At 45.7% G+C, this 144,179-nt stretch overlaps 4 protein-coding genes and 3 long non-coding RNA genes across 9 annotated transcripts; 6 read left to right on the top strand and 1 right to left on the bottom strand.

Moving 5' to 3' along the window:
• Positions 1-25,393: 25,393 nt before the first annotated feature.
• On the top strand, positions 25,394-72,275 carry LOC121571944 (AT-rich interactive domain-containing protein 1A). Of its 2 annotated transcripts, none has more exons than XM_045221988.1 (19): positions 25,394-26,653; positions 42,238-42,465; positions 43,286-43,903; positions 44,081-44,197; positions 58,598-58,838; positions 59,076-59,165; positions 59,408-59,578; positions 61,145-61,463; positions 62,369-62,529; positions 62,696-62,805; positions 63,074-63,283; positions 63,504-63,708; positions 65,714-65,846; positions 66,080-66,237; positions 66,558-66,822; positions 67,044-67,140; positions 67,390-68,236; positions 68,460-68,590; positions 68,883-72,275. In XM_045221988.1, exons 1-19 carry the CDS (start codon positions 25,745-25,747, stop codon positions 70,743-70,745), a joined length of 6,873 nt encoding a protein of 2,290 aa, XP_045077923.1. In that variant the 5' UTR covers positions 25,394-25,744; the 3' UTR covers positions 70,746-72,275. The 2 variants fall into 2 exon arrangements, with proteins under 2 accessions (XP_045077923.1, XP_045077924.1); XM_045221989.1 differs by having other exon boundaries at positions 62,696-62,796.
• A 10,107-nt stretch (positions 72,276-82,382) lies between these two features.
• On the top strand, positions 82,383-83,844 carry LOC121572915 (E3 SUMO-protein ligase ZBED1-like). Of its 2 annotated transcripts, XM_041884948.2 has the most exons (4): positions 82,383-82,645; positions 82,968-83,071; positions 83,226-83,304; positions 83,397-83,844. In XM_041884948.2, exons 1-4 carry the CDS (start codon positions 82,423-82,425, stop codon positions 83,744-83,746), a joined length of 756 nt encoding a protein of 251 aa, XP_041740882.2. In that variant the 5' UTR covers positions 82,383-82,422; the 3' UTR covers positions 83,747-83,844. The 2 variants fall into 2 exon arrangements, with proteins under 2 accessions (XP_041740882.2, XP_041740883.2); XM_041884949.2 differs by lacking the exon at positions 83,226-83,304 and having other exon boundaries at positions 83,397-83,616.
• A 6,098-nt stretch (positions 83,845-89,942) lies between these two features.
• Positions 89,943-90,414, top strand: LOC121585549. The gene is made up of 3 exons (XR_006003865.2): positions 89,943-89,986; positions 90,107-90,205; positions 90,373-90,414. It is a non-coding gene; the product is annotated as an uncharacterized LOC121585549 (long non-coding RNA).
• LOC121572912 lies at positions 90,411-91,087 on the top strand. The gene is made up of 4 exons (XR_006001932.1): positions 90,411-90,450; positions 90,568-90,648; positions 90,762-90,848; positions 91,048-91,087. It is a non-coding gene; the product is annotated as an uncharacterized LOC121572912 (long non-coding RNA).
• Positions 91,088-92,636: 1,549 nt separating this feature from the next.
• On the top strand, positions 92,637-95,286 carry LOC121572911. The gene is made up of 9 exons (XM_045222257.1): positions 92,637-92,694; positions 92,759-92,820; positions 93,048-93,106; positions 93,517-93,586; positions 93,674-93,763; positions 94,209-94,307; positions 94,435-94,518; positions 94,625-94,729; positions 95,097-95,286. Exons 1-9 carry the CDS (start codon positions 92,637-92,639, stop codon positions 95,229-95,231), a joined length of 762 nt encoding a protein of 253 aa, XP_045078192.1. The 3' UTR covers positions 95,232-95,286.
• A 14,524-nt stretch (positions 95,287-109,810) lies between these two features.
• On the bottom strand, positions 109,811-110,407 carry LOC121572910. The gene is made up of 3 exons (XR_006661364.1): positions 110,382-110,407; positions 110,149-110,227; positions 109,811-110,056 (listed from the first exon to the last, which is right to left on the bottom strand). It is a non-coding gene; the product is annotated as an uncharacterized LOC121572910 (long non-coding RNA).
• Positions 110,408-120,576: 10,169 nt separating this feature from the next.
• Positions 120,577-136,515, top strand: LOC121571943 (palmitoyltransferase ZDHHC18-B-like). Its single transcript, XM_041883739.2, has 9 exons — positions 120,577-121,944; positions 123,511-123,671; positions 124,829-124,978; positions 125,357-125,494; positions 125,616-125,667; positions 125,901-126,003; positions 126,575-126,687; positions 126,916-127,018; positions 132,191-136,515. Exons 1-9 carry the CDS (start codon positions 121,697-121,699, stop codon positions 132,611-132,613), a joined length of 1,491 nt encoding a protein of 496 aa, XP_041739673.2. The 5' UTR covers positions 120,577-121,696; the 3' UTR covers positions 132,614-136,515.
• The last annotated feature ends 7,664 nt before the right edge of the window (positions 136,516-144,179 follow it).

Below are 144,179 nucleotides of genomic sequence, written 5' to 3' on the forward strand. Positions count from 1 at the left end.
GCTGAAAGATGGATGGAGACACTCAGATCAGGGAGCAACGAAAGACAGACACATACAGTTGAAGTCGGAAGTTTACGTACACTTAGGTTGGAGTCATTCAAACTCGTTTTTCAACCACTCCACGCATTTCTTGTTAACAAACTATAGTTTTGGCAAGTCGGTTAGGACATCTACTTTGTGCATGACACAAGTAATTTTTCCAACAATTGTTTGCAGACAGATTATTTCACTTATAATTCACTGTATCACAATTCCAGTGGATCAGAAGTTTACATACACTAAGTTGACTGTGCCTTTAAACAGCTTGGAAAATTCCAGAAAATGATGTCATGGCTTTAGAAGCTTCAAATAGGCTAATTGACATCATTTGAGTCAATTGGAGGTGTACCTGTGGATGTATTTCAAGGCCTACCTTCAAACTCAGTGCCTCTTTGCTTGACATCAATCAATCAATCAATTTTATTTTATATAGCCCTTCGTACATCAGCTAATATCTCGAAGTGCTGTACAGAAACCCAGCCTAAAACCCCAAACAGCTAGTAATGCAGGTGTAGAAGCACGGTGGCTAGGAAAAACTCCCTAGAAAGGCCAAAACCTAGGAAGAAACCTAGAGAGGAACCAGGCTATGAGGGGTGGCCAGTCCTCTTCTGGCTGTGCCGGGTGGAGATTATAACAGAACCATGCCAAGATGTTCAAAAATGTTCATAAGTGACAAGCATGGTCAAATAATAATCAGGAATAAATCTCAGTTGGCTTTTCATAGCCGATCATTAAGAGTTGAAAACAGCTGGTCTGGGACAGGTAGGGGTTCCATAACCGCAGGCAGAACAGTTGAAACTGGAATAGCAGCAAGGCCAGGCGGACTGGGGACAGCAAGGAGTCACCACGGCCGGTAGTCCCGACGTATGGTCCTAGGGCTCAGGTCTCTCAGTTGGCTTTTCATAGCCGATCATTAAGAGTTGAAAACAGCAGGTCTGGGACAGGTAGGGGTTTCGTAACCGCAGGCAGAACAGTTGAAACTGGAATAGCAGCAAGGCCAGGCGGACTGGGGACAGCAAGGTGTCAGCATGCCCGGTAGTCCTGACGTATGGTCCTAGGGCTCAGGTTCTCAGAGAGAAAGAGAGAACGAGAGAATTAGAGAGAGCATACTTAAATTCACACAGGACACTGGATAAGACAGGAGAAGTACTCCAGGTATAACCAACTAACCCCAGCCCCCCGACACATAAACTACTGCAGCATAAATACTGGAGGCTGAGACAGGAGCGGTCCGGAGACACTGTGGCCCCATCCGAAGAAACCCCGGACAGGGCCAAACAGGAAGGATATAACCCCACCCACTCTGCCAAAGCACAGCCCCCGCACCACTAGAGGGATATCCTCAACCACCAACTTACAATCCTGAGACAAGGCCGAGTATAGCCCACAGAGGTCTCCACCACAGCACAAACCAAGGGGGGGCGCCAACCCAGACAGGAAGATCACGTCAGTAACTCAACCCACTCAAGTGACGCACCCCTCCTAGGGACGGCATGAAAGAGCACCAGCAAGCCAGTGACTCAGCCCCTGTAACAGGGTTAGAGGCAGAGAACCCCAGTGGAGAGAGGGGAACCGGCCTGGCAGAGACAGCAAGGGCTGTTCGTTGCTCCAGAGCCTTTCCGTTCACCTTCACACTCCTGGGCCAGACTACACTCAATCATATGACCTACTGAAGAGATAAGTCTTCAGTAAAGACTTAAAGGTTGAGACCGAGTCTGCGTCTCTCACATGGGTAGGCAGACTGTTCCATAAAAATGGAGATCTATAGGAGAAAGCCCTGCCTCCCGCTGTTTGCTTAGAAATTCTAGGGACAATTAGGAGGCCTGCGTCTTGTGACCGTAGCGTACGTATTGGTATGTACGGCAGGACCAACTCGGAAAGATAGGTAGGAGCAAGCCCATGTAACGCTTTATAGGTTAACAGTAAAACCTTGAAATCAGCCCTTGCCTTAACAGGAAGCCAGTGTAGGGAAGCTAGCACTGGAGTAATATGATCAAATTTCTTGGTTCTAGTCAGGATTCTAGCAGCCGTATTTAGCACTAACTGAAGTTTATTTAGTGCTTTATCCGGGTAGCCGGAAAGTAGAGCATTGCAGTAGTCTAACCTAGAAGTAACAAATGCATGGATTAATTTTTCTGCATCATTTTTGGACAGAAAATTTCTGATTTTTGCAATGTTACGTAGATGGAAAAAAGCTGTCCTTGAAACAGTCTTGATATGTTCGTCAAAAGAGAGATCAGGGTCAAGAGTAACGCCGAGGTCCTTCACAGTTTTATTTGAGACGACTTTACAACCATCAAGATGAATTGTCAGATTTAACAGAAGATCTCTTTGTTTCTTGGGACCTAGAACAAGCATCTCTGTTTTGTCCGAGTTTAAAAGTAGAAAGTTTTCAGCCATCCACTTCCTTATGTCTGAAACACAGGCTTCTAGCGAGGGCAATTTTGGGGCTTCACCATGTTTCATTGAAATGTACAGCTGTGTGTCATCCGCATAGCAGTGAAAGTTAACATTATGTTTTCGAATAACATCCCCAAGAGGTAAAATATATAGTGAAAACAATAGTGGTCCTAAAACGGAACCTTGAGGAACACCGAAATGTACAGTTGATTTGTCGGAGGACAGACCATTCACAGAGACAAACTGATATCTTTCCGACAGGTAAGATCTAAACCAGGCCAGAACTTGTCCGTGTAGACCAATTTGGGTTTCCAGTCTCTCCAAAAGAATGTGGTGATCGATGGTGTCAAAGGCAGCACTAAGGTCTAGTAGCACGAGAACAGATGCAGAGCCTCGGTCTGACGCCATTAAAAGGTCATTTACCACCTTCACAAGTGCAGTCTCAGTGCTATGATGGGGTCTAAAACCAGACTGAAGCATTTCGTATACATTGTTTGTCTTCAGAAAGGCAGTGAGTTGCTGCGCAACAGCTTTTTCTAAAATTTTTGAGAGGAATGGAAGATTCGATATAGGCCGATAGTTTTTTATATTTTCCGGGTCAAGGTTTGGCTTTTTCAAGAGAGGCTTTATCACTGCCACTTTTAGTGAGTTTGGTACACATCCGGTGGATAGAGAGCTGTTTATTATGTTCAACATAGGAAAATCAAAAGAAATCAGCCAAGACCTCAGAAAAAAAGTTGTAGACCTCCACAAGTCTGGTTCACCCTTGGGAGCAATTTCCAAATGCCTGAAGGTACCACGTTCATCTGTACAAACAATAGTACGCAAGTATAAACACCATGGGACCACGCAGCCGTCATACCGCTCAGGAAGGCGATGCGTTCTGTCTCCTAGAGATTAACGTACTTTGGTGCGAAAAGTGCAAATCAATCCCAGAACAACAGCAAAGGACCTTGTGAAGATACTGGAGGAAACAGGTACAAAAATATCTATATCCACAGTAAAACAAGTCCTATATCGACATAACCTGAAAGGCCGCTCAGCAAGGAAGAAGCCACTGCTCCAAAACCGCCATAAGAAATCCAGACTACGGTTTGCAACTGCACATGGGGACAAAGATAGTACTTTTTGGAGAAATGTCCTTTGGTCTGATGAAACAAAAATAGAACTGTTTGGCCATAATGACCATCGTTATGTTTTGAGAAAAAAGGGGATTGCTTGCAAGCCGAAGAACACCATCCCAACCGTGAAGCACAGAGGTGGCAGCATCATGCTGTGGGGGTGCTTTGCTGCAGGAGTGACTGGTGCACTTCACAAAATAGATGGCATCATGAGGAAGGAAAATTATGTGGATATATTGAATCAACATCTGAAGACATCAGTCAGGAAGTTAAAGCTTGGTCGCAAATGGGTCTACCAAATGGACAATGACCCCAAGCATACTTCAAAAGTTGTGGCAAAATGGCTTAAGGACAAGAAAGTCAAGGTATTGGAGTGGCCATCACAAAGCCCTGACCTCAATCCTATAGAAAATGTGTGGGCAGAACTGAAAAAGTGTGTACGAGCAAGGAGGCCTACAAACCTGACTCAGTTACACCAGCTCTGTCAGGAGGAATGGGCCAAAATTCACCCAACTTATTGTGGGAAGCTTGTGGAAGGCTACCCGAAACGTTTGACCCAAGTTAAACAATTCAAAGCAATGCTACCAAATACTAATCGAGTGTATGTAAACTTCTGACCCACTGGGAATGTGATGAAAGAAATAAAAGCTGAAATAAATCATTCTCTCTACTATTATTCTGACATTTCACATTCTTAAAATAAAGTGGTGATCCTAACTGACCTAAGACAGGGAATTTTGACTAGGATTAAATGTCAGGAATTGTGAAAAACTGAGTTTAAATGTATTTGGCTAAGGTGTATGTAAACTTCCGACTTCAACTGTAGATAGAAAGTGAGGGAGCGAGGAAAGGAGTAGAGAGATGGAGATAAATTGCATGAGAGTATAGGGGATGGTGACATGAGACAGCTATTAAGATGAACAATTATATCATTTTCAATTGGCAAAGCATGTGGTAAATTAAATTCACATACTAATTCACATCCATTCCACTTCATCAGTCCAACAGTTGCAGTGGCATTGGCTGTGGCTGTTGTTGCTCCCTTCAGTCTGCTATACTGGTCAGTTAGCTTGTGAAAGGCTTTTGAAGTGAGTGATTGTGACACCAAGTGAAGTGTAATTTTATATTTCATGAATATGCAGCATACAGTATAATAGATACATTGGGGTTGTTCCTGAATTGTGGTGGAAAACACTTTAAAATGACAAATAGTTACACATCATACATGTTTACCAATGATAAAACATAATGTAAGTCCTTTATACTGCAAACCTTTATGTTTATGCATTGCTTACAATACTTAGGGTAGTTAAATTGGCTTGTCCCAGTAGTGATGTGTAGAGTTGTAGTGAAATGTTTTGGAGATTTAGTGATATCTCTCTATTGTTTTGAATATTAGAAAGTGAACAAAAGTATTTGATATAATATATTGTACAGTGTCTGTCCCTCAGTTTTATGTAATCGGTGTTACCGCCTTGAAAATCACTCATTACAAAGATATAGGACCTTGAGCATTCCCTCCATTGGCAAACCGTTATCGGGGGAGGGGTCTACATCAAAGACAATCATTAGCTAATTGCACCGTTTTTCGCATGTCATGCATTTGAGGATTTCATTGACCATTTGGTGTGTCTATGGCTGCGTTATAGAGGCAGCCCAATTCTGAAAATGTACCCCCACTAATTGGTTTTTTGACCAATCAGATCAGCTCTTTTGCCCATAATTGGGCAAAAGATCAGATTTGAGCTGCCTGTGTAAATGCAGTCTTAATCCAAAGTGTCAATCGGTGTTACTCAATTTAAATGAAGGGAAATAACATTGTGAGCCAAATATTTAATCATATCACTTTAGTAAATTATTGGAGCAGCTGTGGCCTAAATAAATCCTCAATAACCAAAAATGTCTCATTGGTGTTACCATCATTGATGTTAATACTCCTTCTGGTGGCACAATGTTATCATAATGGTACAAATTATTTCTTCATTAAGCTTCCATATTAGTTGATTTAGAATGGGAAGATGTACCCAAATACATTTAAATAAAAAAGGATCCAAAATGCCATGCCCAAATGCCATCACAATTCAAGAACGACCCATTGAAAACACTGAACAGGGTAAAATGTATCTCTCTCTCTCTCTAACGCATGCACGCACGCACACACGCACACACACACACAAACACACAAACACACACACACACAGTCTTGTATAACTAACCTTGTTGGGACACACAATTCAGTCCAATTCAAAATCCTATTTTTCCTAACCCCTAACCCTAAACCTAACCCGTACCCTTACCCTTACCCTAACCCTAACCTTAACCCTAACCCTAAAACTAACCCTAACCTTAACCCTACCCCCCTTAAACAGCATTTCCCCTGGCCATCTGGAAGCAGGTTTTAAATCAAGGCAGAATTCCCATAGACGGACCATTCTTTTGTCTGCCAACCTGTTAAGAGGAAGCATGAAGAGAGGAAGCGTGTGTCAGTAAATCATGTGACGCGTGGCTGTATTTATACCCAAAGCAATTAGTTTAACAAGAAGAGCAGTCCTTCAGGCAATATTCCTAAGTGGCACTCACACACACACACACACACCTCTATCCCTCAGGAGACTCCTGAACATTGTGAAGTGAGGAGAAGATATCCCATCCCACACAGAGAGAGCACGGGATGCACGTTCTAAATTTATCTTCCTTCTTCCCAGCTAGCCAGAGATGTTTGAGAACCTAATTTTCTGGTTCATAATTACACTGCTTAACCTTAATGTAACCCCAACATTCTCCCTCTGTTTCTGTAGCACTGAGTGACTGGAACTGCTGCTAGCGCTTAGCTACGGTTCCTGCTAAATCACACTGACTCCATCTGTAACCCCTACTGGGCAGTGGGTCAGCATCATAATCATCCATTGGTGTTTGTCATTCTGAGTGCATTATGACCAAGGGATGATTGACATGATGACATCACATCTAGTCGGCTCTTACTATATTAATTGCTTACAAGACAGGAAATACTAAGAAGAGGAATGTATAACCACACACACACACACACACATAACATGTGTTGTTTGTTTGCATGATGTTGGTATCTTCTACCTTCAAAAAAACGAAAATACGACTTCTAATTAATCAAGAACCTCAGATGTATTTGTGGCCATTTTCTGTGAAGCAATGCAGCTTGTATAATGGATGTATTTCCAAACTTGTGCTACATACTTTTCTTCACTAGATGGCATTCCTGAGTTGCTGTTCTGTTTCAAAGGGCCTGTCTCGGTGGCCTATACAGTCATTGGTTGATTCTGTGTCCCACGCTCCTCTTCCCCTTCACAGCTTTAATTACTGTGAATAAAAGGGAGAGTCGTTAGTTAGATCCATTATGGACCATCATCATTGCTCTGCTTAGCTGCAGATAGACCGACACACGCTTCCGTTTTACTGTCAAAGCTTTTCTCAGATTAAGAATTGAGAATAGACTGGTAGTTAATTCATTAAAATGTGCCTGCAATAAACCAATACTCAAAATAGCACCTGCCCCCTTCCTATACACTCCCACCCCCACCTGCTCACAGATTCTTCCTTTCTTTCTTTCATTCTTTTGTTATTTTCTTGTTCAAATCCATTTCCGTCAAACAGATAATGCTATTATAAAAATAGGCTAGAATAAAAAGGAGAACAAAATCAAACATATCTGCTGCCTCCCCCATTTTAATATCCAGAAGTGTGTAAGACAAATGTATTACCTCACAGTTTACTTTCCACAATAATACTGTACAGTTGAAGTCGGAAGTTTACATACACTTAGGTTGGAGTCAGCCAAGACCTCAGAAAGAAAACTGTAGACCTCCACAAGTCTGGTTCATCCTTGGGAGCAATTTCCAAATGCCTGAAGGTACCACGTTCATCTGTACAAACAATAGTACGCAAGTATAAACACCATAGGACCACGCAGCCGTCAACCGCTCAGGAAGGAGACGCGTTCTGTCTCCTAGAGATGAACGTACTTTGGTGCGAAAAGTGCAAATCAATCCCAGAACAACAGCAAAGGACCTTGTGAAGATGCTGGAGGAAACAGGTACAAAATTATCTATATCCACAGTAAAACTAGTCTTATATCGACATAACCTGAAAGGCAGCTCAGCAAGGAAGAAGCCACTGCTCCAAAACCGCCATAAAAAAGCCAGACTACGGTTTGCAACTGCACATGGGGACAAAGATCGTACTTTTTGGAGAAATGTCCTCTGGTCTGATGAAACAAAAATAGAACTGTTTGGCCATAATGACCATCGTTATGTTTGGAGGAAAAAGGGGGGGCTTGCAAGCTGAAGAACACCATCCCAACCGTGAAGCACAGGGATGGCAGCATCATGCTGTGGGGGTGCTTTGCTGCAGGAGGGACTGGTGCACTTCACAAAATAGATGGCATCATGAGGAAGGAAAATTATGTGGATATATTGAAGCAACATCTCAAGACATCAGTCAGGAAGTTAATGCTTGGTCGCAAATGGGTCTTCCAAATGAACAATGACCCCAAGCATACTTTCAAAGTTGTGGCAAAATGGCTTAAGGACAACAAAGTCAAGGTATTGGAGTGGCCATCACAAAGCCCTGACCTCAATCCTATAGACAATCTGTGGGCAGAACTGAAAAAGCGTGTATGAGCAAGGAGGCCTACAAACCTGACTCAGTTACACCAGCTCTGTCAGGAGGAATGGGCCAAAATTCACCCAACTTAATGTGGGAAGCTTGTGGAAGGCAACCCAAAACGTTTGACCCAAGTTAAACAATTTAAAGGCAATGCTACCAATTACTAATTGAGTGTATGTAAACTTCTGACCCACTGGGAATCACAAAGTGGTGATCCTAACTGACCTAAGACAGGGAATTTTTACTAGGATTAAATGTCAGGAATTGTGAAAAACTGAGTTGAAATGTATTTTGTTAAGATGTAGACTTCCGACTTCAACTGTATATGGGCATTATTCATTTATTATTGGATTGATTAATCGAGCATAATCGTGATTCTGAAATACACCATCATTACCTGCATCAACAATTATAAAAAGACAACAAAAGAGGATCTGTGCTGTGTATAGGTTATCAGTCTATGAAGTAAATCACACATCATCATGATGACACCGCACCACAGTCTGACACCACAGCCAGGACTAGCTAGTGTCAGAGTCTTATTACTCAGACTGATGGAGTCATAGTAAGTCACAGTGGAGTTACAGTAAGTGTGATCATCAGTGCCTATGAGAACTGGGTGAGAGGGACATGTAAGACAGTGGCTTCCGAGTGGCGCAGCGGTCTAAGGCACTGCATCTCAGTGCTTGAGGCATCACTACAGACCTCCCTGGTTTGATTCCAGGCTGTGATTGGGAGTCCCATAGGGTGGCGCACAATTGGCCCAGTGTCATCCGGGTTTGGCCGGTGTAGGCCGTCATTGTAAATAAGAATTTGTTCTTGCCTGGGTTGTGAATCTTTGCTACTTTATTTCATTGTGGCCACAGAACACAATGGGATGAAAGTTTGCTGTCTATATACTCCATACAATAGAGTAAATTACTGTAAATAATATGCTGATTTAATGTACATAAATGCAAAAAGCACAAGTTGGGAAGGGGGTTGTCAGTGAGACCACAGAGTGAGAAACAAGGTTTCCTCCATACAAAAGCCCTGTGGTGGAGTTGCTGTGCTGACCCCTCATCCTTTCCCTCTCAAAAGGCGTTATGTCAGGGTCCCTGTGTCCCCGTGTCCCAACCCAACGCCAGCCACCACGGTGGATTAGGGGCTAAACCCGTCTGTGTCTAAGAGGCAGAAAGACCGGAGAGGCTAGTTCAGGAAATGATGTGTGGTGCTGAGCCACAGCCCTCTGCCCTCCTCCTCCCAGGGGTCAAGGGTCAGCTGTCAACAGGCGTGTGTGTGTGTTCACCTGGATTGTCTAGCACTGCAGTATTGTCAACCCCAGACTCCCTCACTCCCTCAAACCATGCTCTTTGTACATAGGGCTGCTTTGCTTACATTGCTGTTACCAGAAGAAAATCCTTAAAATCACACATAAATGTCTGAGTGTTGTTGTTGTTTTTAAACGTATTGTAATATTGCAAATGTCAATAAAGAAATTGGTGGTGTTGATTCTGTTAATCAATTTGATTGTGCCATAATATTTCCTAAAGATGAAGGCTTTAAGGTTTTTGTTATTAGTCTATAACCCAGGAAACTCTCAATCTCCTTCCAAATCCTCTTGGCCCAGGCTAGATTTATGAATGGGAACTATATTGGAGGGTGTAGGGAAATCTACAGTATATCACAGCCTATAGGCAAAGGGTTATTCCACTATGACCTGGTTTACTGTATGGGAATACAAACACGGCCTGTGTCCTTTGTTTTTGCTGTGCGACACTGTGTGTCCCATTTCAATTAGGCCATAACAGACTGCTTAACTGCTTTCATCATTTTATATGCTCTCAGTGCAGGCTATATGAAGGAACTATGTACAACCATACAGTATGGACAACATACAACAACAAAAAACATTGTTTAATGCTTATAGCTGAAGAAAAATGACAAAATTGCCATTGATTCTTTATTTATTTTATCACCAGAGAGGTCATGGGCACCATCCACGATGTAGAGAGTTTTTACCCAGAGACATCAATCTACAGCTGAATTCCAGGATGATGTGAAATTAATTCAGTTTTACCGGCCCACGGAACAGATGGATATTTCATTCAGGACTCAGGCTAGTTTTGTTGCCTGGCAATCTCTCCCCAAACCAAATCAGAGACCATAAAGTGTCACTTAGGGCCAGTGGAATCTGGTTTTCCACACTAGTATGGCTGTGAAAACATCAGGCATCCCTCACAAACCAAGGAGCCTTGGCTCAATCCGCCTCCCAGACACAGACCTCTATGCAAAACAGAAGCTGACTAAAAATTAATTGATGTTTATATATGATATTAAGCCAAGGGAGTGGGAGGGAAGTCCCCTTTAAAGATACTAGAAATTAAGAATATGAAAGAGGGGAGAGAATTTGCCTTACAATCACTGTTTTGAATTAATGGATTTGCCTATTGGGCCTACCTCCAAATAACAGATCCTACCATTGGATAGAATATGTGTAGAATAGATATTTCCCCCATTTTGATAAATAATATGGGGAAATATGTTTGGGAAGTATTATAAACAGTATTTCCTTAATGTGCATTAAAAAATACTAAATTGCTGGTAGAATAACCTATTTTATTCCCAGACAATCTTTGTGCATTTATGTACTGTATATTTTCCAATGAATGTACCAATTCAATATGTTTGTTGATAAGCTATCTTTCACAAATTGCCTTTTAAACTATATTTTCTACCAGAGCCTTTCCACTTTTCTTTATCCTTATCTTCTAGTTTCTTTCCCAGACACCCACTTCTCTTTTCCCTTTCATGCTCTCTCCTCTTCTCTTCTCTTCTAAGGCGGGAGTTACAGGAACAGCAGCAGGCAGGCCCCATCACCCGCGGAGCAACACAGGAATGCATTGTATGTATTAGAAAGGCAGGACTGTCAGGCGAAATAGTGCCTAAGTTAACTAAAATCGTCATTTAGCAGATTTCAGCCACGATACACACACCCCTGTGAAAGAGTGAGTCAAATCTTATTTTCCAACACCATTTTCCAAGTTGAAATGGCCGGGTATTTTGTAGTTTTCCGGCAAAAAACACAGTCACATATACACACACACACAAGTGAGCCGCGGAGGAATCCTTAAGATTGTCAGTGCGTGCTTTGCCGCTGAAAGCGCACACAGTAAATTGAAACTAGAATCGCTTCGAAAACCCGGAGTGGAGTTTGATATTAATCAATCGCAAAAACCCTTTAAAAAGTATGCAAACAAAACTCCAGCGTCACATTTCTTCAATGTATCTGTTTAAATAGTGTCTTAATGTGAGAATTCAAATATCTATTTTTCTATTTCCACATTTTAACTGTTAATAAATCCCATGTTTGTGTTCATTGAGAGCAGGGCTGGTGGTCTGACCTCCAGACTAGAGCTGATATTTTACCTCATGGAAACAACGCTGGGGAAAGCCTGCCTGCAACACACAGTGGTGAGGTAATCTATCTCAAATAAGATACATGTTTGAGTATCAACCTTTATATTTTGCTATAGTAAAATCAACTGTATTATTTTCTCCATATGCATTCTTATCAAACATTCCAGTCACATGGTAGGCAACATGAGTACTGGAATAGAATAGAATACCTAAAGCAGTTTCCAGAGGGAACTTATGTATTACATTAGAACGTTTTAATTTTTTGTAATTTTTATGGATTAGTTCATTTGGATGATCTCAGCCAGACCTCAGTCTTCTAATATAGGATCCATGCTTGAAGGCCACAACTCCCCGACCATAGACTCTCTATAGCCAACGATCTATCAGAACAACAAGACCATATACTCTATGATCCATCTAAACCAGCCTGACCCTAAGTCTATCCAAGCCAACCTTCTCCACTGTCTGCCCTCTGGTCCTGGAATACGTCCACTGGCCGGGATTCTTCCCTCAAACAACACTCAAGTATTTGGAATGGGTGACAAAACCAACACACCTCCCTATTGGTCTATTGGTTATCCCCTGCTCCTCTGGCTTCTCTGTTCTCCTCTGTCTGATTCCTCTGTCTGTCTGTCCTCCTCTGTCTGTCCTCCTCTGTGCGGAGATACAGGCAGCCAGGCTGCAGCACATGTGAGAAAAGAAAAGACAGACCGACTGCAAGGAATGAGGCGGCCTCAGCCAGGAGTTTAATCAATCATTGGGGTGCCACTGTGTTCGATGTCAATGTGCCACCATTTCAAAGAGGTGACATATTAGGGAACACAATAGGGAAAAATCACCTCCTGTTGGGGTGTTGGGAGTCTCTAAACAAATGCACATGCCTTCTTCGCCCATGTCTCTGAAAGAGGCTGACAGCGGGGAGGTACATTTAGTTGACATGCAACCAAAAATATTGTTTGGGAGGACTACAAATACAACTATTCTCTATCATCACAGACAGGGTCTCGCTCTCTCTCTCTCTCTCTCTCTCTCTCTCTCTCTCTCTCTCTCTCTCTCTCTCTCTCTCTCTCTCTCTCTCTCTCTCTCTCTCTCTCTCTCTCTCTCTCTCTCTCTCTCTCATCCAGCAAGCTGATCTTAGTCATTTTACCTCAGAAAATCATTGTGTACGCGCGAGCAGGAGGAGGATTTAATGCAAAATAAGCATAGTGGTTACATTTCAGTCAGTGCTGGTGTAAACTTCAGTATGGTCACATTTGGAGAGTGGGAAGAACAGCCTTGGAATTATAATGTAGACAAACTGTATCTCTGAAGGTTTTCCTGTATCTCTCGATGACATTCATTGGATGATCTGGAGGAAAGGTCAGCCGTGCTGTTATGTTGATTTAGACTGTATTTACATCACTCTGCGACTGGACGGCCCCTCCCGTCAGAAACCCCATGCTACTATCCAGAAAATCCCCTAACCCATTCCCTGTGTCCCCTTTAACCATAAACCTTAGAGGCTAGGAGTTAGGGTGCATGGCTAGTTTCGGCACAGGCCTTCTCCCCTCAGTCAGTCCCCTGTTTGATTGTCACATCTGTCTGGTTGACACGGAGAGCGTGCTGCCGTGGCGACAGGGACAGGGCTGGGTATGGGGCTGGGGTTTACCCCTCCCTGTAGCGCCCAGCTGTCGATGGTTACATAATAGCAGAGCCTTGTCGGTCTGCCGGACGGCTTTGTCCCCCTGTCACTGAGGGTGATTGTGGCTGAGATTAAGCTGCGGGTGAGGAGCCGCTGCTGAGGGTTCCCTACCTGATCTCCAGCAGAGAAAACAAGCCAAACAGAGATTGCGTCACAAATGGCACCCTATTCCCTATATATATAGTGCACTACTTTTGACCAGAGCCCTAATAGAGCCCCATGGGCCCTGCTCAAAAGTAGTGCACTACATAGGGTATAGGGTGCCATTTGAGATGCATCCAGAGTCACACATTTGGGGACGGACGCAGCGCTTACAGCTTAAAGCACACAGACCCGGCTAGAGGCTGGAGTAATTTCCCCTTTCCTTTCACACTGTGCTTTGTGTGGCAGAACAGTATTTATTGTCTTGATTATGTGGTTGATGTTAAATGTATTGCCAGAGTAAAGACCACCAGTAGAGATTACACGGGCTGCCCATGTATTACACTTCCTCATATCCTTGAATATTAATGTTTCAAATTACATAAATGGCCAAATGGGAATACAATCTGGGGATGTGATGGCACGGCACGGCTAATACTACTAAATTAAGTTGATATGAATTTCTTCAGCATGCGTTATAGACAGACACATTTTCACCTGAGACAAGTATCAATGCTCCAGCAATTGTAAAATATGTAGTAGTGTTATTATTAATTTCACCACCAATCCTTTTGGATGACAGACTGATTCTGTGGCAGGCGTCGTTCTCTTTCTCCATGCTCCCTTCTGTCTCTCTCTCTCTCTCTCTGCCTCCCTCTCATCCATCGGCCTGATCCAGGCCAGCTTTCCCCTCTCTCTCCCAGTTATAACAGGGAGCCAAGCCTTACATTAAATCTGGGTTTCTGCATAACTGGCCTTGTGCATTTTTTTCTAGTCTGCTGGGCCTCCTCTCCCTCTCTCTCTCTCGCTCTTCTCTTGCAGTGGAAGAAGTGCCTTATACAGGCAAACCAAGCCTCCCCTTCGCCTCCTGCTCAATGTTTCTGTTCTGTGTTCATACAGTTCCCTCTCACACAACAATAGACATATAATGTTACAAAACAAATAGTAGTAAGATACTGTGATTGTGAATGCACCATTGTTTTGACCCCCCCTCCGTCACCATTAATATGTTGTTTTTGCATTACTCCTCGTGACTGACAGATAGAGAGGTCTACTGGGGGTGGAGCCTCTTCTTTTCATCCATTATCCACCACCTCCCCTCTTTTCATTTTCATTTTCTATCTAAATTGCATTCTCTAAAAAGGAACAGAGTTATAACAGGCTATGATAACAGCTATATTTCTCCCCTCCTCCTCCTCCTTACTGATTTGCTGAAATGAACGCAGGAAGGAAAGCAAACTAATGTCTCTCTCCTTGGTGTGTGAAATGAAACATAGCTATTGTCCCTGACTGTCTGTGTTCTTATAAGTCACTTTATTGTAACAGCCCGGTTGAGGATTGTGTAATGAGCCGCCTGCTGCTATCATAGACACCAGATATCAAAATCTCTCTTTGAGAAGCACTCAGCTAAATCCTCCAGTGGAGACACAGGTTCGTGGACAAGGCACTGTCACAGCAGAGAAGTAATATGACTGATATTAGTCGTTTCATAGTCCTCTCAGGACTCACATTCAAACACTTATTTATGATATATGACACTTAGAAGACACTCACTTCCAAAGTGACTTGGAGTATTTCACTGTTAGTGTTGCACTCTTACTGTAATTAAAATGATATTATTAATTAATCTCTCTCTCTGTTTCTCAGAGGTTATTCTCCTGTTGGAGCCACAGCTAGGCAGCAGAACACTACAGTGACACATGCCAAACAAAACCCTTGGTTAGCACTCTGAGTATGTGGGCATCATGCCTTTGCCAGCCTCCATGCTGTAGGGGTCTGTGCCAACCTTTTATAAATGCCCTATTTGGCAACAGCTATGTTCAGCTCAGCCCTGCCGAGGCAGCAGTGTCTCTCTCAAGGTTCCAGTTCAAATATCCTCTCCTCTAAACGTGAACATGTTCCAAATCCTACATGTTCCAAATTCTAGAAGCCGGTTTGTGTTCCAAATGTTATGGTCATATTTAAAGGAATTCATTAATAATGTTCTGCCACCTCATCTGGCAATAGTTAGCAACAGACACAATGTCATTTGTAAGCTAAGTTTGCTTTGTCATACATTATAGTAATCATATACTATAGCCATTTATGCTGGTTATCCTCAGTGGATGTACTCAATGGATAGAGAGAGATGGCAGCATCTGCTTTGTAGTGTCTACTCTCTAATTTCTAGGTTTTCAGATAGGAGGCGTGTCCAGTCAATCAGCTATCAGTCAGCGAAAGGCCTACAAAGGAGCAATCTCAGCTCAATGTCGCTCTTTCTCTTTTTTCAGCATTTCAATGCAAATATCTCAAATCCTACACCCCTCTTTACACACACACACACACACACACACACATACACACACACACACACAGCCTTCACATTGTCCAGGTCACGGGGCCAATCATCAGGTCTAGATAATAGTTCTCCTTCCAAAGCCTCTGTGCTCCTTTATCTGATGTCCCCCCCACTGGGACGTCACAAAGCCAGGACTAAGTTTTGTTTTCACAGTTGACTGGTGGGTGGTGGCGGACGGTGTGTGTGTTTATGTGTGTGGTGGGAGGGTGGGTGGAGTGTGGTGGTATGGGAACAGGGAACCCCCAGCATGGGTGCGAGGGGTCATTCCTGAAGTGTGCCGTCGACCCCACGCGGCGGCAGGTCCTGTCACACTGTCACAGCTGCACCTCTCCCATGGTGGAGGGGCCACCATGGCTATGGTCCCCAGGCCCACAGAGGAGGGTGTGGAAGGGTGTGTGTCGAAGGGAAAATGAGGCACAAAGCCTGTGGAGGACCTGAATAGATCCAGAGAAGATCATGTGGTTGGTGGTGTAACAGGCCTGACCAGCCTGCCTCTGGTCTGACACTTCCACACCTGATTTGTACCTCCCTCTCCAGCATTCTAACAGCATTGAAAGCATTGCATGCATTCTGTATGTTGACAATGTCACTGCCTCAGTTTATTCCCAATCTCTCCTCCTCGGTCTCTGTTTGTACAGTGCCTTGCAAAAGTATTCATCCCCCTTGGCGTTTTTCCTATTTTGTTGCATTACAACCTGTAATTTAAATTGATTTTTATTTGTATTTCATGTAATGGACATACACAAAATAGTCCAAATTGGTGAAGTGAAATGAAAAAAATTACTTGTTTCAAAAAATTCTAAAAAATAAATTACGGAAAAGTGGTGTGTGCATATGTATTCACCCCCTTTGCTATGAAGCCCCTAAATAAGATCTGATGCAACCAATTACTTTCAGAAGTCACATAATTAGTTAAATAAAGTCCACCTGTGTGCAATCTAAGTGTCACATGATCTGTCACATGATCTCAGTATATATACACCTGTTCTGAAAGGCCCCAGAGTCTGCAACACCACTAAGCAAGGGGCACCACCAAGCAAGCAGTACCATGAAGACCATTGAGCTCGCCAAACAGGTCAGGGACAAAGTTGTGGAGAAGTACAGATCAGGGTTGGGTTATAAAAAAATATCTGAAACTTTGAACATCCCACGGAGCACCATTAAATCCATTATTAAAAAATTTGAAGAATATGGCACCACAACAAACCTGCCAAGAGAGGGCCGCCCACCAAAACTCACGGACCAGGCAAGGAGGGCATTAATCAGAGAGGCAACAAGGAGACCAAAAATAACCCTGAAGGAGCTGCAAAGCTGTGTTCGCCAAAAGGCATGTGGGAGACTCCCCAAACATATGGAAGAAGCTTTTTGGCCATCAAGGAAAACGCTATGTCTGGCGCAAACCCAACACCTCTCATCACCCGGAGAACACCATCCAGGAATGATGGATGGCGCTAAATACAGGGACATTCTTGAGAGAAACCTGTTTCAGTCTTCCAGAGATTTGAGACTGGGACGGAGGTTCACCTTCCAGCAGGACAATGACCCTAAGCATACTGCTAAAGCAACACTTGAGTGGTTTAAGGGGAAACATTTAAATGTCTTGGAATGGCCTAGTCAAAGCCCAGACCTCAATCCAATTGAGAATCTGTGGTATGACTTAAAGATTGCTGTACACCAGCAGAACCCATCCAACTTGAAGGAGCTGGAGCAGTTTTGCCTTGAAGAATGGGCAAAAATCCCAGTGGCTAGATGTGCCAAGCTTATAGAAACATACCCCAAGACACTTGCAGCTGTAATTGCTGCAAAAGGTGGTTCTACAAAGTATTGACTTTGGGGGGGTGAATAGTTATGCACGCTCAAGTTTTCTGTTTTTTTGTCTTATTTCTTGTTTGTTTCACAATAAAAGGGAACAAAATAGAATAAATGCCAAGTGGGGTGAATACTTTCGCAAGCCACTGTATGCATACATGTATTTCCTTGTACATCTTTCTCGCTCTCTCGCTCTCGCTCTCGCTCTCTCTTTCATCCGTGTCCGTCTCTCTGTACCCCTGCACATATCTCGGATCAAACTGTAGTTACTACTGCTAATATATTCATAGTATTTTGAATGTCCCTTTATCTGTGCCCTCTGTGAGTTGTTGTGGCGCTCCGACTCACACTCCAAACAACACAAACACTGTAAACCTCGTTAGAGACTCAGAGGCATAAAGACACATCTGTAAACACATCTAGTCCTGTGTAGCTCAGTTGGTAGAGCATGGCATTTGCAACGCCAGGGTTGTGGGTTCGTTTCCCACGGGGGACCAGTATGAAAAAAAAAATGTATGCACTCACTAACTGTAAGTTGCTCTGGATAAGAGCGTCTGCTAAATGACTAAAATGTTAACAATAGGCTATAACAAAGAGGGAATGATCATATTGGCAGTGTCTGCAATACTACTACTCATTTTAATTGAGTTTCTTCTCACTTTTACACAGTAGCTGTCACTCAGGCAGTTCAGGGAACAATAATAGTAATGCAATGCAGTAGAAATGTATGACTAGTACTGCAGGACGGAGCTGTTTGGATGATGATTTGTAGGCTCAAGTACTCAAATCTTAAGATTAATTCCAACCACTATCAAATCCTAAACTTCTAAATAGATTATTTGTATTTCCTCTGGTGAGCAACTAGCGGTCCGATTCATCTTCTCAGTCTGTCATGATTCAGATTGATTTGCACAGCTTCAAGGGCTGTTCTAAAACTGGCAGCTCAATTATTCAATCTGCACTGTGTCAATACTGTCCAGCTTGGCATCACATCTCTCATGCTGCCCAGCCCGGCCTGACCAGTCCAACTGGCCGGCCGTCCACTCAATGGACAGGTCTTTCTTCGACACAACAAACTCCAACTCCTTTGTCCCCTACCATTGATTACAGACCTGGCTCCTCAAATCAGTTTTCCTCTCTGTGTATCATATAGAAACCAAGGAGTCTAATGACTGTCATGTCTGTTTTACATGAGCCAAACAAAATAGAGTCCGTTTAATGTTGCTGTGTTTTCTTTCTTTCTTTCTTTCTTTCTTTCTTTCTTTCTTTCTTTCTTTCTTTCTTTCTTTACTTGACACTCCTCTGTGCTGCCCATCAGTCCTTCTCTCATCTTTATTTTGGCCCTGCTGAGTCCCCTTCTGACGACAGTGTGCTCAGTGTGATTGTCAGGGATCGACTGAGTGTTCTGTCACCAGAGGAACAAGCTGCATGGTGTGTTTGTGTGTGTGTGTGTGTGCAACCAGAGGAATGAGTACGGTGTGCTCTATGACCCACTAAGGAGCAGTTCTCAGTGTGAGGACAATGATGAGTCCCTACCACTACAGAGACGATTCTCTCCATTCTCTCTGCTCTCTCCCTCATTTAATCTCGGTTGAAAGACTGTCTAGAGCACTTCTCTGTCCTTGTGAGGAGGACACCATGTTTTGTGAGTGCTCTTAACCTTGCTGCCGTGCTCTGTGCTTTGTTTAGACCGGGGGTACCCTTCCTTCTTTCTCTCTCTCTCTCTCTCTCTCTCTCTCTCTCTCTCTTCTCACACACACACTGTGAGATAAATTGAATGTTTAGATAGGTGTGTGTATGCATGCATGCTTGTCTGTGTTCCAACCTGTGTGTGTGACTGCAGTTTTCATACAGTATATTTAGGGATTCTTAAGAATGAAAATACATCAGAAATGCCCCCAAAGCAAATGATAGCTCCAGAGAAAAAGTCATTCTCAGATAAAAGTGCACTGGTGTAAACTGAATATGTCCTATTAGCTTTGTTGTGAAAGCCTGTCAGGATGCGTGGAGGTGTGTGTTTGTGTGTGTCCTAGCCTATTTTCACATTAGGAGCTGAGAGGATTCCATCTCTAACTGTATACAGAATACCTGCAGCCTCACACTGTTTTCTATGATAGGGATTTGATGCCTGCTTAGTATCTGGTGATAAAAGCTGCTGGTGTGTTGGAGGGTAAAAACACACATGGTTTGATCCCCTTGTATCAAATCAAACTCTTTTTGGTGTGAGTTATTTGATGCTGAGATTGAGAATACTAACCAAGAGATTACATCATTGATAGTAACCTGTTTCTAATATCATCATGATGCATTGTATTCCTTTTTTAAAACAGATTAAGTATTTGAATTGTATATGCAAGTCTGAGCTCTTATGTACATTACCCTACAGGGAGTAAGCCGGACAGCCATTGGACAGTTCTCAAAATGGTACTTCCCTCTTTCCTCTGCACACTCCAGACTATGTGTTCTACTGCTGCCTGGCAACCAACTGGACACAGCCCAACTGCACTTTGTGTGCGTCTTTTTTTATGTCTGTGTGTGTGTTTGGGTCTGTGTGTTTGTGCACGTGTGAGCAAGCCTGTGTAGCAGGCCTTGTGTGGGAGTGTCCCTGACATTTACTGTGAGCATGTGCGTCTATGACTGCATGTTGTTGAATGAATGTATGTTTCTTTCTCTCTCTCTCTCTTTCTCTCTCTCTCGTGTTTGTGCTTGTGGGAGTCCGTATATTTGGCAGGCTGAACTAGCGGGCTGCTTTTTCAGTAATGAATGCAAGTGTGTGTGTGTGTGTGTGTGTTTGTGTGTCTCCCAGTTACTCCAAACTCAACTCCAGTCTTGTTAAGAAATTCCACTCCACATAATTGGGTTGTCTTGGCAATCAAATGGCTCCATTCCCAGACTAGATCCCTAGGGATAAAAAAAAACTTCTCAATGATCTGTCATCAATTAACTTCCTCAAGACTGACACTTTTACCATTGCACGGCTGGGTCAAAAAATAGACAAATAAATGTACTATACAAAAACGTCTATATAGCTTTATGACACCGACTGAAAAAAAAAAGAGCTATGAATGCCTCAACAAGGCCTCTGGGTGAACTTTGTTAAATCACTTACTCTTTGGAAGGAACTGCAGAATGTTATTGGCCAGTGATGTTGCACTCAGATTGGTGTAGGTTTTAAGCTCATAAAAAAGCCCAAAGAATTTGAATTTCATTTCATGATGATGAATTTTGAGTATAATTTACAGTTCAGTCTAGTGTATGTGGTTGGAATGATGCATTGTTAAGCTTTGGATCACGGTCAGGGGTTGTAACAGTGGATAATGGACGCCAGAACAGCGCATTCTCCAGCAATGTGCTTCTTCTTCTTCTTCTTGTTCTTCTTCTTCTTCTTTTGCATACTCTCCTAGCGAAGGCCTGTGATGCTGAGGCAATTCTGAGCGCAGGCCCTCTTGCTGACAATTGCATAAATAAATTAAAATAATCTCTTATCATTCATTCCAACCAATGTCTTCACATTATACATCTTCTTTATCATAGCATTATGTTTCTCCCATCGACCTACCATTTACTCAACATTTTGAAATAATGCTGTTCCTTGATGCATTGTTTGTTTGTTGTTGTTTTTTTCATAGAGGCCTCCATTCAATACTTGATATCAAAAGAAAAAGTAGTTCCTGGCTGTATTCCCCTGGCATGTGTCCAGGTCTGTATTCGTGGTGATGGTGGAGGAACTCAGGCCACCAGGCTGGGGGTGATGCATCATGGTCAGCTACACGGTGGGGTACAGAGTAAATACTCCTAAATCCCCATCCTATGACAGATGTAACTGTGTAAGGAGTCTAATCTAAGTAGTCTTCATAACACCTTCATAACACTTCATAATGCCTTTTATAACACCTAATTCAACCAGTGTTATTTCGGGTGGTTGATGACTTGAGATTCTAAAGCCTAGAGGATGGTGGTAGAAGTTCCATCCAAAGCAGAGAGTCTGCCTCTGTCTCATGATAGTTGAGTGGGTGTTTGGAGTGAATCTTTCTATATTCAAATGGTCCAACAAATACTTTATGAAGACTAATAATGTCTGAAAGGCCTTTGTCTTGCATGGATTCCACAAACCACTATATGAATTTGTTGCATTATCAATGATTTATAATGTAGAAGTATATTTATGTGAACTAATAATACTGTAGCAGAATAAATACAGATATATTATAAGGTGTGTTTGTATGTGCAACCAGAGGAACGAGTACGGCGTGCTCTATGACCCACTAAGGAGCAGTTCTCAGTGTGAGGACAATGATGAGTCCCTACCACTACAGAGACAATTCTCTCCATTAGGTTAAATTCTATAAAGAAGTGTGCAGACAAAATATATTTAAAACCAGGTGTAACAGACTATAATAGCAGTGAATCGTACTATACCGGCTCTGACGCTCGTCGGATGTGACAGGGCTTGAAAACTATTACAGACTACAAAGGGAAGCACAGCCGCGAGCTGCCAAGTGACACAATACTTCCAGACGAGCTAAACCACTTCTATGCTCGCTTCGAGGCAAGCAACACTGAAGCACGTATGAGAGCACCAGCTGTTCCGGATGACTATGTGATCACGCTCTCCATAGCCAATGTGAGTAAGACTGTTAAGCAGGTCAACATTCACAAGGCCGCAGGGCCAGACGGATTACCAGGACGTGTACTCCGAGCATGTGCTGACCAACTGGTAAGTGTCTTCACTGACATTTTCAACATGTCCCTGACTGAGTCTGTAATACCAACATGTTTCAAGCAGACCACCATAGTCCCCGTGCCCAAGGACACTAAGATAACCTGCCTAAATGACTACCGACCCGTGGCACTGACGTCTGTAGCCATGAAGTGCTTTGAAAGGGTGGTCATGGCTCACATCAACGCCATTATCCCAGAAACCCTAGACCCACTCCAATTTGCGTACCGCCCCAACAGATCCACAGATGATGCAATCTCTATTGCACTCCACACTGCCCTTTCCCACCTGGACAAGAGGAACACCTACGTGAGAATGCTATTCATTGACGACAGCTCAGCATTCAACACCATAATGCCCTCAAAGCTCATCACTAAGCTAAGGATCCTGGGACTAAACACCTCCCTCTGCAACTGGATCCTGGACTTCCTGACGGGCCGCCCCCAGGTGGTAAGGGTAGGTAACAACACATCTGCCACACTGATCCTCAACACAGGGGCCCCTCAGGGGTGCGTGCTCAGTCCCCTCCTGTACTCCCTGTTCACCCATGACTGCATGGCCAGGCACGATTCCAACACCATCATTAAGTTTGCCGACGACACAACAGTGGTAGGCCTGATCACCGACAACGATGAGACAGCCTATAGGGAGGAGGTCAGAGACCTGGCCGTGTGGTGCTAGGATAACAACCTCTCCTCAACATGACCAAGACAAAGGAGATGATTGTGGACTACAGGAAAAAAAAGAGGACTGAGCACGCCCCCATTCTCATCGACGGGGCTGTAGTGGAACAGGTTGAGAGCTTCAAGTTCCTTGTTGTCCACATCACCAATGAACTATCATGGTCCAAACACACCAAGACAGTCGTGAAGAGGGCACGACAAAGCCTATTCCCCCCAGGAGACTGAAGATTTGGCATGGGTCCTCAGATCCTCAAAAAAGTATACAGCTGCACCATCGAGAGCATCAGTATGAAAAATTTATGCACTCACTAACTGTAAGTCGCTCTGGATAGGAAGGCCCTCAAAACTGTCAAAGACTCCAGCCACCCTAGTCATTGACTGTTCTCTCTGCTACCCTACGGCAAGCTGTACCGGAGTGCCAAGTCTAGGTCCAAAATACTTCTCAACAGCTTCTACCCCAAGCCATAAGACTCCTGAACAGCTAATCATGGCTACCCTAACTATTTGCACTGCCCCCCCACCCCCACCCCATATTTTTACGCTGCTGCTACTCTGTTAATTATTTATGCATAGTCACTTTAACTCTACCCACATGTACATATTACCTCAACTAGCCGGTGCCCCGCACATTCACTCTGCACCGGTACCCCCCTGTATATATAGCCTCCCTACTGTTATTTTATTTTACATCTGCTCTTTTTTTCTCAACACTTTTTTGTTGTTGTTTTATTTTACTTTTTTTATTAAAAAATAAATGCATTGTTGGTTAAGGGCTGTAAGTAAGCATTTCACTGTAATGTCTACACCTGTTGTATTCAGCGCATGTGGCCAATAACATTTGATTTTATTTGATTTGAATGGGGGCAGGGTGGAAAATAGGACAGGAGGGGTAAAAAATTGATAGGGCCCCTTATAATAAACACCAAGTTCATGCTGAAAAGAAATAAGAGAAAGATCCCAACCCCCTCCTCTCCTCTGTCTGCCTCTCTATATTCTAGCAGCACACAGCAACACTCCTCCCTCCCTAGCCAACATAGTCAGGCAGGCTGCTGGCCCCCACCCCCACACCTCCCTCCCTCCTTTTACAGCCTGCCTGTCCTTCCTCCCTTAATGCACATTTCAGAGAAAAAAAACCTAAACAAAACTTAAACTAAGGGGATCCCTTTCCCATGCTAGTCAGTATTATGAGCCTGGCTGCTGTAACTCGTCGCCAGAAAGCCCTGCATTGTAGAGGAGAAAAGGGTTGTGCTGAGCTGTGTGCTGTGCTGCCTGCGCTGCCCATCCCCCACGCGCTGATAGCAAAGTTCTGCTGCTTTTGCAAGCAGAGAGAGGCTGCTGCTGCTAGGAGAGAACACGAGGCAGGCAGGCAGGCGGAGAGAATGAGGAGAGGGGGGGTGAGAGAGAGAGAGAGAGAGAGAGAGAGAGAGAGAGAGAGAGAGAGAGAGAGAGAGAGAGAGAGAGAGAGAGAGAGAGAGAGAGAGAGAGCGAGCAGCAGAGTGGGGAAGAGGAGAGAGTGGCTGTTCTCATTTGATTATTTACTTTATGCTTTCTCAAAATTTCCTCTTGATTTATCCTATAGGCTATTCTACGAAACCACACACAGATTTGAATGGTTAATTTTGCTATAGATATAACATTCTATGTAGGATTCTTCAGTGGCCTACACTGTTTTTTCTCACTCTCTCACTCTGCCTTTCTCTTTTTTTATCTTCACTTCCTGCTCTGTGACTGGCTCAGTCCATCCCCCATCCTTCTTCCTTTTCTATCCCTCTTTCTCTCTCTCTCTTTCGCTCTCTCTCAATTCCATTCAATTCAAAGGGCTTTATTGGCATGGGAAACATTTGTTTACATTGCCAAAGCAAGTGAAATAGATAATAAACAAAAGTGAAATAAACAATCAAAAATGAACAGTAAACATTACTCTCTCTCTCTCTCTCTCTCCCTCTCTCTCTCACACACACACACACTGTAATTTAATGCTTTCCTCTCCACAGATCAAGCCCTCTGCTTCTGCTAGTTCTCTCATTCTCTCTCAGCACATGGCAGGAGTCAATCCCAATCTTAAGACTCTGTAACTGTATGAATATATTGTTGATACAATGCAATTATAAATATATACTTATACTGTGTATAAAATTATACAGTCTCCCAGTAACATCTTCATGTGTGTGTCTACTCTGTATAAAATGAAAAACTAAATGCATTATAACTATGCAGATTGAAGCTTTGAGACAAATCTATAGCCTGTAATGAAAATAATTTATGATTTACAGATTCTGTGGTTGTCCACAAAACAGCCGAAATGCTGAATGTTATGAATTATGTTCCGTTTATAAGTCACATTTCTCATGTTCTGCTATAGTCTCTAGGTCTATAACCCCTTCAAAATAAACAAAATACATCCGTTATCCCTACTACCTACTGGTTGAATCCGCTCCGTGTTTTGCGTTCATCTGAACGCTTCAGTAAAATGGCTGTGTCTCGCAGAGCCTCGTGCTGGTTTGGTCGGTTTCCTGCTCATACTCTCGTTCTGTAAGAGAAGCCTCCCCACATTTTCTGTCGGTTAATTAAATTCCCTGGATCCGTATTTATATTCTTCCAGTAACTTTCCAGTCGAATCGGAGACGGGAGTGGATGCCGGATTCGGTCCGGAGGTAGGGGGAATGATCCGGGACACGGGTACATTGTTATAAATAATTGTATTTAAGTTCAATGCTATTCAGAGAGCTCGATTGTGAGTGACTCGCTGTGAGAGAGGCAGAGAGGGATATCATGGCCGCGCAGGTCGCTAGCGTCGCCACTCTCAACACTAGCCCGCCATCCGAACTTAAAAAGCCGGATCGGGACCCACTGGAGGAGTCGGTACCTGGAGAGAAACAACATGTAAATAAGGAACCGGGATCTGACAACGGATCTCCGGGCCAGAAGGATCTGCAGGACGGGGCCAATGCTGGAAATGTAGGGGGAGGAGGGGAGTCTGACATGAAGAACGGGAACGGGAATTCGTCCAGGGTGAATAATAATAACAACCAGAATGATACTGGGGGACCGGAGGGGAATAACCACCCCGGGATAGGCCATCACCACCAGGGCTCATTCCCTCCACCTCCTTACGGTTACAACCAGCACTACAGCCGGGGCCCTTTTCATCAACATGGCGGACAACAAAGCCCTGGCATGGCAGCTGCAGCGGGGCCGGCAGTGCAGCCAGGTAACATGATGGACCAATACCCGCCCAACTCACACGAACACGGCTTCCCCAACCATTTCAACAACTACAGCCCCTTCCCGAACCGGACTTCTTATCAGGGCCAAGGATACGCCATAAATTCCCCGCGTAATAACCAGCCCCCGGCTGCTGGGGGGCAGCCAGGCAAGCAACAGCCAGCAGGCAGAACTACAGCTATGGCTGCCTCGTACAATAATCAGAGGTATAACATTGGAAACCTACAGCCCACGTCTACCCCGACTTTAAATCAGCTCCTAACGTCTCCCAGCTCAACGAGGACCTACCAGAATTACCCACAAGGAGACTATAGTAACCAGGAAGGGGGTAGCAAGGGAGCAGCAGATATGGCCAGCAGTCAGTATGGTGGGGGCCATCCGGGTTGGCAACAAAGAACCCACAATCCGCCTCCTATGAGCCCAGGGAACACGGGACAACCTCTGAACAGAAACCAGGTAAACTTTTCTCTCAGTACTGGTGCACTTTGAGCAAGTTGCAGACAGCTCTGTGTAGTAGTGAAGGGTTGTAATGGAACAGCCATTGCCTATGTAGCTAGCTAGCTCTCTAAAATGGCTGCCTCTGTTTTCTCCTACACCACCTCCTATAAGAGTATTTAAACAGAGAAACAAGCCATGTCTGTGCTAAAATACCAAACTCACTGAGCTGGTAAAGATGTGACGCTACTGTCTGGTCAGGGGCAAAGGGGACACGCGTTTGAGAGGAGAAATTGGGAGGCTAAAGATGTTTTTTCATTTCTTAGCAAAGCGTGTGCTGCTTCAAGTCTGTATAAAGCGCAATGACACAGTTATTTCTCCAGTTAGCTATGTAGCTAACGAATCCCTGCAAACATGTATTTTTGTGCTATATCCACTCCATGTAGCCCTGAAGTTTGTTGCAAGCTTTCACACCAATTTTACATACGATTTAAATGACACATGACGTTCGATTATATTGGAATAATTTGTTAGAAGCAAGCAGAGCGGATTGTATATAAGTACACGTCTGTCGTTGAAAGTTACTGTGGTCGACGTTTGTAAATGTAGCAAATAACTGTCCTTCAGTTGCAACATTTTCACTGCGAGCTTGTTACATTGTATCGTCTGATGATTCTTCTGATTGTGACATTGTAGCTAACGATAGAGAGACGTTATATTTTGCCGCTGTATTTCGGAGTTGTCTCTGTACCGCTAGTAAACACGGCCAGTGATTTGAGTACGAGCAGATTGCTTTGCTTTGGGATTTGAATTATGGAGGTAAAATCCTTCTGTCAAAGCCAGGAGACAGTTGGTCTTAGGTTGACATGCTAGCTGAGATCTGATTGGCTCCCCATCCCCTGCTCCTGGCCATTTATAATTGCGTCCAATGTAACGCTGCAGAAATCACCCACATCAGCTCATGCACGCTGACAGTGTCAAGATGCCATTACTCCATATATAATTCACGCACTTTAGCCTGTTTAATGGTTTTTGTCGCATGACATTTAGCCTAAATGATATGCAAACAAAATATTTATTTGTATTGTGGTCAGCATGCAGCGGCCTACATTTCAGCTGTAATGTTGTTTTTGTGTCCAAGCATGCTAAATAAAACAACAACACTGTGCAAAATATACTTTATGGATGCTTTCATTGAACACATGATGTTGTGTAAGTCCCTCTGCAGTAATTTGCATGATGACTGTATTGCCTGCCACTCAAATAATAATACAGTACAGCTGTATTTGTTTAGCGTACATTTAGGTAAAATCTTTGCCATAGCCTACATGCAAAAATACTGTGTTCGTACTTATATATGCATGTACAGCTCCACAGACAGGTTGGAGATGTGGCAGAACTCTAGTGCTGACTCTGGAACAGCAGAGGGAGTAGGTGTGGCTGTTTTCCCCATGCTAGAATAGTGTTCCTAGCTGATCTAGGATCATCTCTAAGAGGGGAGACAGGAGTTCTGTGGTTCTGTTAGTCTGACTGGTGTTCTGTGGTTCTACAGTGAGTTTCAGAATGTGTTGTGTTCTGTGAGAGAATCTGGCTGGTGTTCTGTGAGAGAATCTGACCGGCTGCAGTAGTTGTAGTGTTTACAAGCAGCCAAGGTGTCAGCCAAGTGTCACTGCTTTGTTCACTGGGTTACTATGATTACTTTCACATGTGATGCTGCAGTGTGTAACCAAGTCAACAGACTAATGGTGTATTCCGGTTTTAGAATATGATCAACCACGTGTAGGCTATCTGTAGAGTTGACCTCCTGAATATTGACTAGCTAGGCCTATTTGTCATTTATATCCATTGAAGTTTAGCTGGAATTTGTTGATTTCTGTTTCTCGGCAATTGTCATTTGCACGTGTTAGCCTTAAATGTTCTTATGATATTCAAGGTTAGGTTATAAAAACTTTTTAAACAAGTTATTGGTTAGCTCAGTGGTTCCTAACCCTTTTCGGTTGCTGTATCACCAATTGAATTTTGCCGTTTTATTATTCTCCCCCAGGGACTCGCATGATGCCACTTGGAATACCTGTCTTAAAGACACCTTTGTTCTTTCTCTCAGGTGTTTGCAGACTCCTGCTAATTCTCCTGTATGCAGGCTGTGTGGTGGACAATTTAAAACCCAGGACTGCAATTTGTGATTCATTCAGCCACGGCTCTGCATGTGGAGATGCTGGAGAGTCGAAGAAATTAGAATTATGCAGTTTCAAGTGGTAATCTCCTCTAAGAGCCTTGTGTTAAATCAAGTTACGTTGTTAAAATCCAATCTGTGATTGACATGTTATTCTTGAATTGTGCTGCTCACATACTCATGCTTTAACGGTTGTTACACAAGAATAGAAATGCCTCTCCTCAGCCTTCTGGATGCCTTTTCATTAATATGCTGTGCCTGCCTAGGCTACAATATCACTATGTTACTGACTTTTAATGCCTTTCAGTTGTTTCTGTATTTGGAGTTCATGTATTTCTATAGATCTGTTGACAGAGTTCACCACTGTCTATTTCCCTGCTCTATGGCCAGGTTGTTAGGGGGCTGGATGGAGAAAGTTTTTCCTTTCCACTGAGCTCGCTCTTTTGGGGTCTAGTCCCAATTACGGCAAAGCACTTTGACAAATGTTGCTTTTAAAAGGGCAAATTAATTTATTGATTGATGGAGAAACCAATTGCTTGATGAAGATCGTTGAGGCAAAGATGAAGCTGTGAGAGATGTCTAACCTAATGTTGCCCGTGGCTAATTGGTCCTTTTGGTTGTAAAACCTAGTCTAACGGTTGACTGTGATGTCCGCCGACAGACAGATCCAGCCCTTTTCTGGGAGAGAACAAGACGCATCAGGCTGAAATTAAATCTGGTTAGTGTCCATTTATTTGGTGACAATAAAAACCCTGAAATAATTGTATCTACCAACATGGACATATGGTAGTGGGCCACACAGCACATTCAGCTAGAGAAAGGTTGCGCTCGTGTCTCTCTGTGGTATTGAAGTTTGACTGAGGGGCCTTGATGTGATAGACAGTGGACCAAAGTCCAAGCGAAGTCTCCGTTTGATCGGCTTTGGTCTCAGTTTCCCTGCGTTAGGAACTAGCCTGCCCATACTGACGGGTGACGACTTTACCAGTTAGTGGAATCTTATAGGTAAATATTGATAGGAGCATGATTACTGATTTTAAGGTGAATGTTGTCAATCTCTGCAACCAAGATGTACTCGAGAGGACCTGAGTTGAGAAATACTGCTGTAGCCAGGGAGTAGTGATTATCCACACGCCACACAGCCAGGACAGCACGCTGCCTCACGACACTGTGTGTGTGCCCTGTGTGACGGGCTGATCCTGTGTGTGTGTGTGTGAGGGGGAGAAAGAGTGTCAGTGATACCCGGGGGCGGGGAATGTTTTTGTGAATGATCTTTGGCTGCCTGTGACAGCTGTGTATGTCCTTGGCAGTGTGTGTCTGTGTTCCCGCGTGGCACAAGCCTCAGGTGGATCCTCTCTCTGTGACCTGCTCCACGTGCCACCAGCCATCCGTCTCTTCTCTTCAGTGACACAGTACAGAAGTCTTTCTCTATCCCTGAAACAACCGTCTAGGAGGTGGCGCAAACGAAGGACAGTCTCTCTCTCTCTCGTTTTCTTTTTTTGCTTCCTGTGACCCTACATTATTCTCTCATTCCACACGTTGTGTCCACCGTTGTTACCTGCCTTCATCAGTTCAATTTTTACCCGTTTTTTGTATCCTCAAATCATTCACTCTCCTTCTTTTACTTGTACCAGCCACTGCCGTTAGAGCAATGGTATGGGATTGGGGCCATGCTAGTGGTCTACCACTAGGTGAAGCTTACAAGATGGACTGGAGGTCCATGTGCAGCTTAAAAAGGAAATGCTAGCATTTATTTAGGACTACACACAATAAAAAAGGGCAAACCCATTCAAGATTCTGTCAAATTCCTCTCGTCTCCTTATGTTTGGACAAAATGTCAAACTTGGACTGTTGCTCTGGTCCAGGTTGGAAAGTAAAGGTAATTAAAGCATCTAAATGTCAAAATAAATTATTTAAAATGCACTAGATTAGAATAGTAATATGCTTCTCTCCTAGCTAGCGTGGCGCTGCAGACTTCATTTGCATGATGTATCGTGTGTTTTATGGTGAAACAGGTTAACCTTTAAATGTGTGGCTGCTGAGGGGGGAATGGCGTTTCAGCTGTTGTTTCTGGGGGGGTAGGTAGATTGATGTTACTGTACTTCACAGCTTTTCATACACAGCTCTGTTCATGGCTCAGGCTAGCTCTCTGTGCTAAAATGCCATTGGCTTCATGAGGGGTGGGAAAGCAGACGTTGGAGGGTTCTTACAATGCATTTTGGGGAATACCATTGTTGACCATTATATTTTAGAAGTTAAATGGTACAGTTACTGGCAGGGAAAGGTGCCTACATAACTCACAAGTTGTTCTACTGCTCTGAAAACTCTTAGTACTGTTTCTCCTTGGGTCTCAGCCTCCACCACCATGATGGCTAGGTGTAGGTGTGGCAGGCTGCAGCGTTTATCTCCCGCCACGCATCAACCTCTCCACGACCCAAGAATTTGCATGCCTCAGGCCTAACTGTTGCTTAGAGAAGTGGTGTATTGCTAACTGTTATTGCTTCGTTCCATTGAAGTACTGGATGTGCAAATTCACCAGTCCAACGGTTCTTCTGAGGCGTGCTTACCTATAACGGCGACCAACTACCGGTACTTGAGTTGAGACTAGGGTGAATGACATCACCGTCAGTCAGGTGTTGTGTGACTAACAGTGTTAGTGGGTTAGGCTAGTGACCCAGTCAGTTCCTTAAGCACCTTCTGTTCCTCTCTGCCTGCCTGGCTGGCTTGGCCCCACCAGCTTGTTCAGCTGGTTATTTCTGGCCCCGTGTAGCTCAGTTGGTAGAGCATGGCGCTTGCAACGCCAGGGTTGTGGGTTCGTTTCCCACGGGGGGCCAGTATGAAAATGTATGCACTCACTAAATGTAAGTCGCTCTGGATAAGAGCGTCTGCTAAATGACAAAAAAAATAAAATAAATGGAGGTATAGTGACCGAGTGACACACTTACATTTACATTTACATTTTAGTCATTTAGCAGACGCTCTTATCCAGAGCGACTTACAGTTAGTGAATACATTTTTTATTTTTTATTTTATTTTATTTTTTTATACTGGCCCCCCGTGGGAATCGAACCCACAACCCTGGCGTTGCAAACGCCATGCTCTATCAACTGAGCTACATCCCTGCCGGCCATTCCCTCCCCTACCCTGGACAACGCTGGGCCAATTGTGCGCCGCCCATGAGTCTCCCGGTCGCGGCCGGCTGCGACAGAGCCTGGATTCGAACCAGGATCTCTAGTGGCACAGTTAGCACTGCGATGCAGTGCCTTAGACCACTGCGCCACTCAGGAGACACTTATTATCGTAAGGGGTCATCCTGGCCAGGCCTCTGGTCATCGTGGCTGATGGTCATCGTGGCTGATAGTCAGGCTGGTATAAACACTGAGGACGTCATGTGGCCATATGGCTGGGACGTCATGGGATTGTCTTACCTCATTGGCTGATGCATAAAACAGGCCCACTCTACGGGTTAAAATAAAGGTTAGCCTAACGGGCCACATAGCCTATTGATTTTAACCACTAACCCTAACCATGACATTACCCCTAAACCTAAGCCTAAATAATTCCTTATTAGCTGCAAATGTCTTAACTTCTGTTTTCGTGACAATGGCGTGGCCAATGAAATTCGAGCAGAGGGGGGACGTAGATGGTTGGCCAATCAAAAAGCAGAGTTATTCAAATCTTGGGTTGTACTCCATTGCGTGAGCCTGTTTCATTTCTTCCTCAGTCCAACCACCAGCACCCCTAGCCTCTCTTCAGGACAGGAATGGTGATTTGGCTAGAAGATGGGTCTGGTCTGACAGTGACAGGTTATTGTTCTGCAGTGGAGGATCCTGTTGAATATCTTCTGTCTCTGACCAGATATCATGCTGCCGATAGACGAAGGAAAAAGACAGAAAAATTTCAATTTTTGTTGCTGAAAAGATAAAGAAAGTCTGAGGATTTGATCTGTAATATTGTGTTTGGTGTGTGAAGGCTACAGCTTTGTTCTCTCAACCTAGGCCAGACAGTCCTTTGCAGACAATATTTGGGAAATACTACATTTGAAGAAGAGTATCCTATCTAGTCTAATAGCAGAGTTCAACATTCAGGTGATTTGTCCTGTGGCCCAACGGGCCGGTGCCAAGTGAAAGCAGCCGGCCCGAAGGAAAAAATGACTGGGCCCCTCTGGACAAGATCAGCTCACAGGGAAGAGAATGATTCTCGTAAGAGCCTAATCTTTTATGTAGGTTTTAGGCTCAAAACTAAAGGCCTGGTAACCTTGTTTCATCCCGTTGGAAGCTAAATTGAAGTGTTTTTCTTAACTGTGGTGTGTGTGTGGCTTCCTGTAGTTCGTGCTTTTGTCCTGTAAATCTTTAGAATTCTTGCGAACAGCTGGAGGAACATCTGGGTGTGTGTACTGCTGTAGTAGTAGTGTGGTGCCTCAGTGTGTCTCTCTCTCCCTCTCCCTGCAGACCATAGGAGAGGAAGCAGGAGAGGTGTTTTTCTTGTTTTATTTCAGAGTCATCTAGCGGTCAGCTTGGAGTTCCAACCAGTGCTGTTGTAAGTGTGGCAGGCCAGCCGATATGGTGGGAAGGAAGGGAAAAAGTGGCTAATTGAGAACATGGCATGGGTTTAACTTTAGTTTAGTTTACATGAGCTCTTTAACAGATATGGGTGGTTGCAGAGAAACCCGCTCAGACAAATGACTGTTTGGCCCACCAGACATAATATTTTCTTTAAAAATCAACGGGTAATCGACTGTTAATAGAGCGTTTTTTCTTAGCGGTTGTGTTAGTTTAAAGTGTTTCAACGACTCTTGCTATGGGCCTGTGATAGTCAGAGTATTCTTTTTCCTTAGCGTGTGTGAACGCTCAGTGGATTAGGCCTATTCAGTAGGTTTGCAAGTTATTTCTTAGGCTCTAAGTAGCCGTTAAAAGTAGCTTAACGTCCATGTTTGATATACTCAAAACCAACCATAAAGTCGTGGGGCCTAAGTGACAGTGACAGCCGTCTAAGGGAGCCACTGAGTGTGTGAGCCCCAGTGTGTGTGCGCAGGGCTTTACAAAAGAACAATAGTCTGTGTAGATCCTAGGCCATGTGGCGGATTAAATTAGCAGGACTTGTTTGTCTGCCCCCAGCCCATCAATTTGAGTCCGCCGCGACACACACACACACAGCAAAAATATCATCAGTCCCTCCACAACCCTTCCACCACCCTCAAAGGCCCAGGTTTTAGACAATATACCCAGCTCAACCTTTTCTGCCAAGAGTGTTCTGGCTTTCCTCTATGCAGATTAGCCATGTGCTAATTGCATTTATTTATTTTTGGGGGGAAAAGAAAAAAAAAGGGCAAAAGAGGGAGGAGTTTTTTTTACAGTGTGAAGGAGAGAGGGAGGGAGAGAGGGAGGGACATTGTGGAGTAGGGAGAGAGGGAGGGACATTGTGGAGTAGGGAGAGAGGGAGGGACATTGTGGAGTAGGGACGGACATTGTGGAGTAGAGAGAGGGAGGGACATTGTGGAGTAGGGAGAGACATTGTGATGTAGGGAGGGACATTGTGGAGTAGGGAGAGAGGGAGGGACATTGTGGAGTAGGGAGAGAGGGAGGGACCTTGTGGAGTAGGGAGGGACATTGTGGAGTAGGGAGAGAGGGAGGGACATTGTGGAGTAGGGAGACAGGGAGAGACATTGTGGAGTAGGGAGAGAGGGAGGGACATTGTGGAGTAGGGAGAGAGGGAGGGACATTGTGGAGTAGGGAGGGACATTGGAGTAGGGAGAGAGGGAGGGACATTGTGGAGTAGGGAGAGAGGGAGGGACATTGTGGAGTAGGGAGCGATATTGTGGAGTAGGGAGGGAGGGATATTGTGGAGTAGGGAGAGAGAGGGAGGGACATTGTGGAGTAGAGGGAGAGAGGGAGGGACATTGTGGAGTAGAGGGAGAGAGGGAGGGACATTGTGGAGTAGAGGGAGAGAGGGAGGGACATTGTGGAGTAGAGGGAGAGAGGGAGGGACATTGTGGAGTAGAGGGAGAGAGGGAGGGACATTGTGGAGTAGAGGGAGAGAGGGAGGGACATTGTGGAGTAGAGGGAGAGAGGGAGGGACATTGTGGAGTAGAGGGAGAGAGGGAGGGACATTGTGGAGTAGAGGGAGAGAGGGAGGGACATTGTGGAGTAGAGGGAGAGAGGGAGGGACATTGTGGAGTAGAGGGAGAGAGGGAGGGACATTGTGGAGTAGAGGGAGAGAGGGAGGGACATTGTGGAGTAGAGGGAGAGAGGGAGGGACATTGTGGAGTAGAGGGAGAGAGGGAGGGACATTGTGGAGTAGAGGGAGGGACATTGTGGAGTAGGGAGAGAGAGAGGGAGGGAGGGACATTGTGGAGTAGGGAGAGACATTGTGGAGTAGGGAGAGAGAGGGAGGGACATTGTGGAGTAGGGAGGGACATTGTGGAGTAGAGCGAGGGACATTGTGGAGTAGAGCGAGGGACATTGTGGAGTAGAGGGAGAGATGGAGGGAGGGACATTGTGGAGTAGAGGGAGAGAGGGAGGGAGGGACATTGTGGAGGAGAGGGAGAGAGGGAGGGACATTGTGGAGTAGGGAGAGACATTGTGGAGTAGGGAGAGAGGGAGGGAGGGACATTGTGGAGTAGGGAGAGAGGGAGGGAGGGACATTGTGGAGTAGGGAGAGACATTGTGGAGTAGGGAGAGAGAGGGAGGGACATTGTGGAGTAGGGAGAGAGGGAGGGAACATTGTGGAGTAGAGGGAGAGAGGGAGGGAGGGACATTGTGGAGTAGAGAGAGGGAGGGAGAGAGGGAGGGAGGGACATTGTGGAGTAGAGGGAGGGAGGGACATTGTGGAGGAGAGGGAGAGAGGGAGGGACATTGTGGAGTAGAGGGAGAGAGGGAGGGAGGGACATTGTGGAGTAGAGGGAGAGAGGGAGGGAGGGACATTGTGGAGGAGAGGGAGAGAGGGAGGGACATTGTGGAGTAGTGAGAGACATTGTGGAGTAGGGAGAGAGAGGGAGAGACATTGTGGAGTAGGGAGAGAGAGGGAGGGACATTGTGGAGTAGGGAGAGAGGGAGGGAGGGACATTGGAGTAGGGAGAGACATTGTGGAGTAGGGAGAGAGAGGGAGGGACATTGTGGAGTAGGGAGAGAGAGGGAGGGACATTGTGGAGTAGGGAGAGAGGGAGTGACATTGTGGAGTAGGGAGAGAGGGAGGGACATTGTGGAGTAGGGAGAGAGGGAGGGACATTGTGGAGTAGGGAGAAATATTGTGGAGTAGGGAGGGAGGGATATTGTGGAGTAGGGATGGAGGGATATTGTGGAGTAGGGAGGGAGGGATGGAGGGATATTGTGGAGTAGGGAGGGAGGGATGGAGGGATATTGTGGAGTAGGGAGGGAGGGAGGGATGGAGGGATATTGTGGAGTAGGGAGAGGGAGGGAGGGACATTGTGGAGTAGAGGGATGGAGGGATATTGTGGAGTAGGGAGGGAGGGAGGGATGGAGGGATATTGTGGAGTAGGGAGAGGGAGGGAGGGACATTGTGGAGTAGAGGGAGGGAGGGACATTGTGGAGTAGGGAGAGAGGGAGGGACATTGTGGAGTAGGGAGAGAGGGAGGGACATTGTGGAGTAGGGAGAGATATTGTGGAGTAGGGAGGGAGGGAGGGAGGGAGGGATGGAGGGATATTGTGGAGTAGGGAGAGGGAGGGAGGGACATTGTGGAGTAGGGAGAGGGAGGGAGGGACATTGTGGAGTAGGGAGAGAGGGAGGGACATTGTGGAGTAGGGAGAGAGGGAGGGACATTGTGGAGTAGGGAGAGAGGGAGGGACATTGTGGAGTAGGGAGAGAGGGAGGGACATTGTGGAGTAGGGAGAGAGGGAGGGACATTGTGGAGTAGGGAGAGAGGGAGGGACATTGTGGAGTAGGGAGGGATATTGTGGAGTAGGGATGGAGGGATATTGTGGAGTAGGGAGGGAGGGATGGAGGGATATTGTGGAGTAGGGAGAGGGAGGGAGGGACATTGTGGAGTAGGGAGAGGGAGGGAGGGACATTGTGGAGTAGAGGGAGGGAGGGACATTGTGGAGTAGAGGGAGGGAGGGACATTGTGGAGTAGAGGGAGGGAGGGACATTGTGGAGTAGAGGGAGGGAGGGACATTGTGGAGTAGGGAGAGAGGGAGGGACATTGTGGAGTAGGGAGAGATATTGTGGAGTAGGGAGGGAGAGATATTGTGGAGTAGGGAGGGAGGGATATTGTGGAGTAGGGAGGAGGGATATTGTGGAGTAGGGAGGGAGGGACATTGTGGAGTAGGGAGGGAGGGATGGAGGGATATTGTGGAGTAGGGAGGGAGGGAGGGACATTGTGGAGTAGGGAGAGAGGGAGGGACATTGTGGAGTAGGGAGAGAGGGAGGGACATTGTGGAGTAGGGAGGGAGGGATATTGTGGAGTAGAGGGAGGGACATTGAGGAGTAGAGGGAGGGACATTGTGGAGTAGAGAGAGGGACATTGTGGAGTAGAGCGAGGGACATTGTGGAGTAGAGGGAGAGAGGGAGGGAGGGACATTGTGGAGTAGAGGGAGGGAGGGAGGGACATTGTGGAGGAGAGGGAGAGAGGGAGGGACATTGTGGAGTAGGGAGAGACATTGTGGAGTAGGGAGAGAGAGGGAGGGACATTGTGGAGTAGGGAGAGAGGGAGTGACATTGTGGAGTAGGGAGAGAGGGAGGGACATTGTGGAGTAGGGAGAGAGGGAGGGACATTGTGGAGTAGGGAGAGAGGGAGGGACATTGTGGAAGAGGGAGAGAGGGAGGGACATTGTGGAGTAGGGAGGGAGAGATATTGTGGAGGAGGGAGGGAGGGATGGAGGGATATTGTGGAGTAGGGAGGGAGGGAGGGACATTGTGGAGTAGAGGGAGGGAGGGACATTGTGGATTAGGGAGAGAGGGAGGGACATTGTGGAGTAGGGAGAGAGGGAGGGACATTGTGGAGTAGGGAGAGATATTGTGGAGTAGGGAGGGAGGGATATTGTGGATTTGGGAGAGATGGAGGGATATTGAAAATTGTAGGATTTATTAACGCCATTGTAAAATTAATCATGAAGAAAAAGGTAGAGGACGTCAAATGATGGCAATTATGACAAATACCAACTTTTGTGTGTCTGCAACTCTATTCAAAGCAACACACTTCATTCATAGAATCACTGGACTGTTCCTCAGTTGCACAGGACTCAGTAGGTGAGGTAAGGAGCAGAATGCCATAACAATCCTTGACCTCCATCCAGGGGAATGAAAAGACAAGTATCTTGCTTTCTCTCGCTCTCTCTCTCGCGCTCTCTGTTGCGTCTCTTTCTCACACACCTCAAGGGGATCCTCGAGGGCCTCGGACTCAGAGACAGGGCAGTGTGTGTGTGTGTCAGACATTTGAACAACTTCAACAATATAAGGAAAGGCTTACCGATCAATGGAAGAATAGTATAAAGGATGGTCAGTCACCTGACTGGGGTTGGATTACACCCCTGTGAGGCTAGTAAACTAATGACTGCCTGCCTCCTTTTGTTTTGGTTTTGTATTTGTATTTCTTCCGTCTGTATTTTTTCAGTCTACACAGTCCCGTGTAGCTCAGTTGGTAGAGCATGGCGCTTGCAACGCCAGGGTTGTGGGTTCGTTTCCCACGGGGGGGCAGTATAATAATGTATGCACTCACTAACTGTAAGTCACTCTGGATAAGAGCGTCTGCTAAATGACTAAAAATGTCTGTGTTTTGTTGATCATAAAAAAAGGAAGGCTGGTAAATAGCTGGAAGTAGCACCATATTCCCTATAAAGTGCACTACTTTTGACCACAGCCCTGTGAATATATAAAAAGGAATTGGGCTCTGGTTAGAAGTAGGGCACTATATAGGAAATAGGGTGCCATTTGGGACGCAGCCCTGCTCAGGTACTGCAGGAGGATGTTAGTTAAGGTGTGAACACACAGTGGAGAAAGGTGGTTGCCATGGAGATGTCAACACAGAGAGGTTAGGTAGGTACACGCGGCTGGAGGGAAGGAAGTTGACAGGACAGGTCATTCTAGTTTAGTGCCAGACGGACATATTCAAACTACTTGAAGCTTCTCCTGGAGTGATAACCTAACTGTCCTGAAGCTTAACACAGCTATTGTTGGCTTGGAAAACCGATAGTCTTTTTCTGCAATATAGGCTAGCTATCATAGCGGTGATTTTGTTTTTACCTAATTGAATGAATAAAACCATTTTAATACTTCAAACTTGAAAGTGGTTGCAAACAGACAGTATTTAGCCTACCTTTTCTAGCCAGAGGACAGCTAGAGGGTCATGTGGCTGGCTGCCTCTGCACGTCCAGGCAGACTGAGAGAGAGACAAGGTTAAAAGTGCATGAGCGGTCACAGGAGACCTTCTGTGGTGGGGTCCTGTAATGACCCTAGGGAGTATAGTAACACACTCTGTGACCACACATACTCTCTGTCTGTGAACCTGGGGTAGCCCTGGAGAGCAAGTGAGGCCTGCCCTGGGGGTGGCTGGTCCGGCTGGAGGTAAAATGTGGAGTGGATGGAATGTTATCTCCTTATGCTGACCCCACCCCCCATGGGACCAGTTCCCTCGCCTCTCTCCCATACCGCAAGTGTCATTCATACGATGCCAAAACGGCGTTATTAAAGCAGGAAGAGAAGAGAAGAGAGGAGAGGAGCCGGTCTCTGGCCCAGGTTCAAACGCCATCCAGCAGGGACCGTTACATTTCATGCACACTGCCCTCTCCCCTCTGGTCTGGCCTATAAATATATTATGGTTGTCTTCCTATAACCAGGGACTGAGGTTTGGTTTGGGAGGGGGAAAACATGACAGATGAATAACCGTGGGAAGCAGTGAGAAAGCTTTGTGTCTGTTGTTTTTTCTGTGTGTTGCCCACCTGTCTTGGGGTCCAAGAGGCTCAAGGTGCTGCTGCCTGGTACTTCAAAGCATCCTCTCGCTGTACTAGCATCCTCTCTCTGATTGTACGCTGGTAGTTGCCGCCAGTAACGTTTACATGCAAAGGGGCACACCGGCTCAGATGTATAATTAAACAACAGGTATTGAAGTCAAATCAAATGTTATTCGTCACATGCGTCGTAGACAACACGTGTAGACTAAGAGAGAAGTGCTTCCATACAGGTTATTTTCCAACAATGCAGATAAGAGTGGAGCAATACCAACTAGCCCTCCTCAGCTCTCAGTAGTAGGGGAAACACTGCTGTCAGACTGAGGCGACTGCATTTGTTACTGAGGCGACTGCATTTGGTACTGAGGCGACTGCATTTGTTACTGAGGCGACTGCATTTGTTACTGAGGCGACTGCATTTGTTACTGAGGCGACTGCATTTGGTACTGAGGCGACTGCATTTGGTACTGAGGCGACTGCATTTGGTACTGAGGCGACTGCATTTGTTACTGAGGCGACTGCATTTGTTACTGAGGCGACTGCATTTGGTACTGAGGCGACTGCATTTGGTACTGAGGCGACTGCATTTGGTACTGAGGCGACTGCATTTGGTACTGAGGCGACTGCATTTGGTACTGAGGCGACTGCATTTGGTACTGAGGCGACTGCATTTGGTACTGAGGCGACTGCATTTGTTACTGAGGCGACTGCATTTGGTACTGAGGCGACTGCATTTGGTACTGCGGCGACTGCATTTGGTACTGCGGCGACTGCATTTGGTACTGCGGCGACTGCATTTGTTACTGCGGCGGCTGCATTTGTTACTGCGGCGACTGCATTTGTTACTGAGGCGACTGCATTTGGTACTGAGGCGACTGCATTTGGTACTGAGGCGACTGCATTTGTTACTGCGGCGACTGCATTTGGTACTGAGGCGACTGCATTTGGTACTGAGGCGACTGCATTTGGTACTGAGGCGACTGCATTTGGTACTGAGGCGACTGCATTTGGTACTGAGGCGACTGCATTTGGTACTGAGGCGACTGCATTTGGTACTGAGGCGACTGCATTTGGTACTGAGGCGACTGCATTTGGTACTGCGGCGACTGCATTTGGTACTGCGGCGACTGCATTTGGTACTGAGGCGACTGCATTTGGTACTGAGGCGACTGCATTTGGTACTGAGGCGACTGCATTTGGTACTGAGGCGACTGCATTTGGTACTGAAGCGACTGCATTTGGTACTGAGGCGACTGCATTTGGTACTGCGGCGGCTGCATTTGTTACTGCGGCGGCTGCATTTGTTACTCGGGCGGCTGCATTTGTTACTGAGGCGACTGCATTTGGTACTGAGGCGACTGCATTTGGTACTGAGGCGACTGCATTTGTTACTGCGGCGACTGCATTTGGTACTGAGGCGACTGCATTTGTTACTGCGGCGACTGCATTTGGTACTGAGGCGACTGCATTTGGTACTGAGGCGACTGCATTTGGTACTGAGGCGACTGCATTTGGTACTGAGGCGACTGCATTTGGTACTGAGGCGACTGCATTTGGTACTGAGGCGACTGCATTTGGTACTGCGGCGACTGCATTTGGTACTGCGGCGACTGCATTTGGTACTGAGGCGACTGCATTTGTTACTGAGGCGACTGCATTTGGTACTGAGGCGACTGCATTTGTTACTGAGGCGACTGCATTTGGTACTGAAGCGACTGCATTTGGTACTGAGGCGACTGCATTTGGTACTGAGGCGACTGCATTTGTTACTGAGGCGACTGCATTTGGTACTGCGGCGACTGCATTTGGTACTGCGGCGACTGCATTTGGTACTGCGGCGACTGCATTTGGTACTGAGGCGACTGCATTTGTTACTGAGGGGACTGCATTTGGTACTGAGGCGACTGCGTGTGTGAGCAAGCAAGTGTGTGAGATGCTGCCCCGGCCATGTGGCTCCACCCCAGGTGCAGCCAAGGTCAGGCCTCTCCTCTCCCATGATGTCTCTCTCCCCTCCAGCTGAGAGGCGGGCTGGCCTCCAGCCACCACAGACAGACGGACACTTCCATTTCCTCCAGATTATTTTTTAACACTCCCCAACGTCAGAACGTAACTTTATCCTCCCACTGACATTCTGATCTCCTGGGCAGTCAAATGCTCCTGGCGGAGGGATGGATGGAGGGGTGGAGAGGGGTGGAAGGGAGGAGGGAGGATAGACTGGGCTCATTCATTCATGGCCAAGTTTTTCCCTTTTTTAGTGGGAAACTAATCCGGCCAGACTGTTTTGTTAGCATTCTTTAGCTATACCCTCATAGGTTTCACTTTTCCCACCGGCGGCATGGCTGAGTTATGGGACTCCGTAGTGACATCTGTTATTTTTTTCCTACTTAGCTTGTGTACAATTTCTCACAACGTCACATTTTTTAAAAAAGTGATTTTATTCAGGAGTACAGTGATTGCAATGTTTGTTAAAGATGGAAATTAAAGTATGAATGTCTTTAAGTTTGGTTTCTTACAAGCCCTCTCCCTCTCTCTAGCCCCCCAGCCCTATGGACCAGGCAGGGAAGATGCGAGGCCAGGGGTACAGTGGAGCCAACCCCTACTCTCAGCAGCCAGGCCAGGGGCAGGGCCCCCCTCCTCCAGGGGCCCAACAGGGTGTCTCCTACCCAGACCAGGGCTACGGACCCCCAGGGCCTCAGAGGTACCCCATGGGCATGCAGGGACGCACCCCCGCCGGCATGGGTGGCATGCAATACGGACAACAGGTTGGTAACGCTCTTCTGTTGATCCTCACACCCTCTCGATCATCACACTCTTTTAAGATCATCACACTTCCATGCAGTCACAGCTTAAATGGGTCTGTTAGTATGGACACACACATGCCTGTTGGGTGTTCTAAGCACCCTGTAGAGAAGACAAGTCCTGTCTCATTGTTACCTCTCTCACACAACCACCACTTCAGGTGGGTTTGATGCAGGTCTTTTCATATTTTCTTTGAATCCTTGAGAGGGTACGTGCCCTGCTAGACAACACACAGCTTTTGTTTTCTCTCACTGTGCTTGCTGGGCAAGGTCAGCTACTCTTTTGCGTTACTTGAGAACAATACAACACGAATGTGCTGTGTTGTAAGTATTGTTATGTACAGAGAAGCCTCACAAGACCACCAACTGACATTATAATGGTCAGCTAATAGAGTATTTCTATTTCATCTTATTTAATATAGCCTAATGTAGAAAAATATATTATGTTTTATGTTAACCCCTTTTTATGTTAACTGTCCAATTTGATTGTTTTTCTTAAATCTATTTGTCATTTTTGTATATTTTGTATTGTATTTTGTTAATTATGTGTATACAGGGCTTCCTTGTAAAAGAGACCTTGGTCTCAATAGGACTAAAATAACCGTGTTCTTATGTAGACCAGGGACTAAACCTCCTTTTATTATTTTCTTGGTGAGCAATGTTTTGCAGTGGTCTGCATTAAATTGGTCCGCGGACCGCATTTTGGCCCGTGGAATGTGAGTTTGAGACCACTGATGTAGCTAGTAAAGCCTCTAAATCTGTGATTACATTATTTGTCCTCTAGATGGCCGGCTATGGGCAGCAGGGTCCAGGGGCCTACGGTCAGCAGAGCCAGGGCTACTACGGCCAGCAGCAGGCCCCCTACCCCCAGCAGGTCCACCCCTCCCAGGGCCAGCCCTCAGCCCAACACAGCCAGCCTGGGGCACCCGGCCCCTACCCCCAGGGCCAAGGGCCTCCGCAGGGGGGTCCACCTCAGGCCCAGCCGCCATACAACCAGGGACCGCAGCAGCTGGGGCCCCAGCAGGGCCAGCCTGTGCCCCAGGGTCAGGGCCCCCAGCCCAGCTACCCTCAGCAGCAAGGACCCCCAGGGCAGGGGCAGCAGCCTCCACAGCAGCAGCAAGGACCCCCCCAGCAGCAGCAAGAAAGGGCGGCCCCTCCACAGGCCCAGCCACCCCCAGGCCACCAGCCCTCTCCAGGCCACCAGCCACCCCCCAGCCATGGTGGGCAGCAGCCACCCCCAGGCCACCAGCCCTCCCCGGGCCCCCAGGGCCACCACTCCTCTCCAGGCCACGGTGGACCCCCCCAGCAGCAGGGTCAGTCTCAGCAGGGCCAACCCTCACCCTACTCCCAGACCCCACCCCTGCAGCAGTCGCCCTTCCAGCGATTTCCACCTCCGCCACAGGTAAAACACCACCTATCCGCAGAACTAAGACCTAGGCATTAGCTTGGGGAGCTAACGCAAGTCTTCAGGTTTACAGGCAGGGTTACACGTCAGGACGATGTCTTTTGATATGGAAAAAGGAAGTGTAGGTTCCTCAGTCTACACACATTCATCTGTTTTTCCTCCCTCTCTCTTCAGGAGCTCTCCCAGGACTCATTCAGCTCCCAGTCCAGTGCTCCCCCCTCCAACCAGCCCATGACTTCCACCAAGAGTGGAGCAGAGGACAGCATGCAGGGACGGCCTTCTAGCTTACCGGTGAGCCCCCCCCAACACACTACCTGTCTGTCACTCAACACACACATACATACAGTTGGTAGCTTTGCCTTTTAAATTGTTTAACTTGGGTTAAACGTTTCGGGTAGCCTTCCACAAGCCTCCCACAATAAGTTGGGTGAATTTTGGCCCATTCCTCCTGACAGAGCTGGTGTAACTGAGTCAGGTTTGTAGGCCTCCTTGCTCGCACACGCTTTTTCATTTCCACCCACACATTTTTCTATAGGATTGAGGTCAGGGCTTTGTGATGGCTACTCCAATACCTTGACTTTGTTGTCCTTAAGCCATTTTGCCACAACTTTGGAAGTATGCTTGGGGTCATTGTCCATTTGGAAGACCCATTTGCGACCAAGCTTTAACTTCCTGACTGATGTCTTGAGATGTTGCTTCAATATATCCACAATATTTTCCTTCCTCATGATGCCATCTATTTTGTGAAGTGCACCAGTCCCTCCTGCAGCAAAGCACCCCCACAGCATGATGCTGCCACCCCTGTGCTTCACGGTTGGGATGGTGTCCTTCGGCTTGCAAGCGTTCCCTTTTTTCCTCCAAAAACAATGATGGTCATTATGGCCTAACAGATCTATTTTTGTTTCATCAGACCAGAGGACATTTCTCCAAAAAGTACGATCTTTGTCCCCATGTGCAGTTGCAAACCATAGTCTGGCTTTTTTATGGCGGTTTTGGAGCAGTGGCTTCTTCCTTGCTGAGCGGCCTTTCAGGTTATGTCGGTATAGGACTCGTTTTACTGTGGATATAGATACTTTTCTACCTGTTTTTCTCCAGCATCTTAACAAGGTCCTTTGCTGTTGTTGTGGGATTGATTTGCACTTTTCACACCAAAGTACGTTCATCTCTAGGAGACAGAACGCGTCTCCTTCCTGAGCGGTATGACGGCTGCGTGGTCCCATGGTGTTTATACTTGCGTACTATTGTTTGTACAGATGAATGGGGTTCCTTCAGGTGTTTGAAAATTGCTCCCAAGGATGAACCAGACTTGTGGAGGTCTACAATTTCTTTTCTGAGGTCTTGGCTGATTTCTTTTGATTTTCCCATGATGTCAAGCAAAGAGGCACTGAGTTTGAAGGTAGGCCTTGAAATACATCCACAGGTACACCTCCAATTGACTCAAATGATGTCAATTAGCCTATCAGAAGCTTCTAAAGCCATGACATCATTTTCTGGAATTTTCCAAGCGGTTTAAAGGCACAGTCAACTTAGTGTATGTAAACATCTGACCCACTGGAATTGTGACACAGTGAATTATAAGTGAAATAATCTGTCTGTAAACAATTGTTGGAAAAATTACTTGTCATGCACAAAAGTAGAAGTCCTAACCGACTTGCCAAAACTATAGTTTGTTAACAAGACATTTGTGGAGTGGTTGGAAAACGAGTTTTAATGACTCCAACCTCCTAAGTGTATGTAAACTTCCGACTTCAACTGTACATACATTCTACCACACTACCACACAACTAACACTCACTCCCAGGCTGTCAACTCAGCAGACCTCTTTTCCCAGCACATTATTTTAGCATATCCACCTCTTCCAGCCCAGTCCACTGCTGGCTGTGTTGACCTTGACTGTTCACATGGTATTTAGCTGGAACATAAACACACACACCCACACACACGTCACAGTCTTTATAGACTGAGTCTTGAGCGTGGAGAAACTCACCCCACTCTCTCCTGGGTTGACAGTTATTCTGACATGAGTGTTCCCTTCACACTCCACAGGAAGTAGGGGTGAATCAGGTTTCGGAGAGGGCAGGTTGGTGGAGCTGTGGGAGGAACAGAGGAGTAGAGTTGCATAAAAGGCAACATTTACTGAAGCACAATTAACCTCTCTAGAGAAGCAGGTGAAACCATGTTCATGAGGTAAATAAAAGGTGATTTATTTTCATTTGATATTTTTCACTTTGAAATTGACCTTTTATTTCACCCCTATTTAATTAGCAAATGCTCAGTTTAGCAAGTCCCAGGATTATGAAACGGAAGGGTTTTGAACTTTCACTACTCGTCTCTCTGTGTGAAAGAGTAACACTCCAGTAGAAGTCAGTATCTGTGGTTGTTTCTAGGTTTAGACCGAGAACACAGATATGACCTAATTCAAAGCAGCAGGGATAGAAAGTGTGATCATTAATGAGATATAATGAAAGTGAGGGGGAGCGAGGGAGCGACGCGCGCTAAGGATGTGTTTCCCTCTTTTATTTATCTATCCTATTTATTTATTTATCTCCGGAGGTTATTTCCTGGGGATTCCCCCCATCGGCTGTGTGTGAATGGCAATGAGAGCCATTAATCTGGCAGAGGTCTGGACAAGCAGATTTCACATTGCCCCCCCCCCTCTACCTTCCCCCGTGGAGTGCACATGACAGAGTGTGCAGATTAGTCCCGCCAACTTTAGCCATGCTGCCTTTCAGCCAGCCACACACACATACACACACACACACGGCTGGCTAATACCTCAGCCAGAACAGTAGAGATACAACACTGATAGCCTCAGCCATATCATAAAGCCAGTGTTTCCTTAGCCAATGTCAACAGATAGCCCAACCAGAACAGACCACATTGGTAGTTTATTATTATGCAATGTCAGGTACGAAGCTTTAGGATAGCTTAGGTCCATTGCCTTTTAAAATGAGACTTTGAAAAACGTAATTGTTCACACAATGTGGACATTTCTATTTGATTTCACCATAACATGATGGACATTATTTAACTTTAGCAAGGCAGTACCTCCTCAGCCATTGTACATGCAGACAGGTCTGTTTGAGCCAGGTGCTGACAACCAGTCTGTTTCTGTCTGCTGCATATTCCTGTGGGAATTCACAAGCCTAACTGACAGACTGTAGTCAAGCCCTGGTAGCACAACAACAACCAGCATGAGAAAATGGAAGAACAGTCAGGCAGCGAGGTTGAAACCAGCTGGACGAGTTGAGCTGGTTCCTCGTTTGTTTTCAGCCAGGTTACACACACACACACCCCTTTCTGGTGAACACATTATTCTTAGTTTTTCCCATCAATGACCTCTCAGCTAATCCAAGTTGTTCCGGTTCAGATGAACATCTCTGATATTTGATCGGCTGACCTTTTGAACAACTGCATTCCTCCGAGCTATAGAACTACAGTACCACCAATGCCCTTAGATGGCGCTCATCAACAAAACCTACAGTCCACAATCTCACTCTACAGCTCATTTATACCGACAGTGCTGTGAAAAAGGATTTGCTCCCTTATTTTTGACACTGTGTGTTATCAGATCTTCAACCAAAACCTAATATTAGATTAGATGACCTGACATTCTCTGATACAGAGCAGAATTCATGGTTCTTTCAATGAAGGCAAGTCGTCCAGGCCCACAGCCAGCAAAGCATCCCCAAAACATCACACTACCACCACCATGTCTGACCATTGGTATGCATTTCTTTCTGTGGAATGCAGTGTTTGGTTTTCAACAGACATAACGGGAACCATGTTGTCCAAAAAGTTCCACTTTTGACTTCCAGGAGTCTTGACGATCATCCAGGTGCTTCCAAGTGCTTTTTGGCAAACTTCAGCCGACCTTTTGGACTACATGGGTCCCGTCATGCATCAAGACAATGATCCAAAACACACAAGCAAGTCTACCTCCGAATGTCTTAAAAGCAACATTATTTAAGTTTTTTAATGGCCTATCAAAGTCCTGACCTAAACCAAAGACGACCATGAGGTGAGGTGAGGTGGTCTGTGGACTCCTTCCAGGCCGTGAGAGAGAGGATTTAACCCTGCTTAGGAGGCACTGACCCTGGGTCGTCTAGGCCTCAGCTTGGCCTCAGGTGGGCTCCAGGCAGAGACATACAGGGGTCAGGGAGTCACTACTGTAGGAGCATAGGTTGAAGTCCTCTGGGTTATATGGATATTGGATTCTAATTTATAAGGCACATAGTTATGACATAGGAAGCAGTACGCTTAGAAAGAGTAAATATTCTGATAATTATTTGTAGAATTCTGTTTTAGCCCCATAAAAACCCAGACCTACAAACAACACTGTAGGTGTGTGTGTGTCTGTCAGTGCGTCTGGGGTGTGTAGAGGGGGAGGGTAGCAGTCTCTCTTAGTGTTGTCAATGTCAGCCAGCCAGGCAGTTCTTTCACTTTCCCTGGAAGTGACACTTCCTCTCCATGTCAGCCCTCTGTGGGAATGGGAAAGTCTACCCCCCTCCTCTCTTCCCTCTCTCTTTTTTAATCTCCTCCTTGCCCTCTGAGAGTTTCTTTTGTACCCCTCTCCCAACGTGGGGCTAATCCCACTGACACTCCCACTGGTCTTGGTCTTGTTTCCCTGCTGCTAAGGATCCTATGGACTCTGTCGGTGTGTGGGCACTGACTGACTGAAAGAGCTCTGGACTAGAGAGAGAAGGAGCAAGAGAGGGGAAGGTCACATGTTGGCCACACACTCGCTCTCTGTTGTTTTTCTGCCCTCTCTTTTCATCACCCCCTTCCGCTTTTCCCCTTTTCTCATTAACAAGTGTTTCATCTGAAGTAGTTGATTCAGAACTTTTACGATTCAGGGTCTGTGTTGTCCAGCGTGTTTGTGTGCGAGAGAAAAGCCCAATTGGGCCCCACCCTTAGATTGCTTCACACAGGAACTCGTGGCTTGCATCACTGTTAGCGGACCACCCGCATCTCCCAAACAGTCCCCATGACCTGTAGTGTATGTGCCAAGTTCTCTCTACTCCTCTCCTCTCCAGCAGTACAGCTTGTGTGTTCGACACAGCTCTGGAGCATTCTGCCTAGCTAGGCCGGTCCACTTTTTCGAACCCTACTCAGCCCCAACCCTTCTTTTGCCTTTTGTTGGTTTGGTCCATTTTAGAAATTGGAATAGTAGGCAATGTAACCAACCACAACCCTCATTTTACATCATTGCACATCCTGCAAATCACCAGCAGAATGTGAAAATCTATTTTCCACATTCACTCTGTTGGTAATGCCTATAAATTGGATCCTAACTCTAAAGGTAGTAGAGATCCCACTCTGGAACTTCAATTTGCCTGTAGTGTATATTATGTCCAAGAAGATGTTGAAAAATTTTCCCAATTGAAAATGTCTATTTTCAATATTCATGTTTATATTTGTAAATAAATTAATATAAGAAAATGGTTATTTATATCAAAATACTACTCGTATTACAGAGCAAGCCGTGAAGCTTCAAATGACACCAATGTTTGCTTTGTAGCACCTACTCCATAAAACATTATGCAGTCTTAAAGGAGTTCTGGGTAATGCCAAAATGTCATAAATATGCTTACATTGATTCATTATTAATAAATTATGCTTTTAGATACAAATGTAAACAATCCTTCCTCCAAAGGATCATTCTATGGATTAAATGTCGTGATAATCCCCCAAATCATGGTCTTCTTTTTTTGTCCTTGTTTTGTAAGGAATCTCTCTCTCTCTCTCTCTCTCTCCCTGTAAATCAGCTTTGGTAATGCTGCTCGGCTCAGCCTTGTTTTGCAAACCTCTCTCTCTGCTCTGCCTGTCATTGCAGTATTCAGTGTCCTGGGTGTGTTTCCTGTTGCTATTCTGGGGCCAAAGCTTCCTGTGCCCACGTGTCTTATTCAGATTCCTGGGCTAACTGCCTCCCTCGGTTTCTCTACTCTTTTTCTCTCGTTCTCCCCCCCCCCTCTCTCTCTCTCATACGTACATGATTTTTAATTAATGTACTTGAGAAAATTCAATCTGCTGACAATGTGTATTGTTTGAATTTGCCTCAGTGAATTGTTTTGGAGCTGGTAAACCCAGCCTGCTTTTTGCGCTTGTGCGCACATACGCACACATTCTCTCTCACACAAGCACGCCCCTCCCCTCTCCCTCCATTTCTGCTAGGCTGAGCTAGTTTTGCAGCACAAAGGCTGTGGCTGACTGCAGCACTGTCTGTCTGTCCTCTCCTCTCTGCTCCCTCTCTTTCTCTGTGGTGGTTGCTTGGATATGGAGAATTTAGATGCACCAAAACAGCTCATTTCATTTTTTTTTAAAGTAACAACCTTTTTGATTTTAACCACCTTTGTTTTTCTGCTCTTTGAAACGGTGGTTGTGTCAGTCAGTGAAGGGCTTTGGCAGCGCCCTCTAGTCCACTTTGGGTTGTTGCTGGGTGTCGGTAGGAGGGGCGTTGCTCTGGAGAACAAGGCAGAAGCAGGCAGAATCAAATACAATTTAATTGAATTTGTCACATGCGCCGAATACAACTGGTGTAGACTGATTGCTTATGAGCCCTTCCCAACGATGAAGGGTTTAAAAATAAAATAGTAACACAAGGAATCAAATAAAATACACAAGAATGAAGCTATATACAGGGAGTATCAGATCAATGTTCAGAGGTAGGAGGTACTTGTGTTAGATATGTACATGAAGTCTTGGCTGATTTCTTTAGATTTTCCTATGATGTCAAGCAAAGAGGGACTGAGTTTGAAGGTAGGCCTTGAAATACATCCACAGATACACCTCCAATTGACTCAAATGATGTCAATTAGCCTATCAGAAGCTTCTAAAGCCATGACATCATTTTCTGGAATTTTCCAAGCTGTTTAAAGGCACAGACAACTTAATGTATGTAAACTTCTGATCCACTGGAATTGTGATACAGTGAATTATAAGTGAAATAATCTGCCTGTAAACAATTGTTGGAAAAATTACTTGTGTCATGCACAAAGTAGATGTCCTAACCGACTTGCCAAAACTATAGTTTGTTAACAAGAAATGTGTGGAATGGTTGAAAAACAAGTTTTAATGACTCCAACCTAAGTTTATGTAAACCTCCGACTTCAACTGTGTGTGTGTGTGTGTGTGTGTGTGTGTATATATATATATATATACACACACACACACACACACACACACACACACACAATGTATTTGGAAAGTATTCAGACCACTTGAATTTTTCCACATTTTGTTACATTACAGCCTTATTCTAAAATGGATTAAATTGTTTTATTACAAATAAAAAACTGAAATATGACATTTACATAAGTATTCAGACCCTTTACTCAGTACTTTGTTGAAGCACTTTTGGCAGCGTTTACAGCCTTGAGTCTTCTTGGGTATGACGCTACAAGCTTGGCACACCTGTATTTGGGGAGTTTCTCTGATTCTTCTCTGCAGATCCTTTCAAGCTCTGTCAGGTTGGATGGGGAGTGTCGCTGCACAGCTATTTTCAAGTCTCTCCAGAGATGTTCGATCGGGTTTAAGTCCGGGCTCTGGCTGGGCCACCTAAGCACACATTCTGAGACTTGTCCCGAAGCCACTCCTACGTTGTCTTGGCTGTATGCTTAGGGTCCTGTTGCAATGCGAACCTTCGCCCCAGTCTGAGGTCCTGAGCGCTCTGGAGCAGGTTTTCATCAAGGATCTTTGCTCTGTTCCTCTTTCCCTCGATCCTGACTATTCTCCCGGTCCCTGCCGCTGACAAACATCCCCACAGCATGATGCTGCCACCACCATGCTTCACTGTAGGGATGGTGCCAGGTTTCCTTCAGATGTGACACTTGGCATTCAGGCCAAATAGTTAAATATTGGTTTCATCAGACAAGATAATCTTATTTCTCATAGTCTGATAGTCCTTTAGGTGCCTTTTGGCAAACTCCAAAGGCCTTCATGAGCCTTTTACTGAGGAGTGGCTTCCATCTGGCACTCTACCATAAAGGCCTGATTGGTGGAGTGCTGCAGAGATGGTTGTCCTTCAGTAATGTTCTCCCATCTCCACAGAGGAATTATGCAGCTCTGTCAGAGTGACCATCGGGTTCTTGGTCACCTCCCTGACCCTTCTCCCCCGATTGCTCAGTTTGGCAGGGCGGCCAGCTCTAGGAAGAGTCTCTTGGGGTATATGGTGTGTGTTGTGTAGTGAGTGTGTGTAGGGTCAGTGCAAATAGTTTGTGTACCATTAATTGACTATACAATCTGGCTATTTAGCAGTCTTATGGCTTGGGGGTAGAAGCTGTCTCAGAGCCTGTTGGCCCGAGAGCCGATGCTCCGGTACCGTTTGCCGGACTGTAGCAGAGTCTTTGGGTCTTTGGTAATTTTTCGGCCCATCCTCTGACACCGCCTGATATAGAGGTCCTGGATGGCAGGGAGCTCAGCCCCAGTGATGTACTGGGCTGTCCACGCCACCCTTCGTAGCGCTTTGCAGTCAAGGACGGTGCATTTGCCATACCAAGCAGTGATGCAGCAAGTCAAGATGCTCAGTCTCCCAACCCCAGCCCCTGGTATCAGGCAGGCAGTGGTTCCTCCCTCCCAGCCCCCCAGTTCAGCCCCTGGTATCAGGCATGAAGGCTGTCGTTCCTCCCTTCCAGACCCCCAGATCAGCCCCAACTACCAGGCAGGCTAGGCAGACCCTGGTCCCTCCCTCCCAGCCCCTCCTATCCTAGCACCCCTGGCCAGGGCAGCTGCTTGCCTCACTGGGGCATCTGTGCAGAGCTCTGGGATTCTCCTCTACCATTGTGAACAGTACAAAAGCCCCCCCCTCCCCCCCCCCCCCACACGCCCTAGCCACATTATTCACAGCAATCAGACCTCTCTCCTCCCCCTCTGCTCTGTATTGCACACAGGCTGCTGCAGTGTGTGTTATTACCAATAGAGAACCTCAATTAGGCAAATGTTCAGGTATTGAATGTTTACAAACCAACCTTTTAAAAATATTTCCCCTTCCCATGTTCCCTCCTCTATCTTGTCCATTAATTACAATCCCCATATGGTCTTCTGTATTAAGTAGCAGGCTAATGTTGGTCTGGGGGGAGATTGGGCTGGGAAGGGACTAGGTCTGTAGAGGGAACATACCTTTTAGAATAGGAGGGTTGTAGAGTGGCATGGGCTAGAGGAGAGAACAGCACCTATGTTTGGGGTATACTGACTAACTGCCCTCAGGGCAGAGACTAGCAGGTGGGATGATTTTAATATAAATGAATTTAGATGTAATCAAATATCCCCCTCACTCTTACATTGCTTGAATATTAGGATATTCTACGATTGTTTCGGTCGACGCCACAGTAATGTGTTGTCGTCGATTTGTATAGCGTTGTGTGTATGTTAGCTTTGTATAGGTACCATTGGTGGTAGTGAGTTTCACATGCTGCAGCGTTGTTTCTGAAACGGTAATGGCTGCTGTGCTGTATGAGGCTGGGGCCTGCCTCTTCTCTCTCTCTTCTTCTACTCCTCTTTCTCCACTGTGGGATGGGAGTGCCCCCTTATGGTGGAGCTCTGCCTAGCCAACCCAGAGCTGGGGAGCTAGGACTGTGGTTCTCTATCTCTACACCCACACTGGGCTACCCAGAACACCCTACCCTGGCCCTGCACGCAGGGGACATCCCTAACCCTCTACCCTGACCATAGAGGGTCACCCCAGTGCCCCTGGCCTACACTCCTCACCTCTCGTGTTCAACACTAGCCTAACGCTGGTATCCGTATGTTCAGACGTTATGAGGGTCTATGGTGGAGCCACATACTCACAGAATGCAAAAATGGTCCCCAAAAACTACTGAACGAAAGGCAAATATGAAAATAGATATTTGTTGTGATATTAAACCTATAAAGTGGCTGCAGTGCAGTCGTCAGTTGACTACCATGCATCTATGAGTCCAGGTAGTGGATATGCACTGAAGCAATGGGGAGAAATCACTGGAAGTGAAATCAGGTGAGATGTTGTTTGATAGTGAAATGGGGTCATGGGAAAAGTAATTCTACCTCTAAGGAGAAGATCAGAGAGGGACATTACCATAGTAAGGATGCGTAACCCATAGTAACCGGAGGTAAATGTACTGTTTAGTATTCAGTTAGTAGAGTAGCTCTATAACTGATGTAAACAAACACTGCTGAACGCTTGAATGTGCATGCAGAGCTGGGAGGAAGAGGATGGCTTTGGTCTATTTGAGCTTCCTGTAACAATGACGGCACCTCTTTGTAGTAGCTGACTGCACCGTGACCCCGACAGGCTCACAGGGAGGCCAGGGGGAGGGGCGGTGTCGGCACTAATGTGTTAATGTGTCAACACACGTGGAGTACGGTTACCATGGCAGCCCCAGAGATGCAGGAAGCTTTTTTTTCTTCTTTCTCCCCCTCCCTCCCCCGTCCCCTCATCACCTCTCTGGAGAGGATGACAGAGCATATGTGCAGGCGTACATGTCCCTATGCCCCGTCTACTGTGTGTGTGTGTGTGTGTGTGTGTGTATTAGCCCCAAAGCCTGTGTGTGTGTCTGTGTGTGTACAGAGGTCTGAGAACAGAACCTGGCAAGCAGCGAGTGGATGAGCTAGACAGGGTGAGCAAGCAAGCCGGAGGGAAATGGAGAGAGTGAGAAACGGAGAGAGAGAGCGGGGGGGTCGTTGAGAGTCGGTGACTGTGAGCTGAACTCTTCCAGGACCACCAGCCCACTAGTCGCCAGATCATGTTACACTACTGGCCCTTACCAGGTCACAGCCTAGCCTCCAGATAGCAGCTAGGTTACATTATCTTACTGACTGGTGATGTCACAGCACACTCACACTAACCACCTCTACTTTCCCCTACTTTCTGCTTCTCATGGGTCGTGTCTAAAATGGCACTCCAGCCCATTAGTCTACACTACAGTCTGAAATGGAACGTTATTCCCTATTTAGTGCACTACTTTTGACCAGAGCTCTATGGGCCCCTCGCTGGGCCCATAGAGCTCTGGTCAAAAGTAGTGCACTAAATAGGGAATAACGTTCCATTTCAGACTGTAGTGTAGACTAATGGGCTGGAGTTTAGCCTGATTGATTCACTGAAGTAATCTGTAAATGGAATACATTAGACTGTGGAGTGACTTGAACTGGGATGGGAGCAGGAGACTGTGGAGCAGTATGGCTATGCTAGTGGCTGCTTTAGACACAACATGGCTACTTACTATGAAAACTGGGTGAAATTAGTCTCCTAAGACTGGACCTTAGGGATTTTAGAATCGTTTTTTGTTAAAATTTTTGTCTGTAGACATTTCTTACAAGCACTTTTCTATTTTAGTCTGGCTGTTTTCTCGTTTTAAAAGATGGAATCAAACACTATGGAAGTTCCCATGTTAGCTGGAAACACAAAATGGCTGCCACCGAGCAGAGGGAGAGATGGTGCTATAGAGGAGCTGCAGCACTGGCTTCCACTCTCTCTCCCTCGTTGCGCTAGCTTAGCCTTAGTACGTAACATATTTGGGTTGTTGTCGGGGCTCGGATAGGGGTCTGTTTTGTATTTGGTCATTTTTGTTTTGGTCAATATTCTTTGCCCCGAGCCCCTCTTTACTGCACCATCCTCTCTCTACTCTACCTCATTCTCCCTCCCTCTCTCTATCTCTCTCTGTGATGAGTGGCCATCTGGTGAATGGCAGCAGTAGGTAGAGTGCTGCCAGCCCAGTGTTAAGCTCTCTCTCTCTCTGTGTCCAGGCAGCCAGCAGCTCTGTGCAGTCAGCACAATTTAACAGGACAGAGCAGAGCAGGGCTCTCTCTCAGGGTTCTCTCTCTCTGCTGCTGCTAATATCGAGTTGGAAAAAATCAATGACTGGCTGTGGAGTGGGAGTAGTGTAGCTAGGCAGAAGCTCTGTGGATGTGTGTGTGTTTGTGTGTGTGTGTGTGTGTGTGTTTGTGTGTGTGTGTACACAGCGCTGGCTGTATCCAGGGATCACAGCTGACAGTTTTGGTTGGGGGAGATTATTGGGGAATTTTAAAGAGGCAGTGTGTGTGTGTGTGTGCGTCGTGCACCATAACTGGTTATTCAGTTGTTCTCTCTCTAAGCCCCACACTAGGAGGACCATACCTCTTGTCACATTCAGTGTCTCCCTTCCCATGTGTAGCTACTTTTTCCCCAGGTACTTTTGGCGATGTAGCCTCCTTTTCTTGGTGTAGCCTACTTTCCTCTGGTAAAATGCAAGATTAACTTCAAGCAAAACATTAGGAAATGTAGCATTCTTTCTATGTTAAACATTAGAAAATATGATGGTCATGCATTGTTTTTGCAAGAAAGACCTTGCTTTTTCATTGTAAGCTCATTTAATTATGTGGCTGCCAGCCAAATAGCGTTGTTCTTCTTTAATTTGAAGGTATTTTCATCCATATCGGGTAAACTGTTCAGAAATTACATCACTTTTTATACATAGTCCCCCCAATTTAGGGGACCAAAATATTGGGACAAATTCACTTATGTGTATTAAAGTAGTAAAAGTTAAATATTTGGTCCCATATTCATAGCACGCAATGACTACATCAAGCTTGTGACTCTACAAATCAGATTATTTTGTGCCCAATAGAAATGAATGGTAAATAATGTATTGTCATTTTGAAGTCACTTTTGTTGTAAATATGAATAGAATATGTTTCTAAACACTTCTACATCAATGTGGATGCTACTATGATTACGGATAATCCTGAATGAATCGTGTATAATGATGAGAGAGAAATGTACAGACGCACACATATCATGTCTTGGGGGTATGATATTTGTGCATCTAACTTTCTCACTCATTATTATTCAAGATTCATTCAGGATTATCCGTAATCCTGATAGCATCCACATTAATGTAGAAGTGTTGAGAAACATATTATATTCTTATTTTCAGTAAAAGTGACTCCAAAATGACACAATACATTATTTACCATTAATTTCTATTGGGCACAAAATAATCTGAAACACAACCAAAACAAACAGCAAATGCATCCAACAAATTTGTAGAGTCACAAGCTTGATGTAATCATTGTGTTCTAGGAATATAGGTCCAAATACTAAACTTTTTACTACTTTAATAAACAAGTGAATTTGTCCCAATTCTTTTGGTCCCCTAAAATGGGGGGGACTATGTACAAAAAGTGCTGTAATGTCTAAAGGGTTTACCTGATATGGATGAAAATGCCCTCAAATTAAAGCTTGACAGTCTGCACGTCAACCTCATAGTCATTGTATCATTTTTGGAGCTCACTGTATGTGACCTGTCAATGAGAAGACTACAGAGCACAGCCTTAGAGGATTAACCCCTCACCTCTGACCATAACACCTGCCTTGTGGCCTTGGTGGGATGGAGTTTCTCTTGCTATCTCTCTGAGATGGAGTGGGGCCCTCAGGCAGGGAGGTAGGCATGCAGGCAGGACTGGGGCTGGGCCCTGGGTAGAATGCTACAATGACTGCTTTACCTGGGCTGCCTCTCTCTCTTTCCCTGCCTCCTGTCAGCCCTGCTGTCAGATGACTGGTCTTGTGATGTGTTCTGTGCCCAGAGTGGGGGAGGTCAGCTAACACTGTTCAGATCCTGACATGGCTCTTTAACCAGGAATGCCTCTTGACTTTTTGATCAAGCCCCCAATCTGAGCGTTTTATTATCCACTTGAACCCCCCTGGGTTGCTCACAGAAAGGGCAGACACTCTTGAGACACATACCCACATTCTCGTAATGTCCAAGGCAAGGCCACTACTATAGAGTGGAATTACATACACAGACACACACTCCTTCTCACACACACACGCTCATGCTCAAAATGCCATGTTCTTGCGTGGGTCACGCCACTTACAGCTCTGTGCTGGCAGAGAGAGAGGCATTAAGAGAGAACGAGACAGGGAGGGATGGGAGGCGAGGGTTGCTGAATCATCGTCCTCCTTCTGTCGGCCCCTCTCGGGTGCTCCGTCAGGTCACAGCCCAAAAATAGCACCGGGCGCCGTTTCAACTTGAAAACTGCCAGCTTCGGGGCCGCAGCCAGCCTCTCTGCCTGCCTGCCACAGTGTGAGATTTTTGTGGGAATACTTGGCCACCTTCCAGTGAGTGTTTTTTCTCCACCTCCTCCCTTCACCTCTTTTTTTTCTCTCCTTTCCCTCACTCCCTCCTTCCTCCTCTGATGTGACTGTCAGATGAGCTAGCTAGCGGTTAGAGGAGAGGAGCACATGGGATCCACGTGACTACAGACAGCGTGTGTAAACAACTCAACTTCCTGCTCAAACACAATCATCACCTCACCTCTCCTGCCAATATCATTACCACACCATGGCATTAGGGCCTGACTGAATCCTGAACTGGATAAAATGTCATCTCCGCAATGTATTTTGAATAGCCAGATGGATAAATGGTGACGCTGATGTTTCTGAATTGAACACAGGATTGCAGTGTTTCTGCTGAGATGGATCACACAGCCTCTCTCTAAAGGGAGCTGGTGGGTTGTGGTCTTCTTCTCTGGACTCTGGTCATGTGGATCCCCTCTAGACTTTGGACAGATGTGATGACTGTTGGCTTTTGCTGCACAATATGTCTGAACCGTACAACCCACAATATCCAAGTGAACATCACACTGTCTATTGAATAACCAAAACCATGTCTTCCAAATAAAGAAATACTGTTTCTCGATTCATTCTGTGGTTCTAACTCTCTCTTCCTCTCGTTCCAGGACCTGTCTGGTTCCATAGATGACCTACCGACGGGTACGGAGGGGGCTCTGAGTCCGGGCGTCAGCACGTCGGGGGTGTCCAGTAGCCAGGGGGAACAGAGTAACCCCGCCCAGTCACCCTTCTCACCTCACACCTCGCCCCACTTGCCTGGCATACGCGGGCCCTCCCCCTCCCCTGTGGGCTCCCCTGTCAGCGTCACCCCCTCCCGCTCTGGACCCCTCTCACCTGCTGCCGTGCCAGGTTAGTACACACAGAGAGAGAGAGAGACACACACGTTTAGCATATATGAGTGGTCTATAGAGCCCCTGATGTTGGTTTCCAGAGGGAAGCAGTAATATCCTATCACATAGTACACGTCCAGCTTCCTAAAGCCGGTGTAAAACATCACTTTGTTGTAAGATATAGAAGCATGGTCTGTTTGTTATGATGCCCAGTGGGTCTGAATCTCTCTGGTGCTCTCTGATGATGATCACGCAGGTAACCAGATGCCTCCCCGGCCGCCCAGCGTCCATTCAGACGGCATCCTCCACTCGTCCATGAACCAGTCAGCCATCGGCCAAGACAGGGGTGAGTAGGAAAAGATATAGGTCGTGTTTGAGATCGACTACCCTGGCACGGGCGACGGCAGCCAGCACGATCTACAAATCACCTTACTTATTTATGGTTTGGATAAGGACAGATTGGCATTCAACACCCGTCCCTCGATGGGCTTTTAGGAGACGAAAACTACACTTCTATGGCTGCTGTGTGTAAATTAAAGAGTGTAGCTAACTTTTTCCTGTCCTCCATCCTCTCTCTCTCTTTTGTAGTGTACATGCGTAACCCTCAGATGCCTCCGTACGGGTCACCGCAGCAACCTGGCTCCGCCTTATCCCCTCGCCAGTCGTCGGGAGGCCAGATGCATCCTGGGATGGGGCCCTACCCTCAGAACAATTCCATGGGGAACTACGGCCCTCAGGGCGGACAGTACGGACCACAAGGTGAAGCCCCGTACACACAGCTCGTACACAATGAAGTCATTAAGTTGGTTCTGTCCCGCATAACGATGACTGGCCAAAAGATTCCAGGTCTCTCTTGAAAAGGAGACTAACCTGGTTAAATACATGTTAGGAAGATACGGTCACAACTATGTAGACCTCATACAAACAGATAGCAGCTACGCATTGTTTTTTGGTGCTCCATGTGAGTAAAACCACTGATGGAAGGCTACATGCACCTTGGTTTTAAAGGGATACTTCAGGATTTTGTCAATGAGGCCCTTTATCTACTTCCCCAGAGTCAGATGAACTCATGGATACCATTTTTTATGTCTCTGCGTGCTGTTTGAAGGAAGTTGCTAACTAGCTTTAGCGCAGTTGCTAACTAGCGTTACCGCAATGACTGAAAGTCTATGGTAACTGCTAGCATGCTAGTAAATACCATAGACTTCCAGTCATTGCGCTAATTGTAGTTAGCAGTGGCTCGTGGATGCAGAGACATAAACAAGGTATCCATCAGTTCATCTAACTCTGGGGAAGTAGATAAAGTGCTTCATTGCCAAAATCCCGAAGTATCCATGTCTGTTAAGAGCTGCTGAATGATTTTCTCGCAGCTTAGTGAAAGGAGTGGGGGAGGAAGAGAAGGGGAAATAAAAGTGTCAACAGGATATGATCCTCCTATTCTAGCTCTTACTGAAGCCCTGTAGTAACCATGTGCTCCCCTTTGCTGCTTTAACGTGCTATTGCTGTAACATACACACAGGCCTCGTTCCTGATCGTAAAGCCATTGATTGTCGAGATAGTAGGAGCACTGTACTTTATAGCCTTTTATTGCTCTCTGGACCGTTAAAAAAGATCAGAACATTCTAATCTTCCAAAAGATTTTTCAATTGTCCTACAACCACCAGTGTTTCTGAGGTAGCCTAGATACAGAGAACCTTTTGAAGCTGCATTTTGAATGTAGAATAGATGTATAAAAATATGTGATTTTCTCTAGCTCTCTCCCTCAGAGGACTTTTTTTCCACAGTCTTTGAAGAAGTATGGAGACAGATTACTCATCGAATCAGACTCTAGCCCAGCATCTACACCCTCTGTCATCAGCTAGCATGTCAGAACAGAAACTGAGAGAGAGACCATATCTGTGGAGTTAAATTTAGACGTGGACCACAGAAACTCCCAGCCAGGTTTCTATATGTCGGAGGCTAGAAGGTTTCTATGAGGCAGGTCTAGGTTCACCACAGGCTACATACAACAGGCCTAAAGATTCACCACAGGTATCGATCTATCTGCTTGAATAGAAACCTAAAGATTCACCACAGGTATCGATCTATCTGCTTGAATAGAAACATCCTCCTTTTTAAACTCAAATAGTAGGCCTAGCTGTTAAGTCCTTTTCTTATTTAGGTGTAGGACTATTGCTGTGTTAGAGTAAGACCTGGGTTGTATACAGTAAAAATACAACATTTTGAAACTTGAGTGAAATAGGGAGGTACTACATGGACAAATGACGGTGTGCCCTCTAGAACAGTCCCCTGATGTCTTTCTCTCTCTCGCTCCCCACCCTCCAGGTTACCCCAGACAGCCCGGCTACAGTGGCATGCCCAACGCCAACTACCCTGGAGGTCCAGGGGGCATGAACCCTATGCCAGGCCAGGCTGGTGGGGCGCCGTACGCAGGCATGCCCCCTGGCAGGATGGGTCCGGGTCAGATGGGTGCTCGCCCCTACGGCCCTGGGATGGGCCCCAATATGGGCCCTGGCATGCCCCCACAGGTGACCTCTGGGATGTGCCCCCCTCCAGGCATGAACAGGAAGGGCCCCGGGGGCCCTCCGGATGCAGCCTCCGCCATGCACCACGGTGGCCCCGGAGCCAACTCTATACATAACAGGTAGGCCGCCTGGTCTGCACTCAACGACACAGTATTGCTGCTTTAGGAGACAGTTCAGCATTGCGTGCCATTCAGTATTACATGGTTCATCTCTTTGTTGGAAAGAAAACCCCATTGTCTGCTGTGTGTGAGAGGAGAGGTCAGGTGTGCGCCGACCAGCTAAGATGTAGACCAGTCAGTCTACCAGTCAGGCAGGGTAACACAGAACACAGGGACAGAGAGGAAATGGAGATGGCTTATGAAAACAGTGATCCAGGCAGTGAGTCGCACAGTTGTTCAGTCAGGAAGTCAGCTGAGCCTCAGAGCAGAGAAACAGCTCCAGAGACAGACAGACAGACGGACAGGTGGAGAAGCCCGGAGACCCAGACGGGAACATCAGGAGTTAAGACGGCCCTGTTTAGTAGGGAGTAAAACGTTTTGAAACAGGGAGAAATACTCTTTATTTTTTACTTTTTTTAAAGTGTTTTACTATGGTGTGCCCTACTGAACACAACCCAGGTGTCCACTGAGGATGTTGAGCAGAGAGGGAAGGTAAAAAGGGAAGTAGATAACAAGGGATTTTAGGCAGATGTGGGCCTCTGTAAGTAAAGAGAGGGATGAGAAATACAGTATTCAGACATTTAGTTGGTTTTGTTTGTTAGAAATTATTAATTTCGTCGGATGAAAACCTTTTATCTCCAAAACACAAACTTTTCAGGAAATTGAAAAAACAGCCATATTTTCCCATTGACGAACATACAATTATGAAACTTGAAAGGTATTTTGAATACGTTTTCGTTACGAGGTTTTCGTCCGACAGCGACGATATTCTTTCGTTTATGTTTTGAATATTGCCATGTTGTTTTATAACTGTGTCATGTATCGTAACCATTGTGAATGGTTTTCTGTTGTTGTTGCCCCCTCAGGCCTCCAGGCTACCCCCCCAACATGCCCCAGGGGATGATGGGAGTAGGATCTTCGTACGGCCCGGGGCCGGGGGCTATCAACAGCATGCAGGGCATGATGAACCAGGGAGGACCCTACGGAGTAGGGCCCATGGGAGGGAACATGGCCAACAACACACCTGGTGAGTCTGTTGCATCTGGACATTTTTCTATCACCCAACTCAAGTGGACAACATTTTTGCTTTTGGCATATCATCTGATGTGATATTTGAAATTGTATAGAATTGTCAATGAATTGGATTGAAATGTTACTTAACTAATAAGTAACATTTGTTCTCCATCTGCCAGGCATGGCTCCTAGCCCTGAGTTTGGCATCGATGTCAAATTGAACCCAGCCCAGAAGATGAACAACAAGGTAGACGGCACGCCCAAACCTGAAACCAAGAAGGTAAAGAAGGTTTGTGGTTACGACTTGTGGTACTGAATGATACAGTCAGAATGAGAGAGCTGCATGGTTGTGTTTGTGTGTAGAAATAGAATCCCTAGAATGGTCAAAGCCCCTCTGACCATGGCAATTTGACTGGTAACCTCATGGGTACACTCAATATGGCTGACCTAGTATTGGGATTCTACTACTATTGCTTAATGAGTGGAAGTAAGTTGAAGTCAATGGTGAATATCATGCCAAATCCTCACCTCTTCCTCCTCCCATCTCCCTCTTTCAGAAGTCAAACTCTTCGACGACGACCAATGAGAAAATAACTCGTCTGTATGAGCTGGGTCCGGAGCCGGAGAGGAGGACGTGGGTAGACCGGTACCTGGCGTTCACTGAGGAGAAGGCCACGGGCATGACCAACCTTCCCGCCGTGGGACGCAAACCTCTGGACCTCTTCAGACTTTACGTCTCAGTCAAAGAGATAGGAGGCCTCACACAGGTCAGTACTTGTGTATAGCGTGTTAGTGTGTCTGTGCTTGCGTGTATCTGTGTGTTTTAGTATACCGACATCATTATTTGCCTGATAATCTTGTCTTATTGTCACTTCATTTTTCTACAGCAGTTTAGATTTGTTCTATGAACATCACATAGTTACCTAGTTTGGACTGTATTGGGTAGCTGTGGTGTTGTAATCTCTCCTCGCTCCTTCCGCCCACCAGGTGAACAAGAATAAGAAGTGGAGGGAGTTGTCCACCAACCTGAACGTGGGCACGTCCAGCAGCGCCGCCAGCTCTCTGAAGAAGCAGTACATCCAGTGTCTGTACGCCTTCGAGTGCAAGATCGAACGTGGCGAGGACCCGCCCCCGGATCTCTTCATCGAAGCCAAAAAGACCACCCAGCCCAAGATTCAGCCCCCCAGCCCAGGTCCGTGTTGTGTGTGTCTCTTTGTCTTTGTGTGTGTCTGTGTGCATCAGCCCCCCAGCCCAGGTCCGTGTTGTGTGTGTCTCTTTGTCTTTGTGTGTGTCTGTGTGCATCAGCCCCCCAGCCCAGGTCCGTGTTGTGTGTGTCTCTTTGTCTTTGTGTGTGTCTGTGTGCATCAGCCCCCCAGCCCAGGTCCGTGTTGTGTGTGTGTCTTTGTGTGTGTCTGTGTGCATCAGCCCCCCAGCCCATGTCAGTGCTGGACACTCAAACTAATACTTCACATTCCCTCCCTCCCATACCGACTCTGCTCAGTTTGAGTTATAGATAGTCACATTGATTCAACTGGAATGAATGAATGAATGTTTAATTTCTCTATCACATAGATCTCTCATTTCCCTCCTTGCCCCATATAACTGGGCCATAAACTAGCATATTTTACTGTATCCTATTAATTGTCAAGTTAAAAGGCAATCTTACAACATCATTTATCATCTCCTCTATATGAGCCACCTTCCTCTATAAATCACCACTGTTTTGGCTGAGGATAAACTAGCTGTAAGTGATAGCGTTGCCAAGGTAGTAAGTCACAGGCGTGTCTGTGGTGTCATCCGACAGTTTCATGAGCATATCTGGGGGAATACTTCCTGGCATTTACCAAAGTGTGTGTGTGTGTAAAGACGAGGTGGGGAATCGACGTGTCCTTTAGCCTGGTGTGTGTTGGTCTGTTTGGTATGTGTCCTCTCCTAGATGTCAACGTCCCTCAGCCGCCTCAGACCACAAACACTCATTCAGTTTATTCTAAACATATTGGTATGCTGAGGCCGTCCTGTGGTTGTCTATGAGAGGCACATACCGTGTGTTTGTTCTGTGGTAACTCAGTCTAATGCTGGAGGTTAAAGGGGCTGTCCTCAGTCATCTGCTCCCGCTGCTTCTCTCGTCAGGGGGGTGTTATGTTTTGTCGGTGTTCTCACCCTAAATGCTATTTATTTTGGAGAGGCTGGTCTCTGTTATCCCCCAGGCTGCCTGGCCAGACACACCATGATGACATGATGCCAGAACCAGCCACGTGCTCCTCAGCAGTCTTGCTCTGCTGGTCTGGCCCAGCCAAGCCAAGGATGCTGTGGGGAGGAGGGATGGGGGGTAGGGAGAGGTTATGGGGGTGCAGGAAGATCCTCTGTGGTGGGGAGTCAGTGTCAGGGAGTTGGGGGAAGGGACGAGGATAAAGGGGGATCGTCTGATGCCCTCCATTACTAGCTGCTTCTACTACTACAGGGCCTTGTGCCTAGTGTCTGGTTCCTGGCCCACGGCTTCACAGGCAACCCTCTCTCTCCCTCCCTCCCTCCCTCCCTGGAGCTTTGTGCTGAGCCAGAAAATGATGAATGGGAAAAGGGGTGTGTGGTGTGTGTAAAGTTACACACATTTTTTTGCTCCCCCCTGAGATTCTGCCTCCCTCCTCCTTCCCTTCTCTTCAGCTGTAGTAGAGGGAAGTCCCTGCCCCGGGGGAGGGAGGGAGGGAGGGCAGACTGATGTGCGCGGTGCTGTATGTGTCAAGTGAGAAAATGTGAATAACTGTGACCTGCCAATGACCTCCTGTGTGTGTGTTTGTGTGTGTGTTAATGAATGGAACACATGACTCATCAGACAGGCGTGCTAATAGTGAGAAGTCCTGAGCCGGGCAAAGGAAGAGAGCCACCCCCATGCCATGCAACACAAACACACTGGGCCATGTGGTAATCTGACGGAGGCTGACTTTAGATCATTGTTTCCTGGTGACTTTGTGATACCGGCAGCTAGGCATGCTGAGATGAAGGATTCAGCTCCTCTGTGTGTGGGTGCCCAAAGCCAGCCTGACTCCTCTGTGCACTGTGTGTGCAGTCTGGGATTTGAGAGAGAGGTTTAGCCTCAACACTGGGCTGAGGCGATCTCTCTCACTGTGAGCCTCTATACTACCACTGAGGCTGTGTGGGATTTGTCTAAAATGTGCGTATCTCTACTGTGTGTGTTGCAGCTGGGTCTGGATCTCTGCAGGGCCCCCAGACCCCCCAGTCCACCAGTAGTTCCATGGCAGAGGGGGGGGACCTGAAGCCCCCCACCCCAGCCTCCACCCCTCACAGCCAGATGCCCCCCATTCCAGGAGTCAGGTACCTATGACGCTCTCTCTACCACTGTCTCAAAACATCCTCTCACTCTCTACTATACCTGACAACAATCTCATCTCTTCCACTGAAGAAGAGTTGGTAACAAAAACAGAATAGATTTTTCCATTCAAGGGGAAGCAAACTGATTAACAACACAATTGAAAGCAATATTTAGCTTGTTTATTTTGTGGGTAATTAACTCTCTCTTTCTCTCTCTCTATCTCCCTTCCCTATAGGCTGCAGGACCCGTTTGCAGACGGGGGCGACCCGGCGTTTGCCAGACGGAACTCTATGACCCCCAACAGCTACCAGTCTGGGATGGGTGGTCCAGAGATGATGGGCCGCATGGGGCCTTACGAACCCAACAAGGACCCCTTTGGTGGCATGAGGAAAGGTGAGCAATGGGTTAACTGGCTTTTAGACATTTTATTTGGAGGTCACAGGAAATTGTACAAGAATACTGTACGAAGACTTGGAGTATATTGTCTATCATCCTGTGTGATCATGTGTGGCTCAGTTGGTTAAGAATGTGGAGCTAGCAACACCAAGACTGTGGCTTTGTGGGTTCACAGCATCTGCTAAGTGGCCTAGACAGACTTGTCCCATACAATATTGAGAATAGGAGAGGGCCTAGAACTGAGCCCTGGGGGACACCAGTGGTGAGAGCACGTGGTGCGGAGACAGATTTAACCCAAACTCTTTGTGTCTCTGCAGCTGGAGAGCAATTCATGACTCCAGGGCCGGGCCCTAACAGTGGTATGGAGGGGCAGTTCAACAGAGGCCCCCCAGGGCCAATGGGCCCCAACATGCAGATGGGTCAGAGACAACAGTACCCCTACGGACCTGGATATGACAGGAGACAGGAGCCAGGGATGGGTCCTGACGGAAGTATGGGTCCTGGAGCCCCCCAGCCCAACCTGATGCCTTCAGGGGCTGATTCTGGGATGTACTCCCCCAGCCGACCCCCACCAGTGCAACGGTCAGTACCTCAAACTGGGCTAAGTCACATAATGGATCTTATACATGTTAAATAGTTACTGTATTTTCTCAAGAAGGATTTGATCTAGGTGTGAGCTTATGTTATCTATTCAAGCATTTACTTTCTCTTATTTTGTGTTTTCTGTGTAGGTTATTTTCGATAAGTTCTGCTGCATTTCAATTGCCAAAGTGTTAGTTTGTTAACCTTGTATGTTGTTTCAGGCATGATTCCTATGGTAATCAGTACCCTGGCCAAGGAGCGCCACCTGGTGGCCCCTACCCCAATCAGCAGCCAGGAATGTTTCCACAGCAACAACCCGTAAGAACATTTTGTCCACTGCTCTCTTTGTATACCCATATCTGCTTCAGAAGCCTTGTAAATGTTCAGTTAAAATGGACTTGCATTTATCAGTATAACTTATTCAGTGTAATGAATGTGGTATGTTATATTGATACGATATGACTGGGGAAAAAAAATATATATATAATAACTTGAAATGTATTGAATTCATAATCAATACCATTAGTTTGATATTGAGATGCTAACAATGTGTCTGTCTGTCTTCAGAACTACAAGCGTTCTCCAGGCGATGGGGCCTACGGTCCCCCAGCAAAGCGTCATGAGGGGGATGGGATGTACAATGTCCCCTTCAGCGGTCAGCAACAGCCAGGGCCCCAGCCCTCTGGGGCCCCACAGGGCCAACAGGACATGTACAATCAGTACAACGCAGGCTACCCCGGCTCTGACCGCCGACCACCTGGCCCCCAGGGCCAGTTCCCATTCCCCTTCGGCCGAGACCGGGGGCCCTCTAGCGGGGGCCCAAGCTCCCAGTCCCCCATGCCTCCCCAAATGATGGGCAGCCCTATGCAGGTGGCCCCTGACGGTCCTCAGGGCCCCATGTGGCAGGGACGCAACGAGATGGGCTACCCCAACTACCCCAACCGCCAGGGGCCTCCAGGACCTGGCCAGGGGCCCCCCCAGGGCTACCACAGCATGAACCGCTCTGAGGAGATGATGCCAGGGGCCGACCAGCGGATTAACCACGAGGGCCAGTGGCCGGGACACCCCAGCCAGAGACAATCCCCCTACGGGCCGGGGCCGGGGGGCTCGGGTCCCCCCATGTCCAGACCTCTGCAGTCCAACTATCAGAGCTCCCAGAACCATATTTCCCAGGTGTCGAGCCCCGCCCCCATGCCCCGCCCCATGGAGAGCCGGACGTCCCCCTCCAAGTCGCCCTACATGCACTCAGGCATCAAGATGCAGAAGGCGGGGCCCCCCGTGCCCGCGTCCCACATAGGCCAGGCCCCTGTGCAGCCCCCTCTCATCAGGCGGGACATAGCCTTCCCCCCAGGGTCGGTGGAGGCCTCCCAACCCATCCTCAAACCCCGAGGACGACTCACCATGAAAGACATCGGTATGCAAGTGTTGGCTGATTTTTCACCCAAAACTTGCCATTTTCAGGAGATTAAATGTTAGCAGACCCTTTGCACAAAGTCACTTTATATATATTTATTTATTATTATTATTATTATTATTATACTACTAACTATTTGTAATTTTCAAGTGATCTAATGCTAGTAAAGTGGTGCCATCATCCTGTATCAGTCACTGATGTATTTTCTGCTGTGTTCTCTCAGGCACCCCAGAGGCCTGGAGAGTGATGATGTCACTGAAGTCAGGCTTACTAGCTGAGAGCACTTGGGCCTTGGACACCATTAATATTCTACTGTACGATGACAACAGCATTTCTACTTTCAACCTCTGTCAGGTGAGTTACAACAACAGGCCTTAGAATGAAACACCCATAATTATTTTATTATATTAATATTATACTTAAAAAATATTACATTTTGAAGTTATCTTACCAGTTGATAGTGTTCTTCTCTAAGAAGCATTCCAATAAAACTTCAAAATGTCAATATGTATTGTCTGACATTATCCTCCATCCAGATTTTCTAGGTTGTCCTGATCACATCTCTGAATAAGGAATTAATGCGTGATTATATTTGTCATTGATGTGGATGTCTAACTACAGCCTGTCCTATCCTGTCTCCTCTCAGCTGCCTGGGTTCCTGGAGCTGGTAGTGGAGTATTTCAGACGCTGCCTCATCGAGATCTTCGGCATCCTGAAGGAGTATGAGGTGGGAGACCCTGGCCAGCGGACGCTCGTTGACCCGCATGCTGCCGACGAAGACTGCTCCGATGAAGAGCTACCTGAGCAGGAGGACATGGAGGAGGACGAGGAAGAAGAGGAGGATGAAGAGGAGGAGGAGAGGAAGAGCAACGCAGACACCACCACCTCATCGCAGCAGGTCCAGGTGAAACAGGAGGAGGTGGAGAAAGAGGAGAAATCCACAACAGAGAAGTCGACAGCAGAGGAGGAGCGGGAAGGAGGAGAGTCTTCTTCCTCCTCCTCTGCGCCTCAGGACTCCAGCCTCCCCCAGGAGAAACCCAAACAGGCCAGTAAGTTTGACAAGCTGCCCATCAAGATGGTGCGTAAGAAAGACCCCTTTCCCGGTTGCCGTTCCAGTAAGCTAGGCCGGCGGCAGAGCTTCGACAGCGGACTGATCCACTGGAGTATCGGTGGGGGGGACACCACGGAACACATCCAGACCCACTTCGAGAGCCGGTCTGACCTCCTCAAGCAGCGGAAACGGGTGTCGCCGTCAGCCACAGAGAGCAGGAAGAAGGTGACGGTGTCAGAACACCCTGAGAAGAACATCTCCCCTGCAGAGAAGACCACCAAGACCTCCGCCCCAACCACGCCCGCCCCGGTCACCGCCACCATTGACGACGTCCTGTCGGCCCGGCCGGGCTCGGTGACGGAGGAGGCTGTGCGAGGAGCAGCCGAGGAGCAGAAGGTGAATGGGGGGAAGTTCTTGTTCTCCATCCGCCAGGCGCAGCAGAGCCGACGCAACATCACCATCCTGGAGGACGAGCCTCATAGCAAGGACGAGACCCCGCTGAGCACGCTGTCTGACTGGCAGGATGCCCTGGCCCGCCGCTGCGTCTGCATCTCCAACATCGTCCGATCGCTCTCTTTCATCCCCGGCAACGACCTGGAGATGTCCAAACACCCGGGGCTGCTGCTGCTGCTGGGCCGTCTGGTCCTGCTCCACCACCGCCACCCAGAGAGGAAACAGGCCCCCGTCACCTACGAGAAGGAGGAGGAGGAGGACGAGGGGGTGAGCTGTGAGAGGGACGAGTGGTGGTGGGACTGTCTGGAGGTCCTCAGGGAGAACTGCCTGGTCACTCTGGCTAACATCTCCGGCCAGCTGGACCTGTCCATCTACCCAGAGAGCATCTGTCTGCCCTTGCTGGACGGCCTGCTCCACTGGGCTGTTTGTCCCTCAGCTGAGGCCTTGGACCCCTTCCCCATGCTGGGGCCCCACGGGGCCCTATCCCCCCAGAGACTGGTGCTGGAGACCCTCAGCAAGCTGAGCATCCAGGACAACAATGTGGACCTTATCCTGGCCACGCCGCCATTCAGCAGGCTGGAGAAGCTGTACGGGACGCTGGTGCGTCTGGTCGGAGAGAGGAAGGTGGCCGTCTGCAGGGAAATGTCTGTGGTCTTACTGGCCAACCTGGCCCAGGGAGACAGCATGGCGGCTAGGGCCATCGCTGTGCAGAAGGCCAGCGTAGGTAACCTCCTGGGCTTCCTGGAGGACAGTCTAGCGGCCACGCAGTACCAGCAGAGCCAGAGTTCTATGATACACCTACAGGGGGCGCACTTTGAGCCCACCAGTGTAGACATGATGCGGCGAGCAGCCCGCGCCCTGCACGCCATGGCTAAGGTGGAGGAGAACCACTCAGAGTTCACCCTGTACGAGTCCCGCCTACTGGACATCTCTGTCTCACCACTCATGAACTCTCTGGTGTCCCATGTGATCTGTGACGTACTCTTTCTGATTGGCCAGTCATGACAGCCGTGGGGGTTTCAGCTTCGCTTTCTCTTTCTGTTCCCCCACCCCGTTCTTCACCACCCCCCCCCTTTATTTTTTTGGTGTGTCTGTTGAGTGTGAGTGGGAAAACTAAGAGCAAAACTGACTGTCCTTTTTTTTTATTTATGCAAAGTCACCTCGGATTCCACTGTCTGTCCTTTCTACCCCCCTGGTTCTCACTTAAAGGACGGATTTACTGAAGTAGCGGTGGAGTTAATCATTCTGGAACACGGAAACTGAGAAACTAACGTGGATATGATGTGATAAAACAGATTAGATGGAACCCTGGCTTGGGAGGGAGGGAGAGAGCTGCCCTGCGGGAAACAACTTTTTTTAATGAAAAGATTTTTAAAAATCGACACAAAAAAGAAAACATAAAAACTGTAACCAAAGTTGCTGTCTCATTTACAGTGAGTTTGGGGGATATATGTGCCCAGGTTCTCCTCCCTTGGAGTTGGCAGGGGGGTGAGCAGGGCGGGCATGGACAGGGAAAACCCGTTTTTGGTTCATGTACGGTGGAACAGACTCCTGGACTCTGGTTTGGTATACTGCTGTAACTTGGATGCTATATACTCAGCCCTACAGGACCCAGGTTATCAGCTGTGAACAGACAGACGGACATCTTCAACGGGGAGGCCTGTGCAGTAGATTGTAGGACTTTTTTCCCCTGTACTGTACACCTTAAAAACAACTGTAAACATACTGTAATAATACTGTTTCACACTGAGATACGCTGGCTTGGCAGCAAACTGTAGTTTTAAAAAATGAATTTAGTTTAATGTTGAACTGAGAGAGATGACAAAAGGCTTTCCCCCCAAAGTATCGTGAACCTTACAACACCCCGACCTCTTCTCTTTGTCCCTCGATTGTATGACTTGACCCTTATAAAAGAAGTCACCTCTTAGGACTGCTCCTCTACTCTAGACGCAGTCCCGACTGCAGTGTATATATAATGTTGTACATTACACCTCTCTCTTCTCTCTTTCTCTCTAACCCTTCTGTTGCTCTTCACCATTTTTAATCTTAGATGAATTAAAGGTTACACTCAAGTGAAATTCCCTGCATCAAGTTCGCCATGGGATTACCTAACCGTTTGACCCCTCACCCCCGACCCACCCGCCTGTCTCTCGCTACAGGGACTCCGCTGCTGCGACTCCCTCGCAACGCCTCATCCCACACACACCCCCGCGACACACACAGATCAAGTTTGTCTCCAGTACCGCTGAGTCTAACACGACAGAAGCCATGTCTGCTACGGTTCCATTTCAGCTCCTACATCAACAAAGCAAGACCCCTGATGAAGAAATAAAACGTTTGAATTTAGTTTTTTTGTTTTCTTTTGTTTTTCCAGTGATATGGATTCTGCATATTTGTATTTCAGACGATGTAGCTAAAAACTTGATGTAAATTCCTATTTTTTCCTTTTTTTTGGCTTATTGAATATCATTTCTTCATTATGAAATCTTTATACTATATGTTCCACGTGTTACGAATAAATGTACATTAAATCTTCGTAAGACATTTGATGGATTTATTTATTATGGACTTTTGAATGTCTGTTATTGGTGGACCTGCAGTCATACACCACGTGTGTATTCACTAGGATCCAAACGGATGCAAACGGGCCGAAACAGGGCAGGACCTAGCTGAACTTTAAAAACTTTCATTTTTGTTGCAAAACGTTTTCCGTTACAAAGCATTTTGCTACAGTGTGCTACACGTCTTTTGGATGTTAGGATCTCTGCTGTAGTCAAGTTGATGCATATATTGTCCGTATGGGTGGTCCTCTGTAGCTCAATTGGTAGAGCATGGCGCTTGTAACGCCAAGGTAGTGGGTCGCTCTGGATAAGAGCGTCTGCTAAATGACCAAAAAAAAAAATATATATATATATATATAAAAATAATGCACACATGACTGTAAGTCGCTTTGGATAAAAGCGTCTGCTAAATGGCATATTATATTATATTCTTACAATGCAACTGATCTCTACCACATGTATAGGTCATATCCTCCTAGAGGTTGCTGATAGTGTAGTATGATGTTATTGAGCATACAACTGTACATACAGTAAGTGTGCCATCTGCCTTCAACTCATAATAAAGGCTTTTGTTAGCTACCTCAAATCGGGTTCAGCCAGGTTCTACTACCATAGAGCCCAATACATTGCTTAAAGGTAGACTCGGTGAAATGACGTTGCCACGAGCCGCACCGGAGACATTGAGCTCGTTTTGAGTGGTAGAGGCAAAAGCAACTGACTGTAGACGAAAGTTGAGCACTGAAGTCGGGAGGTGAATCTGCGACAGCCAAAAATCGGACACTGATGTGATTTTTCCAACAGTAAGGCTCCGTGCAACATGGCACTGTTGCCATTGTTTATAAAAGTTGTTCTTTATAATGTCGAAATAAACATTTCTACATATCACACACTCACAAACTAAAAATATATGTGTGTACATTGTACAATAAATTGGTATCACATTCATTTGTACATATACTGTGCTGGGGAAAAGTATTTGCCCCCTTTCTGATTTTATTTTTTGCATATGTTTGTTACTGAATGTTATCAGATCTTCAACCAAAACCTAATATCAGATAAAGGGAACCTGAGTTTACAAATAACACAACAAAAAAGTTATTTTATTCATTTAATTAACAAAGTTATGAAACACCAAATTCCCCTGTGTAAAAAAAATTATAATTGCCCCCTCACACTAAATAACTGGCTGTGCTACCTTTAGCTGCAAAGACTGCAACCAAATGCTTCCTGTAGTTGTTGATCAGTCTCTCTTATCGCTGTGGAGGAATTTTGGCCCACTCTTGCATGCAGAACTGCTTTAACTCAGCGACATTTGTGGGTTTTCAAGCATGAACTGCTCGCTTCAAGTCCTGCCACAACATCTCAATTGGGATTAGGTCTGGACTTTGACTAGGCCATTCCAAAATGTCAAATTTGTTGCTTTTTAACCATTTTCATGTACACCTGATTGTGTGTTTTGTATCATTGTCTTGCTGCGCTTCAGCTCACAGACGGATGGCCTGTAGAATTCTCTAATACAGAGCAGAATTCATGGTTCCTTCAATTAAGGCAAAGCATTCCCAAAACATCACACTACCACCACCAATGCTTGACCGTTGGTATGAGGTTCTTACTGTGGAATGCAGTGTTTGGTTTTCGCCAGACATAATGGGACCAGTCTCGCCCAAAATGTTGACTTGTTTGCCAAAAAGCACCTGGATGATTGTCAAGACTCATGGAAGAATGTTCTATGGACAGATGAGTCAAAAGTATAACTTTTTGCATGGCATGGGTCCCATTATGCCTGGCAAAAACCAAACACTGCATTCCAGTTGGTTCCTGTTTCAGTCATGTTCACGTGGGTCAAACTAAAACACCCTAATGATTGATTGACAATAGAGCCTCCCACAATGCAGGAGATGGCTGCAGGATGAAGTTGGTGAAGAGCAATGACTATATATGAATGGACAAAGCCATCGATCACGTGACATCATTCGTATGTGAAGACTCAACAGCACATTGAAGCCAAATTAAGTCCGTTAAGATGGGGTCTCATGGAGACATAACATGTGCAGTTTGAGCTACTCCAGGAAGTGAGATTGCAGGCTAGCTCAGTGCTGCCCCCTCTCATTGAGAAATGTAAGTTGAAAGCCAACCAGGGTACTGCAGGCTGCCATTAGCAACTAAACTATCCTTATAACTTATTCTGTGTGCGATTTAAAAGATAATCGGTTCAAGGACACGTTGGGTGTATTCGAATATATTATTGCTACCATGATTGTCTTCAAATGTGTTATTTATTTACACAAAGATTGACCACGAAGATTGGCATTTTTTCATTCACTATAATGGGGGATCCTGTTATCTGCTAACAATGCCTGCAGTACCGCGGTAGGCCTTGAACTTCCGTGTCTTCAGTGAGAGGGGGTAGTCGCCAGATTCAACACTTCGCCACAGAGTTTCTAAACCCAGAGGCGCAAAATCGCAAGACTTCAGGGAACGCTTGTGAAACAGACCAGGCCGAGGTTTGTCGTTTGAGAAGTCAATGAGAGAAGTACAAAATTATTCCTTGTTAATTTTCTCGAAATCTAAAGGCACAACCTAAATTTGAGCCAATATCTTAAGTAGTTGAACATGTTATTACTCCAACCTCGTGAAAGTGACAAACTGACACGTTTTCATTTTTGTCAAAACCAACTATATTAAAGGTGTGCCTTTGATTTGACGGCCTGCGCATGCGCGGTTCGGTGCGAGAGACTGTTAGAACAGATGACAAGTTTCTAAACATGAGTTTAGATAACCAACGTCACCATGACATCACCTACAAGTGTGCTCGGGGATTTCTATCTTCATACTGCACTGTCTTTGACTTCGCGCTCACACGGTATCTGCGCGTGTGCACGGGTTTGTATCTGCGCGTGTGCACGGGTTTGCGTCACGCTGTGTACAGCGTGGTAGCCAGGCGACCGAAAAAGCGGAGAAGTTGAGCCTAGTGCTTCAACAATATGTTGTTTACTTTCTGCATCTACGTCGTATCGCGGAGTCTACCTTTAAGCAAGGTGAAATGACAAATCTAATGGTTGGTTCTCCTGCATGCTGCTAGTAGTTCATTCATATCTCATACATAGTGTGCTGCGTATGTTGAACACAAACACACAGACACACCTCCGTATGCAGCTAATCAAAAGCGCCGCCGCTTTCCTATCTTGAATTGATTAAAATATATACCTGAGCGTCTCACCTTGCCCTGTCTCATACATGCAGATATTTACGTTCATATTTACTTAAGTAGGGATGTAATCGGGCAGCCTTGTCTCATAGACTAGACGTAACATAGTAAATGTAAATTCGGCCCATTGAAATTAGTATGATATGTTACGTTTGGTATGGCTACATAAGACAGATGGTTACTTAAGGCAAAAACGAAAGTCAGGTGGTTGGTCGGAGTGGATCAGTGGGCATATAATGCAAACATCTAGCAACCCAAAGATTGCGTGTTTGAATCTCATCATGGACAACTTTAGCATTTTAGCAACTTTTGAACTACTTACTACTTTTTACCTACTTTGCAACTACTTAGTATGTTAGTTAACCCTAACCCTTTTATCTAACCCTTCTCCTAACCTTAACCCTTTAACCTAACTCCTAACCTTAACCCTAGCCCCTAACCCCTAGCCTAGCTAACGTTAGCCAGCTAGCCACCTCTAGCTAATGTTAGCTACAACAAATTTGAATTCATAACATATCTAGGTTTTGCAAATTCGTAACATAGGCTATAGTACTAATTGCAATTCGTAACATATCATACGAATTGTAATTCGTAACATATCATATGAAATGGATGATGGACATCCACAAATTAAAGGTGCAATATGCAGAAATCGCTCCGCCATTTCCTGTTTGCTAAAATTCTAATAGTTTGTCTAATTTCAGTTTGTGACAAAACAAGCAGTCATTGTGTAGTGAATTATTGTACTATCTAAACCGTTGTGAAAAATATTTTCCATAACCCAACATATTGTATTTTCAGCAGTTTGAAGCTGGTGTACAAAACCGAAAGTAAAAGATGCGAAAACAACAATTAAGAATGGGAAGCACATAGAACAGATCTACCGCTTCTTAGACTTGCTTTCAATGAGAATCACAGATCTATAAGTCACATTCTATGTGAAGTTGGTCACTTCGCCCAAAACGTTACATATTGCAGCTTTAATACATACCTGGAGCATCTCGGATTTACATACAGAATAATACGAAATGCTCTGAGACCAAGTTGATTTAGCGGTGCTATGGCTTGGGGGTCCTATGGCTTTGTGGTAGAAGCTGTCTCGGAGCCTGTTTGTGCAAGAGAGCCGATGCTCCGGTACCGTTTGCCGGACAGTAGCAGAGTGAACAGTCTATGGCTCTGACACCGGCTGATATAGAGGTCCTGGATGGCAGGGAGCTCAGCCCCAGTAATGTTCAGTGAGGCTAATAGATGCATGATGTGATTGTACATCATAAGGCCTTTTCACACTGCATTGTTCTTAGCCCCGTGTTCACACAAGCATTTGTTAACCCTGGGCTAAGCTTTTAAGGATTCACGAATCACACTTGTATTCCAAAGCCCTGGGCTAACGGACAAACACAACATGCGACCAGCATTATATCTCTGACACGTGACCAATGTTATAAGCAATAAGACATTTATTAACACTTAATTTTCTATTGCTTCTAGACTAGCATTTGATTTCCAACAGTGATGGTTTCTATAACTCTTGCTGTCAGCCTGTCTGACCTCGCAAACAATGTTTCACTTTTGAAATTCGACATCGCCCCTCTACAGAGAATGTACAGAGAATGCTGTGCACGAACGAGACATCAACTTTTCTGATTCAGGCGAAATCATGCAACAGTATTATCATCATGGATATATCCAATTAAATGTAAATAGAAAAGCAATGAAAACAGACGAAAATGGAGCGTTTGCGTGAGAGAAGACATTAGCTAGCCTGATAAATAGTCACCAATGTTTTTGTAAGAATTACATTATTTTGTTTTTTGTCCTCAAATGGAAAGATGAAATAGTATGTATTTACAGTGCCTTCGGAAAGTATTCAGACCCCTTTACTTTTTCCACATTTTGTTACTTTACAGCCTTATTCTAAAATGGATTAAATAAACATGTTTCCTCAGCAATCTACACACAATACCCCATAATGACGAAGCGAAAACAAGTTTTTAGAATGTTTTGCAAATATATTAAAAAACAGAAATACCTTATTTACATAAGTATTCAGCCCCCTTTGCTATGAGACTCGAAATTGAGCTCAGGTGCATCCTGTTTCCATTGATCATCCTTGAGATGTTTCTACAACTTAATTGGAGTCCACCTGTGGTAAATTAAATTGATTGGACATGATTTGGAAAAGCACACACCTGTCTATATAAGGTCCCACAGTTGACAGTGCATGTCAGAGCAAAAACCAAGCCACGAGGTCGAAGGAATAGTCCGTAGAGCGCCGAGACAGGATTGTGTCGAGGCACAGATCTGGGGAAGGGTACCAAAAACTTTCTGCAGCATTGAAGGTCCACAAGAACACAGTGGCCTCCATCATTCTTAAATGGAAGATGTTTGGAACCACCAAGACTCTTCCTAGACCTGGCCGCCCGGCCAAACTGATCAATCGGGAGAGAAGGGCCTTGGTCAGGGAGGTGACCAAGAACCTACTAGTCAATCTGACAGAGCTCTAGAGTTTCTCTGTGGAGATGGGAGAACCTTCCAGAAGGACAACCATCTCTGCAGCACTCCACCAATCAAGCCTTTATGGTAGAGTGGCCAGACGGAAGCCACTCCTCAGTAAAAGGCACATGACAGCCCGCTTGGAGTTTGCCAAAAGGCACCTAAAGACTCTCAGACCATGAGAAACAAGATTCTCTGGTCGGATGAAACCAAGATTGAACTATTTGGCCTGAATGCCAAGCGTCACGTCTGGAGGAAACCTGGCACCATCCCTACGGTGAAGCATGGTGGTGGCAGCATCATGCTGTAGGGATGTTTTTCAGCGGCAGTGACTGGGAGACTAGTCAGGATCGAGGCAAAGATGAACGGAGCAAAGTACAGAGAGATCCTTGATGAAAACCTGCTCCAGAGCGCTCAGGACCTCAGACTGGGGCGAAGGTTTACCTTCCAACAGGACAACGACCCTAAGCATAAAGCTAAGACAACGCAGGAGTGGCTTCGGGACAAGTCTCTGAATGTCCTTGAGTGGCCCAGCCAGAGCCCGGACTTGAACCTGATCGAACATCTCTGGAGAGACCTGAAAATAGCTGTGCAGCAATGCTCCCCATCCAACCTGACAGAGGTTGAGAGGATCTGCAGAGAAGAATGGGAGAAACTCCCGAAATACAGGTGTGCCAAGCTTGTAGCGTCATACCCAAGTACTCGAACGGAAATGGAATGGATGTGAATGTAAATGATCCAGTTTTCTTCATTAGAATGAGAATTTGAATTGTATCAGTATGGAACATATCTAGGCTATTTTCTATTTCTTGAATATTCAACTGCTTTTTTTGTCACTGTCTGATTTCTGATTAGGTCAGATAAGACCATGATATTTGTACAGTGTGTTTAGTTTCATCCATAACATTTGTTCGAGTTTGAATGTACAGTAGCCTATTAGGACTACATTTCAAATGAAACTTGAGTAAAGCAACAAAAACAATTTCACCTGCCTTCTTATCCTATATGCTACATTACTGATTCAGAGGTTTGCATATCCACTTCAGGGTGGTGGTAAGCAGACCACCCCCCACCCTCTGGACCTGTCCGTCCGAGGAAGGATCCCTATTATATCTGGGATCTCCAATGTCTACTACAAAACCCGGCTCTGTGAGACGGTAAGCAGCGCTAAGCGCTATTGTTAGCAGCACAAAGCACAAGGGTAAGCAGCACTATATCTATTGTTTCAAGAACTTTGAAAATTGTAAAAGGTTCAAGCTATCATTTCCTGTGCATCTGCATGTTTTACAACCAATGCTTACACTCATGAAATAGCCTACTATTATTGATGAGATAGATCCAATTCAATTTGACTGGAAGGGAGGTCAGAAAAACGTATCACTCATCATGTCAGTTGGTCCAGCCGAAGAGTGACTTTGACCTGACTGACCCTAACGGCTACCTGTTGAGCTCTGGGTACAACAGTCTCCATGACCCCAACCTCAGCAAGTACCTTCACCACAAAGACATCCGCCAACGCCTCCTTATCCTGGGCTTCATCACCAAGGATGAGAAAGTTAGTGAGCTTTCAGTCTTTTAGCCCTCCTGATTCCTTTTATGAACTATATCATAATGTTTGGTGTGTTTGTAAGAGTTTTAGTGCACTTGGATAGTACTGACACCACAACATAACGGCCCTCAGGAAAAATAAAGATGCATCCACGTCTCTACCATGTATGTATTCTAGTTCTATGGTCTCCACTCCCTATTTCCCATTCTTCAGATTATCTGTTCAGTCAAAGAGTTGAACCGCTATAGAGATCACCAGGCGGATATGAAGTTGGACTGGGGTCGCAGATTCAGGACCGAACAGGTGAGTCTGGGTGAGTTCAGATACCAGGGCCTTGCGAGAGAGAGAGACCTAGAGAGACAGAGAGAGGAAGGGGGGAGGGAGAGAGAGCGAGGGACTGAGAGAAAGAGACACATGCTAGCCATGATCTCGCCATCACGGTTGACAACTCCGTTGTGTCCTCCTCCCAGAGTGCGAAGAGCCTTGGCGTGAACCTGGACAACACCCTGTCGTTCTCCGCTAACATCAAGGCGGTGACCCGATCCTGCAGGTTCATGCTCTACAACATTCGGAGAGTACGACCCTGCCTTACACAGGAAGCGGCACAGGTCCTAATCCAGGCACTTGTCATCTCCCGTCTGGATTACTGCAACTCGCTGTTGGCTGGGCTCCCTGCCTGTGCCATTAAACCCCTACAACTCATCCAGAATGCCGCAGCCCGTCTGGTGTTCAACCTTCCCAAGTTCTCTCACGTCACCCCCCTCCTCCGCACACTCCACTGGCTTCCAGTTGAAGCTCGCATCCGTTACAAGACCATGGTGCTTGCCTATGGAGCAGTGAGGGGAACGGCACCGCCGTACCTTCAGGCTCTGATCAGTCCCTACACCCAGGCGAGGGCATTGCGTTCATCCACCTCTGGCCTGCTGGCTCCCCTTCCTCTGCGGAAGCATAGTTCCCGCTCAGCCCAGTCAAAGCTGTTCGCTGCTCTGGCACCCCAATGGTGGAACAAGCTCCCTCACGACGCCAGGACAGCGGAGTCACTCACCACCTTCCGGAGACATTTGAAACCCCACCTCTTTAAGGAACACCTGGGATAGGATAAAGTAATCCTTCTACCCCCCCCCCAAAAAAAAAAAAAAAAAAGTATAATTGTAAAGTGGTTATCCCACTGGCTATAGGGTGAATGCACCAATTTGTAGTCGCTCTGGATAAGAGCGTCTGCTAAATGACGTAAATGTGCCCTTGAGCAAGGCACTTAACCTTAATTGCTCCTGTAAGTCGCTCTGGATAAGAGCGTCTGCTAAATGACTAAAATGTAAATGTAATGTAAAATGTCATCGACTACATTTTCTTTGACATGATCCTTCCCTTCCCGGTTTTAGAAAGAATTGGTGTGTAAGTTTTATATATATATATATATATATATATATATATATATATTATCGATTTATATTCCTATGATCCAACTACATCGATCTGTGCTCGGCGAGTTGGCCTTTTGGACAACATATATCGATCTAACATCGTTTTAAAATGTAATAAATCGATTGTATCGATACTAGGAAATAACCCATTGGATTTAAGCACGTCAGACTTTATATGGATGTTTTTTCTTAGCACTTTTAATGATAAAGGCTTTAAACATTACTCGATTCAGTCTGCCTATCCGTGACGTCATCGCGCCAACAGCAGCGCAAAGGCGCAAAGACAACCAGACATAGCATGGCGGACTACAGAGGAGAAGCCGACGAGCGAGAAATTATCAAGCCACCATTGCGGTCCAGTGTGTGGAAACACTTTGGCTTTTGCAAAGACGGAGATGTTCTAAATAAGTCGCTCGCTGTTTGTAGGATATGTAAAGGTCAAGTAAAGTACAACGGCAACACGACAAATCTCTCCAACCACCTACTAAGGCGCCATGGGATTTCACACAACACCGACCGTCCAGGCACCTCTTGCAGCGTTCCGCTGCTACAGCAGCGAAAGGTAAAGTCAACTCTGCAGAAGCCTCAGGTCTCGCCTGCATGTTTAGTCAGAGACTAGGCCAAAACTCCGCTCGGGCGAAAAACATCACGGCAACAATTGCCAAGTTTATCTGCAAAGACATGCGACCCTACAGTGTGGTTGAAAATCCGGGATTCCGTGAAATGATTCAAACATTGGAGCCAAGGTACACAATACCAAGCCGACCACACTTCTCAGAAAAGGTTATTCCTGCATTGTACGAAAGTACTAAGAATGATGTGAAGCTGTCGCTTTCTCAAGCTGAACGAGTAGCGATAACGACAGATGGCTGGACGTCATGCTCAAATCAAGGGTATGTGACAATTACCTCTCATCACATTGATCCGGAGTGGAAAATGAAGACCTTTGTTCTGCTAACCAGAGTTTTCAATGAAGCCCATACTGGTAAAAATATTGGCGCGTTACTGCGTGAAGCCTGCATGGAGTGGAAAATCTACGACAAGAATCCTGCCATCGTCACAGATAACGCCAGGAATATGATTGTGGCCGGTGCAGAAGCCCAGTTCAGTCCACACATTACCTGCTTCGCACATACACTCAACCTTGCCTCGCAGAAGGGTTTGGGGGTGGACCGTGCTTCCAGGTTGTTGGGGAAAGTGCGAAAAATTGTTGGATATTTTCACCGCAGCCCGATTGCATGTCACGCCCTACAGGAAAAACAAACTCTGATGGATTTACCAAAACATAAACTGATCCAAGACATAATCACCAGATGGAACAGTTCATTCGAAATGCTTGAACGTTTTTTGGAACAACAGCCAGCTATAATGGCAACTCTGATGTCCAAGGATCTACGAAAGGGGGGTCACAGATGTAGGCACGCTGAGTGAGAGTGATATTGCCAACATGGATGACATTGTTCAGTTGATGGGTCCTGTCAAAATGGCAACCACTGTGATGTGTGAAGAAGACCAGCCAACTCTCTCTGTAATTGCTCCTCTTCAAGCAAAACTGCTGAAACACCTACAGCCATGCGAAGACGACTCAACCCTGGTTGCAGAGATTAAGAGGGTGATGGCCAGTGACCTCTCCACACGCTACAGAGGCACCCAAGATGCTCTCAACATAGGTAATTAATTTGGAGTCTTAATTAAAATCAACTTGGTTAATATTTTAGGTTATTAGACTGTATTAATTTGTAAAATGCCACACCTTTGCGTTTTCAAGTTTGAATTTGAGTTGTTTTTTCATATGGAAAAGTAAGCAAGATATCTGCAATACAATTCTTAGTTCATGGTGGCTTTACATCATCACTGTGCCACATTTCTTTTAAACATACTAAAGTTTAATCTTCTGATTATTTTGTGTATGAGGAGGTGGTCATCACTTGCAATTTCAGGTCAACTTAATTTAATAATGCAATGAATGCAATATTCTTGTTCTTTAAACAGCATCAGCGTTGGACCCGCGATTTAAAGAACTGCCCTACCTGGAAAAAGAGGACAGAGAACAGGTCTACACAAAACTGGTTTTTGAGGCAGAAGTGTCCCACCAGGTAACTCTTCTCTCCTCTTTCCTCTGCTCTTTTCTCTTCTCCCCTTTCATTTGTCCTCTCTCAAATCTCATCTGTTCTTTATCTTCCTCTAAATTTATGTGTGCAGTATTACAGAGCAGAAATTTGAACAGTTCACACATTCTTACATCAATAGATGCAAGCAATGGGAAATCAGGAGGAAGACGAGGGAAGCTCAAGCACAAAGCTGTCAGGATTCAATGAAGAGACCACAGGTGTGTTTCATGTGATACCAATAAAAGATTGTTGTTGTTTTGTATTAATGAGAAACATGACTATATTTGGAAATATATTTCTTATATTGTAGCTCCAAATGAGTCACCTCCTTGTAAGAAGAAAGCCTTAGATGCGCTGTTTGGCGATTCCTTCACCCAAAGAGAAAGAAAATCCACAAGCGAGACAGCCAGAGCAGAGGTGTTAAAGTACCGAGCAAAAGATGTGTTGCCTTTGACTGAAAATGCCATGAAGTGGTGGAGATCTCAGGAGAAAGAGCTACCTGTACTTTCCACCCTTGCTAAATGGTACCTGTGCATTCCAGGCACCAGTGTGCCAGCAGAACGAGTTTTTAGTACTGCTGGCGACATAGTGAACGCACAGAGAAGTGTTCTGCAGCCAGATCATGTTGATCAGTTGATATTTTTGAAAAAAAATCTGTAGTCATTGAAGAGTAGCCTAGTAGGTTACACTTGATCTTTTGTTGAATATTGTTTGTTTATTAAAATGAGAGTAGTAGCAGGTTCATCCACTGCTCATTCAACCTGAAGAAATGTTGGTTGCACTTTATTTTTGATATTAATACTGTATTTGTATTGTAATGTTGAAAAACAAAAGCAGAAGTAGCAGGTAAACCTACTGTTAATTCAACCTGAAGAGATGTTGGTTGCACTTTATTTTTGATATTAATATTGTAATATTTTTATGTTGAAAAACAAAAGCAGAAGTAGCAGGTAAACCTACTGTTAATTCAACCTGAAGAGATGTTGGTTGCACTTTATTTTTGATATTAATATTGTAATATTTTTATGTTGAAAAACAAAAGCAGAAGTAGCAGGTAAACCTACTGTTGAAATGTTGGTTGCACTTACTGTACTTTTATTGAAAATGTATTGAATATTGAAAATGAGATCAGACAATTTTAACTTCCTGTTAATTCAACCTAAAGTGTTGTTTGCACTTTATTCAAATAAAATGTGAATGCATTTGCCATTCATTGTTGTTTACTTGTTTATTTATATTCATAATTAATTGATACCTGATTCCATTACAAGAAACAGGAATCTAGGAAACTTCACCTGCACTGTCCAGTATCCAGGTATTTATTTCAGTCACACTGGTTGAATTTTTTGGCTAAAAGGTTACTGAATCGATTTCAAGTCACTGAATCGTTTCGGATCGTATCGTTCTAAATGAACCAATATCGTCCTTGAATCGTATCGACAACCACGAATCGTGATACAAATCGAATCGTTGTTAAAACGAATCGTTACACCCCTAGTTTACACTGATACGTTCTCATACTTACAGCTATACATACTCACACTTTCATACTCACATTCACACACGAACCCCACCTTCAACAGGTCTGATCACATACAAGGCCCCTGGATAGGCAATCGAGTAGGCTACTTCCTTACATCAAACTAGATGTAGCTCCGGCGCTGATGTGCTCTGGCATTTGCAGGACAGAGCGTACTCACCAATTCTTTCCCTCTCACTGTTTATTCTCTTCCCCTGTCCCCCCTTGCGCCTTATCGCTCTATATTTGTATCTGTTTATGCAACCTATCTTCCTTGGCCATGCATGTATGTGATAGAGACAGAGATACTAATACTTTATGGGAATTAACCCTGTTCTTAGAATCAGCACTGTAGAACATAGCGTGTATAATAAGTATAGTGTTAATTGCAGTGTAGCCTAGGTTGCCTCTGGCTATGAATGTTTCTGTACTTGTATCAGTAAATTTTGGGCTAATAACATAGACCTAACAATTATTGTAAATGTGTGTTTACCTTGTGTTATAATAACCTATTTTCAATATAAATGATAGGACTGAGTGAAAAGCTGACTTCCTCCATTATAGGCTCCTGGTTGTAATTATTACATGTGTAAGCCCACAACAGCATTGCTGTTAGATAGCTTCATTTATTTAGTTAGCTATACGAAATTAATAATAGCCTAAAACTTATATTAGCTGTATGGCTAGCTTTATTCAAAATAGCAGAACATACCTGCCAGGCGACAAGTCAGCTCTCCCGCGCTGCCTCTCTTTACGCGAAAATCGTCATGCAGACTTGTGCCCTCATGGAGATTCCGTGCAGTGGATAATTAATACTGAGGTATTAATTTGTGATACTTCACTAGGCTAAAACAAGGTTTACTCGTTCATTCGTGTCGGTCAACCACTGAAAACATAAATGTGTCAAACTTTGTCTGTCTCTTCTTATCCATTTGGTGGAATTTCAACCATGCTCCGTCTTCTCTGCTTCCCACCCCTCCCCGTGCACTTCTCCAATCCTCCCTCTCAGTCTCACAACAAGAGGATAATGCTAGTGTCTCGTTTCCCCTAGCAACCAGTTGCTATACGAATATTCCTTAGTAATTCAAAGTGTTGATGATGATGATGAAGAGTCCAGATGTATGACCACGATAGTTAGATTAGGCTAGTTATTCAATCAAACACACGTATTTTACAATTATAGACCCCTAACCTAGGAAGAAATGTGTCTCTTATAAACGTCTGTGTGCAGTTACAGGTAGCATACTCCAAAAACTAGAGAAAATTCGACAAAAAATATATTAAATCCACCTTTTGCACAGTCCTCGGCATTTTAGCTGTGCACATCTCACATTTCCCAACACCGTTGCAGTAACTAGTCGTTTCTATGCGAAGCGGCTGCGGCCGCTTGTAGAAGTAGCCTTAATGACAGCACTTCCCACAGTGCGACCAAAAGAAAGATCTACACATATGAAAGCGGTATTTATCGCTCAATACAAAAAGTGGATTTAATATTTTTCTGAATATTCTCTGTTTTTTTGGAGTTCCACATGCAACTGCACACAGATGTTCATAAGAGACAAGTTTCTTCCGAATCGAGAACAAAGAAAGTATCGCCAAGGTTTGTAAAAAATATCCTGATTATGGTAAACAGCAGCCTATGCAAGATCTCAGATGAGCTTTAGCTCTGCCACTGAGGTTCGTGTTTACATGGCTATCTAGCAGTAATGTTAGAGGCTACTGGCTTTGATTCAGTTAGTCTACTGGGAGGAGAAGATTTGTCTTTCCCCAGGATACCCTTGCTTGTGGAGATAATGCTAGCAACCGAATGCTTTAATAAAGGATGAAGGTATAGTAGACCCAAGTAGCCTATTGTAAACTGTAACACATCTCACAATTAGAGTAACATGCAATTTTATCATTGGGGACATCACACTTTGTGCTATAGAGTATAGACTGTTGGGTTTAACAACATTTCCAAAACTCCATACCTGATCATAGGCTTTTGTTTTGAAATGTGTATGCCAGTAATGTTAATTTTATCACCAGCACTTTTGGAACCATAGCACCACTGTAGCTATATAATCCAACCACCTTGACTGATGACTGTCAATTCCTGCTGGAAGTTTCTAACTTTCACAGACTAACCAACCTTTTCTAACTTTCACAGACTGACCAAACTTTTTTCACAAACGTTTTTAGAGTAAGATTGTTGGTCATGAAGATGTCCCTTTCCTAAAATAGTGTAGCAAACAAGGGGCGGGGGAAGCGAACCCAGGTTACATGCGTGAAAGGCACACACCCTACGCATCGCTCCAACAGATTTAACCCACTTGGTCAGAATTGTAATGTGGCTCACTGTATTAGCGAGGATCACTACACCGTTTCGACCACTTTGACCACCAATATGCAGCCTACAGTTTTTTAGAGAGACAATAGATTTGTGGGAGTCCTTCGTAATTAAAACACTAACCAGCCGTAACATACGCATTCGATTTCTATTGTCTGCCATTTTCTTTTAGCCTCTGATTACTTTTATCTCCTAATGAAGATTTGTGTTGGTGTACTGGTTTTCCTCAACAGCCACCCTCTTTGGATGTATTATTGTTGCCGGCTGTACAGCCAGAGCTTGTGTGCTCTCCCAGGGTTTCAATTTTAGTCTATTTTAGGATTAGGGTTATGTCATGAAACGTGGGCTACTAGGCCTACATTATAAATATGACACAATCAGCATTTCACTTTGGATATGAATAATCCAAATTATCAATCAGTTATCAAAACGCTCAGATATAACCACCAGGGCAGGAGGGCGAAGAGATGAGAAGAGTAGGCTATCTCAGCTGATTTATGCAGGAGATTTAAAATAATAATGTAAAACATATCTGTAGGCTTTTTAGTAATTATTTGAATGATGTTTTAGTCCAATGCATGTTGGTTGAACGCTTTGACACCTTGAACGTGAAAGTGAGTGGTTCAGTGAGTGTCTCCGCCTAGAACATCACAGAGCTGATGAACGCAGCAACGTTCTTTTTCAGAACCATGGCGAGCGCATTGTGACGCTGTCCCTTCTACTCCTACTCAGAGCCATAGATACAGTATTTTCTAAATTGTTATACTCCTACTGTTCTCTAAACAATGGTTTCATAGTTTACAATTGTATAAACTCCCAAATCATGCTCAAAATTCAATTTAATTGATGTCACTGTTGAGTGTTTTTTAATCAGTTTGATAAACATGTTTATCCCATTGTAACATAGCCAACCATGACTTATGGAAGACTTTGACGTATTAATGGTCCCTATAAAACCCCGTAATTCTAAGAAAGAATTGTCAGATGGTTTTGAACTCAGTCAAAATCACTGCAGTATGTAGAGCGATAATGAGTAGGTCTATGTTCAGTCGTTTGTTGAAAGCGACCCCGCTGAGATTCCTCCGCGAGAGGTCGCTTCTGTGTGCAGCTGACCTGTTGTTTGCGACCGGTTCGGCAGTCTACTTTTATAAAAATAATAATAATATGCCATTTAGCAGACGCTTTTATCCAAAGCGACTTACAGTCATGCGTGCATACAGTTTTTGTGTGTATGGGTGGTCCCGGGGATCGAACCCACTACCTTGGCGTTACAAGCGCCGTGCTCTACCAGCTGAGCTACAGAGGATCACATATAGCAAATATTACGGTATCGGTGAGGATGCACTGGCCACCGTGGAGAGCGTGGACCGTGTTGTCACGGTTGAGGAGGGTAAGTTTACATATTTGACAATGTCTAAATAGTAATAGTCCCAAATGCCACCCAATACCCTATTTCTTATTTTGACCAGGACCCATAGTTCTATGGTTAAAAGGCGCTGGTCAAAAGTAGTGCACTAAATAGGGAATAGGGTGTCATTTAGGTAGCTATCATGGTGATGACATTTTTTACAGTGTAGCCCTAGATTAACAACAACAAACAAACTTGCTCCTTTGAAACCAAACCGTTGCTTTAGGTTTAATTGAACATGTTGGTACATTATGCAGACACATAAATACATTTGATGTCATACAATATAAAACACAAGTAAATATATGATCAGCCTAACTACATGGACAGATGTCTGGTGTCTTGTAGCTAGTATTTCTTAAACTTAGAGAAAACAATCCTTTATTGTTTTTCATAAAGATAATGAGCCCACCCTGGACCAGGAGGACCCAGTCCTTGTTCAGGTAAGAATGCTGCAGGCCTATCAATAGCTTGGGTGCCAGTCTTTCTGCTCTCTTGCCAATTCCATCGTGGCAGTATGATATTGGCATCACAATCCCATAAGGAGTGGACAGAGAGCTGAAACAGACTGGCACCCAGGCTATAACAATACTGCTTCATTAGCAGGATTGGTTCAATAACAATCTGTCATTCAAACTGTCATTTTACTGACTCATAAATTGATCCTGATTTTCTTCCTTAGTATGTGGTTGAGGAGGTTGGGCACCGGCCCTGTCTGGCTTTAATCCCTTGGTCTGGATCTCTGTGGGTTCCCAGCTCTGTAAGTCCATCCATTCTGATACTCTTTGGTCTTCTCTCTGGTCTTAAAACTGGTTTATGTACTTTAAACATAAACATGACGTTTTCTGAAGAACAATATGGAAATACATTTCTGTAAACATATTCCCTATTTTTTATAACTGCAGCCAACATATTACCTTACCCATGCTGGGAGGATGCTGGTGAGAGAGCTGGCAGTGTTAAACACGCAGGTAACCATGCAGATTATTGGACAAAGCTCATCTGATCTAATAGGCAGGATTACCTTCAGTATCCACTACGGTAGTGAAATACTTTGATGTTCGTTCCCTCATTTTCTCACAGATATTCACAGTGGAGCAGCCCATTATCATCAGTTTCACTCCTGCTAGGAGGATGGTATGGGAGAAACTGTCCTCTCAAAATGAACAGGTAACCATTCATAGGCAGGTACCTCAGATGTTTCCTTAACCTTTCAACACAGACCTGTGTAGTGTCTCAGAATCTATCATGCAGTAGCCTCCTCTTGTGATCATCCCTATAGCAGTCTGTCAGACCTATAGGCTACCTGTCTATCATTCAAACTGACTTTTAATTTGATCATGTCTTGTTCCTTAGTATGTGGATGAGGAGGTTGGGCAGCGGACCTGTCTGGCTTTAATCCCTTGGTCTGGTCCTCTGTGGGTTCCCAGCTCTGTAAGTCCATCCATTCTGATACTCTTTGGTCTTTAGACTGGTTTATGTAACTTAAACATAAACATGATGCTTTCTGTAGAACAATATGAAAATACATTTCTGTAAACATATTCCCTATTTTTGTAATAGTCTGTAACACTGCAGCCAACTTATTACCTTACCCATGCTGGACGGATGCTGGTGAGAGAGCTGGCAGTGTTAAACACACAGGTAACCATGCAGATTATTGGACAAAGCTCATTTTATCTAATTGGCAGGATTACCTTCAGTATCTACTATGGTAGTGGGATACTTTGATGCCCTTAAAACTGTTCCCTCATTTTCTTACAGATTTGCAAGATTGAGCAGCACATTTTCATCTCTCGTGCTGGCATGATGGTATTGGATGAACTGTCCTCTCAGCTTGAAGAGGTAGCCATTCATCTGCAGGTACTTCAGACATGTTCTTAACATTTATATCTCAGACCTGTGTATTTCAACTATTATCATTGCAGTGGCCTCCTCTTGCAATCTTCCCTATGCCAATATTTTACTCCTATACAGTACCAGTCTATCATTCAAACTGACTCTTAAATTGATCCTGTCTTGTTCCTTAGTACGTGGATGAGGAGGTTCGGCAGCAGCCCTGTCTGGCTTTAATCCCTTGGTCTGGACCTCTGTGGGTTTCAAACGCTGTAAATCCATCCATTCTGATACTCTCTGGTCTTTAGGGGGCTTAAACATAAACATAACTTTTTCTAAAAGAAACTTCTGGAAATACATTTCTGTAAACATATTCCCTTTTTTTATAGCCTGTCAAACTGCAGCCAATTTATTATCTTACCCACGCTGGGAGGATGCTGGTGAGAGAGATGGCAATGTTAAACACACAGGTAACCATTCAGATTATTAACCATTACTCATCTGATCTAATAGGGATAATTACCTTCAGTATCCACTAGTAGAATACTTTGATATCTTTAAAGCTGTTCCCTCATTTTCTCAGATTTTCACAATGGAGCAGCCCATTATCATCAGTTTCACTCCTGCTAGGAGGATGGTATGGGAGGAACTGTCCTCTCAAAATGAACAGGTAACCATTCATAGGCAGGTACCTCAGATGTTTCCTTAACCTTTGAACACAGACATGTGTATTTCAACTGCCAATTGTCTTAGAATCTATCATGCAGTGGCCTCCTCTTGCGATCCTCCCTATTCCAGTCTGTCAGTCCTATAGGCTACCTGTCTATCATTCAAACTGACTCTTAATTTAATCCTGTCTTGTTCCTTAGTATGTGGATGAGGAGGTTGGGCACCGGTCCTGTCTGGCTTTAATCCCTTGGTCTGGACCTCTGTGGGTTCCTATCTTTGTGAGTCTATCCATTCTGACACTCTCTGGTCTTTAGAGGATATTAAAGATTAACATCAAGTCACTAGTTTTCTATAAAACCACATAATGAAAAAACATATTCCCTTGTCTTCATAGCCTGTCTTCTCCAAGGCCAAACCAGTCTACTACCTCACTCGTGCTGGGAGAATGCTGGTAACAGAGCTTGCAGTGTTAAACACACAGGTAACCAAACACATTATTAACCAAAGCTCATCTGATCTTATAGGGAGAATTTACTTTACCCTGTTCCCTTTTTTTTCACAGACTTCCAAATTGGTTATTGAGGAGCCTACCATTCACCTCACTGAAGCTGGGAGGCTAGTGCTTGACGAACTGTCAGCACCTTCAGATAGCCATTCACAGGTAGTCAATCACATTATTAGACAGTCATAGCTGATTAGTAATAGTACACATTACCATGTCCTCTATCTCCACAATTGTGTGTCTTATTAATCACAGAGCAATCTCTATAATTAGGGGATGTCTTTGTTTTTCAGCCAAATAGGGAAGACTCTGGTTTTCCCTATGAGAAGTTGCAGCTGGTTGGGAACTGGGGTTCGTTTCATTTCCATTACTGGAATATCCATTATGGACGAGTGCAGGTACTTCAGACATATTCTTAACATTTATGAACACACCTGTGTATTTGAACTCCCAATTGTCTCTGGGTTTTCTTTTGTATGTCTGTCCCTAATTGAAACCTAGGGGAAACTTGTCGTACGAACATCATGTGGGCTCTATATCACTGCCAGGGATTATACTCAGAACTGAAATCGCCTGCCAAATGTTATAGACATCTACAGCTAACATATAGAGAGAGGTCTGGAGACTGAAGGAGTTTTTTCTTTATAGCAAAATGAAGAGGACATGCATCACCTGTGCATTGTGAGGGGAGTGGAGAAGCAGCTGTGGTGGAGCAGAGTCATCCAGGAAAAAATCCTGGACCCATGGGTGAGAGATTCTCAACTGGTCTTTCGTCTCAAATGCACCTGATTTGTGTCAAATGACGCACATGCTATAGGTCTACTTATATTTCCTGGATGAAATGTAATGTTTCTCTGTCTCTTTTAAAGGGTCTCGTCCAGGTGGTCCTCACCAACAAGAAGCTGATTGGTATTAAGGTACAGTCAGGCAATTTTTCACAGAAAAAATGTAAAGTGGCAAATGTCCATTTACCTATTTGAATAAATACATGTTGACAGAAAATGAAATTACACGTTCTAATCTCTTGCCTCATTTTTAGTTCCTTGGTAGAAGGATCCATGGACTCATGTCCTGCCTTGTCAAGAGGAGGTCTGAGTTCACCTATTATGAGGATGCCCAGGTACACCCCGTTGTTTCTCTGTGTTATGATTTATTTCAGTGTTTGGTTGAGGGGTTTTCAATATGGTGGTTTTCAGTGTTGGGCTGACAGTGTCACATGTTGTGTGTTAAACAGCAGGTGGATATCTCCACCACAGTGGAGGGGTACCAGGAGAGGGGGATGAGATGATGGCATATCAGTTCTCCACCTCTGACATCATCACCACCCCTCATGAGCCGTCCTCTGGCTCCTCTCACCAGTTCCCCCAGAATTCTCCGCCTCCCCCTTTCCCTTCCGATTCCCCTCCCAGTCCCCCCTCCACCTTACCACTCCACCCAGGACCAGGACCAGACCCCTGACAGCACTCCTCAGGTAAAACTCTTTCTACAGTCAATAATTCTTATTTCATTTGTACTTGTGTGTACAGGTGTGTGTCATTGTTTTGGTATCGATAGGTTTGTGTTGTCTGTCAAGGGTCAAGTTGTTAGGTCAAGATGAAAGTATTGTTATGATGTCACTGAATGTTTTGTCTGCTTCAGTTGATGTTGCAGGTGAAATGCAGTTTAGTAGAGTTTAAGTTAATGTGATGTCTGTTTTAGGAGTTTGAGGAGGAGTTTGTGGAGGAGCAAAATAATGCTGCAGATGTGCCCCAGTTGCGGTGGGTTCGCTTTCATATGTTCATCTATAGTAAAAACCTTTGCTTTGAAATAATCTGCCCAATATTGTAGTTATACAGATGTAGGATCTTAATTTGAGACAGTTTGCTACAGCAGGAAAATAATCCTGCAGCAACAGGATACATTTTTCGTTAGGGCAAATCGAGTCTAAATTTTCAAAGTGGAAATTACAAACTTGAAAATTCCAAATACGCTACAAGTTTGCATTTCCTGCCGTGCAGGAAAATTCTCAGCAACAAAAGAGTGATCAAATTAAGATCCTACATTGGTATGGTCTTTCTGAATCCTGCAGTTATAATATAGGCTAACATAAAATGATTTCTTAATTTCATGGCACTGATGTTTTAGCTTCTTAGGTTGAACATTTATTATTGAACATTTCTATTTACAGGCGTTACTTTGAAAACCAAGGGACAACCAACTTCTCTCTGAGGCTGGCCGGTATCAGACGTGCTATGGAGGTGAGAAAATGTGAATTTAGCACCTTTTGTATTTCACTTCATGAACATTTCTGGACTATTTGTAAATGTACTGTCTTGTTCTCACAGGCTCTGACATCCTCAGACAGTACCTCCCTCAATTACCTCACCCACGCTGGGAGGATGGTGTTGAGTGGACTATCCGAGCTCAACCAGCAGGTAACCAATTACATAATTGTGCAACGTTCATCAGACCAGATATATAGTTCCCACTGGGCACAGATGTCATTTCAACGTCTCGTTTTGATTTACATTTGGTTGAGTTGTCAACTAATGTGAATTCAATGTGAAATCCCCCCCAAAATTAACGTAATTGGATTTAGGTTAAAAGACGAAATTCCCTTACGTTGATGACTTCTTTCAAATCCAATCAGTTTCCCACTTTGATTCAACATCATCACATTTACATTTTTTATTGATACAACATTGATTCAACCAGTTCTTGCACAGTGGGTTACCTTTAGGAAACAGTGATTCATAGGGTTTAGTTGAAAAGTTTCAACGTCATACTAGCCAAACAATCGGAGGCCCTTTGAATTACAGACCTGAATCTTTGAGTTTATGATCTAAGTTTTAAGGAATTTTATGATTGTTTTGTTTTGAGGATGTGAGGCAGTTTCAGCAGGCCTACGACCTACTGGTGAACTTCATTAATGAGCCAGCAAACAGGGAGCGACTAGAGCAGGAGATGGCTCTCGTAGGAGTAGGTCTACATGCAAGCTTGAGCGTTAGCTGCAGGCACCGTCTTCTCATCTAACATCTACTCAATGAGACTTTCTAAAGTGCTTGTCAATGAAGATTATGTAATTATCCTATTTGTTTGACTTCAGATCGACCGCATCAACTTCGCAGATGTTTTTTATGAATTCGTTCTACTAAGCCTTCTAGAAGGAAAGACATCTCTTCCTATATCTGTAAGTGGCCCTAAGAATGGAACATCCTGTTGTTTATCTATGCTATACACACTGTTGTCATATCAGATCTGTAGACACTCACTCATGTCCCCTGTTCCTTCTCCAGGAGCCTGGTAGCTTCCTTTATCTGCTCCTGCAAGTCATAATGAGGATTGACCCTCCTGGAGGAGCCTGGACAGAGGCTGCTGAGAACTTCTACCTCCTCGTTAAGGTACATTTGTGTGTCTCTCTCTCTCTCTCTCTCTCTCTCGCTCTCTCTAATTTCTCTCTCTCTCTCTCTGTCTCTCTCTCTCTCTCTCTCTCTCTCTCTCTCTCTCTCTCTCTCTCTCTCTCTCTCTCTCTCTCTCTCTCTCTCTCTCTCTCTCTCTCTCTCTCTCTCTCTCTCTCTCTCTCTCTCTCTCTCTCTCTCTCTCTCTCTCTCTCTCTCTCTCTCTCTCTCTCTCTCTCTCTCTCTCTCTCTCTCTCTCTCTCTCTCTCTCTCTCTCTCTCTCTCTCTCTCTCTCTCTCTCTCTCTCTCTCTCTCTCTCTCTCTCTCTCTCTCTCTCAATAATAGTTGATGATGTGTCTGTTGTCAACAGGGCCAGATGAAGGCATGGCTACAATCCATCTTCAACCTCAATGAGTCAATCTATGAAAGCCCAGAGAGGCTCTCGGGGGAGGTGATGCGGAATCTAGAAATACAGGTTGACTTCCTGCTGTCCAGCCTGAATTAAGGTTCCCAAACTGAGCTGAGGGCCCCATCACAAAATAAAGTGTTTTGCATTTAAACATTATCTGTCAATCGTAAACAAATGTTACATCATGTGTAGGGGAGAGTGGGGTAAGTTGAGCCATTTTTTACATTCAGCATTACTCTGTCAAGGGAAATATAGTATTCTTTCAAAAATATACAGTATCTGTCACGACTTCCTCCGAGGCTGCCCCTCTCCTTGTTCGGGCAGGCTTCGGCGTTTGTCGTCACCGGCCTTCTAGCCACTGTGTCACGATCGTCGGGAACAGAGGACCAAGGCGCAGCGTTGCAGGCAAACATACTCTTTAATAGAGACACGATCAAAACAACAAACGATACGTGACAGTTCACGGTCTAACATAAACAGACTTGAAACAAGATCCCACAAACACAAATGGGAAACAGACAGTTTAAATATGGCTCCCAATCAGAGACAACCAACGACAGCTGACACTCGTTGCCTCTGATTGGGAGCCACTCAGGCCAACATAGAAATACACATGCTCGATAAACAAATGAAATGCACACCCTGGCTCAACATACAAGTGTCCCCAGAGCCAGGGCGTGACAGTACCCCCCCTAAAGGTGCGGACTCCGACCGCGCCCACCAAACACCACAGGGGAGGGACCGGGTGGGCACTCCGCTTAGGCGGCGGATCCGGCTCCGGGCCTGATCCCCGCTCCCTCTCCAACCCCCCAAAGTACCCCTGGTCCGGTCTGGCCCCGCTGGCCGGAGCTGGACTGCACACTGGTGGAGCGGATTGCTCTAGCTCCGGCGTGAAGCATCTGACCGGTGCCGGACCAGCCACCGGTGGAACAGGCACGGGCCGTGCCGGACTGACGACGCACACCACTGGCTTGGTGTGGGGAGCAGGAGCGGGCCGCGCCGGGCTGACGAAACGCACCACTGACTTGGTGCGGGGAGCAGGAGCGGGCCGGACCGGGCTGACGAAGCGCACCACTGACTTGGTGCGGGGAGCAGGAACGGGCCGAGCTGGGCTGACGAAACGCACCACTGACTTGGTGCGGGGAGCAGGAATGGGCCGGACCGGGCTGACGACGCGCACCACTGACTTGGTGCGAGTGGCAGGAACAGGCCGGACCGTACTGGGAACACACACCACTGGCCCTACGTGGGGATCAGGAACAGGCCGGACCGGACTGGCAACACACGCCAGTACCTCTCGCCGTGCCTCTACATCCTCCTTCCCCCCTGGTGACCAGTGACTCCCGTAACCTGGCGGCCTCCTGCTGCCCCGTCGTCCCACGGCGTTAGCCCCCCTAAAAAATGTATGGGCTTGTCTCTCCCCGTGCTCATGGCCTCCATCCCTCTTGCCAGACTCTCACTCATCTCCTCCCAGGTCCATCCTCTCTCCTCGTCACGCTGCTTGATCCAGTCGAGGTGGGATCTTCTGTCACGATCGTCGGGAACAGAGGACCAAGGCGCAGCGTTGCAGGCAAACATACTCTTTAATAGAGACACGATCAAAACAACAAACGATACGTGACAGTTCACGGTCTAACATAAACAGACTTGAAACAAGATCCCACAAACACAAATGGGAAACAGACAGTTTAAATATGGCTCCCAATCAGAGACAACCAACGACAGCTGACACTCGTTGCCTCTGATTGGGAGCCACTCAGGCCAACATAGAAATACACATGCTCGATAAACAAATGAAATGCACACCCTGGCTCAACATACAAGTGTCCCCAGAGCCAGGGCGTGACACACTGCCGCTCCTCATCTCATCATTCCATTTGTTTTGTCTTGTTTATTACACACACCTGGTTCATATCCCCTCATTAGTACCTGTATAAGTGTTCCCTCTGCCCCCTTGTCTTTGTGTGTGATTGTTTATTGTGGAGGAGAGAGAAGCTCGGTGGAGCTCCATGTATTTTGTATCGCCGGGAATATTCCCTGTGTGCCTTGTATTTTCCAGTGCCCCTGTTTTGCGCACTGGAGTGTTTTTACTAGGGGTGTAACGATCCATCTACTACATCGATGTATCGATTTATATTCCTATGATCCAACTACATCGATCTGTGCTCGGCGAGTTGGCCTTTTGGACAACATATATCGATCTAACATCGTTTTAAAATGTAATAAATCGATTGTATCGATACTAGGAAATAACCCATTGGATTTAAGCACGTCAGACTTTATATGGATGTTTTTTCTTAGCACTTTTAATGATAAAGGCTTTAAACATTACTCGATTCACTCTGCCTATCCGTGACGTCATCGCGCCAGCAGCAGCGCAAAGGCGCCAAGACAACAAAGCATAGCATGGCGGATGACAGAGGAGAAGCCGACGAGCGAGAAATTATCAAGCCACCATTGCGGTCCTTACAAGAAACAGGAATCTAGGAAACTTCACCTGCACTGTCCAGTATCCAGGTATTTATTTCAGTCACACTGGTTGAATTTTTGGCTAAAAGGTTACTGAATCGATTTCAAGTCACTGAATCGTTTCGGATCGTATCGTTCTAAATGAACCAATATCGTCCTTGAATCGTATCGACAACCACGAATCGTGATACAAATCGAATCGTTGTTAAAACGAATCGTTACACCCCTAAAATATATATATATACAGTGGGGAAAAAAAGTATTTAGTCAGCCACCAATTGTGCAAGTTCTCCCACTTAAAAAGATGAGAGAGGCCTGTAATTTTCATCATAGGTACATGTCAACTATGACAGACAAAATGAGAAAAGAAATTCCAGAAAATCACATTGTAGGATTTTTTATGAATTTATTTGCAAATTATGGTGGAAAATAAGTATTTGGTCAATAACAAAAGTTTCTCAATACTTTGTTATATACCCCTTGTTGGCAATGACACAGGTCAAACGTTTTCTGTAAGTCTTCACAAGGTTTTCACACACTGTTGCTGGTATTTTGGCCCATTCCTCCATGCAGATCTCCTCTAGAGCAGTGATGTTTTGGGGCTGTCGCTGGGCAACACGGACTTTCAACTCCCTCCAAATATTTTCTATGGGGTTGAGATCTGGAGACTGGCTAGGCCACTCCAGGACCTTGAAATGCTTCTTACGAAGCCACTCCTTCGTTGCCCGGGAGGTGTGTTTGGGATCATTGTCATGCTAAAAGACCCAGCCACGTTTCATCTTCAATGCACTTGCTGATGGAAGGAGGTTTTCACTCCAAATCTCACGATACATGGCCCCATTCATTCTTTCCTTTACACGGATCAGTCGTCCTGGTCCCTTTGCAGAAGAACAGCCCCAAAGCATGAAGTTTCCACCCCCATGCTTCACAGTAGGTATGGTGTTCTTTGGATGCAACTCAGCATTCTTTGTCCTCCAAACACGATGAGTTGAGTTTTTACCAAAAAGTTATATTTTGGTTTCATCTGACCATATGACATTCTCCCAATCCTCTTCTGGATCATCCAAATGCACTCTAGCAAACTTCAGACGGGCCTGGACATGTACTGGCTTAAGCAGGGGGACACGTCTGGCAATGCAGGATTTGAGTCCCTGGCGGAGTAGTGTGTTACTGATGGTAGGCTTTGTTACTTTGGTCCCAGCTCTCTGCAGGTCATTCACTAGGTCCCCCCGTGTGGTTCTGGGATTTTTGCTCACCGTTCTTGTGATCATTTTGACCCCACGGGGTGAGATCTTGCGTGGAGCCCCAGATCGAGGGAGATTATCAGTGGTCTTGTATACATTTACATTTACATTTTAGTCATTTAGCAGACGCTCTTATCCAGAGCGACTTACAGGAGCAATTAGGGTTAAGTGCCTTGCTCAAGGGCACATTACGTCATTTAGCAGACGCTCTTATCCAGAGCGACTCACCAATTGGTGCGTTCACCCTATAGCCAGTGGGATAATCACTTTACAATTTTTTTTTGGGGGGGGTAGAAGGATTACTTTATCCTATCCCAGGTATTCCTTAAAGAGGTGGGGTTTCATATGTCTCCGGAAGGTGGTGAGTGACTCCGCTGTCCTGGCGTCGTGAGGGAGCTTGTTCCACCATTGGGGTGCCAGAGCAGCGAACAGTTTTGACTGGGCTGAGCGGGAACTATGCTTCCGCAGAGGAAGGGGAGCCAGCAGGCCAGAGGTGGATGAACGCAATGCCCTCGTTTGGGTGTAGGGACTGATCAGAGCCCGAAGGTACAGAGGTGCCGTTCCCCTCACTGCTTCCATTTCCTAATAATTGCTCCCACAGTTGATTTCTTCAAACCAAGCTGCTTACCTATTGCAGATTCAGTCTTCCCAGCCTGGTGCAGGTCTACAATTTTGTTTCTGGTGTCCTTTGACAGCTCTTTGGTCTTGACCATAGTGGAGTTTGGAGTGTGACTGTTTGAGGTTGTGGACAGGTGTCTTTTATACTGATAACAAGTTCAAACAGGTGCCATTAATACAGGTAACGAGTGGAGGACAGAGGAGCCTCTTAAAGAAGAAGTTACAGGTCTGTGAGAGCCAGAAATCTTGCTTGTTTGTAGGTGACCAAATACTTATTTTCCACCATAATTTGCAAATAAATTCATTAAAAATCCTACAATGTGATTTTCTGGATTTTTTTTTCTCAATTTGTCTGTCATAGTTGACGTGTACCTATGATGAAAATGACAGGCCTCTCTCATCTTTTTAAGTGGGAGAACTTGCACAATTGGTGGCTGACTAAATACTTTTTTTCCCCACTGTACAGCTCTGGAAAAAATTAAGAGACCACTGCAAAAATATAAGTTTCTCTGGTTTTACTATTTATAGGTATGTGTTTGGGTGAAATTAAAATTTTTGTTTTATTCTATAAACTACTGACAACATTTCTCCCAAATTCCAAATAAAAATATTGTCATTTAGAGCATTTATATGCAGAAAATGACAACTGGTCAAAATAACAAAAAAGATGCAGTGTTGTCAGACCTCGAATAATGCAAAGAAAATAAATTCATGTTCATTTTTAAACAACACAATACTAATGTTTTAACTTAGGAAGAGTTCAGAAATCAATATTTGGTGGAATAACCCTGATTTTCAATCACAGCTTTCATGCGTGCTCTCCACCAGTCTTTCACATTGATTTAACTTTATGCCACTCCTGGCGCAAAAATTCAAGCAGCTCGGCTTTGTTTGATGGCTTGTGACCATCTTCCTCTTGATCACATTCCAGAAGTTTTCAATGGGGTTCAGGTCTGGAGATTGGGCTGGCCATGACAGGGTCTTGATCTTGTGGTCCTCCATCTACAAATTGATTGACCTGGCTGTGTGGCATGGCGCATTGTCCTGCTGGAAAAACCAATCCTCAGAGTTTGGGAACAAGGTCAGAGCAAAAGGAAGCAGGTTTTCTTCCAGGACAACCTTGTACGTGGCTTGATTCATGCGTCCTTCACAAAGACAAATCTGCCCGATTCCAGCCTTGCTGAAGCACCCGCAGATCATCATCGATCCTCCACCAAATTTCACAGTGGGTGCGAGACACTGTGGCTTGTAGGCCTCTCCAGGTCTCCGTCTAACCATTAGACAACCAGATGCTGGGCAAAGCTGAAAATTGGACTCATCAGAGAAGATGACCTTACTCCAGTCCTCTATGGTCCAATCCTTATGGACCATAGAGGCTCCACCTGGCTCTTCTTTGCTTCTCATTGATTAAGGGCTTTTTTTTTTTTTAGCTTTGCACGACTTCAGCCCTGCCCCTAGGAGCCTGTTTCGAACCGTCCTCGCCGTGCACTTCACCCCAGCTGCCGTTTGCCATTCTTTTTGTAGGTCACTTGATGTCATCCTACAGTTGTTGAGTGACATTCGAATGAGTTGGCGGTCATCCCGGTCAGTAGAGAGTCATTTTCACCCTCTGCCGGTCTGTAGCTTTGTTGTCTCCAATGTCTGCTGCTTGACCTTGTTCTTATGAACTGACGTCTTTGACATTTTAAGGATGGAAGCAACCTGACGCTCACTGTATCCCTTTGCCAGTAAAGCCAGAATTGAACCCTTCTTTTCCTCACTCAAAACTTTCCTTTTCAACTCTTTTGGCATGGTCAATAGTTATTTTTGGATTAATTTTACTTTTGAGCACTGTTTTTGCCATCCAGCTGGTCCTATTGCAAGAGGATAGTGATGACCACAGCAGTGGATTTTATACTTATCCTTGTTAAATAAGATTTTTGGTTCATGTGATCACCTAATCAGTACCTAATTCAGTAGAATGAGGTGTGCCTGTGTTGGAATTCAACAGACACTGGAATGGAATGGCTGTCATACATGTAGAGATGCTGATTTTCTTTTAAATTGCAGTGGTCTCTTAATTCTTTCCAGAGCTGTATATAGTGTAGTACACCCAGAAATCCCTAGGGAAAAAGGAAAACTCAACCAAATTCTAAGAACTAGCTTGGAGCGTGGATGAACGCAATGCCCTCGTTTGGGTGTAGGGACTGATCAGAGCCTGAAGGTACGGAGGTGCCGTTCCCCTCACAGCTCCGTAGGCAAGCACCATGGTCTTGTAGCAGATGCGAGCTTCAACTGGAAGCCAGTGTAGTGTGCGGAGGAGCGGGGTGACGTGAGAGAACTTGGGAAGGTTGAACAGCAGACGGGCTGCGGCATTCTGGATGAGTTGTAGGGGTTTAATGGCACAGGCAGGGAGCCCAGCCAACAGCGAGTTGCAGTAATCCAGACGGGAGATGACAAGTGCCTGGATTAGGACCTGTGCCGCTTCCTGTGTAAGGCAGGGTCGTACTCTCCGAATGTTGTAGAGCATGAACCTACAGGATCGGGTCACCGCCTTGATGTTAGCGGAGAACGACAGGGTGTTGTCCAGGGTCACGCCAAGGCTCTTCGCACTCTGGGAGGAGGACACAACGGAGTTGTCAACCGTGATGGCGAGATCATGGAACGGGCAGTCCTTCCCCGGGAGGAAGAGCAGCTCCGTCTTGCCAAGGTTCAGCTTGAGGTGGTGATCCGTCATCCATACTGATATGTCTGCCAGACATGCAGAGATGTGATTCGCCACCTGGTTATCAGAAGGGGGAAAGGAGAAGATTAGTTGTGTGTCGTCTGCGTAGCAATTATAGGAGAGGCCATGTGAGGATATGACAGAGCCAAGTGACTTGGTGTATAGCGAGAATAGGAGAGGGCCTAGAACTGAGCCCTGGGGGACACCAGTGGTGAGAGCACGTGGTGCGGAGACAGCTTCTCGCCACGCCACTTGGTAGGAGCGACCGGTCAGGTAGGATGCAATCCAAGAGTGAGCCGCGCCGGAGATGCCCAGCTCGGAGAGGGTGGAGAGGAGGATCTGATGGTTCACAGTATCAAAGGCAGCAGACAGGTCTAGAAGGACAAGAGCAGAGGAGAGAGAGTTAGCTTTAGCAGTGCGGAGAGCCTCCATGACACAGAGAAGAGCAGTCTCAGTTGAATGACCAGTCTTGAAACCTGACTGGTTTGGATCAAGAAGGTCATTCTTAGAGAGATAGCAAGAGAGTTGGCTAAAGACGGCACGCTCAATAGTTTTGGAGAGAAAAGAAAGAAGGGATACTGGTCTGTAGTTGTTGACATCAGAGGGATCGAGTGTTGGTTTTTTGAGAAGGGGTGCAACTCTCGCTCTCTTGAAGACGGAAGGGACATAGCCAGCGGTCAAGGATGAGTTGATCAGCGAGGTGAGGTAAGGGAGAAGGTCACCGGAGATGGTCTGGAGAAGAGAGGAGGGGATAGTGTCAAGCGGGCAGGTTGTAGGGCGGCCGGCCGTCACAAGTCGCAAGATTTTATCTGGAGAGAGAGGGGAGAAAGAAGTCAAAGCATAGGGTAGGGCAGTGTGAGCAGGACCAGCAGTGTCATTTGACTTAACAAACGAGGATCGGATGTCGTCAACCTTCTTTTCAAAATGGTTGACGAAGTCATCCACAGAGAGGGAGGAGGGGGGGGAGGAGGATTCAGCAGGGAGGAGAAGGTGGCAAAGAGCTTCCTAGGGTTAGAGGCAGATGCTTGGAATTTAGAGTGGTAGAAAGTGGCCTTAGCAGCAGAAACAGATGAAGAAAATGTAGAGAGGAGGGAGTGAAAAGATGCCAGGTCCGCAGGGAGTCTAGTTTCCCTCCATTTCCGCTCGGCTGCCCGGAGCCCTGTTCTGTGAGCTCGCAATGAGTCATCAAGCCACGGAGCTGGAGGGGAGGACCGAGCCGGCCGGGAGGATAGGGGACATAGAGAGTCAAAGGATGCAGAAAGGGAGGAGAGGAGGGTTGAGGAGGCAGAATCAGGAGATTGGAGGGAGAAGGATTGAGTAGAGGGAAGAGATGATAGGATGGAAGAGGAGAGAGTAGCGGGAGAGAGAGAGCGAAGGTTGCGACGGCGCATTACCATCTGAGTAGGGGCAGAGTGAGTAGTGTTGGAGGAGAGCGAGAGAGAAAAGGATACAAAGTAGTGGTCGGAGTCATGAAGGGGAGTTGCAGTGAGATTAGTAGAAGAATAGCATCTAGTAAAGATGAGGTCAAGAGTATTGCCTGCCTTGTGAGTAGGGGGGGATGGTGAGAGGGTGAGGTCAAAAGAGGAGAGGAGTGGAAAGAAGGAGGCAGAGAGAAATGAGTCAAAGGTAGACGTAGGGAGGTTGAAGTCCCCCAGAACTGTGAGGGGTGAGCCATCCTCAGGAAAGGAATTTATCAAGGTGTCAAGCTCATTGATGAACTCTCCAAGGGAACCTGGAGGGCTATAGATGACAAGGATATTAAGCTTAAATGGGCTAGTGACTGTGACAGCATGGAATTCAAATGAGGAGATAGACAGATGGGTCAGGGGAAAAATAGAGAATGTCCATTTGGGAGAGATGAGGATTCCTGTGCCACCACCCCGCTGACCAGATGCTCTCGGGGTATGCGAGAACACATGGTCAGACGAGGAGAGAGCAGTAGGAGTAGCAGTGTTTTCAGTGGTAATCCATGTTTCCGTCAGCGCCAAGAAGTCGAGGGACTGGAGGGTAGCATAGGCTGAGATGAACTATGCCTTGTTGGCAGCAGAACGGCAGTTCCAGAGGCTGCCTGAGACCTGGAACTCCACGTGGGTGGTGCGTGCAGGGACCACCAGGTTAGAGAGGCAGCAGCCACGCGGTGTGAGGCAGTTGTATAGCCTGTGCGGAGAGGAGAGAACAGGGATAGACAGAGGCATAGTTGACAGGCTGCAGAAAATGGCTACAATAATGCAAAGGAGATCGGAATGAAATGAACTAAACATCTGGGAAAGGAGAGAGCGGGGCCTCCCGCACCACAACACCCAAATATAACTCTCCCAACTTCCACCTCAGAAACTATAATTGTTGTAAACTACAGCGGTTCAATGTTTTCTAGGAATAGACTAACTTAGTTTATTCAGCTAGCTAACTAGGTACAGTATTCTTCCGTGAAAATCGTCCAGGGCACCTAGTCATAAGACGCCACAGCCAGCTAGCATGCCGGACTCCAACAATACGGTTTAGCACCAATACTCGGCCACAACAAACCACCAGTGTGTCAACACGCCAAGCAGATCGTTCGTGTCCGTGTCTAACGTTGTGGGTTAGTCCCGACAGCTTGAGCGAGTCCATCGTCAACGTATTCAGCCAGTTAGTTAGCTAGAATAGTTAGCATACTAGCTAGCCATTGCTTTCAGACAAAGAAACCCCTCCTTTCACGGCACGAACACACAGAGAGAGCAAAACACAGAGAGAGCTAGTGAAGGTCGAAGCCGTTATTCATGAGGTGATAAAGGGAGTCGTGGATAAATAGAGGCCGAGGGGAACAATAGGGACGGAAGAAGGGTGAGAAACATGAGTCCTGAGGAAAAGGCTGAGAGGGACTCCAAGAGTGTTGAGGCTGCATCAAGAGATAGTAGTGGTGAGAGGAGGGTTAGGGGAGTGGAGAACAATGTTGATGCGATGCCCAAGACTGAAGCTAAGAAGGAGGAGACTGTTGCAGATAGAGTGGCTAAGACAGAAGTTACAGAGGTGGCGACTATGGCAGACACAACAGCCAAGAGCAAACTTCTGGAAGTGTCAACTATTGCAGACACAACAGCCAAGACTGAACTTCTGACTATTGAAGATACAATGGCTAAACTGGAGATAAAGAAAGTAGAGATTATTGCTGATGTGATACCCAAGACTGAAAGTAAGGAGGTGGCCACTGTTGCAAGTACAACAGCCAAGATTGAAGTTCAGGAAGTGGAGACTATTGCAGATGTGATGGTCAAGACTGAAGTAGTTGAGATTACCAAGAGGGACACCCAAGAGGCAAACGTAGAGGCTAGTTTTGAGACAGAGGTCAAGCTGACTGAGGGGTTGGACATTGACACTAAAATGGAAGAAGAAGACAATGCTGAGATCAATGCAGATAAACAAGACAATACTATATCTGAGAATAACAGCAGGAGCTATGAGCTTATTCTAACAGCTGGAGAGTCCAAGATGGAAGTCAGAGATGAGAAAATAGAATCCAAGATAGAATTTAAGGATGAGAATATTGATGCAAATAATTAAACTATGGATGCAAAGGTTTCTGTTGAGAATGCACATGCTGAGAAGACTGAACACAGCCACGGCAGCCATGGAAGCCCTGAGCTATCTCAGTCATCATCAGACAATGATGAAGGTGGTCCTTCGATGTTCCCCATGATCAGCATGTTGAAGAGCGCTGCCCTGTCCTCGGACCAGGTTGATGAGATCCTAGACAAGGTCATGTATTGTACTGTCCCTTGTTTTAATGCATAGTTTATTCTATTGATTCTATGGATCTATTGTACTTGTTCCACCAGCCATCAGTGATTGGTCTATGTGTTCTGATGTATGCATGTGTATTAAATAAAGTGTATTCAATTCAATTCAAGGTGATCAATGTCCTGACTGGGGAGGGCCACGAGGTCATGTTCTCTGAGGACAGGCCAAGTCTTACCTCCAGCCCAGAGTACCGACCAAGTATGACCTCAAGCCCAGACTCCACGGTGTGTATTCCCTCAAGCCCAGAATCCAGACCAGGTCTTACCTCTAGTCCAGTGGAAAGAACAAGCAGTTCCTCCATACCAGAGGTCAGACCAAGCAGTTATTCTGCCACCCCAGGGTCCAGGCCCAGCATTGAGTCCCTGTGCTGCGTGTCCGGCGGCCAGGATTAGGAGATCCATGTCCAACGCCCATCTGACCCACCTGGCAAGCTCCTAGGAGGCCAGGCCAGCACCCTGAGGTCCCAAAGCCCTATGCTGCTCAACGAAAAGGATCTGTCAGACAGGGAGATAATGGCCTATGCCAACAGCATTATCAACATTATCATGCAGAAGATGCACCATGACGATGACCTTTACGAGTCTGCGGGTGGCCAGAAATCATTGTCCCCAAGAAGGCGATCACGCCCAGCTCTCAATACTCTCCTCAGGACAACTCCGAAGATCCCTGTGCTTTACATCCCCAAGAGGGCTGATCTGAAATCATTGAAGTCAGTTGATCCGAAGGCCCAGAGAGTAGTCAGGTGGGTGCTGCAGACCATCCAGAGACGCCATGGGTGGCTGGATCAGGCTAACGACCACAGCAGACAGGCCAAAGAGAGCTCTGTGATGTCATCCAGGTCCTGCTCGAGAAGCACAACCACAAGATGGTCACTACTGGAGATCTACAGGTGGCACCTAGCCAAACATATGTGCCTCATACTGACGACAGCTTCAAGATGAAGTTGCAGGAGGCTACAGTGAAACCCATCAGCGATATCATTGAACATCTGTCCACCAACCTGCTGAGATCCAAGTCTTACTTCGTGCCCAAGAAGAGATGGTCATCGTTGAACACCCTGGCCAAGAGCATCTCATTGAACAACCTGAGGTGCCGAGCTGTGGTTTCGGTTGTGGCCATGGACATCAGCTCCAATGTGGTTGAGAAGCTCAAAGAGGCATCAGGTAGCAGCAAGACCACTTGCTTGATGACCAGCCTTCGGGATTTTGTCAGAGCCATGACCGTCAGCCATCCAGGGCTCAGCCAGCAGGCCGCCTCACATGGATCAAAGATTCACAATGTTTATAGGGAGGTTCTGGAGATGATTGTGACCAAGCTGAGGAGTTTCGTCACCAATGGGGAATCATTTCACAACCCCAGAGAGCACTTGGTGCAGAAGATGGCAGAGAGCTGCCTCGAGGTAGAATGTGCTTTCATGGAGATTCTGCAGTCACTTAAGAGTCACGGAACAGGTGACGAGGCATGCAGCACCTGGGCAGTTGATCGCATGTCCACAACTATCTCTGACACCATGTTTAAACATGTGACTGGGGGCCATCAACCTCAGGCGAACACCAAGCCTCCCCAGCAGGGGTCTACTGCTCCAGTCAAAGGCTGCCTCAACACTCCCTTATTATCCACCATGTCTCGTCTACAAGATAAACTTGCTGAACCACCAAAGAATGTCAAGACAGAGAAACAACAAATCTCCACCATCAGATCACCCACTATGGAGACCAGGGTGCAGCCATCCCATTCCATCAGCATGAATGTAACCCCACAGAAGATGGCCAAGGATGTGCTATCTCCTAAAAGCTGTGAGCGGCAGGATGTTGCCACGTTGTCAGGCCTAGTAAGCATGCGAAACCTAGTTGATAGAGCGCCTCACAATCTCACTCATGTCTCTGGGGCAATGGTCACAAATTGTGGTCCAATCAGAATCAGTGATGTTACCCAGGAGCGCCCTATCAAGATCAAGGCTAAAATGTCCAGGTTCTCCGTGAACCTCCTAGAAACCACTGCGGAAAGTTTGTGCATAAACTGACGGGTGAGTGGGTGTCCCTCCCAGAACTAGGAGAAGCAATGTCTACTTCTACCAGTCCCCAGCAGTGGGCAATGTCTTCCAGTCCTCAGCCAGAAAAGGATCCTGGTAAGATTGACAGAGGAATTTCTCTATTTATTTAGAAAATACATGTTACATTTTTTTTATGAAGCAAAGTCCCATTCTAAGTCTTCGACATGCATTTTTCTTATTATTATTTGGAATGCTCCTCCTCCTACACCATTTAAGCTAGACACATCATTCAAACTTTAAAACGTGCAGATCGGTCTGGAATAGTGTGCTTTTATACAACTTTTATATATATTTTATCCTATTGAAGTTATAAATTTTTTTGTCCTCCTTTTTGTTTTCCATCCGCTTACATGGGATTTCCTCAAGATTCTAAAAGGCTCCACTGTGACATCATTGCTTCCAATATTACATGCACTGTCAATGCAATAATGCAACTTTTGACACAAATCAGCTACTTTGACGACTTTGCAACAACTTAGACAAAAGGTTAGAGCGTTTGCATCTTCCTATATTCTGCTATTCAAATCTGGCATTTGAACAAAAAATCTTATTCTGATAAAAAGTTTGTTTTAGTAACCGCATCAACATTTTCTGCAACTTATTTGCAAACAACTGCCATATTGACCACTTCCCCAACAAGTTAGCAAAACGTTAGAGGGTATGACATCTTCATCTACCTCTCTGCTATTGAATTCTGTTCACGGAACCAAGATATCCGTTACGGTTCTAACGATACAGCTGTTTTAGTAACTGCATTACCACATTTCCCCCAAACAACTGCTGTTTTGACCACAAACATGAAGGGTATGAAATCTTCCTCTACTTCTCTGCTTTTCAAAACTGAAACAATATTAGGAATAGCTTCTACTAGGGGTGTAACGATTCGTTTTAACAACGATTCGATTTGTATCACGATTCGTGGTTGTCGATACGATTCAAGGACGATTTTGGTTCATTTAGAACGATACGATCCGAAACGATTCAGTGACTTGAAATCGATTCAGTAACCTTTTAGCCAAAAAATTCAACCAGTGTGACTGAAATAAATACCTGGATACTGGACAGTGCAGGTGAAGTTTCCTAGATTCCTGTTTCTTGTAATGGAATCAGGTATCAATTAATTATGAATATAAATAAACAAGTAAACAACAATGAATGGCAAATGCATTCACATTTTATTTGAATAAAGTGCAAACAACACTTTAGGTTGAATTAACAGGAAGTTAAAATTGTCTGATCTCATTTTCAATATTCAATACATTTTCAATAAAAGTACAGTAAGTGCAACCAACATTTCAACAGTAGGTTTACCTGCTACTTCTGCTTTTGTTTTTCAACATAAAAATATTACAATATTAATATCAAAAATAAAGTGCAACCAACATCTCTTCAGGTTGAATTAACAGTAGGTTTACCTGCTACTTCTGCTTTTGTTTTTCAACATAAAAATATTACAATATTAATATCAAAAATAAAGTGCAACCAACATCTCTTCAGGTTGAATAAAGAGTAGGTTTACCTGCTACTTCTGCTTTTGTTTTTCAACATTACAATACAAATACAGTATTAATATCAACAATAAAGTGCAACCAACATTTCTTCAGGTTGAATGAGCAGTGGATGAACCTGCTACTACTCTCATTTTAATAAACAAACAATATTCAACAAAAGATCAAGTGTAACCTACTAGGCTACTCTTCAATGACTACAGATTTTTTTTCAAAAATATCAACTGATCAACATGATCTGGCTGCAGAACACTTCTCTGTGCGTTCACTATGTCGCCAGCAGTACTAAAAACTTCGTTCTGCTGGCACACTGGTGCCTGGAATGCACAGGTACCGTTTAGCAAGGGTGGAAAGTACAGGTAGCTCTTTCTCCTGAGATCTCCACCACTTCATGGCATTTTCAGTCAAAGGCAACACATCTTTTGCTCGGTACTTTAACACCTCTGCTCTGGCTGTCTCGCTTGTGGATTTTCTTTCTCTTTGGGTGAAGGAATCGCCAAACAGCGCATCTAAGGCTTTCTTCTTACAAGGAGGTGACTCATTTGGAGCTACAATATAAGAAATATATTTCCAAATATAGTCATGTTTCTCATTAATACAAAACAACAACAATCTTTTATTGGTATCACATGAAACACACCTGTGGTCTCTTCATTGAATCCTGACAGCTTTGTGCTTGAGCTTCCCTCGACTTCCTCCTGATTTCCCATTGCTTGCATCTATTGATGTAAGAATGTGTGAACTGTTCAAATTTCTGCTCTGTAATACTGCACACATAAATTTAGAGGAAGATAAAGAACAGATGAGATTTGAGAGAGGACAAATGAAAGGGGAGAAGAGAAAAGAGCAGAGGAAAGAGGAGAGAAGAGTTACCTGGTGGGACACTTCTGCCTCAAAAAACCAGTTTTGTGTAGACCTGTTCTCTGTCCTCTTTTTCCAGGTAGGGCAGTTCTTTAAATCGCGGGTCCAACGCTGATGCTGTTTAAAGAACAAGAATATTGCATTCATTGCATTATTAAATTAAGTTGACCTGAAATTGCAAGTGATGACCACCTCCTCATACACAAAATAATCAGAAGATTAAACTTTAGTATGTTTAAAAGAAATGTGGCACAGTGATGATGTAAAGCCACCATGAACTAAGAATTGTATTGCAGATATCTTGCTTACTTTTCCATATGAAAAAACAACTCAAATTCAAACTTGAAAACGCAAAGGTGTGGCATTTTACAAATTAATACAGTCTAATAACCTAAAATATTAACCAAGTTGATTTTAATTAAGACTCCAAATTAATTACCTATGTTGAGAGCATCTTGGGTGCCTCTGTAGCGTGTGGAGAGGTCACTGGCCATCACCCTCTTAATCTCTGCAACCAGGGTTGAGTCGTCTTCGCATGGCTGTAGGTGTTTCAGCAGTTTTGCTTGAAGAGGAGCAATTACAGAGAGAGTTGGCTGGTCTTCTTCACACATCACAGTGGTTGCCATTTTGACAGGACCCATCAACTGAACAATGTCATCCATGTTGGCAATATCACTCTCACTCAGCGTGCCTACATCTGTGACCCCCTTTCGTAGATCCTTGGACATCAGAGTTGCCATTATAGCTGGCTGTTGTTCCAAAAAACGTTCAAGCATTTCGAATGAACTGTTCCATCTGGTGATTATGTCTTGGATCAGTTTATGTTTTGGTAAATCCATCAGAGTTTGTTTTTCCTGTAGGGCGTGACATGCAATCGGGCTGCGGTGAAAATATCCAACAATTTTTCGCACTTTCCCCAACAACCTGGAAGCACGGTCCACCCCCAAACCCTTCTGCGAGGCAAGGTTGAGTGTATGTGCGAAGCAGGTAATGTGTGGACTGAACTGGGCTTCTGCACCGGCCACAATCATATTCCTGGCGTTATCTGTGACGATGGCAGGATTCTTGTCGTAGATTTTCCACTCCATGCAGGCTTCACGCAGTAACGCGCCAATATTTTTACCAGTATGGGCTTCATTGAAAACTCTGGTTAGCAGAACAAAGGTCTTCATTTTCCACTCCGGATCAATGTGATGAGAGGTAATTGTCACATACCCTTGATTTGAGCATGACGTCCAGCCATTGTTATGATTTAACTGGATAGAACCCAAATGCAGACAAGTACACCAAGCCAGAGAAGTTTTAACAGGGTTATTATAATGTTCAATAGTCCAGGTTTCCAATAAATGGGGAAGAGCAAGTCCAGGTTACAGGGAGGGTACAGATCCAGGTCAGGGCAGGTGTGGTACCGTAATGTCCTAGTGTCCGTGGTGAGTCCAAAGGAGAGGCCCGATAGTGGAGAGCAGGATGGTGGTGGCAGGAGTGAAGCGGAGGCAGGAGTCAGGTTCCAAATATCTGTGGCACAGGAGAAAAAGTAAATAACCAGTCCAAAAAACACAAGAGGGAAAACAGACAGGTTGAGTCGGCAGCGAGACTAACATGGTTGTCTTGACTATGATCTGACGATGAGTGGAAAGTTTGACCGGGTCTTAAAGGCTGAGGTGATTATGGTGAATGAGCTGCAGCTGGAACCCTGACTCCCGCACACCAGACTTCACTCCTGCAATCAAGGACAGACAGAGGGGAGGGGGAGAGCAGAGAGAGAGCTACCTAGCAGCAGTAGGCCTAACAGTACCCCCCCCTCTACGGACGCCACCTGGCGGCCGACGGGGTTTATCGGGATGTAACCTATGAAACTCTCGGACCAGATCAGGATCCACAATGAAGCTCCTGGGCACCCAGGAACGTTCCTCGGGACCATAACCCTCCCAATCCACCAGGTACTGGAAACCACGACCTCGGCGGCGAACATCCAGAAGTCGCCGGACAGTGTAGACCGGACCCCCACCCACGATCTTGGGCGGAGGAGGGGGACGAGAGGGCGGGCACAAAGGGCTAACCGACACAGGCTTAATCTGGGAAACATGAAAGGTGGAATGAACCCGTAGGGAGGCAGGAAGCTGTAGCTTAACCGCGCAGGGGTTAACAATAGACAGTATCTTGAACGGTCCTATAAAACGAGGCGCCATCTTCTTAGACTCCACCTTCAATGGAAGGTCCCGTGACTTCAGCCATACCTCTTGACCAGGAGAGTAACCGGGAGCCTGGGACCGGTGACGGTTGGCTTGCCTCTGCATGTACGCCGAAGCTCGGGACAGAGCTACCCTGGCCTTCCTCCAGACCTTGAAGCAGCGGCGCATGTGGGACTGCACCGAGGGTACCGCAAGTTCCCTCTCTTGGGAAGGGAACAGGGGAGGTTGATAACCCAGAGCACACAGAAAAGGAGACAAACCAGAGGAAGCGTTAGTCAAGGTGTTATGATCCGTCCAAACGATGAAGGGTTGTTCCGCCCCCTCCAACCAATGTCGCCACTCCTCGAGAGCCAGCTTAACGGCGAGCAGTTCACGATTTCCAACATCATAATTCCTCTCTGCCTGAGAAAGTTTCCTTGAGAGAAAAGCACAGGGATGCAGTTTGTTATCTTCAGGAGAACGTTGTGACAACACTGCACCTACCCCAGTGTCGGATGCATCCACCTCCACGACAAACTGGCGGTCGGGGTCCGGCTGCATCAGAATGGGAGCCGAGGCGAAGCGATGTTTCAGTTCTTCGAACGCTGATTCGGCCCCCTTCATTCCAAGCGAACGGTCGTGAGATGGAGGTGAGAGCGGTGAGTGGCGCCGCAATGCGGCTGTAGTCCTTGATGAACCTCCTATAGAAGTTCGCAAACCCCAGGAATCGTTGAAGTTGTTTTGCGGGTAGAGGGAGCTGGCCAGTCCGTGACAGCAGAGATCTTAGCTGGGTCCATCCGCAGCTCCCCTGAGCTATGATGTAACCCAAAAAGAGGTCTCAGACACATGAAATTCACATTTCTCCATCTTCACAAACAGTTTGTTCTCCAACAACCTTTGCAACACCTGGCGCACATGCAGTTCATGTTCCTGGGAGGACTCTGAGAAAATCAAGATATCATCCAGATAGACAAAAACAAACCGATTCAACATGTCCCGAAGGACATCATTGACTAGTGCCTGAAAAACAGCAGGGGCATTAGACAACCCAAAAGGCATAACCAGATACTCAAAATGTCCCAAGGGTGTGTTGAAGGCAGTCTTCCATTCATCACCCTTACGAATGCGCACCAGGTGATACGCATTTCGTAGATCCAGTTTCGTAAAGATGGTAGCACCATGAAGGAGGGGAAAAGCAGAATTAATCAAAGGCAGAGAATACTTGTTCTTAATGGTGATGTTGTTAAGTCCACGGTAATCAATACAGGGTCTGAGGGTCTTATCCTTCTTAGCAACAAAAAAGAATCCCGCTCCTACAGGTGACGAGGAAGGACGCATAATACCTGCCGCCAAGGAGTCCCGAATGTAGTTCTCCATAGCCTCCGTCTCCGGCCGGGAGAGATTGTACAGGCGACTGCTGGGGAGCGGGGCTCCTGGCTGGAGGTCTGTGGGCAGTCGATAATATGGAATTGAATGTTCTCCTGATGATTTCCCGACACTCTAAGACAAACAGGAACAGTCTGATGGGTAATGCGGGTCAACAATTGTCCATTTAGACCCTTAGCCTGCAGCGGACAGTCCATAGGAACAGTCTCCAAATCCATTTGTTGAGCCCACTCTCTATCCAAAAGCTTTCAGTCGGCACCAGAGTCAATCAGCGCACTAACAGAGAAATTCTGGGACTGCCACTGGAGGGATGCCTGGAGCAGAATGCGGGGAGAAGAGGAAGAATCCGCTGCTCGGCTCACCAAAACTTCTCCCATAAATGATGAGCCGGCCCTTTTCCCGGACGAACTGGGCAGGAAGGAACGAAATGACCAGCTTCTCCACAATACAGGCAGACCCGAGCCTGAATACGACGTGCACGCTCCTCTGAGGACAACCGTGCACGACCCACCTCCATGGCTTCGGGTTCAGTCCTCCTCGTATCGACTCGGGAAGACACGGCTCTCTCCGTAGAGACGATGCAGGGAGGAGTCTGTTGATGACAGACAGGTTGCTTGGAACTAACACTCCTCTCCCGGCGGCGCTCCCGAATCCGATTATCCAACCTGATAGTGAGTGAAATAAGATTATCCAGCGTAGGCGATTCATCATATGACACCAATTCATCTTTTAAGGTCTCAGACAAAGCATTGATGAACACTCCTTGTAATGCCTCGTCATTCCAACCACTCACTGCTGCTAAAGTCCGAAACTCCACTGCCATCTCCGCCACACTACGAGCCCCCTGCCGAAGAGAAAACAGCCGTTTCGCAGCCTCCTTGCCTCGTGCGGGGTGGTCAAAAACCTTCCTCATCTCCGTGGTGAAGGCAACGTAAGCGTTGCAAATGTCCGACTGACTCTCCCAGACCGCGGATCCCCAGGCACGAGCGGAACCGCTAGTAGAGTTGATAAGGTAGGCAATACGGGCTCTTTCTGAGGCGTAGGTGAGGGGCTGTTGTTCAAACACTAACGAGCATTGAGTCAAAAAATCGCCACAGGTTCCCATGTTCCCGTCATAGCGCTCTGGAGCAGGAACAAAAGGCTCTCTGATCTGGGCTGAAGGGGTAGTAAGGGCAGATACTTGATTGGAGAGTAATTGAACCTGATTAAGCAGCACCTGACTGTCCTCAGCAATCGTTTTAAACAGGGTATCATGTTGGCCAAGTAAAATGCCCTGATTGGCTATGGCAGTCCAAATTTGAGTGCACTCTGGGGTGGTATCCGAGCTACTGTCTGCTGGGTTCATGTTGGTCAGATCATACTGTTATGATTTAACTGGATAGAACCCAAATGCAGACAAGTACACCAAGCCAGAGAAGTTTTAACAGGGTTATTATAATGTTCAATAGTCCAGGTTTCCAATAAATGGGGAAGAGCAAGTCCAGGTTACAGGGAGGGTACAGATCCAGGTCAGGGCAGGTGTGGTACCGTAATGTCCTAGTGTCCGTGGTGAGTCCAAAGGAGAGGCCCGATAGTGGAGAGCAGGATGGTGGTGGCAGGAGTGAAGCGGAGGCAGGAGTCAGGTTCCAAATATCTGTGGCACAGGAGAAAAAGTAAATAACCAGTCCAAAAAACACAAGAGGGAAAACAGACAGGTTGAGTCGGCAGCGAGACTAACATGGTTGTCTTGACTATGATCTGACGATGAGTGGAAAGTTTGACCGGGTCTTAAAGGCTGAGGTGATTATGGTGAATGAGCTGCAGCTGGAACCCTGACTCCCGCACACCAGACTTCACTCCTGCAATCAAGGACAGACAGAGGGGAGGGGGAGAGCAGAGAGAGAGCTACCTAGCAGCAGTAGGCCTAACAGCCATCTGTCGTTATCGCTACTCGTTCAGCTTGAGAAAGCGACAGCTTCACATCATTCTTAGTACTTTCGTACAATGCAGGAATAACCTTTTCTGAGAAGTGTGGTCGGCTTGGTATTGTGTACCTTGGCTCCAATGTTTGAATCATTTCACGGAATCCCGGATTTTCAACCATACTGTAGGGTCGCATGTCTTTGCAGATAAACTTGGCAATTGTTGCCGTGATGTTTTTCGCCCGAGCTGAGTTTTGGCCTAGTCTCTGACTAAACATGCAGGCGAGACCTGAGGCTTCTGCAGATTTGACTTTACCTTTCGCTGCTGTAGCAGCGGGAACGCTGCAAGAGGTGCCTGGACGGTCGGTGTTGTGTGAAATCCCATGGCGCCTTAGTAGGTGGTTGGAGAGATTTGTCGTGTTGCCGTTGTACTTTACTTGACCTTTACATATCCTACAAACAGCGAGCGACTTATTTAGAACATCTCCGTCTTTGCAAAAGCCAAAGTGTTTCCACACACTGGACCGCAATGGTGGCTTGATAATTTCTCGCTCGTCGGCTTCTCCTCTGTAGTCCGCCATGCTATGTCTGGTTGTCTTTGCGCCTTTGCGCTGCTGTTGGCGCGATGACGTCACGGATAGGCAGACTGAATCGAGTAATGTTTAAAGCCTTTATCATTAAAAGTGCTAAGAAAAAACATCCATATAAAGTCTGACGTGCTTAAATCCAATGGGTTATTTCCTAGTATCGATACAATCGATTTATTACATTTTAAAACGATGTTAGATCGATATATGTTGTCCAAAAGGCCAACTCGCCGAGCACAGATCGATGTAGTTGGATCATAGGAATATAAATCGATACATCGATGTAGTAGATGGATCGTTACACCCCTAGCTTCTACCAATCAATTTCTAGATGCAGTAAGTCATGTCAGAAGCTAACATAATCCAATATAACTACATTCCGTTTTGAAGTTCACTTTCCTTGCTTGGTCTCACAACACTATCATGAATCTAGCAAATAAGTTTTGTGGGTCAGAGTGCAGTATTTATTTAGTTTCAAAGCAAAAACGTACTGTATGTTAGCATGTTTCTAACACTGGCTTTAGCAATGGAGGGAGCAGGCAAGCCAAGGCAACTGTTAACTAGCAACAACTGGCTCGGACAACAACTGCCACCTTTCACTCCCTTCATATTTCATCCGATCACTTCTCATTGCACTTTTTTCAGTTTTCACACGCAACAACTGTAATTTAGACACTGACCACAACCACGCAACTATTGACCACAACCACATAACTATCGACAACACAACTACTGACCACACAACTACTGACCACAACAACACAAGTACAGACCATAGCTACTGACAACAACTACTGACCACAACTAATTAACACAACCACACAACTACTGACCAAAACTACTGAACCACACAACTACTGACCACAACTACTGTAAGTCGCTTTGGATAAAAGCGTCTGCTAAATGGCATATTATATTATTATATATACTGACCAAAATCACTAACCACAACAACTGACCACAACCACACAACTATTGACCACAACCACACAACTACTGACAACAAAACGTTTGACCACAACTACTGACCACAGCTATGGCACACAACTCCTGACCACAACTACTGACCACAACCACACAACTACTGACCAAAACCACACAACTACTGACCACAATTACTGACCAAAACCACAAAACTACTGACCTCAACCACACAACTACTGACAACAACACAACTACAAACTCCTGACCACAATTCCTGACCACAACTACTGACCACAACTACTGACCACAACCACACAAATACTGACCACAAAACTACTGAACCACACACTTACTGACCACAACCACACAACTACTGACCACAACTACTGACAACAACCACACAATTACTGACGACAACAACTGACCACTACTGACCACAACCACACAAGTACTGACCACACAACTACTGAACCACACAACTAATGACCACAACCACACAACTACTGACCACAACCACACAATTACTGACCACAACTACTCACCACTACAGACCACAACACTGACCACGGCTGCTGACCGTAACCACACAACTACTGACCACAGCTACTGAACCACACACCTACTTACCAAAACGACTGACCACAACTACTGGCCACAACTAAAGACTACAACCACACAACTACTGACCACAATTACTGACCAAAACCACAAAACGACTCACCTCAACCACACAACTAATGACCACAACAGACCACAGCTACTGAACACAACTCCTGACCACAACCACACAACTACCTACCCACAAGTAATGACCACAACTACTGACCACAACCACACAAATACTGATTACAATGACTGACCACACCCACTAAACTACTGACCACAACTACTGACCACACAACTACTGAACCACACAAATTCTAACCACAACCACACAATGACCACAACTACTGGCCACATAACTACACAACTAATGACCACAAAAAAAAATGACTAACCACAACTACTGCCCACTACAGACCACAGCTACTGACCACAACCACACAACTACTGAACCACACACCTACTTACCAAAACTACAGACCGCTACTGACCACAACTACTGACCACAACCACACAACTACTGACCACAACCATACAACTACTGACCACATAACTACTGAACCACACAACTAATGACCATAACAACACAACTGCTGATCATAACTACTGACCACAACCACACAACTACTGACCACAACCACACAACTACTGATCACAACTACACAACTACTGACCACAACGACTGCTCTGGTCTGCACTAGCTCTGGTCCAGTTCTGGTCCTGGGCGTAGCTAGCTAGCTAGCTCTGGCTCGCACTAGCTCTGGTCTTGCTCTGGTCTTCGCTATAAATTATAACTACTTAAATGTGCATATATTAGCATATAATACCTACAGACAATAATTGTAACTCTTGAACCGTTCAAGCTAGAGACACCAAACCAACTTTCATCGGTTCAGGCTATCTTAACTTCAAAATCTTTAAACTTTTATTAACTAATAACTATATAAATGTGCATACATTTGCATAACGTAACCCACCAACAGTAACTCTTAAACCGTTCCAGCTACATACACCAAACTAACTTTCACATGTTCAAGCTATCCTAACTTCAAATTCTTTAACTTTTTTATCAAGTAGAATGATCTAAATTAGCATAAAGTAATGAATCAACAGTAACTCTTGAGCTGTTCAAGCTAGATACACCAAACCAACGTTCATATGTTCAGGCTATTCTAACTTTTCATCTACTTAATTTTTTTACTATAACCAGTCACCACCACTACTATAACGTTTTCCAAAACCATACATACTTTAAAACTGCTTTGCTTTAAATATTAAAGTAAATATTCTACCACTACCACAATAATACTTTTAAAGAGTTGAATCCAGTCCCATCAATTGTACTTGAAGTACAATTACCATCTAGTTCATGTTATTTTTGTTATTAAATGTATAATAAAAACAAATAATTCAGCCTTCGTCGCTATTGATACCATGTCATGGTTCCTAAATGTAAATAAAATAATTATCTCTTCTATCACAGAGAACCTGTGTAGGCCACAGTGTTCAGAGGAGATTCACTACTGAGTCTCCATCCGAGCTCTTGCCACGGAGCAAACTGAAATGGGAGGAGCTGATTGGTATGCTGTGTAAATTGATGGCCAAATACATCATTAGCTCCTTGTCTCTGGATAGTGCTTTTCAGGTTCCAGTTGATGCAGTCTCAGGTAGGAGTCCTAAATACCTTTATCGATCCTGTATGATATTCATCACACCTCATATTAGATAGAATTTGGTGCAAAATATACTTTAGGCTACTGTATATTATTTCATAAAATCCTGATGTATTTTTCTTTCCACAGATACAAAGGAAAGCAAAGCTTCTGCTGTGAAGTTGGGTACGAATACCAGAACACTGGTGCCAACCCCCCCTCCTCGCCCCACCCTCACTAACAGCCAGAAGGATAATACGCCTGTCCAAGAGGACAGCAGGAGGACAATCCGACCTCTCCAGGCTGCCAAGAGGTAAGTATCCCTAAGGTTAGAGGCAGACCTGTAGCTAGAAGGTCACTGGTTCAAATCCTGGGCAGGGCAATGAAAATGTGGGAACTGAAATTGCAACTGAAGGGCTGGTGGTTTCAGAGAACATTTTGAATATCCTTTGCAAAATGGACTAATAAAGTTATATTCTTTCTTCCCTTATTCTCTAAAAAAGGGTGGTCAGCTCCATGGACTTGGACATTTCCAGGACCACTAGTAGAAGCAGTGGGATGGTGGCTCAGCTGGGTTGTCCAGTCAAGAGCAACAACATTATGTTCAGCAAGCCTCCAAGCCCCTCTTCAGCCACCTCAAACACATCCCTGGCAGCCTCTGAGGTCACTGAGAATTTGTTGTGTAAGCGCCTCCAGGGGGATTCTCCAGACTTCATGTCATCCAGCAGCCACACCAACCCAAGCCCCACAGAGGGACAGTAGTGACAACAGTCAACTAATGGAACTGTAGAAACTTAGTTTTCTAAATATCTAGGCTTAATAAAAGTAATTTTGCATTGACATTATTTGGTAACTTTTTCATGATTTAATATGGTTAATATGATAATAATACAAAGTAGACTACCTGGATTTTGCCTTTTGAGGTGTAAGCAAAGATACTGGTAACTAACCCACTAAAGGTTTCCACGTGTCTGTGGTGTAAACATAGACCATGAAAGAAAACTGTGTAAGGACAAATATTGACGTCATTCTTTGCCAGCAAATCATGAACACCGTACGTTTATTGAATGTGTCGTAAACATTCCATAGCGATCATAACCAAAGATTATCTATTATATTTACAAGATAGCCCAGTGACCGCTTTAACAATGGAAATGGAAATACATGGGATGGCGAGTGAGGTCAGGTGGGGGAAAAAGGGCTTATCTCACGCGGACAGATTTTGGGTGGAGTAAATCCTCTCGCTTCGCCTCTTCCTCTCGGTCATAACGCTGGATGATAGGAGAGAAGTGCTCCTGACCGTAGACTAACATAAATGAGATATTTCGATGAAAATGTTTCTTAGTATAACAGACGGTCTGCGGTTGATTAGCGTCAATTCGTAGTCACGAAAACTCCGACGAAAGCCCTCATCTGTCAACATCACCACCGGGAAATTCCAACATCACTTTCATCTGCCTGGCTGGAAGTGTAGGAGTTGGTGGTCTCAAATAGGATCAAATTGAACTGTCCGTATCAGACAGAACCCTGGTATGGTACTAATACCCATTTGGATGCTGTGCATAGGATATGCTTTATACTTAGCTACCATTCACTAACGTTAGTCTGTTCATCACTGAATTTTGGGCTAACTAGTTAGCATTAGCCTAGCTAGCGCGTTAGCCTAGCCAGCTAAGCGGTCACTGGAAATGTAATCGGGTCACACACACAGCTGTTAGTTACCTTGATTGATAGCCAGATATGATGGATTATATCAAAGTCGAATTGTTCTCTTCAGGGAGTGTATATTTTGGGGACATTATTTGCATACACTGGATACGCTTGGTGGCAATGTTGTTGATTCAATGACGACATGCTCCACTCTAACTTACCGGTACTGGAACATGTTTGTAGCTAACGTTACTGGCAACGCGCTAGTCGATGTTATTGTTAGCAAGTTAGGTAGCTAGCTAACATTAGCTAGATCATTAGCAAGTTGCTGCCTATGTAGATAGCTAGGTAACTAGCAAGATAGCGGTGGCAAGCACTAACCAGCTCCTCTGCTCTGGACGCCCAAAACTGGGGAGAGATCAAAAGTAGCCACAGCATAGTTTTTCGTAAATCATGAAAAATTGCGAATACCAGCAAATCGACCCGCAGGCACTTTCAACGCCAACCCCGACACTGCCGCCGCAACCCGTTGTTGTTGAGGAAGAGAAGAAGGGGGAAACTGCACGGAGAAAATGGGAAGTTTTCCCCGGCAAGAATCGCTTCTACTGCGATGGACGGATCATCGTGGCTCAGCAAAGCGGTGTCTTACCACTCACCCTCAGCCTTATTCTGGTCACCACTGTACTGTTCTTTGTATTCGAGTAAGCACAATTTCTCGTTTTCTTTTGCATTGCTTTGAAACAAAATAATGTTTGCCCTAGCCAAGACAATGCCACACAGGTTTCAACAAACCATGGTAAGTTTGGTTGTGTGTCTAGCAGTTTAAACAACACAGCAGATTCTGGTCACAACAATATAATAATAGTTTTAATGCTAGAAAATGTCATTACATCTTCCTACAGGTGTCTTGCTGAAATGTGTGTTACATCTCCTGAGACTATGCTACAGGTGTAATTAAAAAGGGAAAGTTGTTTAAAACCAGATCCTCTCTGGGTGGTTGAGAAACTCTATTGCAATATTGTACTATTGTGTGTGTGTCAATCTGGTTTGACAACATTTTCAGTTTCTCATGTTGAAAATGAGAACTAGTCCTTCATGTAGTTACAGTTACATTTGAGTCATTTAGCAGACGCTCTTATCCAGAGCAACTTACAGTTAGTGAGTGCATACATTTTTCATACTGTTAGTCAGGGTCCTGAATGTTGCTGCAGTGCTCTGCAATCAATATTGTCCTCTTTAGTTGTCCTGGTGATAAATGACCTGAATGAAGGCAGGCTACACAAAACACTTTAGGCTGCGTTTACACAGTCAGCCCAATTCAGATTTTTATTTTCAGTACCCGACAAACTGACGTCACGCCGGATGCACACGATTTCTGGTTGCGGAAAGAAAGCAGGATGTCACCCATTGTCAGTCAGCGCCATGTATTATCAGCCACTGATATAAGCTCTTGATTTAAAAAAAAACATTTTTTGGGGGGATTCTCATAGGTTTACAATGTTTTGATTATTGCTTGAACAGTTGCTAAGATTATATTTGGTTGTGAGAGTTGCAAAATACTTATTTTGGATGCAGCAGTTGTTCGCTAGAATGCTGACGCTCATTGACAGGCTTGTAGCAAAGCTAGCCAAAGAGCCATTTTACTGGTTGAAGTTGAAGTGTTTTTGAAGTAAAATGCAGTTGATTGGCGACGATGACACATACATTATATTAAGCATAACATTCATACAAGACTTACAATCCAATTTATAATCCAAAAGTAGTGTGTAATACACTCATAAGCAACATGTAAATAAGGCTTTTTAGCTGGCTGTCTATGATAACTTCCCAGTTTTTGTCCCCCACGGTGGGGAAATTGTGAATAGCAACTCGGAGTATTGCTTAATGTGATTTTTCTGGAGAAGTGCCCCCGGACTTGTGCTGATAATGCACAGTAATATTCGGAATACATTGTGAAAAACAAATACTTAAGCTCACCATTTGAGCTCCACACAGATTTACTGCATCTGTAACTAGCGGTATTTGTAACTAGCGGTTTACGTATTAGCAGGGAGGGGTTTCTGCAAATGTCACGCACATCGCCCTCTTGTGGCAATGTTTGCAAACACAGAAAGGGGCCTATTGGTCTTTTGATTAATCAGATCAGTTATTTTGCCAAAGATCAGAATTGGGCTGCCTTTGTAAATGCAACCTTAGTTTTCACATAAGGTAGTCCACTTTAATTGTTGCTGAATATAGTCCTCTTTTTCTTTGTCCTGTCATCACAGCTGTCCCTTCCTGTTGAAGCACCTGACCGTGTTCATCCCAGCGATTGGAGGAGTGCTGTTTGTGTTTGTGGTCATCTCCCTCCTGCAGACCAGCTTCACTGACCCTGGCATCCTGCCCCGGGCCACACCGGACGAGGCCGCAGACATTGAGAAGCAGATCGGTAAGGGCAACACATACACACCTGAAAGAACATTCTTCCTTTCCCACTCACTTTCCCAGCTTTGTGTACACGTTCACCTACACTGCCCAAGTGACTGCATTTGTTTTCCTGTTCCATATTCTGGTCTCTTTTTTACCTTTTATCACCAGTTTCTTTGCGCTGGTTTTTGAGACACTGTAGTAGCAACATATATGCTAGTTTCCTGCTTTTTTTTGTTGTTGAAGCAATGCATTATTCAGCCAACAAATGGTTGAACCTCCATAATTACAGGCTTCCTCCTCCCTTGAGGGAACCACACACATAGTCTCTTCTGACTGAGCATGGAGGGATGGATGGATTGATTGATTGATGGATGGATGGGGGGTGGATTGATAGAGGTCTTTGAACTGTTGATGGCACTGCTTGTTGCTGTGTGGATGGTCAGTCTGCTGTGTGGGTAGTTGCCTCTGCTGTTTAATTGTGTGAAAAATTAATGGACACAGGCCCATTTGCAGTGGGATGCCACTAACATCTCTCTCTCGCTCGCTCGCTCCCTCCCTCTTTTTCTCTTTCCATCTCTTTCTCTCTCTCTCTGGTTCTTTGTAGAGTGGCAACTCACTTCACGTAGAGGGGGTTGTGGTTTAAATAGTGATTTCATTGTGCGGCACCAAAAGTATAAAAAAAAAAAAGTTAAAGATCTGATTGGTCAAAAGACCAATTAGTGGGGGGGAAAAAGATCAGAATTGGACTGCATGTCTAAACGCAGCCTATGGGATTGCCAGGCAGGCAGCACACTTTCATACATTACACAGAGCCTGTGTTGATTGATTGCCTCCCCCGTGACGCCCCCTTAATGGCCTTCACTCCGCCAGCAATTAGGCCTAAGGCCACAACTGCCTGGATCACAACATGGACACATATATATTACACACACACACACAAAGCATAGGTTTTACTATCCTAGTGGCGACCAAAAATAGATTTCCATTCAAAATCCTAATTTCCCTAACCCAAATTCTAACCCTAAGCCTAAAATAGGAGAATTGTCCTTGTTTTACTATCCTTGTGAGGAATCTTGGGGATTTCCGTTACCCACGAGGATAGTAATACACACGCATACACATACCTTGTGTACTATATCTCCTGATATGTCCTCCCTGTCTTTCTCTCCTCCTCAGATAACTCTGGCTCTTCCACCTACCGACCCCCTCCCCGCACCAAGGAGGTGATGATCAACCAGCAGGTAGTGAAGCTCAAATACTGTTTCACCTGCAAGATGTTCCGGCCACCGCGCACCTCCCACTGCTCCCTCTGTGACAACTGTGTGGGTAAGGACCAGTGACAGAGGGGGGCGTTCAACATGGGACACAGACAGAGGGACACACTGATATTTATTAGATTGAATTATTTAGACTATACTACACAGCCTGATACTGAGATTGTTTTGTAGAACAGTCTTTATTTATCAGTCTTATAAAGAGGATTTATTAATGTTGGTCTCCTCCATAAAGATGCTGATCAACTCTGAAAGCAGGGCCTCTTCATTTAAATAAAACGTATCTACATTTCATTCAAATGTATTTTCCTATTGAAAGGGGCTTGAGAGCTTGGCCTCAATGTCAGTGGGATGTCCTTTGTAGATATTTGTACATTTTCTTCCTCCTCAATCTCACTCTTCCTCCTCGATCTTTCTTCCTGTCCTCCAGAGCGATTCGACCACCATTGTCCCTGGTTGGGGAATTGTGTTGGGAAGAGGAACTATCGTTTCTTCTACACCTTCATCGTCTCTCTATCCTTCCTGACAGTCTTCATCTTTGGCTGCGTCGCCACACATCTAGCACTGAGTACGTAGTCTACATAGCAGACACTGCCATGGCTTGTGATTTTGTATGGAACTGTTGCGTGGATCCTGATTATCATCCTGTCATGGTTTTCTGTAACAATCTTCAATTTTTCTGTCCTCAGGGGCACAAGGAGGGAGAGGCCTGATGTTTGCTCTTCAGGAGAGTCCAGCCAGATATCCTTTTACCAGGACTCTGTGTGTCTAGGGTTACCGATCTGATCCCCTCATAATACCACTTCCTGATTCGAGTAGTTCGGTGTTAGGGTAACGAAACTGTCATTCACTTCAGCTTCTTGGCCGTATTGCAGAATAAGAATGGGTCTCTCAATCTGTCTGTTCAGCTGACATCTCTGGTGATATTTAGATACTCAAACCATAAATGTTGTCCTTGACTTTTCTTTCTGCACTGCTGTGGAGCTGGTGATTTGCTTATTTTCAGTTTGGTCCATCTTGGGCCTCTCAGGCTTCCATACCTACCTGGTTGCTTCTAACCTGACCACAAATGAAGATGTGAGTAAATGCCAATGAGTGTGATGTCTCTGTCTCTTCTGGGATATGTATAATAAACATATAGGTATTATACACTTTAAAGGTCCAATGCAGCTGTTTTTATCTCAATATCAAATCATTTCTGGGTAACAATTAAGTAAAGAAACAAATAGCTTCTTAGCAAAGGGCAATTTCTCAAGGAAGAATTTAGCTAGGACTGTCTGGGAGTGGTCTGAGTGGGGAGGGGGAAATGGAAAATGAGCTGTTATTGGCAGAGAGGTTTAGAACTCTTTCTTATTGGCCTATTAACTAATTTACCACATTGATGCCACCATGGAAGGTGGCATCACTATAAGGGCATTTTCATAATTTTAACAATTTCACAGTATTACTCCAACCTTAGTGTGGAAATGTATATAAAACCCAGGAAAATCACATATTTTGACTGCACTAGGCCTTTAAACAGTTAAGTGACCCTCCCAGTAACGTGCAGATGGAAAGTAGCCATGTAGCTTAACCTGGTGTCATGTAAACTAAAACTAGTCTAGGATGAGGACTGATGGTCAATCTTGTGTGTCTCTCTTCTTCCCAGATCAAAGGCTCGTGGTCGGGGAAGAGTGGGGCGGAGGACACTGGTAACCCCTACAGCTATAACAACATCGTTACTAACTGCTGCTCAGTTCTCTGTGGACCCATGCCTCCCAGGTGAGACTCAGCATGGTTTATAATGTGTCTTTGATAGGGTTTGAGTAAGTTCTTTTTTCAAATCAGTCCATTTAGGAAGTGTTAAAAAAAACGTTGAATTAAAAATGCCACATTGTTTTCTGAGGTTTAATTTCTAATCACTCCTTGAATTGACTAAAAAGGAAGCTGAATTGACCTGAAGCCTGACCTATTTGACTAACCTGTTTCCTCCATGTTGTCCCGTGTCAGTTTGATTGACAGGCGAGGCTTCGTGCCGGTGGAGGAGTCTTCCCAGACAGTTGCCATGGAGATAGAGCTGCCCACGCTGGCTGCTAAGAATGAGATAAACGTGGTAGGAGGGCCCACGCCGTCCCAGCTGCCCCCCAGTGCCTTGCAGGTTCCCCCCTCCCCTCCACCTCTATCTGCAACCCCAAACTCCCTTCAGCCTGACTGCCATACTCCAATTTAGTTGCCTTTTCCAACCTAACCCAACCCCCCTTCACTGTTGCCTGACTGGCTGTTGTGTTTGGGTTCACCCCCTCATGACTTAGTCCCACATACCAGTGTACTGTATTACTATTGATCAGGATCCAGGATCCTGTTGTTGTGGTCATTACATATGTTGTTGCCTGGTCCTGGTAGCCCAGTCTACCCCAGACTGTTCATTGTTTACAGTTGACAGTAAAAGACTGTCTCTGGAAAGAGGAAGTGAAGCCGGCTGCTAGGCCACGTGTTTGACGTGGGTGAAGCTCAACCGTTAGTTACTCACACCATTCCATGCCTTAATGTTATAATCATCAACTCTGTTATTTAGGTATTTCATTTCAGTGAAAAGGGGAACATAGCCTATATATGATTCATCCACTTCCCAGCTGAGTTAAAGGTTTTGCCCTTGTTGTTTTGTGGTTGAGGAGAATCTTAGGTGCTAGGAGTTTTTATTAAAATATGTTTGTTTACAAAGTGCGACTGCCACTGGGCTATTTAGTTCAGTCGGACAACAGTGGCACTCTCCTACCCTTCAGACTATGTTGAGTCTGTCTGCCTCTTCCAAACCAACAGGCCTTCCTTCTGTTTACATTCAAGCAATAGGGAAAACCTAACCTAACCTTGGTTTACTTTAATGGTACAAGGGCTCTGTCATATCTGCTGGAAGTTTGCACATTATAATTTCTTTGCACAGAAGGAGTTAGACCAGAGAGGGAGACCAAGCACAGTATTGGCTCAGTATTTATACTTTTAGCAAACACATGCTGGTAATGGAAGCGGTTACTGCTGGGAACTTACCTGTCACAAACACGTCTGTACCCAAGAGCTGTTTTTATTTGTCTCAATCTGGACACCCTCCCTCACTGATACTCAGTTGGTCAGCTAAAAAAGAGTTGGAGAGGTATTTTATTTATGCACATGGAATTATCTTTTTTTACAGTGTGAACACACTTATTTGTCTTCCCTCAATGTTCTTGTTGTCGTCTGTATTTTGTATTTGTCTCTGACTTGACTCTGTGTTGTTATTGGAGTGTGAGGTGTGTTCTGTTCTGTTCTGTGTGTCATAACATAATGTAATGGTCATGTTAAAGGTGACACAAAAGCTACTTAAATTTTTTAATTTTAGTCATTTAGCAGACACTCTTATCCAGAGCGACTTAAAGGAGCAATTAGGGTTCAGTGCCTTGCTCAATGGCACATTGACAGATTTTTCAGTCGGTTTGGTGATTCGAACTCTCGGCTACCTGCCGCCCTCAAGCCAGTCAAATCATCTCCCTCTTACTGTTTTCTTATGCTTTTAAAATATGTTTTGTATTACAATCTTATATTGTTTGTCTGTTTATTTTGGTCTTCTAAATATTTATATACGTCATTTTGGAATATATTAATATAATATTATGTCCATCTGAAATGTACAGTATTAAATATTGCATTTAAAAAATGAAGTAAATACATTTATTTCCAAATGAGTTGTTTTCAATAGACATGAATTCCTTTTTTTTTTATTCTCAACTGTTACAGTTAAGATGTAACATAATCATACGAGTGAACAGTCCCTATGTCGTCATTGTCACTAAGCCTCACCCGTATGCCTATTCCATAGTGTCAACTGGTCTCCGTATTTGTCTGTATGTCCGATCACCAGCCCCCACTAGGAGGACAACTGTCTGGACTTTGCTCTGTCCTGTGTTGGCTGATGAGCAAGGTTAGTGGAGACAGACAGACCGAGATTGGTGAGATGACCCCAGGTAGAGTGCAGTGCAGGGTGTTTGGCTGGCCTTACCCGTCTCTGTGGCTACTGTGTCTACATCTGGGTCAATTCAGGAAGTCAGTTGAATGCCAATTCACTTATTTGGGAGTACTGAATTGAAAACTGAATAGAGCTCAACCGTGGTGCAGAAGGGAGGTTTTCTAGGGGGCCCTCTCTCTGTGGCTGGTTGCTGTCTGCTTTGTTTTCTGCCTGGCTGGCTGGCTTCTCTCAGTGCTGCTATGCTTCTTCCTTTAACATGGCTGATTTCAACCACGTCAGGCTGTATCCCATCACACACAGAATCAGCCTCTCTAAACTCAAGGTCCAGACTTGTGAGATTTGGAGTATCACACTCTCAAAAACGGAGGAAACTATAATGGCACATTCGTTGTACTTTAATTTCTATATTTGTATTGTGTTTTCTCCTTGTCAGCTATGCCACAGATACACTCATGCTTAAATGCACAGATACAGTGAGCCCAAAAAGTATTGGGACGGTGACACATTTTTAGTTGTTTTGGCTCTGTACTACAGCACTTTGGATTTGAAATGATACGATGACGGAGGGTAAAGTGCAGACTGTCAGCTTTAATTTGAGGGTATTTTCATCAATTTCTGGTGAACCGTTACAGCAAATGTTGTACATTTGTTGTTTGTTTTGGTTGTGTTTCAGATTATTTTGTGCCGAATAGAAATGAGTGATAAGTATTGTATTGTGTCATTTTGGAGTCATTTTTATTGTAAATAATATGTTTCTAAACACTTCTACCTGAATGTGGATGCTACCATGATTACGGATAATCCTGAATGAATTGTGAATAATGCTGATTGAGAAATTTACAGACGCACAAATATCACCCCCCCCAAAAAAATGCTAACTTCCCCTGTTATTGTAATGGTGAGAGGTTAGCATTTCTTGGGGATATGATTATTTGTGCGTTTAACTTTCTCACTAAACGTTTGACTACTTCACATAAGTGAATTTGTCCCAATAATTTTGGACTATGTACAAAAAGTGCAGTAATTTCTAAACGGTTCACCTGATTATGGATGAAAATAATCTCAAATTAAAGTTTACAGTCTGCACTTTAACCTACCTCCATAGTCATTGTATCATTTCAAATCTAGTGCTGGAGTACAGAGCCAAAACAATGAAAAATGTGTCGCTGTCCAAATACTTTTGGAGCTCACTGTATATGTGCACACCAGACAATGATCAAAATAACTTTTTCAAGCAGTAGACTCGTTAATAGTTTATAGCGATTCCGTCTTCCCACCTGCTTCTTGTTTTCTATTTTGAAGCATAAATGGCTGGACAGAATTGTTCGACAGAGGAGAAAATGCAAACCATTCGAAATTACCCTCGGTGCTCAGGTTCTGAATGTGTTAAATGTGCGCTGACAGCTACGCCAGTCCTTTACATAACATCATTAGAGCATCTCTGTCTTCTCTACTCAACCAGTCACAAATGCAATTATCTCCACAGTACAGTGTTTATGCTCTGGTGTTTTTTTTAAAAACTTTGTTACTTCATCTTTCAAGTAACTTTCATTGATCTGTCATTTTTGCAAGTGATAACCCTCAAAGGACTATTCTTCAAGGCAATGGCCTCGTCCCCAGCCGTTTAGGCATCCTACTTGACTCTCAAACGAGAATTTGATGTGATCTCTGGTACTGTGGGAATACCGTGGTACTGCAGCCCTGTGTTACATTTCTTCATCATCTGCATGGTTACCCCTCACCAAAACGACTGTCTGCTACCAAGCATCATCAGAATACCTGCATGTCCTTCTTGCACCAATACAATAACCTATAGCTTGACCTTTGACCCATAGCTTTGCTATGCATAGCTGTCTGAGTGACCTCTCCTCTCCCTGGGGGGATTTCTGTTCTTAAATACATGCTTGCTTTTTTATTTTCAGCTGAGCTACAGTGAGGGGAAAAAAGTATTTGATCCCCTGCTGATTCTGTATGTTTGCCCACTGACAAAGAAATGATCAGTCTATAATTTTAATGGTAGGTTTATTTGAACAGTGAGAGACAGAATAACAACAAAAAAATCCAGAAAAGCGCATGTCAAAAATGTTATAAATTTGATTTACATTTTAATGAGGGAAATAAGTATTTGACCCCCTCTCAATCAGAAAGATTTCTGGCTCCCAGGTGTCTTTTATACAGGTAACGAGCTGAGATTAGGAGCACACTCTTAAAGGGAGTGCTCCTAATCTCAGCTTGTTACCTGTATAAAAGACACCTGTCCACAGAAGCAATCAATCAATCAGATTCCAAACTCTCCACCATGGCCAAGACCAAAGAGCTCTCCAAGGATGTCAGGGACAAGATTCAGAGGAGAACTGGGTGAAAGTGTTGTGGTCAGATGAGACCAAAATGGAGCTCTTTGGCATCAACTCAACTCGCCGTGTTTGGAGGAGGAGGAATGCTGCCTATGACCCCAAGAACACCATCCCCACCGTCAAACATGGAGGTGGAAACATTATGCTTTGGGTGTGTTTTTCTGCTAAGGGAACAGGACAACTTCACCGCATCAAAGGGACGATGGACGGGGCCATGTACCTTCAAATCTTGGGTGAGAACCTCCTTCCCTCAGCCAGGGCATTGAAAATGGGTAGTGGATGGGTATTCCAGCATGACAATGACCCAAAACACACGGCCAAGGCAACAAAGGAGTGGCTCAATAAGAAGCACATTACGGTCCTGGAGTGGCCTTGCCAGTCTCCAGACCTTAATCCCATAGAAAATCTGTGGAGGGAGCTGATGGTTCGAGTTGCCAAACGTCAGACTCGAAACCTTAATGACTTGGAGAAGATCTGCAAAGAGGTGTGGGACAAAATCCCTCCTGAGATGTGTGCAAACCTGGTGGCCAACTACAAGAAACGTCTGACCTCTGTGATTGCCAACAAGGGTTTTGCCACCAAGTACTAAGTCATGTTTTGCAGAGGGGTCAAATACTTATTTCCCTCATTAAAATGCAAATCAATTTATAACATTTTTGACATGCGTTTTTCTGGATTTTTGTTGTTATTCTGTCTCTCACTGTTCAAATAAACCTACCAGTAAAATTATAGACTGATCATGTCTTTGTCAGTGGGCAAACGTACAAAATCAGCAGGGGATCAAATACTTTCCCCCCTCACTGTAACTGTTCTTGCTTCTTCTTATCTTTTCTGCTCACCTCTTTCTCACGTCTTTTTTCCAACTCTATTCTCTGTCTTCTCCCCTTATCTCGTCTCTTTCTCTCCGCAACCCTCTCCTTCTCCTCCCACCCAGTGCACACAGGGAACTAAAGACCTGTTGGAGTCGGCATCTCGCTCTCCGTGCCCCCAGACAGGGAAACCCCAGACAGTCTCTTCCTGTCCAGACAGCATCGGCCCAGCTGACTCGGCGGTGACCTTTAACCCTGCTGTGACCTCCGACCCTGACCCTGTTGCGGTGCCCTCTCTGAAATGCGGAGGCCGTCACCACAGCCACACCACCAGCCCTCCGGTCGAACCCCGCCAGCAGCACCACCACCATAACCGGCAACACAAGACACGGTCGACGCGGAGCAGCAGCAAGCGGGCCGCTCTCCACATTTCCAACCCGGCTTACAACGTCAGCCTCAGCCCCCCCACCTCTCCAGGCCTGGGGCCTAGTCATGGTACAGGGGCAGAGGACCACAGAAGAAGGGACAGTTTTGCCGCACTGCACTGACTCAAACCAACTCTAACTCCCTCTTGAGTGAATGAACCTGCGCCTTGCTGCCTTCCACAGATCTTCGCTCTGCATGATGTACAACCGTCAGTTTAGTCCCGTTTGCCAGACTCATGGAGCACGGCTATAGGAAGAGACTGCAGTCAGTCACACTTTGGATGCAGTCAGGTGGTAGCTGGTCCATCTTTTATAATCCATGTAAGTCCACAAGTCCTCTGAGAGAGGTGGGACATGGCTCGCCGTGGAATGTTAGACAGAAGCATCACCAAGACACTCTTTACATCCTGGGCCTATGTGGTGAATGGGCAGAAGGATGTGTTACTAGGATCTATTACTGAGGATAGCTATGGAGTTGTGACCGTCTGGGGATGTCACTGCACGGTGGCTACTTTCACTAGCTAGGCCTAACTCACATCTGCTACTGCTGTATAGCCTGCTTGGGCCTTTACTAGGCTGCAAATTAATGGAGAGCCATTCCAGAGATACATTACAGCTTCCTATCAGAAGAGGGCGCTACCTGCTATGTGAGATGCAGTGAGAGGGGTAAATGTGGTGTGAACCGTTTATATAGGACACATACACAAACCTCCTAATGCTCCTAATGTAATTGAACTGAATAGCCCCATTCTTTACAGCGAAAAGCACAACGAAAGAGCTGATGTTTTGTGGGGCAAACTTGCATAGCTGCTCAGTGAGCCATACATTCTACTTCTTTTGACATACTCAAGCAGAAAAGACCTAGCCATTACTACAGAGCCTCATACAGACTCTGTTATTATGCCTAGCATCCAAACTGATGTCGCTATGTTTCACAATGATGAGTGCAGCGTTTTGTCTGGTTTAAGGCTTGGCAAACCTTGGATACCTACCTACTCATTTGGGATGGCTCAGATTATTAGAGTAGCTGGCTTGAGACCCAAAAACCTGGCGGTGTGAGTGCCAAACAAGTCGAATCCTTTTTTATGTAAAAGCAGAACCGGACGGATGAGCTTGAGTTAGTATGTGATAGGCTAGCATTAGTACATAGAGCTTTCTATATATCAATGTCTTGGAACTTGAAGAGACCCCTACATCGATAAGAGTAGCTCTCGTACTTAGCCCTAGACCCAAGGACAATAGTAAGAGTGACTAGTAATCACAACACGGACATGACTGAACTGCACTGGCAGACGAGGACATCTTGAAAATCCTAACTGCTGTATTATGGTTCAAAACCAACCATTCATTCAACAGTAACGACTCAAGACACTACTACAGCATACCTGAGAAATGCTTCACGCCACACAGGAATGTTTTATTTTCTTACTAAAGCAGTGTTTCTCATTCATGTACACCTCTATAATACTTCTATATACTTGAGACATGTTAGCAGTATCGTGCGTTGCATGTGGTTGCCTCATGCCATGTCCAAAGAGTCCTTCCTCCTTGTGTTGCCACTATTAGTCCAGACAGGATCACCAGCACTTACTATTCCTTAATCCACATACGAGATTAGATGTGTGAATCTGATCCCTTCCTTGATTTTGAGCAGTGATACTAGACCAACTGAGTCTCTTGTTCATTTGAACCTTTTTGTTCTTTGTGCGGTTTGACAAATCTAATATGGTACTGTGTGATGTGAGAAGGCACACTGAACCAAGGCATCTGAATGGGAAGAATTCAGACAGAATTCAGATTGAGACCTGTCTGTGTGCTAGAGGCTTAGTTATTTGATATGCAACTTAAACATGAAAGTTCATGTTGATCCGCTTTGTTACATCTATCCCTGCAATACTTGCACAGAAAACGCAATGAACTGACACTGAGCATGAAACGTGACCACTGAGTAGTAGGTACACACAATGATCACTTAACACAAATACAATTATATTCCTATGGTCCACTTGGACCTACAGTATTCATATTCACTAGAGTAGAGAAGTGAAGTCACTGCACATTTTGTATTTTAAAAAGTGTTTCCCTTCATCACAACTTAGACATAATGTAGATCAGTGGTCATCCACAATGCATTGTGGAGGTTGGTTTCAATTTGTATACTAAAGGGCTTTTTCTGTTATTTCAGCCAATATTCCTCAAAATGAAAAGCACTGACTTGATAATGGTTTATTGTATGTCAATCATGGATCCAGAATGATTGGTCTGTTGAGCTCTGTGCTTATTTATGTTCAACATTATTGATTCTTTATGGAAAACCGTAAAAACATTTGTAGTATGAAAATGTATGCACTCACTAACTGTAAGTCGCTCTGGATAAGAGCGTCTGCTAAATGACTAAAATGTAAATGTAAATGTGTGTTTATAACCTGAGTGATATGCTTGTCTTCCCCCATACAGTAACTGTAATTGATGCACTCTGTTCACATTTTACACACCAAGGCCACCAGATGGCGACAGTTACAACCAAATGGAGATTTACACGCCATGTTTACACACTTTCAAAAGAGCTCTCTTCCCAGAAATAATACAATGTTTCCTCAGTCAAGTAGTCACGTAAACATAGTATTGTCTGAGAGCATTTGTTTATCTTTTGTTTGTTTTTATTTACTGGCGAAATGGCCCAAACACGTGGACGAGTCCCCCTTAAAATTTTGATAGGATAACAGTATTTTGTCATTATTAAGCAATTCACACAGATGGCCAAGGCTTATACTGTCCATTTAGAAATAAATAAATCTAATGTAGGCCAACTGAATCGTGGGGAATGTTGCACAATAAAAGATGTACTCGATGATATTTCTTCTTCCTTCAGCAACAGGCCCCTGCATGCCCCTTAATTGTAGTTTGCCTGTGCTGTTTGAATGATGTTGAGGGTTACACAGGGCATGTGCTGTGTGTATGATTGGAGCCTATCCTTACCTCTCCCTCTGTATGTACAGTATGTATGCCTTGGCATATCAGGTAGTGTCGAGTTAGTAGCCTGAAACCATAGTAGTCTGTTTAAGAAGAACAATAAATACGTTTATGGAGAGACAGCAGCTAGAATCAGATATAATATATACCACTTAGTAGACACTTTCATCCTAAGCGTCTTACAGTACAGGGAGTGCATACATTTGTATGTATATGTGATTATTGAGGGAAATGAACCCAAACCCTAGCACCAGGATGGCTTATTTACTTCCCCAGTCCATCTATTACTGTACCATGACATAAAGAGAGAGTTGTCAGGGATGTAAGCAGGGAGATCCCCACATCAGCTGATGATGAGAGGGTCTTTATCTTAGTGTTAGGCTTTTCATCACTATTTACTATAAAATATCTATCTGGCATGGGGTCATGCCTCTGTTTGATATGATACGATCAATTATTTGATCTAATAGGTCTGATTTTCCATCAGGATATGCATAAAGGGACAACTTTGCTGACCAACCCTAATAACAGGTTACAGTGTCTGTAATGATGATGATGACCTGTATCCTATTTCAGTGATGATGTGGCCACGTCAATTGGTTTTGTAGAGAGTGATTGCACACAATCACAGGGATTCCTTTTCCACTGGTCCATGCTACAAATACTGAGTACCATTCAGTGCTGCTGCCCTATTTCAAGCATAGCAGTAAATAAGTGCCTCTTCACTGGAGGATCCTGATTGGTGATTATTGGCAAAACACTCTAATTATCCACTCCTGATCTCTCTCTCTCACACACACACACACACCTAATAACATGAGTATTGTAGCGACCCTCTAGCTCTATCATGTGGGGGGCTCATGGGGGGAGGAGTTGCCCCTAGTTCAGATAGCTGATAGGCCACTAGTTTTGGTGGTTGGGGGGGTCAGAGCTAGACAGACCGAGACTGCATGGATCACAATAACATCTCTGAGTTCTACCAAGTTCTACAGTGAGCCAGATAAGTGTATTGTTTTGGGCAACCCTTCTAACCCTCTGTTAGCCTGTATTTCGAGGGCATTAAAACCAACTTGAGCTACCGTCTCCTTGTTATTCTAGTTAGCTAACTACACTACCAGTCAAAAGTTTTAGAACACCTACTCATTCAAGGGTTTTTCTTTATTTTACTTTCTCAAAACATCAAACCTATGAAATAACACATATGGAATCATGTAGTAACCAACAAAGTGTTAAACAAATCAAAATATATTTTATATTTGAGATTCTTCAAATAGCCACCCTTTGCCTTGATGACAGCTTTGCACACTCTTGGCATTCTCTCAACCAGCTTCACCTGGAATGCTTTTCCAACAGTCTTGAAGGAGTTCCCACATATGCTGAGCACTTGTTGGCTGCTTTTCCTTCACTCTGCGGTCCAACTCATCCCAAACCATCTCAATTGGGTTGAGGTCGGGGGATTGTGGAGGCCAGGTCATCTGATGCAGCACTCCATCACTCTCCTTCTTGGTCAAATAGCCCTTACACAGCCTGGAGGTGGGTTGGGTCTTTGTCCTGTTGAAAAACAAATGATAGTCCCACTAAGCCCAAACCAGATGGGATGGCGTATCGCTGCAGAATGCTGTGGTAGCCATGCTTGTAAAGTGTGCCTTGAATTCTAAATAAATCACAGACAGTGTCACCAGCAAAGCACCACCACACCATAACACCTCCTCCTCCATGCTTTACGGTGGGAAGCACACATGCGGAGATCATCCGTTCACCCACACCGCGTCTCACAAAGACACGGCGGTTGGAACCAAAAATCTCCAATTTGGATTCCAGACCACATTTACACTGGTCTAATGTCCATTGCTCGTGTTTCTTGGCCCAAACAAGTATCTTCTTCTTATTGGTGTCCTTTAGTAGGGGTTTCTTTGCAGCAGAAGGAAAAACTTGGATAAAAGTTTGCCAGCTAGCTACCTGACTACCGTGGCTAGCTAAAGTTACGTGGAGAACGGGGGTTGAAAATGCTTTGAGGGAATCCGAAAGTGGTATGGGACAATTATGGCCAAGGAGGTGCGTGTGCATGGACGTCGGAGGATCTGGCCGAGGAGATTGCCAGGGCATTGGAGCACAGATGCCGCTTGAGGGTGACCGCTAGAATGATGGCGGTTGAAGCGGGCGTGGGTGCTTCTGCGACTGTGCTTCACGCGGATTCTGGGGGGCAGACCGAAGGGCTGACGTCGACGCTGCGTGAAGAGGAGGCTGGGGCTCAGGATGTAAACAAACATGGCGGCGCCCAGTCCCCGATTGCGTCCGTATCTGTTAAGACCCCTAACTACTCCGGTAAGGTGGATTGGGAAGCTTTTCATGCTCAGTTTGCATTGTTAGCTCATTCTGGGGGGTGGTTGAATGAAGATAGGGCACTGCAGTTGGTTTTGTGCCTCACGGATGATGCTCTGTCCTGTTTGATATTGATTAGCCCTGAGGACAGACGCGATTATTGGGCTTTAGTTGGAGCACTGAGGTGGCGCTTTGGACAGTGTGTACAGCCCGGAGAGCCACTACGGGTGCTAGCTAATGACATTGAGAGCCTCTCTCGGCGGGCATATGCTCACATTCCCCCATCCGTGCAGAGCGAGCTAGCACGGGACCAGTTCATACATGCGCTCTCTCCTACGGAGCTGCGCATACAGACCCAGCTGGCTCATCCTGAGTCATTGCAGATAGCCTTGGAGATGACTTTGGAGAGGGAGCTCGTGTGGGCTGGGGCTTCGGTGGCGGTGCAGGGAGAGACACCCACTGTGCGGGCTTTGGGGCAGAGCAGCCCAGAACCGGAAAAGCCTGCATGGGTGGCTGAAATGACTAAACTCATTCGTGCTGTGTCACTACAGGTGGCACGCAACACACGCCCTGGTCCCATGGTCTGCTGGGGGTGTGGTCAGCCAGGCCATCTGCGCCGGAATTGCCCCATGTCCCCCAGAGCTCAGGAAGATGGCTCGGGGTCCGCATAGACGGGGCAGTGCGGACCCCTGGCTCTCTTTCCCAACCACCACCATCGCCAGGAGGAGCCCACCGGCACAGACGGGGGAGCAAGTCTCCACGTCCCCCAGAAGCAGACAAGTGCAAGCAGATGGAGCCTGTTGTTGTGGTGGGCCGGACCTGTGTTGGGGACTTTTGTCATGTCCATGTCACTGTGGAGGGGCTGCCCTGCTCTGCCCTGGTGGACACTGGGTCCACAGTAACCCTGGTGAGGCCAGATATTCTGCCAGGTTGGACTCAGTTTGAGCCCACAACTGTGCAGCACAGCTGCCCTTCCCATGAAAGGGAAGCGAATAATGACTCTGACAGTAAGGGACAGGACTGTGCTTTATCCTGTGTGGGTGGCGGCTGTGCAGGACCCTTGTATCCTGGGGTTGGACTTTCTTAGGAGCACAGGCTGCCAGTTAGACCTAAATGGGGGCACACTGAGCTTCCAGGGAGGGCCGGTAGTCACCATGGCCCCCACTAATGTCACATTCACACATCCCAACAACCCCCTTACTCCAACAGTTAAAGCAGCAGAGACTCATGGCTGCCCCCCCTCCCCCACATCTGTGTGTGACTTTTCCCCAGCCCCTCTGTCACCTACGGCTGTGTGTTACATTCCCCCAGCTACCTCCACAACACATCCCCCCGTGAGCCTGGGCCACGCCCCCCCAGCCCAGCTACCCCAGATGGGAGAGGAGAGGACGCTGTCTGCAGTGAGGGAGATATGGTAGAGGAACTGTGTTGGTCTTGACCCCGAACAGCAGGAACGGTTGTGGCAGTTACTGTTTGAATTCAGAGATAGCTTTGCGCTGAGTGAGGAAGAGGTGGGTCAGACTCATCTGGTGCAGCATGAGATCGACACAGGTGATGCTCGGCCCATCAAGATATATATATTTTTTATTGTCCCGCCGTATCCCGCTGGCACGCCAGGAGGCGACAGACAAGGCTGTGTTGGAGATGCAGCGGGCAGACTTCATCGAGCCCTCAGACAGCCCCTGGGCGGCACCAGTCGTCATGGTTCCTAAGAAGGGAGGCAAGCTGAGGTTCTGTGTGGAATACAGGCGGCTGAATGAGGTAACCAGGAAGGACTCATACCCCATACCACGCATCGATGAGTCGCTGGACCTGGTTAGGGGGTCCTCATGGTTCTCCTCACTAGACCTCCGTAGTGGCTACTGGCAGGTGCCCCGCTCCCCAGAGGCCAGAGCCAAAACTGCGTTCTCCACTAACAGAGGACACTGGCAGTTCAAGGTCCTGTGCTTCGGCCTGTGCAACACCCTATCCACTTTTGAGCGTTTGATGGACAGGGTGCTGGATGGCATCCCCCGACAGTGTCTGGTATACCTCAACGACATCCTGGCCCATGGCAGCTCCTTCCAGTCTGCCCTGGGGGCGCTACGGCGTGTGCTGGAGAGGGTGGCTGCCGCAGGCCTGAAGCTCCACCCTGAGAAGTGCCACTTCATGAGGAGAGAGGTGTCCTTCTTGAGTCACCAAGTGGGGGAGGAGGGTATCAGCACCATGGAGGACAAAGTGGGGGCTGTCTGAGACTGGCCCACCCCCACCGACCATCATCAGCTGAAGAGCTTCCTGGGCCTGGCCTCGTACTACAGGAGGTTTGTAAGGGGCTTCTCAAGCGTCGCTGCTCCCCTGAACCGCCTGCTGCCGAAGGACAAGGCCTTCACTTGGACAGTGGAGTGCGAGGAGGCCTTCAACACCTGCAAACGTGCACTGATCAAGGCCTCCGTGCTCGCCCCCCCCCGACCTCACCTTGCCCTTTATCCTGGACACAGACACGAGCAATGTGGGCATGGGTGGGGTGCTGGCCCAGGTGGGGCCAGAGGGGGAGAGAGTGGTGGTGTACTTCAGCAAAACATTCAACAAATATGAGCACCGCTACTGTGTCACCCGGCAGGAGCTCCTCCCTGTTGTGGCTTCCATCAAACACTTCAAGTACTACCTGGGTGGCCTGCTCTTTACTGTAAGGACTGACCACTCTGCTCTCCATTGGCTCATGTCTTTCAAAGAGCCAGAGGGCAGGTTGCATGCTGGTTGGAGGAGCGTCAGCCGTACGACTTCACAGTAGTGCACAGGGCAGGGGCACGCCACTCCAACGCCAACGCCATGTCCCGTCGGCCCTGTACTGCAGACGGGTGCCGCCACTATGAGTGGAAGGAGGGCTGTGAGAGAGAGCTGTGTGCAGAGGAGGGGGTCTGTGCAAGTGTGTCGGGCGAGCGGGCCTGTCTGTTGTGAGCTGCAGACTGTCGACGTGGCTGAATGGGGGCAGCAGCAGGGACGGGACACAGACCTACAGCCAGTGCTCCAGTGGGTAGAGGCGCAGCTGAGGCCACCATGGGAAGAGGTGGCAGCGCTCTCACTCGCGACCAAAGGGTTGTGGTCAAAGTTTGAGAGACTGCGGCTGGCAGATGGAGTGCTACAGCTGGCATGGAAGGTGCCAGCTACGGGAGAGGAGAGGTGGCAGGTGGTGGTCTCAAAAGCACTGCAGGAGGCTGTGCTCCAGAGCACTCTTGGGGAGGTGGGGACTGGACACTTTGGGGTCATAAAAACTCTCCGCAGCCTCCGTCAGGGCTTTTACTGGGGGCAGCACAAGAGGGATGTGGAGGACTTTTGCCGCTGCTGTGACAACTGCACAGCGAGAAAGGGCCCTCCAGGCCGTTCTCATGCTCAGCTCCAACAGTTCCCAGTTGGGGCTCCCATGGAGAGGGTGGGAGTGGTTGTATTTGGGCCGTTCCCCACCACAGACAGTGGAAACCGCTGGGTGCTCATAGCCATCGGCTATTTCACAAAATGGCCCGAGGCCTTTGCTCTGCCTGACCAGGAGGCAGAGACCATCGTCGACGCCCTGACAGCGGGGATGTTCCGCAGGTTTGGAGCTGCGGAGTCCATCCACAGAGACCAAGGCAGAAACTTTGAGTCCTGTGTGTTTACCACCATGTGTGAGGCTGGGTATGCACAAGACCCGCACTACTCCTCTCCATCCTCAAAGCGATGGCCTTGTGGAGCGCTTCAACAAAACGCTTGGACAGCAGCTGGCCATCGTCTCTGCCAAACACCAGCGTGACTGGGACAAGCACCTGCCCATGGTCCTCATGGCATGCTGCTCCACTGTCCAAGACCACCTCCTGCTCGCCTGCCTTCCTCATGCTGGGGAGAGAGATCTGCACCCCTGCAGAGATGGCGTTTGGTTGGCCCCTGGATAGACCTCCTCTTCCCCCGGGGCCGGAGTATGCCCGGAGACTCCAGGACCACCTGGAGACAGCCCACACCTTCGCCAGAAAGCAGCTGGTGAATGCAGGTGTGAGGCAGAAGAGGAACTATGACGTGCACACCCGGGGAAGGCACTTTGTGGCTGGGGAGCTGGTCTGGGTCTACAGCCCCCTGAGAAAGGTGGCACTGCACCGGGACAGGTTAGCCCCATACAGAGGGGCCTCTTCTCCCCAAACCCCAGGGACCCCCACAATTCCCCTCTCTGGCAATGACATTCCCCAAGCACCCACCCCCAGGCGTGGCAGACAAGGCTCCAGACAGCCCACTCACCCAGTCTCCCTCCCTGTGTCACCACGTGGTTCCCCGGAGCCACGGACTGTATTCCCCGTTCCCTCATCCTTGTCCCCCATGTCCCTGCCTTCATCCCCTGGGCCCCAGAGGGCAGCCCCCTGCCACGGACTGAGCCCCCTGTTCCACATCTGGACACTCTGCAACCATCACAGCCACGCAGGCAAAGGAGACCTCCGGGTCGCTTCAGAGACTTTGTTTATTCCCTCGGGGACGAGGGACTTTGTGGTGGGGGGGCTGTATAGCGACCCGCACAGACAGCTGTGTGTTATGTGCTATGCTGTTTGTTGGTTGTGTTGTACTTATCAGTACCCAGTGTTTGCGGGGTCCGACATGCCAGTCAACCTGCTATCTGCCAACCACGGGAATGCCTGGAATGTTATACGGTTATCCTTGATTTATTTGCCGTGGGCTACGGCCAAACAGTAGCCTGTGTTGAGTTTGTTTAATAAACCGGGAATTCGTCAACTCAATCCTCTGTCTGGACATTTGTTCATTTATGATCTAGCCAGGTCATTACAGTATCATTATCATTAAAGGACCTGAATCCAGGTCTCCTGCATTACACAAGACTGTGCTAGCCCGTTGAGCTGAAGCCTAAGTATGAGCAAGGTTACTAATCATGCAAGTGTGGTTCACTAAACCATTTCCATTACACATGAATGGAACAAACCTGCTTGTATCCAACTGGCTCTGACATCGTCGCTGAGATGAACTATAAACCAGTCAGCTCCTCTGGACATATAGACCTTATGTTACCGCTCCACGCTGCCATCCTTTCCCTGAGCATTTACTGCAGCCAACCTCTGTACTATAGGCAGAAAATTGTTAATTACAGGGCAAAGCTTTTTGGATGGCAGAGATAAAAGTTGTGTTCCACACCCGTGTTCTGTGTACTCAATGGATTAACCCCTATAAAGCAAGTGCTTGTCAGACAGACATACGTATGCACACCCTGTAAATACAAACACATACTGTTATAAACATATACTGTCCATGTATACACAAATGGTTAATGTGGAAACTAGGACGAGTTGTACTTTGTTTCGTCTTTGTTTGTTTTTGTGCACTGTGCTGTAAAATTATACACCTCTCCATCGTCCTTACTTCACTGTCTAGCATGGCTCGCTCTCTTCTCTCTTCTCTCTTTTTCTTTATCTCTCCCTCTCTTTCTCCTCCGCCTCCTGGTCCTCTCTCTGTCCCACATCCCTCCATATCTCCCTTCACCAGTCCCTGCATGGCCACAATGTTCTCTCTCTCTCTCTCTCCCCCTCCCTCCGCCTGCGCAGCCAAAACCACAGGCCACTACTCCAGCTGAGTCAAAAAGACAAACACAATTTGGCAACTCCGGGTCGAGGGCTTGCCTCATGATAGTCAGTCTCCCCAGGCCCAAAAAGGAATTCAAGAAAGGGAGCAAATCCAGTTTTATTGCTACCTAGCTAAAACAGTTAATTACATATGGTTACTGATGTGGAATCTTTTCTGTAGGCCGTGAACAAACTCTGCGGTTCTTTGCAAGCTCCCTATTTGACTTTCTCCGCTCCTTTCCCTAGCACTCGTAGCACATTGACAAGTGCTGGGAACCCAGTGCCAAGGATATACAGAGTAGAGCAGAGAGGGGACAGGGACAAGGCCTTTCCAGTGCAGGGACACAAAAGCCTGCTTGACCATATTCACTTCTGCCCAACAGCCAAGAGAAGAGTAGTACTGCTCTGAAGCACCATGCATTGCCATTCTTGTGCTTCTGCAAACTCTTCTGCATTTCTGCATTGCATGAAGCGCTGCCGGTCTAAAAATGCTTCCTGATGTTTACAGTTCCATTGTGTGGGGTTTTGGAACAGAGGGACACACGGACAATGAGGCATAGATCCTTTCACACACTGACAAACTAATACACATGTAGATATGTAAATGAAACAGAGCAGAATAACAGCTCTAGGCTGCTCACTTTTTCACACTGTTTATTCAAACTCACTCATGGACACGTGGAGACAAAGTGCCATTTTGGTGAGCAGGAGTGTGTATAATCTATCTACCAGTTAACCACTGGAGAGGGGCTGACTGGAGGAGAGGAGCTGAGAGGAACTGTGTCACTGTGTTTAATACCTACTTGATCTAGTTCCTCCAGGGCGGC

Source organism: Coregonus clupeaformis, chromosome 8 (assembly GCF_020615455.1).
Source record: "Coregonus clupeaformis isolate EN_2021a chromosome 8, ASM2061545v1, whole genome shotgun sequence".
Classification (NCBI taxonomy): domain Eukaryota; kingdom Metazoa; phylum Chordata; class Actinopteri; order Salmoniformes; family Salmonidae; genus Coregonus; species Coregonus clupeaformis.

Coding starts and splice junctions, on each gene's coding strand:
- LOC121571944 (XM_045221988.1), top strand. CDS start 25,745: ATGGCCGCGCAGGTCGCTAGCGTCGCCACTCTCAACACTAGCCCGCCA. Junction 42,466..43,285: donor GCATGCAATACGGACAACAG/GTTGGTAACGCT, acceptor TTTGTCCTCTAG/ATGGCCGGCTATGGGCAGCA. Junction 44,198..58,597: donor GACGGCCTTCTAGCTTACCG/GTGAGCCCCCCC, acceptor CTCTCGTTCCAG/GACCTGTCTGGTTCCATAGA.
- LOC121572915 (XM_041884948.2), top strand. CDS start 82,423: ATGGATGACATTGTTCAGTTGATGGGTCCTGTCAAAATGGCAACCACT. Junction 83,072..83,225: donor AGGCAGAAGTGTCCCACCAG/GTAACTCTTCTC, acceptor TTACATCAATAG/ATGCAAGCAATGGGAAATCA. Junction 83,305..83,396: donor ATTCAATGAAGAGACCACAG/GTGTGTTTCATG, acceptor CTTATATTGTAG/CTCCAAATGAGTCACCTCCT.
- LOC121572911 (XM_045222257.1), top strand. CDS start 92,637: ATGGCATATCAGTTCTCCACCTCTGACATCATCACCACCCCTCATGAG. Junction 92,821..93,047: donor CCCCTGACAGCACTCCTCAG/GTAAAACTCTTT, acceptor TGTCTGTTTTAG/GAGTTTGAGGAGGAGTTTGT. Junction 93,764..94,208: donor TATCCGAGCTCAACCAGCAG/GTAACCAATTAC, acceptor TTTTGTTTTGAG/GATGTGAGGCAGTTTCAGCA.
- LOC121571943 (XM_041883739.2), top strand. CDS start 121,697: ATGAAAAATTGCGAATACCAGCAAATCGACCCGCAGGCACTTTCAACG. Junction 126,004..126,574: donor ACCTGACCACAAATGAAGAT/GTGAGTAAATGC, acceptor TCTTCTTCCCAG/ATCAAAGGCTCGTGGTCGGG. Junction 127,019..132,190: donor CTAAGAATGAGATAAACGTG/GTAGGAGGGCCC, acceptor CCTCCCACCCAG/TGCACACAGGGAACTAAAGA.